At 50.1% G+C, this 139622-nt stretch overlaps 6 protein-coding genes across 9 annotated transcripts; 2 read left to right on the top strand and 4 right to left on the bottom strand.

Annotated features, from left to right (window-relative positions):
• Positions 1 to 17983: 17983 nt before the first annotated feature.
• UPF1 (UPF1 RNA helicase and ATPase) lies at positions 17984 to 57361 on the top strand. 3 transcript variants are annotated; one of them, XM_036281873.1, is made up of 24 exons: positions 17984 to 18251; positions 35158 to 35300; positions 36762 to 36851; positions 39227 to 39394; positions 39756 to 39936; positions 41549 to 41710; positions 42581 to 42665; positions 42850 to 42948; positions 43452 to 43560; positions 43659 to 43818; positions 43911 to 44029; positions 44891 to 45055; positions 45147 to 45261; positions 45780 to 45923; positions 46305 to 46518; positions 49508 to 49625; positions 49967 to 50123; positions 50990 to 51132; positions 52145 to 52319; positions 52666 to 52747; positions 54114 to 54275; positions 54360 to 54577; positions 54971 to 55093; positions 55669 to 57361. In XM_036281873.1, the coding sequence occupies exons 1-23, from the start codon at positions 18021 to 18023 to the stop codon at positions 55088 to 55090; spliced, it is 3360 nt and encodes a 1119-aa protein (XP_036137766.1). In that variant the 5' UTR covers positions 17984 to 18020; the 3' UTR covers positions 55091 to 55093; positions 55669 to 57361. The 3 variants fall into 3 exon arrangements, with proteins under 3 accessions (XP_036137766.1, XP_036137765.1, XP_036137767.1); XM_036281872.1 differs by having other exon boundaries at positions 42581 to 42698; XM_036281874.1 differs by lacking the exons at positions 49967 to 50123; positions 50990 to 51132 and having other exon boundaries at positions 42581 to 42698.
• Positions 57362 to 57722: 361 nt separating this feature from the next.
• Positions 57723 to 59441, bottom strand: GDF1 (growth differentiation factor 1). Its single transcript, XM_036240464.1, has 2 exons — positions 59094 to 59441; positions 57723 to 58522 (listed from the first exon to the last, which is right to left on the bottom strand). Exons 1-2 carry the CDS (start codon positions 59416 to 59418, stop codon positions 57735 to 57737), a joined length of 1113 nt encoding a protein of 370 aa, XP_036096357.1. The 5' UTR covers positions 59419 to 59441; the 3' UTR covers positions 57723 to 57734.
• A 9-nt stretch (positions 59442 to 59450) lies between these two features.
• CERS1 (ceramide synthase 1) lies at positions 59451 to 79458 on the bottom strand. Its single transcript, XM_036240465.1, has 7 exons — positions 79130 to 79458; positions 76837 to 76996; positions 72236 to 72416; positions 69933 to 70094; positions 69165 to 69312; positions 68827 to 68936; positions 59451 to 59723 (listed from the first exon to the last, which is right to left on the bottom strand). The coding sequence occupies exons 1-7, from the start codon at positions 79376 to 79378 to the stop codon at positions 59681 to 59683; spliced, it is 1053 nt and encodes a 350-aa protein (XP_036096358.1). The 5' UTR covers positions 79379 to 79458; the 3' UTR covers positions 59451 to 59680.
• A 3673-nt stretch (positions 79459 to 83131) lies between these two features.
• Positions 83132 to 100009, bottom strand: COPE (COPI coat complex subunit epsilon). Of its 2 annotated transcripts, XM_036281912.1 has the most exons (10): positions 99832 to 100009; positions 93780 to 93842; positions 93508 to 93608; positions 90336 to 90488; positions 89116 to 89169; positions 88537 to 88618; positions 86994 to 87149; positions 84563 to 84631; positions 83479 to 83553; positions 83132 to 83373 (listed from the first exon to the last, which is right to left on the bottom strand). In XM_036281912.1, exons 1-10 carry the CDS (start codon positions 99955 to 99957, stop codon positions 83326 to 83328), a joined length of 927 nt encoding a protein of 308 aa, XP_036137805.1. In that variant the 5' UTR covers positions 99958 to 100009; the 3' UTR covers positions 83132 to 83325. The 2 variants fall into 2 exon arrangements, with proteins under 2 accessions (XP_036137805.1, XP_036137806.1); XM_036281913.1 differs by lacking the exon at positions 84563 to 84631.
• Positions 100010 to 100523: 514 nt separating this feature from the next.
• On the top strand, positions 100524 to 108169 carry DDX49 (DEAD-box helicase 49). Its single transcript, XM_036281910.1, has 13 exons — positions 100524 to 100676; positions 101763 to 101886; positions 102873 to 102958; positions 103047 to 103168; positions 103495 to 103682; positions 103831 to 103971; positions 104676 to 104751; positions 105035 to 105111; positions 105258 to 105355; positions 106620 to 106694; positions 107276 to 107364; positions 107464 to 107535; positions 107625 to 108169. The coding sequence occupies exons 1-13, from the start codon at positions 100562 to 100564 to the stop codon at positions 107811 to 107813; spliced, it is 1452 nt and encodes a 483-aa protein (XP_036137803.1). The 5' UTR covers positions 100524 to 100561; the 3' UTR covers positions 107814 to 108169.
• A 62-nt stretch (positions 108170 to 108231) lies between these two features.
• HOMER3 (homer scaffold protein 3) lies at positions 108232 to 117924 on the bottom strand. The gene is made up of 10 exons (XM_036281911.1): positions 117860 to 117924; positions 116074 to 116155; positions 115832 to 115988; positions 115466 to 115597; positions 113701 to 113808; positions 112682 to 112806; positions 111858 to 112014; positions 111433 to 111543; positions 111236 to 111322; positions 108232 to 109179 (listed from the first exon to the last, which is right to left on the bottom strand). The coding sequence occupies exons 2-10, from the start codon at positions 116085 to 116087 to the stop codon at positions 108988 to 108990; spliced, it is 1083 nt and encodes a 360-aa protein (XP_036137804.1). The 5' UTR covers positions 116088 to 116155; positions 117860 to 117924; the 3' UTR covers positions 108232 to 108987.
• Between the last annotated feature and the right edge of the window lie 21698 nt (positions 117925 to 139622).

The raw sequence follows: 139622 nt of genomic DNA, 5'->3' as shown, positions 1-139622 counted from the left end.
TTTTCCATTTTTTGTTCAGATAGAGCAGGGGGGAGAGAGAGGAAGAGAGAGAAACATCGACGTGAAAGGTACACATCAAGTGGCTGCCACCCGCAAGACCCAACCAGGGCCGGGGACAAACTGCAACCGAGGTACATGCCCTTAGCGGGAACTGAACCCGGGTCTCTCTGGACCACAGGCCGACGCTCCAACTGCTGAGCCAAACCAGCCAGGGCTCAAGGTTACTTTCTTTACTTTTATTTTTTTTACTTTATTTGTGGAAATATTTTATAGCAATCCACGGCCTCAAGTTATTTTTCTTTGCTACTTACACAGCTCCCAAACCACGGGAGAGGAAGAGAGAGAGAGAGAAACATCGACATGAAAGGAACACATCGAGTGGCTGCCGCCCGCACGACCAACCAGGGCTGGGGACAAACTGCAACCGAGGTACGCACCCTTAGCAGGAACCGAACCCGGGTCTCTCTGGACCGCAGGCTGATGCTCTAACTGCTGAGCCAAACCGGCCAGGGCTATGGGCATTTCTTTTTTAATCCTTATCCGAGCATATTTTTCCATTTTTCTTCAGATAGAGTGGGAGGGAGACAGAGAGAGGGAGAGAGAGAGAAACACTGATGCAAGAGAGACACATTGACTGGTTGCCTCCCTCATGACCCCGACCAGTACTGGGAACAAACTGCAACTGAGGTACTTGCCCTTGACCAGAACTGAACCTGCAACTCATTGGTTCGTGGGCTGACATTCCAACCACTGAGCCCAACTGGCCAGGGTTCACGGGAAGTTTTGTATGTAACCATGATGTGTTATCCATATTCCAATTTCCTCAGCTGTCTCAAAAGTTGACTTTATATGGTCAATGTATTAGAATCAAGTTTCTAACAAAGTCCCTATTTGGTTGTCATGTCTCTTAATTTTCTCTTTATTTCCTCTCTTTTTAAAAAAACTGTGGTAAAATAACATAAAATTTACCATCTTAACCATTTCTAACTGTCCAGTTCAGTGGTATTAAGCACATCTGCCCTGTTGTGCAGCTGTCACACCATCCACCTATAGAACTCTCATTTTGCAAAACTGAAACTGTTCCCATTAGACACAAACTCCCATCTCCCTTTCCCATCTCCTGACAACCATAATCCTACTTTCTATATTTATGAATTTGATGATTCTAGGTGACATATATAAGTGGAATTATATAGTATTTGTCCTTTCATATCTGGCTCAATTCACTTAGCATAATGGTCTCAAGGTTCATCCATGCTGTAGCATGTGTCAGAATTTTCTTCCTTTTTATGGCTGAATAATATTCTATTGTATGGCCATGCTACATTTTGCTTATCCATTCATCTATCGATGGACACTTACCCCATTGCTTTCATGTTTTAGCTATTGGGGGGCACTTTCTTGGAACATGGGATTTAACATCTGGTCAAGGACCCCAGGGAATGATAGTGCAGCTGCTTAGAAGCCTGGAGAAAGCACTAGACCAGGCTGAGCAGAGCAGAAATGCCAGAGTGAGCTGTCTTGGCAGAAACAGAAGGCAGTGGACATGCTGGATGGATGTGGAAACCTTCCATAGGATAATGTCCCACAGGAAGGCCCAGGGACACCTCATTTCCCAAGGTATTCAGATAGAGGTGCCAGCACCGGAGGAAGCTTGGAGGTGGTCTCCTCTGCAGGCTGTCACAGAGCTGGGTTCATCAGTGTTCATGATTCCCTAAGTACTAGAGGCTGGGTGGGCACTTCACCACAAAGAGCCAGAGCCTTCAAATCCTAAGACAGCAAGATAGTAAGTTTTAGGTGTTGCCATGGTAACATCCACTACCAGGCAATCTTAAGTAATCATGGTGGGCCTCACTAATCAGCTGAAAGGCCTTAAGAAAAAAACGGAGGTTTCCCTGAAGAAGAAGAAACTCCACCTTCTCAAAGGTAAATTATGCTAGACACTAGTTAAAATGGTCAGGGTGGTTTTAATCAGTAACATAAGATGACAATAAGGAAAAAGCTACAGTGTGGAGTGAACTCAAACATTTTTAAGGAGAGAATGAGAGAACAGGGAGGAGTTAAGTGGGAACTCTGTAGAGTAGCAGTTCTCAACCTGTGGGTCGCAACCCCTTTGGGGGTCAAATGACCCTTTCACAGGGGTCGCCTAAGACCATCAGAAAACACATATTTCCGATGGTCTTAGGAACAGAGACACCGCTCCTCTATCCGTCTCATGCAGATACACCCACAACCACTGCACGTGATGTATTTGACACAGTTAGTTCATTTCTGAAAGAGCATAAGATCTCTTGGGAAAAGGTGTGTGGTGTTTGCGCAGATGGTGCTCCAGCTATGCTAGGATGTCTATCTGGATTTCAATGTTTGGTACTGAATGAGTCACCAAAAGTCGTCAGAACTCACTGTACGATTCATCAGCAAATATTAGCAATGAAGACCCTGCCACAAGAGTTACAAGAAGTAATGAAAAGCGTCATAAGTTCTGTCAATTTTGTAAGCTCTTTAAACAGTCGACTGTTATCACAACTGTGCAACAAGTTGGATGTGCCAAACAATGCTCTGCTATTTCACACTGACGTGAGATGGTTGTCGGCAGAAAAAGTTTCGAAATGTGTTTTTGAGCTTTGTGATGAATTCAAAACGATTTTTAATTAGAAAGCAAGACTGCAGTTCGAAGCACTTTCAGTGATAAAAGTGAACTGCAGAAAATAGCTTACTTGGTTGACATCTTTGCCATCTTGAATGAGTTAAATTAATCACTGCAAGGACCAAATGCAACATGCCTCAATTAGTCTGTAAAGATCCGATCATTCCAAATGAAACTTCAGCTTTGGCAAAAAAAAAAAAAAAAAAAAAGAGTGAATGAAAATAAACTTTACATGTTGCCTACCTTATCTACTTTCTTTGAGGAACATGACATTGAACCAGACAAAAGGAGTATAATGATAATTTCTGTGAAAGAACACTTGCACGTGCTTGCAGACGAAATTTCATCATACTTTTCAAATCTACCTGACATCCCATTTGCACTTGCCAGAAGCCCATTCACAGTCAAAGTTGAAGATGTTCCTGAGAGAGCACAAGAGGAGTTCATTGAACTTATTAACAGCAATGCAGCAAGAACTGATTTCTCTACAATGCCAGTTACAAAATTCTGGATCAAGTGTTTGCAGTCATATCCTGTCCTGTTCTGAGACTGTGTTGCACCTTCTTCTTTCATTTTCAACAACATATCTTTGTGGAACAGGGTTTTCCAGCTTGTTGGTTATCAAGTCTAAATACAGAAGTAGACTTGTTGTGGAAGATGATCTTCGTTGTGCTCTTGCAAAGACTGCCCCGAGAATTTGTGATCTGGTGAGAAAGAAGCAATCTCAACCTTCGCACTGACGTTGGCTCTTTACACATACTGTCGCAAAATGTGGCAATGTAGTTTACTGTTGTTATATTTAGACTGTTACCCATGCTACACCCTGCTTCAAAAAATTTTTTTCACTTATTTGTAATTAGAAATAAATATTTCACAATATATAATACATATTGTTTTTATGATTAATCACTATGCTTTAATTCTGTTCAGTTTGTAACAACGAAAATACATCTGCATATCAGATATTTACAGTACGATTCATAACAGTAGCAAAATTACAGTTATGAAGTAGCAACGAAAATAATTTATGGTTGGGGGTCACCACAACATGAGAAACTGTATTAAAGGGTCGCGGCATTAGGAAGGTTGAGAACCACTGCTGTAGAGTCAGGAAGAGGGGCTGGTCCACATGAAACCCATCTGGATTTGCTAACTGGCACTTGGGAAGTTTAGCTACTCCCCTCTCACAAAGGCTGGGAGATGGGACCCGACTTTAGGCATGGCTGCAATAGTCAATTCTTTTGGCAGCCCTGAGTTTTCTCAGGCGGGCCCTTTAAGAGGGGCTGGGGTCATTCCAGAGACATGGCCTGAGACTGTTAGATTCCTTATTAGTGTTTTTTTCCCCAAGTCTTTATAGGCCAAGGTGAGATGGATGGGCAGCCACTGAGGGTGCAGCTTAATTCATCCCCGATCCGAAAAAAAGCAAGAGCAGAGGAGCAGGACGCTGAACCATGATCCCTTTGCTGGTTAACAGACCTGAGCTGGACTGAAGAGCTGGTCAGGTGCCAGGAGGGAGGACTCTGTGGTGAGTTTGTACTGTGACGCCCCTCACCCAGACCCTCCCCACTGTGACCTGTGATCTTCTGCTCCAGTGACTATCCACTGCAGAAGAGGGTGCCCAGATATTTCAAGGACTAACAGACATGGGATGAGCTGACATCAATACCCTCAGACCAAGGAGTCACCATGGCTGCCTGTAGATTGAGGGTACAGGGGTGGGGAGTCAGGTAGTAAACGGAGTTCTGGAGGAAGTCCAAATCACAATGGACCAGTTCATCCATCTCCAAGTGTGTAATTACAGCTGATAAGAATGAAAATGCTGCCCTGGCCGGTTTGGCTCAGCGATTAGAGCGTTGACCTGCGGTTCAGAGAGACCCGGGTTCGGTTCCCGCTAAGGGCACGTACCTCAGTTGCAGTTTGTCCCCGGCCCTGGTTGGGTCGTGTGGGTGGCGACCACTCGATGTGTCCCTTTCACATTGATGTTTCTCTCTCTCTTTCTCTCTCTCTCTCTCTTTCTCTCTCTCTCTCTCTCTCCCCCCCCCCCTCCCTCCCTCCCTCCCACTCTATCTGAACAAAATATCAAAAAATGTCCTCGGATGAGGATAAAAAAAAAAAAGAATGAAAATGCTTATAAGTCATAGAAACTTTCTCCCACCACTGAGTCACTGGCCTGGGGAATCTAAGAATGGGAAAGACCATAGGAATCCTTTGAAGTTGTCCCCACTCCAACCCAAGGAGTAAAAAAGAAACAATATCCCATCCAGAGATTAGGCGACCATCAAAGGCCTAGAGGATGCAGGGAGGGGTTCCTGACTTCTCTGTTTAATTCTCTGGTCAAACACGCAGGCATCAGATGGGCCTGGAGAATGATCATGTACTACCACAGGCCTGACAGAGTGGACACCCCATTCAGCTACTGGGTGGAGGGGGAGGCCTGGCCAGAGTATATTACTGAGGCCTCAGGTATGTCACACATTGCCACTGGTTTGACCCCTGCATCCTTTTCTATTTTGATTAGAAAGAAGAATCAGAAACAGTTCACATTCCCACGAGATGGACAAGGAGATACATTTACTGTTCTGCCACAGGACTAGGATTGCAAGTTGAAATACAGGTAGATGCCCATTCTATTTGGGGGCCTGATGGAAAGGTTTTGAAACAAGATAATGGTGGTAGTAGGACAACTTTGTGAATATAGTAGATGCCAATGAATTTGTGCACTTAAAAATGGTTCAGCCTGCCTGGCTGGTGTGGCTCAGTGATTGAGCATCGGCCCATGCACCAAGAGGTCGCCAGTTCGATTCCCAGTCAGGACACATGCCCAGGTTGTGGGCCCAATCCCCGGTGGCGGCCAATCAATGTTCTCTCTCATTGATGTTTCTACCTCTCTCTTCCTCTCCTTCTAAAAAAAATCAATGTAAAGAAAAAAATAAAAGGTTCACCCAGCCCTGGATGCTCAGTGGTTAGAGCATCGGCCCGTGGACTGAAGGGACACAGGTTTGATTCCTGGTCAAGGGCATATACCTGGGTTACAGATTTGATCCCCAGCCTTGAGTGGGGCAGTGTGGGAGGCAACCAACTGATGTGTCTCTCTCACATCAATATTTCTCTCTTCTTCCCTCCTTTCCACTGTATCTAAAAATCAATGAAAAAATATCCTTGGGTGAGAATTAACAAAACAAAAAATGGTTCAGCCCTGGCAGGATGGCTTAGTTGGTTGGAACATCATCCTGCACATCAAAAAGGTTGTGGGTTAATTCCTAGTCAGGGCATATACCTAGGTTGTGGGTTCGATCTCCATTTGGGGTGCATAAGGGAGGCAACTGATCAATGTTTCTCTCTCACATCAATCTCTCTCTCTCTCTCTAAAAATGAATATACATATCCTCAGGTGAGGATTACAAAAAAAAAAATTCAAATAGTAAATTTTGTTATGTGTATTTTATCACAAAAAAAATCAACAAAAATACAGGATGCCCAGATGAATATGAATTCAGATAAACAACAAATAATTTTTTTTTTATTAAAAAAAATTTTTTTTCCCTTTATTGATTTTAGAGAGAGAGGAAGTGAAAAGGAGAGAGAGATAGAAACATCGATGGGAGAGAACATCAATTGGCCACCTCCTGCATGCCCCCCACTAGAAACCGGGCCCACAACCTGGGCATGTGTCCTGATTGGGAATTGAACCAGCGACCTCTCGGTGCATGGGTCTACACTCAACCACTGAGCCACACCAGCTAGACAACAAATAATGTTTAAAAAAAGATTTTGCCCTGGCCGGTTTGGCTCAGCGGTTGGAGTGTCGGCCTGCGGTACAGAGAGACCCGGGTTCGATTTCCGCTAAGGGCACGTACCTCGGTTGCAGTTTGTCCCCAGCCCTGGTTGGTCGTGCGGGTAGCAGCCACTCGATGTGTCCCTTCACGTCGATGTTTCTCTCTCTCTCTCTTCCTCTCTCTCCCTCCCGCTCTATCTGAACAAAAAATGGAAAAATGTCCTCGGGTGAGGATAAAAAAAAAAAAGAAAAAAAAAGATTTTTAGCCCTGGCCAGTTTGGCTCAGCGGTTAGAGCATCTGCCTGCGGACCAATGAGTTGTGGGTTGGATTCCGGTCAAGGGCACATACTTCAGTTGTAGTTCGTCGCTGGCCCTGGTCCGGTCATGTGATACGGAGGCAACCAGTTAATGTGGCTCTATCACATCGATGTTTCTCTCTGTCTATCTCTCTCTCCACCCCTCCCACTCTATCTGATGATAAATAGAAAAATATCCTCAGGTGAGCAATAAAAAATTTTTTTAACTTAATTAAAAAAAAAGAAAACATTGATGTGAGAGCAAAACATCGATCTGCTACCTCCTGCGCACTACGTACCAGGGCAACCCAGGCAAGTGCACAGGATAACGCCCAACCAACTGAGCCACACTAGCCATGGCAACAACAAATAATGTTTTAGGGTAAGTATATTCCAAATATTACTGGGAATATGTTTATCATAAAAATTTATTTGCTGCTTCACTTGACTAGTCATCAGGGAAATGCAAATCAAAACCACAATGAGATGTCACCTCACACCCATTAGGATGGCTACTATTAAAAAAACAAAAAAAACAAATGCTGATGTGAATGTGGAGCTTTAAGAACCGTCATGCACTTTTAAAAAAAATGTTGTACAGTATATTATTCATCAAATCTTACAGCTAGAAGAGGGGTTAGCCCAAATGTCTTTTTATTTATTTATTTATTTATTTATTTATTTATTTATTTATTTTTTAATCCTCACCCGAGGACACTTTTCCATTTTTTGTACAGATAGAGTGGGAGGGAGAGAGAGGAAGGGAGAGAGAGAGAGAAACATCGACGTGAAGGGACACATCGAGTGGCTGCCACCCGCACGACCAACCAGGGCCGGGGACAAACTGCAACCGAAGTACGTGCCCTTAGCGGGAACCGAACCCGGGTCTCTCCGGACCGCAGGCAGACGCTCTAACTGCTGAGCCAAACTGGCCAGGGCTATTCTTTTTTTTAACTCATCTTTATTGTTGAATGTATTACAGATGTCCTCCCCCTTTTTTCCTCATTGTCCCCCTCCTCCCCAATCCCACCCCGCTCCTGCCTTCCCACACTATTGTCTGTGTCCATTAGTTATGCATAAATGCATAGAAGTTCTTGGGTTTATCTCATCCCGCCCTCCCTCCCCCTTTCCCTTTGAGGTTCATCAGTTTAACAATCAATTTGTACTTCTTAATTCCTTTGTCTTTTTCACCCATCCTCCCATTCCTCACCATCTGGCGAGCAACACAAGTTCTCTGTATCTATGAGTCTGTTTCTGTTCTGCTTGCTCATTTTGTTTGTAGATTCAATTGTTGATAGATATGTATTAATTGCCATTTTTATTATTCATATGTTTGTTTTTCTCCTTCAAGAAGACCCTTCAACATTTCATATAATACTGGTTTGGTGGTGATGAACTCCTTTAGCTTTTTCTTGTCTGGAAAACTCTTGATATGTCCATTGATTCTAAATGATAGCTTGGCGGGATAGAGTAATCTTGGTTGTAGGTCGTTGCTTTTCATCACCTTGAATATCTCTTGCCACTCCTTTCTGGCCTGCAAAGTTTCTTTTAAGAAATCAGCTGACAGTCTTAAGGGAGCTCCTTTGTAGGTAACAAACTGCTTTTCTCTTGCTACTTTTAAGATTCTCTCTTTGTCTTGAACCTTTGGTATTTTGATAATGATATGTCTTGGTGTGGACCTCTTTGGGTTCATTTTGTTTGAGACTCTGTTATTCCTGGACTTGTATTATCTGTTTCCTTCGCTGAGTTAGGGAGGTTTTCTGTCATTATTTTTTCAAATAGGTTTTCAATTTCTTGCTCTCTCTCTTCCCCTTCTGGCACCCCTATGATGCGAATATTGGTACCCTTGAGGTTGTCCCAGAGGCTCCTTACACTATCCTTGTTTTTTTGAATTCTTTTTTTTTTTTTCTGTTCCGATTGTGTTTTTTTTCTTCCTTATATTCCAAATCGATGGTTTGCTTCTTGGCTTTACCTACTCTATTATTGATTCCCTGTAAATTATTATTTATTTTAGTCAGTGCATCCTTCTTTTCTGACTGGTCCTTTTTTATGTTGTTGATGTTCTCACTAAATTCCTTGGAGTTTTTCTTAAGTTCCTTGAAGTTCTCATGAAGTTCCTTAATGTCTCATTAAGTTTCTTGAGCATCCTTATAACCAGTATTTTGAACTCTGCATCTGGTTGATTGCTTATCTCCATTTTGTTTAGTTCTTTTCCTAGAGTTTTGTTCTTTTCTTTCATTTGGGACATGTTTCTTTGTCTCCTCATTTTGGCTGCTTCCCTGTGATTGTTTCTAAGTATTAGGTAGAGTTGCTATATCTCCTAAGCTTCATAGGGTGGCCTATTGTAGTAGGTGTCCTGTAGGATCCAGTGGCACAGCCTCCCTTGATCACCCCAGCTGGGCTCTCAAGGTGCACCCCCTTGTGCAGACTTTACACCTTTCTGTTGTAATTGAGTCTTGATAGCTGTAGGCACGTCAATGGGAGGGATTTACTCAGGCTGATCAGCTGCAAGGACTGGCTGTGCCCACTGACCCTTGGCCTCTGACTACGTTGGAGGATCAGCTGTGTAGGAGCCCAACACACAGAGTAAGACATACTTCATCAGAGCTCTGGCACCCACTGAGTCCACTCATTGTCAGTTGTGGAGGTGGTTAGGTAGTGGCATTTCGATGTGGTCTGAAGCTGTCCGCTGGCTCTGGGGCAAGGTCAGCCACTGCCTGTGTTCTACCAGGGCCACCTGGCATAAACTACAAACTGGTCTGCCAATGGCTGCTTCTTGTGCTGGGCTTGGAGGTGCCCAGTAAAAGTTAAGTTGTGAACCAAGGCTGGCTGCTTCTAGTGGCCAGGCCTGAGGCCACTTAACGAGAGGTATGGGGCTCACTGAGACCAGATGCTGCTTGTTTGAGAGATTTTAGGAAAATCTGAAGCAGGATCCAAGACATGCTAATCCTATGGTAAAGCTTTTGGAAACAGTTTGGATGGGCCTGAAAGATGGGTGGGGCAGGGCCTCAGGGAATCACCAGGATGGGGCAAACTGTGTGAGCCAGGTTACTGGAGTCCCAGACAAGGTGGCTGTCTTCTGCCCTTGGGAAGGGGTCACCAAAGGATCAATGGCAGCAATCTGTCTGAGAGAAAGCTGCCTCTCCAGCCCTCGTCCTGAGGCCAAACAGCTCAGTTCTTCCCTATATGTCTCTGGTGCCTTTCAAGCTGCCTCCCCTTGGAGTTTAGAGGGAGCAAGTTCTATTAAGTCCCTGCATGGGCCCTTTAAGAGGAGTTGCCTGGGGCTCAGCCTCAGTTCCTGCTGGTTTTTACAGCCAGAAGTGATAGGGACTTCTCTTCCTGGCACTAGAACCCTGAGCTGGGCGCCTGGTACGAGACGGGGACCCCTCACGCCTCAGGGAGGACCTTCACAGCTGAAGCGTCTCTCCTGATTTTCATCTGCCACACGTGAGTGTGGGACCAGCCCGTCTGCGCCTCCACCCCTCCTACCAGTCTCAATATGGCTTCTTCTTTAATGTTGTAGTTGTGGGACTTCCATTCATCTCGATGGCAGGTGGTTCTGAATGATGGTTGTGCTGAAGTTTAGTTGTAATTTTGATGTGGCTGTAAGAGGAGGCGATACCGTGTTTACCTACGCTGCCATCCTGACCAGAAGTCCCCTCGTGCACTATTGATGAGACTATAAAATGGTGCAGCCACTGTGGCAAACAGTATGGAGGTTCTTCAAAATATTGAAAATAGAACTTAACCACATCTGTTTATCTATTCATCTGTTGATGGGTATTTGGGTTGTTTCCATCTTTTGGCAATTGTGAATAATGCTGCTGTGAACCTGCGTGTACAGTATCTCTTTGAATCCTGGCTTTCAATTCTTTGGGATATATACTCAGAATTGGAATTTCTGGGTCACATGGTTACTCTATATATAAATTTTTGAGGAACAACCAGACTTTTCCCCACAGTGGCTGTACCATTTTACACTCCTATTGTCAATGCACTAGAGTTTTGATTTCTCCATATCCTTGACAACACTTGTTATTTTCCATTTTGGATTATGATCATCCTAGTGAATGTGGTGTGGTCTGTTTTCCATTCAATACTTTATCACCTTCTAACATACTACACAAGTTACTGAGTTCTGATGACTTTGTTTATTGTCCATCTTCCCGCTAGAGGAGACCACACAGCTATCTGCAAATTGGGCACAGTGACATGGGGTTGGCCCCCAAGGAGGTATTAGTTAGTTTCTCAGCCCAGCACCTTCTAAAATAGCCATAGTGAAATTCCACCTAAAATATATGCCAGCATGCAGCCTGTTGCGGAAATGAAGGGGGTCCCCAGGGGCTGTCTTCCTCCAGGAGACCCTGGATGGCCCTGCCACCCTCAATAGCAGCTTTGAGTCTCTGTGGGAGCCAGAGCTTTGAGGCCAGGCCATAACCCACCTCTCCAGACACCTCAGCACATCCTCCCAAAAAGCAACCTGTGGTTGAATTAGAATCAAGGTGGCCACCCACTGTCCCCCAACCCAAGGCCTGCTGTGAAATCATCGTCACCTTCAAAGAGACTGTTCAGAGAGCAGAGGAGGCAATAAAATATACACATATGCCTATTTTTCTTTTCCCACCAGCATCAGCAGGGCCTTGGCCACACATCCATGTCCCACAAGGGGCTCCTTTGAAGCAAGAATGGAGCTGCAGACGGTGAACTCACAGAAACCCACAAGCTCCCACTGTACTTGGGAGGGCCCCAGACAGGGTCCAGTTCACGGTCCCTCAGGGCTGGCTACCTGTCAGCAAGGGTGAGGTCTCAAGGGCCACATCTGTGGGAACTAGGAGCCTGACAGAGGGTTTCAAAGAGACTGGTGGCTGAATAGGGGGAAGCAGCTGCAGGCTCCTAAATGTCCTTTTCCTAAAGTCCTGGAATTTCCTTGTGGTAGCCACTGGCTGCTTACCTTCAAGGGATCTCTTTTACTACGAGAGAAGAATTCCATTTTCCTGGACTTGGAGGCTGGCATGGAACTTGAGGAGGGGCTGGGCCAGCCTGTGGGGCACAGTTGTGAATTCAGAACTGGTGGGTGAATTCAAGCTGGCTTAAGTCGCCAAAAGGGATGGTCAAGATCTACCTAGGCTAAGAGAAACACACATCTGAGGTGAAAGCCCAAGGGGACTTTGTGTGGTCTGAAATTTTTATTAGTTAAAATTTTTTTTAAATTTCAATGATGAATTGTTAAAATATGGACAATGCAAAGAAGACTGAGCATTCTCAAAGAGCTGGCATTTGATGGCTGGTGGCAAGGTGCTGCCCTAAAGTCTTCACATGACACACTATAAAGTGTTAGGTCCATTAGAATTCCATTTCACAGGTGAGGCACAGAGAGGCCAAGACATTTGAGAGAGGTCACCCAGTGAACTGATGGCAGGGTGAGTATGTGAATCCAGACCTGCTCTAGTTAACTCAAACTCAGCAATGGTCTATCCTACATGGTTAGAACACAGCCATGTGTTATATTTTTCTTTTTATTTGAAATTTAATTTTTAAACTTTCATTTTGGTAAAATATAACATAAAATTTGCCATTTTAACTGTAAAATTTAGTGGCATTAAGTATATTTACCAAATGTTGTGTAATCAACACCATTGCCCCAAACAGATACCCAGTATCCATTAAGCATCCCCGCCCTCCCCCAGCCCCTGGCAACCTCTGATCTGCTTTCTATTGCTATAGATTTGCCTGTTCTGGAGATATATATCACACACACATATATATATCATATATATAGATAGATATATGTATGATATATATATATGATATATATACACATATATATTTTTTTATCCTTACCCGAGGACATTTTTTGTTCAGATAGAGTGGGAGGGAGAAAGAGGAAGAGAGAGAGAGAGAAACATCGACGTGAAAGGGACACATCGAGTGGCTGCCACCCGCACGACCAACCAGGGCCGGGGACAAAGTGCAACTGAGATACGCATCTTTAGTGGGAACTGAACCCGGATCTCTCTGGACCGCAGACCAACGCTCTAACTGCTGAGCCAAACCGGCCAGGGCCACTCTGTGGTTTTTAATGTCTGCCTTCACTCAGCATGATGGTTTCCAGGCTCATCTCCATGTTGTAAGGTATGTCAGTGTTTCACTCCTTTTCATGACTGAATAATATTCCATTATATGGATGGACCATATTTTATGTATCTGTTCATCAGCTGATGGACATTTGGGTTGTTTCTGCCTTCTGGCTATTGTGACTATGCACAATAGTGTTGCTATGCACATGTGTGTACTAGAATCTGTAAGTTGCAGCTTTTAATTTCTTTGTTATACAGAGTTGGAAAAAAGTAGGTTTACAATTGTGAGTAAGCAAAACAGTTTATTCTTATATTATTATTTATTAATTATTGTATTAATTTCCATAAGAACAACTATAAAACTACTTTTGCCCCACCCTGTATTTTTCTTATACATTTTTTATATAATACTATCATGGACATTACTTTTTTTTTTAAAGAATGCTAGTCTTTTTTTTTTTTTTTTTATCCTCACCCGAGGACATTTTTCCATTTTTTGTTCAGGTAGAGTGCGGGGGGGGGGGGGGGGGGGGGGAAGAGAGGAACAGAGAGAGAGAGAGAAACATCGACATGAAAGGGACACATCGAGTGGCTGCCACCCGCACAACTGACCAGGGCCGGAGACAAACTGTAACCGAGGTACACGCCCTTAGCGGGAACCGAACCCTGGTCTCTCAGGACCGCAGGCCGACGCTCTAACCGCTGAGCCAAACTGGCCAGGGCAAGAATGCTAGTCTTTAAAAAAATTTTTTCTTCATTGATTTGAGAGAGAGAGGAAGGGAGGAGGAGAGATAGAAACATCGATGAGCCCTGGCCAGTTTGGCTCAGCGGTTAGTGTCGGCCTACGGTCCAGAGAGACCCGGGTTCGGTTCCCACTGAGGGCGCGTACCTCGGTTGCAGTTTGTCTCCGGCCCTGGTTGGGTTGTGCGGGTGGCAGCCACTCGATGTGTCCCTTTCACGTCGATGTTTCTCTCTTTCTCTCTCTGTTCTCTCTCTCCTTCCCACTCTATCTGAACAAAAAATTGAAAAATGTCCTCGGGTGAGGATTAAAAAAAAAAAAGAAAGAAAGAAACATTGATGATAGAGAAAATTGATTGGCTGCCTCCTCCAAGCCCCTCACTTGGAATTGGGCCCACAACCTAGGCATGTGCCCTTCCCAGGAATCAAAGTGGCAACCTCTTGGTGCATGGGCCGATGCTCAACCACTGAGCCACACCAGCCAGGGTGGACATTACTTTTTTTTTTAACCGTTGAGCCAAACTGGCCAGGGTGGACATTACTTTTTTAAAGTGTTATTGAGTTATGATTGACATACCAAAAACTGCACAAATTTAACATGTACAATCCAGTGTGTTTAGCACATGTCTACACCTTTGAAACAATCACCTTTATCGAGAATGTGAACAAAGCCATTACCCCAAAGTTTCCTCCTGCCTTTGTCATCCCATCTCTTCTGCCCCTTCTCAGACCAACTCTGACCTGTTTTCTGTCCATTTACATTAATTAAAAAAATTTTTTTTTCTTTGTTTTTTAGAGAGAGAGAAAAAGGGAGAGGGAGAGAGAGATAGAAACATCAATGAGAGAGAACATTGATTGGCCGCCCCCTACGTTCCCCACACTGGGGATTGGGCCCACAACCTGGGCATGTGCCCTGACTAGGAATTGAACTGGCGACCTTTTGGTGCATGGGTCAATGCTCAACCACTGAGCCACACTGGCTAGGCTACATTAATATGTTTGCACTTTCTAGAATAGCTTATAAATGGAATTTTACAGTATGTAGCCTTTTGGGTCTGTCTTCTTTCACTCAGCATGATGCATTGGAGGTTTATCTGTGTTGTTTTGAATGTTGGTAGTTCACACCTTTTCACTGATGAAAGGTATTTTGTTGCGTGTTCATTCATTTTCCTACTGATAGACATTCTAGCTGTTTCTAGTTTGGGATAATTGCAAATAAAGCTGCTGTGAGCATTTGCATACAAGGTCTGCTTTAATTTCTCTCAGGTAAATACCAAAAAGGGGAAAGGCTGTCTCCCATGGTGGGTCCACATTTAACTTTTGAAGAAACTGTCACACTTCCTTTCCAAGTGGCTGCACTGGTTTGCATATCCAGCAGCCTGGTAAAGAGTTCTGGTTCCTCCCGGTCATTGTCAGCACATAATAATGTCAGTCTTTGTCATAATAGCCATTTCTGGGAGGGGGTGTGGGAGAAATGTGCCAGAGGTGACTGGGAATGGAAGATTTTGACAAAATGAGATCCTTTTATTTTTTAAATTGATTTTTAGAGAAGGAGGGAAGGAGATAGAGAGACAGAGATTGGAGAGGGACATCAATGTGAGAGCGGAACATTGATTGGCTGCTTCCTGCCTCTGCCTATAGCCAACAACCTGGGCATGTGCTCTGACTGGCAATCAAAAGAGCAACCTTTTGGTGCACAGCTGATGCCCAACCAACTGAGCCACAGCGGCCAAGACAAAAATGTGATCTTTTTAGTCATCCCTTCAACCTATAAACATAGGTAAAAGGATCTTTCTTGTTCTCCCCAAGCAGTGACAAGGGCTCATGAGTTGTCCTGTAAAACATTTGTTGGGCACCTACTGTGTGCTCCCTATTGTGCCAGGCCTTGGTCATACAACAGCAAACAAGACTGACACAGTTCCTGCCCTCAGAGAACTGGCCTCTACCTTGGTTTGAATTGGGGTCTCTAGAAGCTGAGACTGAGATAGGATTCAGGGTCATGTGAGTCTGGGAGAAATGTGTGAGGGAGTAAGGGACACAGGACAAGTTAGGGAAGGAGCAAGCAAGGAAATGGGCTCAACTGGAGTCAAGCTTCAGTCTCATTTGGGTGAGGGGGGAGCCCTGGAGCTTGACAACCACTACAGTGGTCCCATTTTGATGCAAGGGGTCTGGCTTCTTGTGCCCTCCACCATTTAGTCTTTGGAGTGGGCTTCCCTAGAGGACTGGGGGAGGGGGACAGAACCTCCCTGCTGAGGCAGTTTGGTTGAGGGCAATTCACAAGGGGTGACTGTGACCTATTAGCAGTCAACACTTGCAGCAGCTGACATAGGGGTGCACCAGCCAATAAAAAATTTCTGGTCAAGGCACCCACAGCATGCTCTACAAAAAATGGTGTCCAGCCCTGGCCGGTTTGGCTCAGTGGTTGGAGGGTCAGCCTGCAGACTAGGGAGTCGAGGGTTCAATTCCAGCCCTGGTCAGGGTTGTGCAGGAGGCAACCAATTGATGTTTCTCTCTCTCTCTCTCTCTCTCTCTCTCTCTCTCTCTCTCTCTCTCTCCCTTTCTCCCACTCTAACTGAAGATAAATGAAAAAATATCCCTGGATGAGGATTTTTAAAAATGGTGTCCATGAGACAAATTATCACACTGACAATAATTTAATCACAGTTATGGGCAATGAAAGCTATGAAGAGGGCTCCATCAGAAGGAAGAGGAAGGTTTAGGGGTGATAGGGAAAGGAGGGCTAAGTAATGGGTCTGGAATCCTGGTTACTATGTCACTGGGGCCTGAGGGTCAGCTGGTCCAGAGCACATTCTGTGTTTGGGCTCCCTCCTGAGGCACCTGGGCTGATCAGATGAACGGGCTTTGGATTTATTGTAAACCATCTGCTGACTTGTTGGGATTCCCTCTTAAGTTGTACCTTCCTTCCTGGAGAGGGGGGATCTGATTATTCATTTCCCATATCCCCTCATTTCAATGCACAGGAGGCCAGAAAAGATGAGAAGAAAAGGGAACCTTTTATCATGTCGTGACAGGAATACTGGAAAATGAGGAACCATATAGGATCAGGAACCAGGAGTTGTGTGAGCTGACTTCAAGTATTTAGAGAACCCCAGAATCTTGGGACAGAAAGGGGAGTGGGAGGTTCTCCAAGACACTCTACAAAAAAGGAAGCTGAGCCTCGGAATTTAAGGAGATTAAGGCTCATAAACCAATGGCTGAACTGTGTGTAGTTATTACTCTCTGCATGAGGAAGACCCTGTGATGAGCAAAGCTAACCCCTTCCAGGTGGAATATTAAGGGAATGACTAGTAGCTCATTTATTCTTCATCCCATCTTAATGGTTATTATTTTCCTTTCCCAGGAAACTCTAGGCTCAGAGAGGTGAAGTCACTTGTACAAAGTCACACAGCCAATAGGTGGCCAGGTCTGGATTTCACACCAGAGCAAGCGATCCTAATCGCGTTGCTATACACTGCCTCTGAATGTTATTGACGGAAGTAGCAGACACCATTCTGTGCACCAGGTTGCGTGCTAAAGGTGGTCCCCATTCGTTTATTCACCAATGCACACTGAGCACCTATTATTGTGCAGGCACTCCCAGTTTTGTTTTGTTTTTAGTATGTTGTTTTTTTTCAGAGAGAGGGAAACAGAAACATCGATGTGAGAAAAAAAATCTATGGGCTGTCTCCTGCACGCCCCCTACTGGGGGTGGAGCCCGCAACCAGGGCATGTGCCCTGACGGAATAAACCAGAACCTCTCAGTCATGGGATAACTAACGCTCAATCCACTGAGCCACACCGCAGGCGCTGGGCAGGCATACCCAGTTTAAAGGGGGCGTTTGGAGAAATGGGGCTTCACCATCCTGCCAAGTACCCCCCAGCTGGGTGATCCACCTACATAGGGCATTCAGTTTGTGCCCAATTTACCCAAGGGACGAAGACCACCATTCCCGCAGGGGAACCGCGAAGCGGAGGTTGGGGCAGGACCACAAGTTCGGGCAGTCGACGCGAAGGCAGTTGGAAGCCCCACCCCCTGCGCGTGCGCGCTGCGCGTCCCTTCGGCTCGCTCGGCCCCGGGCGTCCGAGCACGGTTGGAGGCATCCACGATGAGCTCGCGCGCGCCTGCGCCGACGTCGGACTCGCGCACGCGCGCCTGCGCCGGCGGCGGACTCGCGCACGCGCACCGGCGCCGGCGTCGGCTCGCGCACGCGCACAGCGGCGGCGGTAGCGGCGGCGGTTCCTGGTGGGGATTGTGAGGGGCTGGCGGCTCCCAGCGGAGCGGCGACGTTGAGGGGCTCACAGGTGGCGGCGGCGACGGCTCGGCGTGCGGCTCGTAGACCGGCTCGCGCCGCGGTGGGCGTTTCGGACCGGTCCAGGGACGCGGGCGAGGCGGCGGCTGCGGCCCGAGGCCTGCGGCCTAGGCCTCAGCGCAGCGGCGGGCTCGAGTGCGGCGCAGAGCCGGTCTGAGAGCCGTGTGCAGCGGCACCATGAGCGTGGAGGCGTATGGGCCCAGCTCGCAGACACTCACTTTCCTGGACACCGAAGAGGCCGAGCTTCTCGGCGCCGACACGCAGGGCTCTGAGTTCGAGTTCACAGACTTCACCCTTCCCAGCCAGACTCAGACACCTCCCGGAGGCCCCGGAGGCCCGGGAGGTGGCGGCCCGGGAGTCCCGGTCGGCGCGGGCGCGGGTGCTGCGACCGGACAGCTTGACGCCCAGGTGAGCGGCACATGGCGGCGCCGGAAACTGGGCCGGAACTCTGCATCCTGAGACCTACTCTGGCTCCCCCACTCAGGCCGGGCCCGGATTAACCTGCCCCGGCTCTCCGACTCCCGCCCACTCCAGAGTAACCTGTTCTGGGTCCCTCACTCCGGCCGAGTCCGGAGTAATCTTTTTCAGGACCCCCCACTCTGTAGAGTTGAGAGTAACCTGTCTCGGTTGCCACAGTCCTGCTGGGCGCAGGGCAGACCTACTCCTGGTCTAACTGCGTCTGGGTGATCTGCCTTGATACCTCTAAGGCCCGGTCTGGATCCAGTTCAGGCCAGGTCTCGGTGACCTGACATAAGTCCTTTTCTGAGCATGTCGGAGTTGACCTGCTCTAGGTCCGTCTCCGGCCAGGTCGGGGTGACCTGTCCCTGAGTGTCCCTCTATCTTGGTCCGGGATCATCTGCCCAGATCTCCTCTCCAGCGGAGCCGGAGCCCTGCCTCACCCCCCACCTGTGGTCGCGGCCATCTGGGCACCCGGATTCACACACCGAGCCTCCGGATCAAATTTCCCCAGACCCAGGGACTCTGGTGAGGGAAGAGTGGAGGCTCCTGGAGCAGAAACAATTTTTGCCTCCAGTGGAGAACCCCATACTCACTGGTTATTGATACTGTTCTAGAGGCAGGTTGCATTTTGTTTTTCCTTCTTGCATTGCCTGTTGCTGAAACCTATGTGTTATGTAACTCCATAGCCTGCCTTGGAAAAGTTGGGTTTGAGTTTGTTCCTGCAGTGGGCAGTGAGAGTGGGTTTTACATAAATGGGTCTGCCATATTGGACATTTACTTTTAATGATGTGAACATTTAGCGAAAGCTACTTAGGTATTTTAAATTTCGTTTTGGTGTATGAGAAATTTCAGGCGTACACTTCCTGGACCTGGGTTCTGGCCTGGGGGTGGGAGAGTGGACTGGTTAGGGCCTTGGGCAGGGGTCCCAGGAAATGTCATCATCATTCTCTGGGTCTCAGATTCTATTCAACAGGTTTTACCATGCCTGGCACCTCCCTTGGGTTTATTTTCCTGAATTCTCAACCAGGGAGGAGCTATGAGGTTCACTTTGTCACAGGTGTCTCATGGCATGAGGACCCAGTGCCAGGGTTGGGGGAGCCACTCCATCATCAGCCAGAGTGAGCTCAAATCCTGTCCTGGGGGATGGGGGCTTGCATCCTGGTTGGTTGAGTCACTCCTGTGGGTAGCCCACCCACTTGGGCTTTCTTTTAGCCACTAATAGAAGCAGAAAACATTTGACTCATTCCAACCCCAGATTCCTTAAAAATAGAAGCCTGATGGGTGGGGCATCAGGGAGAACAGGTGTGCAAGTATGTTTGGTTTTCCAGTTTTGTTTACATGTGGAGGTAGGGAGGAGAGGGGAGAGTTTGCCGGAGAGAAGAATGAGCTGCTGTAAGTACTTGATCACACCTGTGATTTCAGACTCTATACTTCCATTTGCACAGCTGTAAAATTAGGCATAGCAGTTTTACTTTTCTTACTTTTAAATATAAATGAAATCTAGACTTGTGTATGAGTGGACCAGATAGTTCTCCCTGTAACTTTTACTCAGTTTGTCTGGAAGCCCTAGAATAAAGATCTCTTGGTTGAGCAGTGTGCCACCATCTGTGGCAGCTCAGGGTTGTGAAAGGTAATGGTTTTATTACAGATCTTTTTTAACTGTAGCCAATACAAAATAGCAAAGCTGAGGCAGCTCTGGTTCTAGTATTATTCCTTGTGTTTTCGATCGATTGAGGGCTTGTCATTCTCTTTCAGTTGAAATAATTGATTTATTTCCCTGCACCTGAACCCTGAGCTGTAAAAAATAAAAGCATTAAAACTCTTCACTGGAGGTGCACAGCCAGTGTGGCTCAGTGGTTGAGCGTTGACCCATGCGCCAAGAGGTCACCGGTTCAGTTCCTGGTCAGGGCATGTGCCCAGGTTGTGGGCCCAGTCCCCAGTGGCAGGCATGCAGGAGGGGGCCCATCAATGTTCTCTCTCATCGATGTTTCTATTTCTCTCTCCCTCTCCCTAAAAATCAGTAAAGAAAAATAAAATCATTATTTAAAAAAAAACCTCTTCATTGGAGGTAAAGTTGCAGTTGAGTTCACTTGAGTTCTGATTATATCAAAAGGGACTGTCCTTATTTTTAGTTAACCCTGATGACCCACCCACCTGTGACATAACTTTTTTTTTCTTTATTGATTTGAAAGGGAGAGGGAGAGAGAGAGATAGAAACATCGATGAGAGAGAACATCGATTGGCCAGCCCCTCCTGTGTGCCCCCCACTGGGGATTGGGCCCACAACCAGGGCATGTGCTCTGACCGGGAATTGAACTGGCGACCTCTTAGTGCGTGGGTCTATGCTCAGCCACTGAACCACGCTGGCCAGGCCTAAGTTTTGATTTGTATTTTGGGTCACAAGAGAAGGCCATGAATTTGAGTGCAGGAAAGTCTGAATAGAATTGGAAAGTAGAAAAAGTTGGTTATCTTTTCTGCCATTTGATGGCATTGGCTACCTACAGCATTTGGGAAGACTTTCCTAGTTTGTCCTCAGGAGTTACCTGTGTAACCAACTGTATGATGGGGCTTCCAGAGAGAGTAAAAAAAAACTTCCATTCTGAATGTCTTTTGATTTGATTTTACTGGATAAGTGGTTGGAAAGTGTCAAGTGCTGTGCAGCCATTTTTGTTTGGACAGACCACATTTTTTTTATCCACACGTGTTGGTGGACATTTGGGTTGTTTCCGCTTTTACTTATTATGAATAGTGCTGCTGTGAATATTGGTGTACAGTTTCGTTGTGGATGTATGTCTTCAGTGAAATTGCCGGCCATGTGGTAACTGCGTAACTGTTTCAGGAGCTGCCAGACAGTTTTCCAGTGTACAGCCACTTTTGATATCAGTCCTGACTGCCAGTTTTGCACAGTTGGGTTTTCTTTTTAGTATGTTTTTATTGATTTCAGAGAGAGGAAGGAAGAGAGAGAAACATCAATCAGTTGCCTCCTGCACATCCTATCCTGGGGATTGAGCCACAAACCGGCATGTACCCCAACTGGGAATCGAACCAGTAACCTTCAGAAGCATGGGCTAATGTTCAACTGAGCAACACTGGCTCGGTTTGCAGTTGGTTTTACCTGAAAGTTTGTTTAGAGGCAGGATATCTGTCCCAGCCAGGGTGAGAGAACTGCAGGCAGGTATGACACCTGCTGAGTTCTTGAGTTGGTTCAAGTAACACTCATTTTCTTGTTTATGAAATGAAACTGATATTTATCAAATCCCTCTGGATCCTGGAATGAAAAGTGCTGACACAGCCTTGCCAAGTGCCTGTAAGACAGTTTTCTTTTGAGCAGCTGACCCTTTCCTGGGTCCTTTCCCTGCCCTTAAAGGAGTGGGAAAGGTAATTTTCAGAAGTTCTTTGTCTCATAGTTGGTGCTACAACCCTTCTGGTTTGTCTAGTTGGAATATTTCTTCCTGAGTGTTGCTACAATTGTGTTTCCTCCAAACGTTGGAATTATGATGAAAATCTAAGAGTTAGGAATACTGCCCAATCAAAAAAATAACTATCTATTGCTATATGCAACAACATGGAATCATCTCAGAATAATTACACTGAATGAAAAAAGCACTTTGACCAAAAAAAAAGATGCTCCTCAACTTAAAATGTGATTTATGTCCGGATAAACCCATTTTGTTTATTTGTTTTTTGTTAATACTCACATGAGGATATTTTTTCATTGATTAAAAAAAATTTTTTTTAATCTTCACCCAAGGATATTTTTTCATTTATTTTTAAATAGAGTGGGAAGGAGGGAGACAGAGAGAGAGAGAAACATTGACATGAGAGAGATACATCAACTGGCTGCCTCCTGTACAACCCCAAACAGGACTAGGGACCGAGTCACAACTGAGGTATGTGCCCTTGACCAGAATCGAACCCAAGACTCTTTGGTCTGCAGGCTGGCACTCTAATTGCCGAGCCAGACCAGCCAGGGCTCCATTGATTTTCCTTTTATTTTTTATTTTTTTATTATTATTTTTTTTTAATCCTCACCCGAGGACATTTTTCCATTTTTTGTTCCAATAGAGCGGGAGGGAGAGAGAGGAAGAGAGAGAGAGAAACATCGATGTGAAAGGGACACATCGAGTGGCTGCCACCCGCACGACCAACCAGGGCCGGGGACAAACTGCAACCGAGGTACATGCCCTTAGCGGGAACCGAACCTGGGTCTCTCCAGACCGCAGGCCGATGCTCTAACCGCTGAGCCAAACCGGCCAGGGCTGATTTTCCTTTTAGATAGAGTGGAAGGGAGTGAGGGAGGGAGAATGAGAAAAACATCGACATGAGAGAGGCGCATTGATTGGTTGTAGGACTGGGGGTCAAACCTGCAACCCAGGTACATGGCCTTGACTGGGAATCAAACCCATGGTTCTTTAGTTCTTGAGCCAGCGTTCTAACTGCTGAGACAAACCCATTGTAAGTTGAGAATACCAGAATTCCAAAATGCATTTAATACATCTAACCTACTAAATGTTGTAGCTTAGCCTAGCCTACCTTAAATGTGTGCAGAACACTTACATTAGCCTATAGTTGGGCAAAATTGTCTTGCTGCTGCTACCTAGCATCACAAGAGAGAATTATACCACATATCACTAGCCCAGGAAAAGATAAAAATTTAAAGGAGGGTTTGTGCTGGCCCTGGCTGGTTTGGCTCAGCTGTTGGAGCGTCAGCCCAAGGACTGAAGGGTCGCAGGTTCAATTCCAGTCAAGGATTTGTAGGTTCAATCCCTGGCCCTGGTTGGGGTCCTGCAGAAGGCAGCAAATCGATTTGTCTCTCTTACATCGATGTTTTTCTCTTTCCCTCCCTCCCTTCCACTCTATCTAAAAATAGGTTGAAAAATGTCCTTGGGTGAGGATTGAAGAAAAAACAAGGATCGTTTGTACTGAATGCACATTGATTTCTCACCATCGTAAAGTGGAAAAATCATAAATTGGGGAATCGTCTGTATCTACTCTATGATTCTGATCATATAAAGTTCTAGAAAGTGCTAACTACCTTTGAGTAGTAGAAAGCAGGTCTGTGGTTGGAGGGAGGGGAGGAAAGAAAGGAGGGAGGGATGACAAAGGTCACTAGGGGAGATTCATTGTTTGGATTGTGGGTGTTTACATATGTTGACGTGTGTCAACTTATAAAATTATACTTTAAACATGTGTCATTTATTTACTTTTTTTCTTATTCTTTTTTTTTTTTTTTTTTTTTTGGTACGTGCCCCTAGTGCGAACTGAACCCAGGACTCTCTGGTCCGCAGGACAATGCTCCAACCGCTGAGCCAAACCGGCAAGAGCTAACATGTGATTTATTGTAGGTCAGTTGTATCTCAATGTAAGGTGAAAAGTATATGGACATACCACTACCCACTTATTCAAGTGGTGCTGTTTTTTTATTTTAATTTTTAAAATATTTTTTCTTGATCGATTTTTGAGAAAGTGGAAGGGAGGGGGGGAGAGAGAGAGAAATATTGATGAGAGAGAACATTAATTGTCCATCCTTTGCATGTCCCCCACTGGGGATTGGGCCCACAACCTGGGCATGTCCCCCACTGGATATTGGGCCCTGACCTGGAATCAAACTGGTGACCTCTTGGTGCATGGGTTGACAATCAGTCACTGAGTGACACCAGCTGGGCTGGCTCTGTTTGTTTGTTTTTTTAAAGCTGGAGCCTTGGCCAGTTTGGCTCAATGGTTGGAGCATCAGCCTGTGGACCAAAGGGTCGAGAGTTCGATTCCCTGTCAGACATGTACCTGGGTTTCAGGTTTGATTCCCAGCCTGGGTCTGGGTCATGCAGGAGGCAACCAGTCATTGTGTCTCTCTCACATCAATGTTTCTCTCTTTCTCTCCTACTCCCTCTAAAAATCTATGGAAAAGGATCCTCAGGTGAGGATTAACAACAACAACAACAAAAAGCTGGAAATACCATTTGGAACTCTTATACCTTATTGGTGGATGGTTACCCACAGCTCTGTGGCTCAGCAGAGAAACAAGGCAGTTGCCCATATGTGGGGCTGCTCAGAGTGTTACAGCAGCTTCGTTCATGAGAGACCCAAACTGGAAACAATCTAGTAGCTATAAACCCGTGACTGGGTCCGGCCGGTGTGGCTCAGTGGTTGAGCATCCACCCATGCACCAAGAGGTCGCCAGTTCGATTCCTGGTCAGGACACATGCCCGAGTTGTGGGCCCAATCCCCAGTGGGGAGCATGCAGGAGGCGGCCTGTCGATGTTCTCTCTCATTGATGTTTCTATCTCTCTCTCCCTCTTACTTCCTCTCTCTCTAAAATCAATAAAGGGAAAAAAATTAAAACAAAAAACGTGACCAGATATGCAAAGGTTCTTCCTCAGTTGTAGTCCTGAGTACACAAACTTGGGCTTCTTTTTCGTTTTCAAGTGGGAAGATGCTTGGATAAAGAGTTGTTACCTAGTCTTCAAAATTATAATCCTGCTGCCTTCATAATTCATGGAAAGCTGTCCCCATATATCAAACAGATCTTCTTCTGCTTACTGGCCTGTAGCTTATGACGAGAAGGAGTGAGTTTGATACAGTCCAGGAGTTCCTAAAGTGATATGGTTAAAATTGGAGTGGGACTCTTTCCTTCTGATTTTGTGAATATGCAGTTCAATTGTTATATATGCACGCCTTGAAAAAAATCAGAGGTAAGACACTGGTAACCTTGCAGAAGCTCTGACAAGTGTTCATCCATCACTTTCTCATTGTTGGATTTTCCAGGTTTGTTTCCAAATGGTGAGGACTCAGCCAGCAATTAGAACAAAGGGAGGTTTAATGGTGAATAAATGAAATGACTTCTTACTCAATTTGCCCATTTCTTCACCCACATTCAGGAAGGTTGGGGGAAAATTAATGCCAATACAATACTAATATTAACTAATAACTAAAGTTCTCTCTCATTCCAGCTCTCACATACCAGAAAAAGACGTCTCATTTGTAAGTGTGCAAGTCAGTGTTTTTCTAGTAAATTTCCAGGGCTGTCTGGCCATCACCATAGTCATTTGCTGCCTTTGATTTCTCCTTCACAAAACCTTTTCTTCTCCATTTTTGCTCTTGCTCATCTTTTTTTTTAAATCCTCACCCGAAGACATTTTTCCATTTTTTTGTTCAGATAGAGTGGAAGGGAAAGAGAGGAAGAGAGAGAGAAACATCGATGTGAAAGGGACTCATCGAGTGGCTGCCACCCGCACCGACCCAACCAGGGCCGGGGACAAGCTACAACTGAGGTACATGCTCTTAGCTGGAACCGAACCTGGGTCTCCCGGGACCGCAAGCCGATGCTCTAACCGCTGAGCAAAACCAGCCAGGGCTGCTCTTGTTCATCTTTATAGTCTTTGGTCAATAGCTGTAACATAAGGAAATTGGGCAACCCATGCTCAGCCATTCCTGGTTGTACTTTGAGGAGATGTGCTTCGCGTGTGTTGGACCCTGCACTGGGGTTCAGAGGCAAGAGATGAGGTCTTGGAGCCCTCAATAGGTCTGTTCACATTTACTTCTCTCCCCTCTATGCAGGCCATCAGGCCAACCTCTTCAGCCTGGTCCCTGACTCCTGCCCTCTCAGCAGTTCAGTGAGTCCTTTGCCAACTGCAGCTGCTTTGTTTGAAATGATAGGTGCTGCCCAGACCATGGTTGACCTTAGGGATGGTGAGGGCCCAGAAGAGGGAGTCAGCTGCCCCTCAAATGGAAAGCCTTTGTGAGTGGTTCAACAGCCGTAACGTAGGGAAATTGGGCAACCCGTGCTCAGCCATTCATGGTCATATGTTGAGGAGAGGTGCTTTGCGTGTGTTGGACCCTTTGGGTAGATGCACCCATTGGGTAGAGGGGTGGACATGGGGCCCTGCAAGGAGCTTGATGTGGAGGGAGAGTAGGTGTGGGTGAGGGCCGATGTACTGTGCAAAGGGTTTGGGATGGATCTGGGGCCTACCGGAGCTGCTGAGGGGTGCTGTGACCTCACTTGAGAGGAAGGGCCCTTAGACAAATGGCTGGAGACCAAGGAGAGTATGGTCTAGGCCAGAGGGAGAGTTCAGACAGGGTACTGTGGTTGGATGTGTGCCTGTGTGCACTCAAGTTAATGTGTGAATTACCATAGTACCAGGCTGCTGCAGTGGTCACTCCTCCTGGGCACGTGCTTGTTCTGTACTGGATGCCCCCATAGCCCCTGAGTCTTCACAAGGAGTTATGTCTAGAGCAGACACAAGTTCCTGTCTGCTTTTCATCAGGGCCCAGGATCCTGGGGCTGAGGCAGGGCTCCCCTTGGATTGAAGGTGTGAGTGGGGGTAGTGTTAGTCAACATACCTTTTGCCCCTTTGGAGAGAGGCGAAAGGCCTTGCTAGAGGGAGTGACCCCACCATAGTGATGAGCGTGGAGGCTGGAGGGGGCAGATTCTGGGCAGTTGTGATGGTGCAGAACAGTCCAGCCCTTAGAGTAGAGCTCTGATGCCCAGCTGTGTCCAGTGGGACCCAGAGCAGAGTGTGGCCTTGGAAGGTGCAGAGAGGACAGTGAGTCTAGCTAAGTCTCCAGGTCTCAGAGTTCTTGAACTCTTACCAGAAGAGCTTTCCTTGAGGGCAGAATGCTGCTGTTTCTGATTAACATGGGAGACTGAGTGGACCTATGGCTGGCAAAGGGTCCTGTTCCTTTTTTTATATGTTGGTCCAGTAGCAGCCAGGATTCTCAGGATCCGTGTGAAATGTTTTGAGAAGGCCTCTAGACATGTAGCAGATGTAGGATGCCTGCTGAGCTCTGTGAGTCCTTTGTCACCAATGAAGAGGGCACCTGCCCGTCTACATCAACTCCGTGCAGAGCTCAGCTTCTAGGGATGACAGTGAGTCTGGAGATGTGCTCTCCTCACCTCGGGTGAGAGGCTTTTTTTTTTTCTTTTCTTTTCTTTTTATCCTCACCCGAGGACATTTTTGCATTTATCTTCAGAAAAGAAAGAGGAGGGGGGGGGAGAGAGAGAGAGAGAGAGAGAAAAAGAGAAACATCGATGTGAGAGAGACATCAACTGATTGCCATCTGCACAACCCCAACCAGTGCCGGGGATGAACTGCAACCAAGGTACGTGCACTTAGCAGTAACTGAACCCGGGACTCTCTGGTCTGTGGGTCGACGCCCTGACTGCTGAGCCAAACCTGCCAGGGCATGAGAAGCATTTGATAGAGCTTCCTTGGATTACCGGTGGCCACCTGTATTGTGTTAAAATGTTTATTATGGATTCTCTCATGTGTAAGTAGCAAAAGTAAACCCTGTCCATCCATTGCCTTGATTTGATGGTTATGAAGATTTTCCTCTCTCCCTTTTTTTGTATTCACCGAAATATGTCACTTTGAAGTTGCTCCATAAGAATTAGTGATACCCGCCCTGGCCGGTTTGGCTTATCGGTTAGAGCGTTGGCCCGCGGAAGAGTGTCCTGGGTTTGGTTCCTGCTAAGGGCATGTACCTCTGTTGCAGTTTGTCCCTGGCCCCGGTTGGGGTCGTGTGGGTGGCAATCACTCGATGTGTGTCTCTCACATTGATGTTTCTCTCTCTCTCTTTCTCCCTCTCTCCCTCCCGCTCTATCTAAAGATAAATGCCAAAAAAAAAAAAAAAAAAAAAAGAATTTGTGATACCCAACCACTGAACTACAGTATTTAGCCTGCATTTTGTAGCTGTACTGCTCTTGTTAGGTGAATAGCGTTAACAGTGTTTTGGGATCATCTAATACGTAGGGCTTCCTTTCTCTACAATCAGATTCTTTAATGTTTAGAAAGTGTCTCCTTTGCTTGGTCCGGACCCCTTCAAGGTTCAGTGTTAATGTGATGGTCATGTCTACCTGTATTGCTCTCCAGGGCAGCCCCTTCCTCTTCTTTTCATGCCACTAAGCTGGGGTCCAGTTGGGTCATTGTCCTGTGAGGTGTCCTGCCTTCTGGACACATCCATGCTTCTCCCTGCATGTGTGGGGTGGGTTCGTGCTCAGTCCTCAGACTCCTTTGAAAGTGGCAAACCTCAGAGCTGAGCAGGCAGGGGCAGCCCAAGGTGAGTAGGGACATGTTTAGGATCCTTGGAGCATGGAAATGAACTGCAGAGGTGAACTCAGCATGCTAACCAGAACAAGGGTCCCCTGTAAGGGAGAGAATGGGGTGGGTACCTTTTGTCTAGAACCCTTTACTCTGTTGGATGGGACCATACCTTCTTTTTAAATCCAAAATGGTCGCCCTGACCGGTTTGGCTCAGAGGTTGGAGCGTCTGCCTGCGGTCCGGAGAGACCCGGGTTCGGTTCCCGCTAAGGGCACGTACCTCGGTTGCAGTTTGTCCCCGGCCCTGGTTGGTCGTGCGGGTAGCAGCCACTTGATGTGTTCCTTCATGTCGATGTTTCTCTCTCTCTCCTCCTCTCTCTCCCTCCCGCTCTATCTGAACAAAAAATGGAAAAATGTCCTCGGGTGAGGATAAAAAAAAAAAAATCCAAAATGGTCAACTCTCAATTTCATGTCGTTAAAACTAATAGATTAGAGGTGGCTAAGAGACATCACTAATAATGTGTGATCATTCACTGGATCTTGAATTTAAACAACCATGAAGGACATTAGGACACTGGGGAAATGTGCCTGTGGGTATTAGATAGCAGTATTATATTAGTGTTGCTCCTGAGTGTGATGCCTGTACAGGCATGCCTTGAAGACACAGCGGGTGCAGTTCCAGACCACTGCAATGAAGTCAGTCACACCAGTGTCTTGGTTTCCCAATGTGTATAAAAGTTATGTTTACACTATACTGTAGTTTATAAAGTGTGCAATAGCATTATGTCTAAAAAACAATGCACATACCTTAATTTAAAAATACTTTATTGCTCCTGTTTGGTGTGGCTCAATGGATCGAGCATTCTTCCATGGACTGAGAGGTCCTGGTTCGATTCCTAATCAAGGCACATGCCCGAGTTGTATGCTTGATCCTCAGTTAGGGGTGTGCAGTAGGCAGCCAATTAATGTTTCTCTTTTTTAAAAAAATCAATAAAAACGTATTTAAAAAAATACTTTATTGCTATATAATGCTAGCCATCATTGGTGCCTTCTGTGAGTTATAATCTTTTTGCTGCTGGGAGATTTTGCCTTCCAATTTGTGGGAGGAAAAAAATTAAAAATGCAATATCTGCAAAGTGCAGTAAAACATGGTATGCCTCTATTGTGATTATGAGGAGAAAGCCCATGTCCTGGGGCCTACAACTCTGAAGTGGGTCAGGAAAATAAAAGTGTGTGTGCAGAGTGAGAAGAAGAGAGCAGGTGTGGTGAAATGTGAGTGGCTTATGGATCCAGATGCCAGGTCTGTGGCTATTTCATTTTGAAACTTTTTCAAAAATTGGGGGAGGCTGGACCTTCCTTTTCCTGAAGTGGGGCTCGGAGGCCTTATAGCTCCTCTCTCCCTCAGGCCACCCTGAGGGAAAGGTGATTTTCCACTTCCTCTTTTATATTTAAACCTTGAGAATAAAAGAATGAATGATGAATCACTTTATAGCCTTTGTGTTTTGGATGAGATGTATTTATTTAACTAACACTATGAGGGCTTCCTGGGATGTGGTCTTATTTCTGGGTGCGAGGGTTATAGCAGGGAGCAGGACAGGCATGGTGGCCTTGCTGGGTTCCCTCAAATGGGGTCAGGAGAGGCCTTCCTGGAAAGTGCCCTGTGGACTGAGACCTGAAGGACCAGGAGCCAGCTGTGCAGAGGCCAAGGGTTAGTGAGTGGTAAGGCCCCAGGGTACCTGCTGATTCAGAGACTGAGGAGCAGAAAGGTCTATTTCATAGTGAGTGGTAGGATGTTTATGAAGTTTGTGGTAAAAACTGGTATAAAAATTATTTTTAGCACTTTGAGGGGTAGTTTTTGAATGTACATGGTTTTCCTATGTGGGAATGACTTCTACTGCTCTGATGTTCACTGAGTTCTGTAGTGGGTTGTATGGAACTGTCTTTGGCAGAAATCCCCTGTAGGCCTTGATCAGCTCTGCAGGTCATAGATGGATTTCAGATAGTGAGTGTCCAGAACACAGGTGGAGAGGAAACTGTTTCCCCAGTGATATGGTGCCTGGAGGTAGGCTTGGGGTACCCATAGGTGCAGGGAGGCCCTGCCCCTTTTGAGCCCAGCAGGATCCATGGGTCCTGGCTGGAGGTAAGGGGTTGGTGGTGACCTTGGAGGAACTCAGTCCTATGCCAGCTGCACTCCTCCCATTGTGTCACTGGACATGGGTTGTGAGCCTTCTCTGTGCCAGGTACTTTGTAGTGCTTTAACTCATTTAATTATTGTTTCTAAGGTCAAGTGTTTGTTTGTTTTTTTTAATCCTCACCTGAGAATATTTTCCCATTGATCTTCAGATAGAATGGGAAGGGAGGAGAGAGAAACATCAATGTGAGAGAGACACCTCAATTGGTTGCCTCTCACACAACAAGGGCCATGCTGGGACTAACCGCAGCGGAGGTTATGTGCCCTTGAGGGAATCAAACCTGCTACTCTTTGATCTGCGGGTCCTCACTCTAACTGCTGAGCCAAACCAGCCAGGGCAGGTCAAATGTATTTTTGAAGTTAACGTTATCTTAAAACTTTACAGAAAGTAGAGGGAGAAACTTAACAACCTAGCTGTAGAGGTCAGTTTCTGTTGTGGCCAGATCACAGCTGGGCAAGAGTGGGAGCTAGTGGGAGGGCTTAGTGGGAGCTAGGAGTGTTTCCATGTGTATATGTACATACAGCCACATGAGTGAGGGGGCCACACCACACTCCCCAGCCAGGCAACTGCAGGGCCCCTGGGCCTTGAGGAAAATGTACTTTTCTTCCCAGCTTTAGTGGGGATAAGGAGAGTACCCCTGACTTTGGATTCGTATTCTATTGTCTTCTGGAGTTCTGAGAGTGCACTTAGATTTCCACGCCTTATTAAGTCTGAATGGGTCAGGGTGGTTTAGAGAGAGTTGCTACATGGCTGGTCAGGCTCCCTTATAAGTCATATCCTCCTGAAGTGCCTCATCCCTCCCCCTGGTGAGGGGAGGTGAAGTGTGAAGCAGGAGTAAGTAGGATGAGGGCCACTCAGGTGGTGTGTACTTTACTGTTTTGCTTCACATACTAATTTTGATGTTTCAGGAAAGACTCAGATACCACCACAAATATTTCTTTATATGTTAAAGCTTATGCAGCCTGATAAGAGATTTTAGGAGTTCTAGACTAGGAGTCAGTAAACATTTTTTCCCTCCCTTCCTTCCTTCCTTCCTTCCTTCCTTCCTTCCTTCCTTCCTTCCTTCCTTCCTTCCTTCCTTCCTTCCTTCCTTCCTTTCTTCTCTTTCTTTCTCTTTCTTTCTCTTTCTTTCTCTTCTTTCTCTTCTCTCTCCCTCTCTCTTTTCTTTCTTGCTGCCCCTCCCTCCCTCTCTCTCCCTCTCTCTTTTTCTCTCTTCTCACCCAAGGACATTTTTCCATTTTTTTTGTTCAGATAGAGTAGGAGGAAGAGAGAGAGAAACATCGACGTGAAAGGGACACATCAAGTGGCTGCCACCCGCACGACCCAACCAGGGCCGGGGATAAACCGAAACCAAGGTACATGTCCTTAGTGGACACCGAACCCGGGCCTCTCAGGACCTCAGGCCGATGCTCTAACCGCTGAGCCAAACCAGCCAGGGCAGTAAACATTTTCTTAAAAGACTAGATAATAAATACTCTAGACTTTGTGGGACAAGAAACAAAATTGAGGCTGTTATTAGGTATTTAGTCCAATCAAATATAAATACGGCCAAGGTAGAGAAACTGGATTAAATTAAATCTCTAAGCAATCAGCCCACCCCCACCCCCAAATATATAAATACCTCCCTGGCAGGTTTGGCTCAGCACTTAGAGCATCCGCCCGTGGACCCAAAGGTCTCAGGTTTGATTCCCAGTCAAGGGCACGTACCTGGGTTGCAGGTTTGATCCCCGGCCTTGGTGGGGTGCATGCAGGAGGCAACCAATCTGTGTGTGTCTTTCACATCCATGTTTCTCTCTCTCCCTCCCTACCTCCCACTCTGTCTGAAAATAAATAGGAAAATATCCTTGGGTGAGGATTTTTTTTTTAAAGGTAAAAATAAATAAGTAAATGCCATTCTGAGCCTAAGAGGGTGCCTGCAGGCTGATCCCCATCTAGACCACCTTCTCAGCCGTCTCCTGCAGCATGATATATATGCCCCCCTCACTTACATGAATTGAAATCCAGGTGCCATGAACTGGGCACACACTTTCAGAAAACCCAACATGAATGTGCGTAGGTACAATCACACCAAGAGACATTGTGAAGCCAGCAGTGCTGGTCCTGTTGGCTTCACACCAGCGCTGCCACTATATGTGTCAGGAGAAGCATTTCCAGATGGAGAGGTGACTCTTTGCAGTGATAACCAACAAAAAGCGAGGGAGGGGCAAAGAAGCCCTGGCTGGTTTGGCTCAGCTGTTAGACTGTCAACCTGCAGACCAGAATCCATGTTCGATTCTGGTCAAGGGCATGTTCGGTTCCATCCCCATCCCTGGCTGAGGTCATGCGGGAGGCAACCGATTGATATGTCTCTCTCACATTGATGTTTTTCTCTCTCCCTCCCTCCCACTCTGTCAGAAAAGTAAAAATAAAAAAATCAATGGATGAATATCCTTAGATGAGGATTTTTAAAAAATGGGCAAAGGACTTGAATAGACATGTCTCCAGAGAGGATCTACAAGTAGCCAACAAGCACATGAAAAGATGTTAAATATCAGTTGTCAACAGGGAAGTGAAAATCAAAACCACAATGAGATACCACCTCATATCCATTAGAATGTTGTTGCTTTTTTGAAACAGATATAACAAGCGTTGATGAGGATGTGGAAAAATTGGAACCCTGTGCACTGTGGTAGGAATGTAAAAATGGTGTAACCCCTAAGGAAAACAGTCTAGTGATTCCTCAGAAAGTTAAGCACAAAATAACTTTGTGACCCAGTAGTTCCACTTCTGGGTGTATAACCAAAAGAAATGAAAGCAGGGTTTCTAAGAGATATTTGTATACCTGTATTCACAGCAGTATTATGCACAGCAGCCAAAAGGCAGAAGCAACCCAAGTGCCCACTGACACATAGCTGGATAAACGAAGTGGAGTGAATCTATGCAGTGGAATATTACTCAGCCTTAAAAAGGAAGGTGATTCTGACACATGCTACATCATGGATGAACCTTGAGGACATTATACTAAGTTAAATAAGCCAGACACAAAAGGACAAATACTGTGTGATTCCCTTGATATGAGGTTCCTAGAGGAGTCAAGTTCATAGAGACAGGAAGTAGAATGGTGGGTTCCAGGAGAGACTAGTGGGGAGTTAGTGTTTGATGGGGATACAGTTTGGAAAGATGGAAAGTTCTGGAGATGGATGGTGAGAATGGTTACATACCAGTGTAAATGTACTTAAGCCCCTGAACTGTACACTTCAAAGTGACTAAGATGGTACATTTTATGTTAGGTGTATTTTACTACATCTTTTAAAAAAGAAGTTAAGGGATTTACAAAGAGGTGCTTATGATGATGTTATAGCATTGTTTTCTTTGCATTAAAATCTAAAAGTTGATTTTGATTTCTTCTCTTTGGGAAAAATGTTTTTCAAACAAAGCAAACAGTCTTTTTATAATTAACCTGGTTGCTGCCTTCCTAAATAAAAACATATTTAACATGGTGGCTGGCACTGAAATTGGGTTCCGGTCTGGGCTGAGACCATTACAGACATAGGTGTTCTCTGGCAGGATGCTCACTTCCTGATACCCCAAATGTACCTTTGGAATATCTAGAATGTCCATTTCACAAGAATACTTGTCCAGGCTCATACAGGTGATTCGGCTAGAGCAAGGATAGGGAAGGACCCCCTGAGCACTGCTGGCTGAGGCTGTGCTGGCTCTGGGTTTTGGTCCCTTGGCTCTGGGTGGCAGGGGCTGTGCAAGGGAATAGGTGTCTTCCCTGGGGCTCCTAGCACTCCTCCCCAGACTTCATCACCACACAGGTCTCCTGTTGCCTGACCCAGATTTATGTGGGCTGTGGCCCCTGGGAGGAGATGACAGGACTGTTGCTTGCCACTTGAGGTTCCTGGAGGGGGTAACATTAGGATTCCTATTCCCCTGGGGGAGCTGAGTCTGCGCACCCCTGAATGGACTTGTGAGTTCATCAGAAGTGCCTGTGAAATTCATGGCTTAGTTATGTAAAGTTGTCTCTGTGTTTTTGCTGTTTTAACATAAAAGGTAATACATTTAGTAAGATTATTGCCTGTATTTGGAAGGTTATCCTAACTTCAATTTCTAATTCATAATTAAGAAGGGCTGCCTTCCTGAGAGAGTACTGGCAGTGGCTGTTGACTGAGGAGATAACTGCTCCCCTTTGTCTCCTGGGCTCACAACCTTGACTTCCCTGGCTTATGCTTTGGGAGGACCCTTCACTGTATGAGATTCCAGGCCCTCTGGCCTGACATTGTGCAGCTGTCCCCAGAAGGGGGACCATAACTGGCTGGTAAAAAGTCATCTTGCTCCTATGGCTCTCAGTGATGGAAAGAAAGCATTTTCCTCTGCATTCTGGTTGTGACTGGCTTCATGGGGATTTGCTCTGTCTGCTCAGAATTCAGGGCAGATGACCTAGGCCACTCTGTTTTGGTCTGGGTAGGTTTGATAGGGAAGGGGAGAGCGTGAAACATCAAAGCAGAAGGCGCTGAACTGTCTCAAAGTGGAGAGCAGGCCAGTGCTTCATTGGAGTCACCCTGGATGCTCACTTGGGGAGAAACTATATGCCCAATACTTGGAGGCTGCAGACTTGCATGGTGTGACACTGCTCTTCTGTGGTAGGTTGGAGGACCTGAGGGCATCCTGCAGAATGGGGCCGTAGATGATGGCGTTGCCAAGACCAGCCAGTTGCTGGCTGAGTTGAACTTCGAAGAAGATGAAGAGGATACCTATTACACAAAGGACCTACCAGTACATGCCTGCAGGTGAGCGCCAACAGCAGGGGCATCCCAGGGCTTCACAGGGACCACTCTAAGACCAGGGACTGTGATGCTTGGTCACATGTCCTTGGGAATAAGGAGGTTGCATAGGCCTGTGTACATACGTTACCAGGCAGGTGAGTGGGCTCAGCACCGTATGTCACCCCTGTTTCTTCCAGCAGGTAGGGAAAGGTTCCCCTCTCTGCCTTCCTCAGGCCCTGGGGGTGTTCCTGGTACCTGCCCCACTCATCAGAAAGAATTTTTCTTATTGGGTGAGCATTTGTGTTTATAGGGTAAATAGAGCCACTAATATTTCTCTTATAGAGATTACTGTCAGATTCTTTAAAATATCTGCCTCCTGAAAAGTTGGAAGTGGATAGTCAGTGGGTAGACCTTCATTTGACCAATTTGGAATTCTCATCTAGAGCAGGACCCATCCCTTATGTTTGGAATTATTCTTGCTTTTTTGTTTCATGCACAAGAGGAAATTGAGACCAAAAGAGAAATGATCTTGCTTAAGGGCACTCAGCCAATCGGGGCCTGGGCCTCTACTCAGCCCTGCCTGCCCCTTGGGCATGCTGCCCCTCCAGAGTCTACTCACTGAAGGGCAGAGTGTGCCCCCCCCCAGTATACTTTATTTTGGCCCTTTGTTCACTGTCATTTACAAATGTTTTTGCATATGTATTAGTGTTCCTATCATACACACAGTTGCTAATCCTGTTGAAGCTGCAGGTGGTTAATGTCTGTACAACCCCTGGCCTTCCAGGCTGTCCCCTCGTGTAAGGGGGTTGTGGGGGAGGTTCTTGTTCGAAGCCCATTATGGTTTGAGACTTAGTCTTGACTTCATATATACACATACGGAACTCTGTAGCTATTCAGCGGTTTTGTTTTTGGTGTGTTGACTTTCAGAAAAACTATCCCGGGGTGGGGGTCGAGGGTGACGGACTCTTGCTGTGCTCCTTTTGAGCTGAGCTCTGTCCACACCAAGGATCCTCTGCTGCTGGATCCGAGTTTAGCATTCCTGGGAACGTGGCGCCCTCTGCTGGAATGTGAACGAAGCATGGTCACAGCTCACTTTTCATGTTCCCAGAGCTACACATGGACTCCGGTTTCCCTGCTTATAAGTCACGTTCCTGAAACTTACGGCCATAGAAGTGACCAGGTCACCTTGGGGGTGTTGGGCTCACTTGGCACTTCTCACAGCGCTTGTCCCCCACTTGCAAGGGGCTTTTCTGCTCTCTGGGGTATTTCTGATGGTCTCCACAACACCCCAACCCCTTCTGCACTCACAGGGCCAGAAAGCCGCAACAGTTAACTGATTGGATTTTGTTAGTAGGATTGTTGAGTTTGAGTATGTGTTTGATGAAAAACTTTAAAATGTTGTAAGAGGAAAGAATTTTACATTCTGCCAAATTAAAACCAGAAAGCAACCTTCCAGATTTAATTGTTCATTTTTTACTTTTTTAGTTACTGTGGAATACACGATCCTGCTTGCGTGGTTTACTGTAATACCAGCAAGAAGTGGTTCTGTAACGGACGTGGAAATACTTCTGGCAGGTAGGTATCAGACTGCCATGTGTCTTTAATCAGGCTGTGTGTAATCAGATTTGTGTGTAAATTATGGAAATGCTGAAGTGAAGCACAATATAAAGTCATGCTAACAAACCTGGGTTTTTTCCTCCTCTGTGACGGGTCTAACTTGAAACAGATGGTGCTGCGTGAATGCCTTAATGTAGTTACTCTTGATTTATTCTCTGGTTCTTTTTATTATGCCAGTATGGTTGGCTTAATTCTCGTTTCCAGTTTTTATTTATATTTTTCTGCAAGATGAGCTCCTGGCATGCCTGTTTATTTTCATTATGGGGTGCCCGGGGAGGATGTTCCCAAGATAGTAATGGGCATCCATAGGAGCTACTTCCTGAGAAGGCTCCCTCAGGCCTGAGCTCATCGAATAGTTCAGAGGCTAACACAGGCCAGATCCTGCATCATCAGATTAAATCAAATTCATCCGACCAGTGGTGGCTCTGGGCTCCCTCTTGATCAACAGCAGTTGTGACTGGGTCCATGTTTGTGTTTGGTGTTGGGGTGAGAGCAGCATGGTGGTGGTGCTTGGATTTTAGGGAGAGTCCGTTTCGTCTGTTTAGCTCAAGTGCTGGAACTCCTTGGTCCCCACCTCTGGTTCACTCCACTGCCACAAGAAGCAGAGCAGAGTCTGAGTGGGACACGGCTCCAAGTCTCCAGCAAGGAAGCAGCGTCTTCTGAGGTTCATGTTTTAGGGAAGTAAAGTGACAAAAGTCCACAGGCAGGTTTGTGTGCACAGAGCCACCCCCTTCCTTTGCCTTCAGCAGCCATGGCCAGGCCTTACTGCCTGGCTAAGGACTGCCTAAGGACACAAGTGATCAGATCTTGGGTCATCTCAGAGTTAGGATGTGAATTATGGGGTTCAGAACAAGGCGAGAAAGGGGGCTGATGGTTTTATTTATTTTTTAATTTTCTTTGTTAATCCTCATCCAAGGATATTTTTTCCATTGATTTTTTGTTTTGTTTTGTTTTAGAGAGAGAGTGAAAAAGAGGGAGGAGGAGAGAGAGACATTGATGTGAAAGAGACACATTGATTGGTGGCCTCCCCCACACAACTCCCACCGTGGCCGGGATTGAACCTGCAATTCTTTGGTGCTTGGGCCAACACTCTAACCACTGAGCAAAACTGGCCTGGCTGGCTGGTATTTTAAAACACTTTAAAAGAAAAGTATCTTCAAGGTGACCAAAAGAGATTCAAATCCCACTTTCAGAATGTTCTGGGCAATTTGTTTTACCATGTTCGCACTAGTTCCTCTCCTACAGGAAAAGCAATTAAGTAAAACTTGTCTTAGTTGGCAACCCCAGCTTCTGGTTAGTAGAGTCAAGATCAGAGAAGTGAGGGAAGAGCCTCTAAGAGAAAATAGGCTCAGTCAACCAGCATCACATGCTCTTTGCAAGGCTGAGTGGAAACTCACAGGCTGTCTGTTACCAGTGTGCTGGGTGAGGTGGGCACAGAAGGTGCAAGAGGAAACCACTAGTTCTGGTAACATGCCCAGTGGTGGTGGCTCCAGAGAGGAGTAAGGGATTTTGTGGGGTGCTGAGAGTGGCAATGGTTGGTTAGATGATCTAATGATGGACTTTATGGGGCCAGAGAGGGTTCTAACCTAACCTTATAACAGGAGGGGTTTACTGATGTAAGAGAGGGCTGCCACAAGGAGTGTTCCACAAACCCTAAGTCAAGCTACAGAGAGCGTGAGGCAGGACTTGTACCACCAGTGGGCCTCATTGAGGCTTGCTTGGCATAGGCCGTGATTTAGGTGAGCTATAGCCCAGAAATGAGAATGATGGCAGAGTCCTGGCCATGCCGGGTTTCAGAGGATTTCATTGCCAGCCCTTGTGCTTCCTGAGAGTAGCCCTGGACCCCCTATTTGATATTTTTTACTCTCCTCAGGTTTCTAATACTTGTGCTTATCAAGTTTCCTGGCCTGCAGCATATTAGGAGGAGCTGTTGCTCCTGGCAGCCAGCACAGGGCCACGAGAAGTGACTTTGAAAGAAGCAGCAGAGAAGCCACAAGGAAGGAGCAAGAGGAGCTGGGGCCCCAGTTGTAGATCCAGTGAGGCTCAATAGTTGGATTTAGGAAAGCAGGAACTGGAAAGGAAAAAAAAAAAACTATGTGAAATCTTGTTAGGAAAGTTTTCCTTAAAAGTGGTTCAAGGCGGGTTGATTTTTGTGCTCAGTGGGGAGCCAGTTCAGGGGCGGGCTGGTCTCCTGGGACACCAGATGGATGAGGTGTGACCACCCCTGCTAATGGACCGTGAATGGTACCGGAACTTTTAACAGGGGCTCGAGAATTGGAAGTGGTGAAAAGCCAAACTTTGAGTGTTAACTATTTATCATTTCCTGATTTAAGCCACATTGTAAATCACCTTGTGAGGGCAAAATGCAAAGAGGTGACTCTGCACAAGGATGGGCCCCTTGGAGAGACTGTCCTGGAGTGTTACAACTGTGGCTGCCGCAACGTCTTCCTCCTTGGCTTCATTCCCGCCAAGGCCGACTCGGTGGTGGTGCTGTTGTGCAGGTGAGGGCGCCCTGATTTCCCTGGGGGCCACCTCTGATTCAGTGGTACTTTAAAACGGTTTTTGTTGACTGGCTTAGGTGTGAGGATGTTTGGGGGTTGGGGCTTGGAGAGCTAGGAATGTCGAGTAACTTGGGGGTGGGTGTTCTGTTTAAATCATAAAAACAATCTTTAAAGCCAAAGTCTGTTCTGAATTTTAAGAGTTCAGAGCTCAAGTGTGTGGGGAGATGCAATTTATTACTAACAATTTAAGGGTAATATGATCACATAATAAAAGATAGGGACTGGCACCTTGGGATGAAAGGTAAGTCTTGGGGCAGAGGTCATCCTTACCTGGGCTCTCCTGTCCTCGGTGCTTCTATAGGCAGCCCTGTGCCAGTCAGAGCAGCCTCAAGGACATCAACTGGGACAGCTCACAGTGGCAGCCCCTGATCCAGGATCGCTGCTTCCTGTCCTGGCTGGTCAAGATCCCTTCAGAGCAGGAGCAGCTTCGGGCCCGGCAGATTACTGCCCAGCAGATCAACAAGCTGGAGGAGCTGTGGAAGGTGAGGCCTGCTGAGAATGCAATCTGCCTCAGCACTAGTTTCCTGTAGACTGGGGTGGGGGTAGGAGGGGTGGCGTGGGATACTGTTTTCACACAGCCAGAGGAGATTCTAGAAGGATTCTGCAGCCTCTACCAGAAGGGGTTCTGACAGGAACTGGCCCTGGACGGCTGTAGGTGGACATGTCTAGAGTAGCCTGGGCCTTAGTAGATAATACTGTGAGTGTATTTTAAAATCTTGCTGGGCCTTTGACATGTCTGAGCCAGGGCAACATCAGGCTGGGGGTGAGCAAGCAGTGAGAAAGGGGTCAGAGTCCCAGAGGGTCAGAGATGGTCAAACTGATGATTGAAGGAGAGAGGGACCTTGGGGTGTGTAGTGGGGCATCTGCCCTGCCTGCACACCCACTTCTCTGCATACCCACTTGGGTATGCAGGGCTAGAAATTTTAACTAGGTACTCATATAACCAAAAATCTTGAAATAATTTATCTTTACTTTGAGTGCAAGTTAAAATATTTTTCACGCTCTGGCCCATGTGCCTCAGTTGGTTGAGTGTCATCCCATGCACCAAAGAAGTCAATCTTTCAATTCCTGGTCAGGGCACATGCCTGCGTTGCGGGCTCAGTCCCCAGTAGGGGGCGTGCAGGAGGCAGCTGATCGATGTTTCTCTCTCACTAATGTTTCTCTCTTTCCATCTCCCTTCCTCTCTCTCTAAAATCAGAAAAAGCATTAAAAAATGTTTTTTCGCCCTGGTCAGTTTGGCTCAGCGGTTAGAGTGTCGGCCTGCGGTCCTGAGAGACCCGGGTTCGGTTCCCGCTAAGGGCACGTACTTCGGTTGCAGTTTGTCCCCAACCCTGGTTGGTTGTGCGGGTGGCAACCACTCGATGTGTCCCTTCACGGCGATGTTTCTCTCTCTCTCTCCCTTCCTCTCTCTCCCTCCCACTCTATCTGTACAAAAAATGGAAAAGTGTCCTTGGGTGAGGATAAAAAAAAAAAAAAAAAAAATGTTTTTTCAAGCATTGTCTAGCAAGGTGCCTTTCCACTTCATTTTCAGGTTGCTACAATTTTTTCACCATTCCTGTTTACATTTCAGCAGCCCAGATATTGTTCTGTCCCTGCTAGGGAAGAGTGTGTAGCCCAATTGGTGCAATGTAGGATCAGGAGGAAATGGGGAGGTGGGTCTCCCTTTCTGTTCACACAGCCAGAGGAACTAGTGGTCTTTCTGACAGCCTGAAAGAAGTACCATCCCTCCCAGTTCAGGGCCAGGTGATTGTGGAGGATGCAGCCATTTTTGGTGTGGATGTGTTAATTGTGTACTTAGAGTGTCACTGCCAAGACTTACCCTATTGGTGTAACCTTGTTAGGCAGTGTTAGGAACAGCAGCTGAGGCTGACTGTGGCCTTGGCAGATGTTCAACTCCCTGTGCCATGTGAACTTTCTGACACGAGCGCTCTTCCACAGGGTTGAAACCACTGACTGCTGCCACCCTTCTCAGCATCAGCCCAACATTGACTTGTTCTGAGAAGTGATTGGTGTGGTGACTGGTGAACTTGCATATAGTTCATCTCATACACAGGTGAAACTGGGGGTGAACTTGGTGTGATTTCTGTCTTCTAGGAGAATCCTTCTGCCACCTTGGAGGACCTGGAGAAGCCGGGGGTGGATGAGGAGCCGCAGCACGTCCTCCTGCGGTACGAGGACGCCTACCAGTACCAGAACATATTTGGGCCTCTGGTCAAGCTGGAGGCTGACTATGACAAAAAGCTGAAAGAGTCACAGGTGATGTGGTGTGTGTAGGAGGGTGTGGTTGTTTTAACACATCTCCTGAGATCTGGGGAGGATGGTTTTACCTGCAGGCGACCAACAGTATCATAGGCCTTGGCACAACGCCTAGAGAGACGGAGCTGTGGATCGAGGGCAGATGCCCTGTCACTCAGAGCTAGACACCAGCCTGAGTGTTATGAGTGTTAGCTGATTTTTTTTAATCCTCACTCGAGGATATTTTTTCATTTTTCTTCAGATAGAGTGGGGGGGGGGGGGAGACATTGATGTGAAAGAGACACATTGATTGGTTGCCTCCCACAGGAGCATGGTCACAGCTGGGGTGAACCGCAACTGAAGTCCATGCCCCTGACTGGAATTGAACCCATGACTCATTGGTCCATGGGCCAGAGCTCTAACTGCTGAGCCAAACTGGCCAGGGCCAGCTGATTTAAAATACAACAAAAGTCCCTCACAGTCAGATTCCCAGCCTTTGCCTGTAGCTATGAATATCAGATCCAAGGAGCCGCAGCATATGGAGGACACTCTTTGTGCTGGTCCCACGAAGAGCATGTCTAGGAAGCAAGAGTCCCGGGCTCCTGGGCCATGCCCTCAGCTTTCGACTTTCTTCTCTCCCTCTGAGGACCTCTGAAAGCAGACATTGTATGGGGGATCCTGACCATCTTGTGCAGGTTCTGGGGGTCCTAATGGCTTCTCTCCCAGCAGTGCCCTTTTTGGTGTTTCACATTGTCGGGTGCTGCTTGCTGCATCCAGGCATCATGACTCATGAAGTTGCCATAGGGCACACGCCTGTGGATATCCAGACACAGGAGTCCAGGCCATTTCCATGTCGCAGCCTAACAGGGCTTTTATTTTTCATGTGCTCAGACTCAAGATAACATCACAGTCAGGTGGGACCTGGGCCTTAACAAGAAGAGAATCGCCTACTTCACTTTACCCAAGACTGACTCTGGTAATGAGGATTTAGTCATAATTTGGTTAAGAGGTGATTTTAAGTTTTAAAATATTTGTGACCATAAATAGCATAAAATTCCTAGTTTTGCCCTTGTAAAGTGTCCCTTAATTTAAACTCTTCATAGTGGTAGCCTAGGTGCATGTTGAAAACCCTAACTTTCTTACTGTCTTTTTCTTGGAAGATATGCGACTCATGCAGGGAGATGAGATATGCCTGCGGTACAAAGGGGACCTGGCACCCCTGTGGAAAGGGATTGGCCATGTCATCAAGGTCCCTGATAGTATCCTTTGTGTGAAAAACAGCTGGTACAGGAGACCTATGTGTGGGTCACTGTGGAGACCAATCCTGGGGCCTCGGGTGGAGGGTATGGCCACAGCTGGAGAGGCCTCTTTGAGTCAAGTTTGTTTCAAGCTACTGAGCCCTTTATTTGGACTCTGAGAGCACACCATTTATATAAAACTAATAGAAGCACTGCTTTGTGTGGAGCCAGGATGCTTTGAAATCTGTACCTCAGGGCTCTCTGAAGCTTACATTTGAAATCTGGGTTCTGGATGTGGCTGATCCCTCCCCGCATCCTGGTGACACCCCAAGGCTCATGATGGGGGACTGGCTGCAGGGGACTGGGGGACACCGTGGACAATATGTCAGAACATGGGTCTCACTGGCTACATTGTCACCTTTTGGCCCAAAGGAAGGTATCTGTCTATTCAGTAACCAAATGAGGGCTCCTCAGAAAGGTAAACCCGGTTTATGACAACAATAAACCTTAACTCAGTGTTGCAGATTATGGTGATGAAATTGCCATTGAGCTTCGGAGCAGTGTGGGTGCACCTGTGGAGGTGACACATAACTTCCAGGTGGATTTTGTATGGAAGTCCACCTCATTTGACAGGTGCGTTCACCACCAGCTCCAGATGATTCTCCCATCTTGGGGGTGGGGCTTACCACTAGCCTATGTGAGAATGTAGCTGACTTGTTACTTTGCCGCAGGATGCAGAGTGCGCTGAAGACCTTTGCCGTGGATGAGACCTCTGTGTCAGGCTATATCTACCACAAATTGCTTGGCCATGAGGTGGAGGATGTGATCATTAAGTGCCAGCTGCCCAAGCGCTTCACTGCACAGGGGCTGCCTGACCTCAACCACTCTCAGGTTTTCATTGTCCTGGGGGTGGTCAGCCTGAAGAGCTACTGGGTGGGGGCCCCCAGGACATCGGCACCCCTAATGGCCACTTGTATCTGAAGGTTTATGCCGTGAAGACTGTGCTGCAGAGACCGCTGAGCCTGATCCAGGGACCACCAGGAACGGGGAAGACAGTAACCTCGGCCACCATTGTCTACCACCTGGCACGGCAGGGCAATGGGTAGGGGTCAGCAGGCCTGACTAGACCATCTTGGGAGGGTCAACTGCATTTTACATTGTTTGTATTAAATCAGGTCTCTGGTTGCTTTTTTTTTTTTTTTAAATCCTCGTCCGAGGACATTTTCCCATTTTTTGTTCAGATAGAGTGGGAGGAGGAGAAAGGAAGAGAGAGAGAGGGAAAAACATCAACGTGAAAGGTACACATCGAGTGGTTGCCACCCGCACGACCCAACCAGGGCCAGGGACAAACTGCAATTGAGGTATGTGCCCCTAGCGGGAACTGAACCAGGGACTCTCCAGTCTGTGGGCCAACACTAACTGCTGAGCCAAACTGGCCAGGGCTAAGATTTTTTTTTTTAGAGACAGAGGAAGGGGAGAGGAAAAGAGCAAAACATCAGTCGGCTGCCTCCTGCATATCCCCTGTTGGGGATCAAGCCAAAAACCTTGGCAGGTACCCTGACTGCGAATCAAACCAGCAGCCTTTCAGTGCACGAAACAGTGCCCAACTGAGTCACACTGGCCAGGGTGAGCCTGCTGCTCTGAAAGGCAGCACTGGTCAGTTACCCAGGTAGTGCTATGCTGTGTGTACCTCAGCTTGGAAATTCTTCACCATGAGACAGGGAGGGGTGAGGATGTAGGTCTGTTATTAGTTCTTTGCTCTAGTAGAGTGAAAACTGTTTGGGGACAGGAAGCCCTGGACTGGCTGGGTTTTAGCTCCTTCTGCATCGTGCTATCCCTAGCTTTGGTCTTAAATTTGAGCTGTCTGCACTGCCTGTAATTCAAAACAACAGTCTTGGCTACTTAGCATTTTGTGACTCTTCTCTGGGCAAGCATCAAGATAGTCATTCACCTTATGTTGAAGGCCTGTGCTCGTCTGTGCTCCAAGTAACATAGCTGTGGATCAGCTGACTGAGAAGATCCACCAGACTGGGCTGAAAGTCGTGCGGCTCTGCGCTAAGAGCCGTGAGGCCATCGACTCCCCAGTGTCATTCCTGGCCCTGCACAATCAGATCAGGAACATGGATAGGTGAGTGTCAGTTACCTGGCCGCAGGTGAGGGAGGGACTCCTCTGTGTGACCCTGTCCTCAATGCCCACTGACACGCCCCTGTGCTTCCAGCATGCCAGAGCTCCAGAAACTGCAGCAGCTGAAGGATGAGACTGGGGAGCTGTCATCTGCTGATGAGAAGCGGTACCGAGCCCTGAAGCGTACAGCTGAAAGGGAGCTGCTCATGGTGAGGGCCTGGGCCTTAGGACATATGATGGCACCTTTATTGAGGTTATTGCTTGCTTTTTGAAGAGAGCTTGGATACCCTAGTTTATTTGCCTTCTCTGAGATCACACAGATATGACTTTTGAGTAGTTGGTACTGCCTGCCAGCCTCCCTGCTGCTGGGAGCTTGGGGTTCTGATCTGCAACCCTGGGGTGGGTCTGCTATTTCATGACAAACCAAAAGTGGATCCCAGCCTTGCACCTGTTCCTTCGCTCAGCACTGCTCCTTGGAGGCCGTCTCAAGCACTGAGCCATCTGTGCTGAGAGGTCTTCTCTGGTGAGGCTTCACCACTTACAATCTCAAAAATTTGTGTTACTGAATCCTGGACAGTGAATGCTGTCAGGGAGAGACAGCTTGTTTTTGTGGTTGTCAGGAGAGCAGGGACCTGAGTGGCATCCTGTCTTATTCTGCCTGCCCTTCCGTGCCTGGTAATGTGTACTGTTTCAGATGCTCCTGATGCTCACAGTCTTTCTTCCCTAGAATGCGGATGTCATCTGCTGCACGTGTGTGGGTGCGGGGGACCCTAGGCTCGCCAAGATGCAGTTCCGCTCCATTCTTATTGATGAGAGCACCCAGGCCACTGAGCCAGAGTGCATGGTCCCTGTGGTCCTTGGAGCCAAGCAGGTGGGCCAAGACACTTCCATGGTGGTCTTGTTTGAAAACTGGTGTGCATTCTCTTTCATTCCATTTCTGTATAATTCTTAATGCTGGAGGTTTGGGTTTTTTTAATGTCCTGTTAGGCTGTGTGACACCCTGGCAGAGCTCAGGGATGCATGTCAGCACTTTGGGGGGGGGGGGGTTGAGAGTGTCTCTGTGTGAGTCCTGAATGCAAGTCTAAGTGCGTTTCATATCTGTGGTGGGCAGTTTTCCCATGCCTGAGTAGTATCTAACTGGGATTCGCTTGGCTGAGTGGATATGTGGACCCTGGGCCCCTTATTCTTCTGAGAGTGGACATCCTAGCTGCTTCGTGCTTGAGCCTCTCACCTGTGTGTGCTCTCACCACAGCTGATCCTTGTGGGTGACCATTGCCAACTGGGCCCTGTGGTGATGTGCAAGAAGGCAGCCAAGGCTGGGCTGTCTCAGTCGCTGTTCGAGCGCCTGGTGGTGCTGGGCATTCGTCCAATCCGCTTGCAAGTTCAGTATCGGATGCACCCTGCGCTCAGTGCCTTCCCATCCAACATCTTCTATGAGGGCTCTCTGCAGAACGGTGTCACTGCAGGTAATATTCAGCAATTAGTGTCGGGGGTGGGGTATATGAAACCTCTGGTCAACTCCTCCCTGAGTGGTTTTACTGGCAACCACTTGTATGTGGTGGGCGCCTCTGAGAGGTACCATGGTCAGCAGTACAGTATGTCCACTCTGGAGTGCGGATGGTTAGTTCTCAAAGCCCATGGCCTGGGGTCCATAAGACAGGGAGCCAAGACTCCTTTCAGAGTGAAGGTGGCATGTGCCCTTTGCTGTGCTGACACTTGCACTGATGATGCAAAAACAGCACTGCAGGCCAGTGGAGGCCTCAGCACAAATGTAGGTGGTGCCACCAGACTACTGTGTGTCATTACTGCCACATGCTCTTGGCAAGTAGCACCCTAAGTGCATATCCTTGTGACACTGGTGGGTATGCAAAGTGCTAAAATGAAGGGCTAACAGACACACTGGTCGCTCAGATGTGTGTGGGGGGTATTTGTTTCCCTGAAAACAAAGCAAGCTTATGGCTTTAAGGAAAAAAATTAATGGTATGTATCACCAGTGATAAAATCTCGGGATTTAACAAAAATGAGTATTTTAGAAAACTTAATGTCCTTTAGCATGAACTGATGGAGTGTTCCCAATGCTGAGTGTTTTTTCTGATGAGATCGAGGTGGTGACAGTGTCTGTGAGGGGAGTCAGTAGGTCCTTTCCATCCTGATGGCCAGCGAGGATGTTGGAAAGTCACTTGGGTCAAAAGCTGTCACGAGCACAGGGCAGAGTAGAAAGGCTTTCATCACAGACCTGCAGGGCACCTCCTGCTTTGGTGGAGAAGCAGGTGAATCCCACAATCATGGGAAAGACTGTGAATAAAACATGTCACCAGCTCATGGGAGACTGTGTGCAGGAGCAGATCTCAGTGAGCCAGGTAGTGTAGTAAGTTGTACAAATTCACTAAGTATATATTTTAGTGGAAAATACAGTATGTTTTTATAAAAGACATTCTAAAGTTAATATGTAATGGGCTTATTTTTATTTAATTTTTCTTAGTATTTTTTTCTTTTTTTATAATGTTTTTTTTATTGATTTTTAGAAAGAGAGGAAGGGAAAGATAGAAACATAGATGAGAGAGAATATTGATTGGCCACCTCCTGCATGCCCCCCACTGGGAATCAGGCCCACATCCTGTGCATGTGCACTGACCAGGAATTGAACCGGTGACCTCTGAGTACATGGGTCAATGTCAGCCACTGAGCCCCACAGGCCAAGCATGTAATGGCCTAATTTTAAATGAAGTAATAGATATCTTAAATTTTTAGGTTTTAAAAAACAGTAAATGTCAGTAGGTGTAACCCTCAGAAACAGTAGCTATTTCGACTCTTCTTCTCTGGTCAGAGTATAAAGGGGGCCCGGCCAGTGTGGCTCAGTGGTTGAGCTTTGACCCATGCACCAAGAAGTCACCAGTTCAATTCCCAGTCAAGGCACATACCCAGGTTGTGGGCTCGATCACCAGTGGGGGACATGCAAGAGGCGGCCAGTTGATGTTCTCTCATTGATATTTCTATCTCTGCCTACGTCTCCCTTCCTCTCTTTCTAAAATCAATAAAGAAAGAAAATTTTTTTTATCCTCACCCGGGGACATTTTTCCATTTTTTGTTCAGATAGAGTGGGAGGGAGGGAGAGAGAGAAACATCGACGTTAAAGGGACACATCGAGTAGCTGCCACCCACACGACCCTACCAGGGCCAGGGACAAACTGCAACCAAGGTACGTGCCTTTAGCGGGAACCGAACCTGGGTCTCTCTGGACCGCAGGCCAACGCTCTAACCGCTGAGCCAAATCGGCCAGGGCAAAAAAAAGATTTTTTTTAAGTGGAGGGGCCCTGAGACCAGCATTGTAGAACCACTGACTTAGTGTGTTGTTAATGCCACAAGTTGCAGTGTCAGCCTTGTCTAGCCTCATTGTATAGATGAGGAGGCTGACAGTATGTTCATCCAGGACCATACAGTAGCTGTGCTTGGAGGTCCTGGGAGGTGCTGCTCTAACTGCCATCACCAGGATACTTAGAATTCTACTAGTCCATCCAGTGATGGGGCCGGAAACTCCAGGCCATGGAAGAGCTTGTGATTCTCTGACTTGGTTGGCACTGATTGGAAAGCCACTCCTTAGCCCTAATTCAGGGACTGGTGGTGGTTCATTGCTGTGGCATCAGTGCACAGTATATGACAGCAGCCTATAAGTATATTTTTTAAATTCTTTGTTGAAGTGTGAAGAAGCACCCAAATCTTAAGTGTTCATGAACATACCTGTGTAACCAGCACCTGACCAGTTCCTAGGAACCCCATCAGCATTGAAGTCATCCCCTATTTAGGGCAGTGCCGGTGCCCGGACCCCCTGAAATATGGGGTATTTTGACAGCTGTGGTGGGAGAGTTTACACTACAGAAATTGGCAAGTGCTACAGACCAGTCCCAATTACAGCAGGCATTAGTTTGCCAGCAGCCCCTGAGCTAATAGGCCACCGTGCTCACCAGCTGACTTCTGTCCTCACTTGAATGATAGAGACAGACTTGACCTTATCTTCAGCTTGACATGAAAGGGCATCATACCATCATTCTTGCACATCAGCGTTAGGCTATTGTGATGCAGAAATATCAGTTTCCTCACACTGATCTGCTGGTTAGATGTAGCTCCTCCAGTCTAGTCTGTGACAAGACAGGTTGCTCAGTGGTGTCATCCATAAAAGCCAGTTGTAGAGGCTTTTGGGTCCCGAGGACAGCAGTAAAGCTACTAGAAAGAAACAGGAGAACATCTTCATGAGGATGGGCATGGGTTTCTTAAACTGGCTGTAGAAAGCACTGACTAGTGAGACCTGTTCAGGGACTGAGCAGTTCTTTGTTGAGTGTCATGTGCACAGCTTTACTCAGTCCTGGCCTCTTGGGCAAGGGGTCCATTTGGCAGGCCTCTGGCTGTGTTTATCTTCTCTGACAGGAAGTGTTACTTCTTTTCCTTCCCCAATGACAGCGGATCGAGTGAAGAAGGGGTTTGACTTCCAGTGGCCCCAACCTGATAAGCCGATGTTCTTTTATGTGACCCAGGGCCAGGAGGAGATAGCCAGCTCGGGTACCTCCTACTTGAACAGGTATGCAGAGGTTTGCCAGCCACGGCAGCTGGCTTTGATGGCAGCTTGGCCTAGCTGTTGATTAATGGATATAATACTGGTCTTAAACTGCCCTCCTCACTCTGTAATGTTCAGGTTTCTCAGCCCACAGCATGTTCTCATTTCACTTTTCAGTGTGGTTTTTATGTTGAGGAAATACTTTTTGTGCCTACATGTGGTGAGCTCTTTCTGTCCTTCATGACTCCCTCAGTCCAGGACTGGGTAGCCCCAATGTGGGCATAGCTGCCCCTGTGCCTCCCAGAGCCTCAGGTCTCAGGAGCCCACAGGTGCAGCCTGGGGAACTGAATGCTTGGTTTCCTTAGGACGGAAGCTGCAAATGTGGAAAAAATCACCACGAAGCTGCTGAAGGCAGGTGCTAAGCCCGACCAAATTGGCATCATCACGCCCTATGAGGGTCAGCGCTCCTACCTGGTGCAGTACATGCAGTTCAGCGGCTCCCTGCACACCAAGCTATACCAGGTGCAAGCTCCATCCCCCTCTGCCTTGACCACCTGGCCAAGGAGGTTTGCATTAGAATGTTACCATCCTTCCTGCCCAAGTCCTGCACGTCAAGACTGTCTTAAGAGTTAGAAATGTGGGCCAAAGTTCATGCATAAAGGTGTTTTTCTCAGGATGCTTTCCAGAGCAAAATTTGGAAAGGCTCCAAGGTTGACCGGTAGGGCTGTGGTTTGTGCTACTGTGTGGTGGCAGTTTTGTAGCCGTGATAACGCTGTCCATTCTTGGGTCGATACCTGGGTAAAATGTCCAGGTGTATCTGTCATGAGGGTGCAGGACAACATGTAGTTATTTCTCCATGTGGAAATGAATCATAATGCAGAGTATGGCTCTGACAGTGGCACATGGTCTTTGTTCTATTAACTTGGGAACATTCTTGGGTTTCTGATGATAAGTATGCTTTTTTTTTTTTTTTTTTTTATCCTCACCTGAGGACATTTTTCCATTTATCTTTAGACAGATTAGGAGAGAGAGAAGAACCTTGATGCGAGAGAGACACATCGACTGGTTGCCTCCCGCGTGACCCCGACCAGGGCTGGGGACGAACCACAACCGAGGTACATGCCCTTGGTCAGAATTGAACCCGGGTCTCATTGGTCCGCGGGCCGACACGTTAACTGCTGAGCCAAACCGGCCAGGGCACAAGTATGCTTTTATTATTGGTAAGCAAATTACCAAATTAAAAACAACCAAACCATTAGGGCCAGGAGAGCAGGGCTGGGGACCAGGGCTGCTGGGTGGGATTCAGTGGTGCATTTGGACATGCTTCATGCTGCTTACTGGTCCTTGAGGGCAGCCTTCTGGCTGACCATAACCATGTGTCCCTGCAGGAGGTAGAGATTGCCAGCGTGGATGCATTCCAGGGACGCGAGAAGGACTTTATCATCCTCTCCTGCGTGCGAGCCAACGAGCACCAAGGCATTGGGTTTTTAAATGACCCCAGGCGGCTTAATGTAGCCCTGACCCGAGCAAGGTATGAGGGCTGAATCCTCTCTGGGCTTGTAGGTGGCAGTTGCCACCATCCTGCCTCAGGGTCCTTCAGAGGGACTTTTCCTCAGGGTCTGGCTCTGAGAGGGTTCTTGCTTCCTGGTCCCCTTGTTAATAGTCCTCGCACCCCAGCCACACCTTCGGCTGGTGGTACAGGGCATGGGAAGGGTCCTTTACCAATGCCTGAGGTCCAAAGGCTACAGAAGCAATTTAGAAAGAAGGACTCACCTATAAGTTTTCTTTGTTTCTATGTCCTGATGGTTTTCTATGGCCTCAGTTTCATGGATAGTGTCAGTTTTGGCCCTTCTGACCTGAAATTCAAACCCAGTGGGGATGTGTCTCTGTAGAGTTGCTGAACCCACAAGTCTAACATTTTGGTCCTGTCTCCTTTTTGGTTATGGGATGTAACTGCTCTGAAATAGTGGTAACAGCAGAAGAGACCTGGAAAACAAGGTGGCCCCATGCTGCCCCTGTGCCAGCCGGAGGTCAGGCTCACGTTCCCACATCAGTTCTTTTTCCACCCAGGGCAGTTGGTTTTCATGGTTATCCCCTTTCTGTGGTACACTCTTGTTAGGCGGCCAGCATGAAGGGGTATCCCTAACACAGCTGGGTGAGGGTAAGTGTCCACAGAAGCTAGACCCAGGCTTGGGCATCAAGTTGTGTGCCCCACCTGTCAGGGCCCCTGAGGCAGCTCAGGAAGCCGACATGAGGCTACAACAAGGAAATTAGTCTCTGAGTTAACTTGCCCACGGGGGTGTATTATTGTCTGTGCCCCCTAGAAATCTATCAAATAAGCTGAGTGCAGTGTCAACAGTTTGCCGGGTGGGCTTCAGTGCTGATCATTATGAGCAGGCTAGGCATTTGGGCAGGGAGGCTGAGGGTGGCCTCCAGGGACTTTGGGCTCAGGTTTTGAATTTGTTTGGCCTCAGACTGTTCTGTGTGGTGTTTGCTTGCCATGCGGCTCTAAGAACCACGTTCTTTGTGCCCACACCTTCCAGATACGGTGTCATCATTGTGGGCAACCCCAAAGCCCTGTCTAAGCAGCCGCTGTGGAACCACCTGCTGAATTACTACAAGGAGCAGAAGGTGCTGGTAGAGGGGCCCTTGAATAACCTACGGGAGAGCCTCATGCAGTTCAGCAAGCCCCGGAAGCTGGTCAACACCATCAATCCTGTGAGCCCCAACCGATGGGCAGGAGGGCCAGGACCCCTTTTTCCCCAAACCCGTATTTTGGCATTTGGCAGTGAGCGATGGCTGGTGTGGCCTATGGCAAATGTGTGAAGAGGAGCAATGCATGCTGGCCCCCACACCAGTGTCTGAGGGCTGGGGATGTATGGCATGTTAAGTTCTGGGGGCATCTAGAAATAGGCATTTAGGAAACTTTGTGAACCAAGGGTGCTCTGGGGGACTGAGGGGTACAGTGCTGCTTGAACCTGAAGCCAGAGATTGAATGTTGAGCATCAAAGTCTGAATTGTTGAAAAAGGAGTGGAATTTCTCACCTACCCAAACCCTCTGCAGGGAGCCCGCTTCATGACCACAGCTATGTATGATGCCCGGGAAGCCATCATCCCAGGATCGGTCTATGATCGGAGCAGCCAGGGTAAGTCCTCTCTGTGGGTCAGGGCCAGCACTAAGGATGTTGACCCTTCCCACGCCTGCACTACGTCTGTCCACAGAAACCTGCCTGACGAATTCCTTCTCAGCTTCCCTCCTCTGAGATCAAAGAGTTGGTCTTTGACAGTTTCTAAAAATAAGTTTTTTAATGACACGGTTCTGCCTGTTTGCCCCAGTGCCCCCACTCCACTTCCCCTTTTCGTGGGAAGTCATACACACAAGTTCCTCCAAGTGGCCTGCAACCTTGTTTCAGGCTTTGCCTCCTTCCTGAACTCTTCTCTTGCTCTGTCAGAACTCAGAGTTGGGAGCATCTTCTTGTCTCCTAAGGCTGAATCTGACCCCTGCTGCCTGGAACACCTCTTCCTGCCTGAGCCAATCTTTAGATGGTTCTTTTTCATTCCCCAGGTTCCTGCCTGCTGGGACCCTTCCCCACTCCAGCCCCCACAGAGAATGACCAATGTGCCCAGGCACTCAGTTCAGCGCCACCCTGCCCACATCTTTTACTATGGGCTTTGTTCTCTTCTGGGCTTGCTTGTCTATCCTCAGGGCAGGGGTACCCTGGCTCCTCCTTCTCCTCTTCACATGTTATCTTGGCAGCCCCCTTTCTTTGACCCAGTATTCCCCTGGCCACTGGACTCAGATTAGGAATTGTGTTCTCTCTAACAACAACAAACTTCTCATCACCACATCCAGTGAGTCACTGTGTAGCTGAGGGTGTCCAAGGCCTGTACTCCTTCCCTGAGTCCCCAGAAGGCCATGCTCTCAAGTTCTGGCCCTGGGGGTCTTTGCCTTCAGTAGATCCACTGGTCTCTGGAGTTTAGGCTTTCTCTTGCTTTTTGATGTGTGTGGTATGAACATATGATTTGGCACAAAAAGGACCATTTTTATTTGAAATGCTGTGTGGTAGTTCTCAGTTTTTTAAGTCCCTGTAGTCGTGGTTCTCAGAATCTCATGGGAGAAAAGATGGTTTTGCTTAGTGGTTAGAGCATAGGCCCACAGACCGAAGGAGTCTTGAGTTCTATTCCTGGTCAAGGGCACGTATCTTTTGCAGGTTCTATCTCCAGCCCCAGTCCGGGTCATGTGGGAATTAAATAATCAATGTCTTTCTCTCTCTGTCTTCACTCCCTCTCCTTTTCCCCTCCCTCTCCCTCTCCCTTCCCCTCTCCCACTCTATCTAAAAATCAGTGGAAAAATATCCTGGAGTGAGGATTAACAAGAACAACAAAAAAGAACTACAGGCAGAGCAGTGACAGATCAGGACAGGCATTTCACTGTGCCAGAGTAGCTGACTGTGACAGGCAACAGACTCACTTGTACACAGTGGGAAACTCACCATCCACCCTGTCTTACAGGCCGGCCCTCAAACATGTACTTCCAGACCCACGACCAGCTCGGCATGATCAGTGCTGGCCCCAGCCACGTGGCCGCCATGAACATTCCCATCCCCTTTAACCTGGTTATGCCACCCATGCCGCCCCCAGGGTACTTTGGACAGGCTAATGGGCCAGCTGCAGGTGAGTGAGCACCAGGTCTCAGAGCAAATCACTTGTAAGTGAGGCTTAGATCTCCTTCACGGGACTCTGGACACTGTCTTTCAGGCCGAGGCACCCCAAAAGGCAAGACGGGTCGTGGTGGACGCCAAAAGAACCGCTTTGGCCTTCCTGGGCCCAGCCAGACAAACTTGCCCAGCAGCCAGGCCAGCCAGGATGTGGCGTCACAGCCCTTCTCTCAGGGGGCCCTAACGCAGGGCTACATCTCCATGAGCCAACCGTCCCAGATGAGCCAGCCTGGTCTCTCCCAGCCTGAGTTGTCCCAGGTGAGCTAGCTACACTGAACATGAAACATATCACACTTGCAGAGAAGTGAGGCCAGCCCAGGGTGCCCTCCACACACATACACACACACACACACACAGACACCCCTCAACACTCCCCCAAGGACTCAGGAGGATGGCGTGCATGACTGCCCTCAGCAGTGGGGCTCTGGGTTTAAAATATCCCATCCACAACACTGCCCTTTTGAACAGCCCTAGGTCACCTGTCTCAGTGGTGAGATAGTCAGTGTGGGTCTCCTGCTGCTCAGACTTGAGGACTACTTTTTCAGATTCTTTTCTGGGCTGGGGAGTGGCTGCACACACAGGAAGTTCTCAAGGCTGCAAGAACGTGAGCCAGTTCTCTGACTGGCTCATCTCCCCGACTCTATCTTTCAGGACAGTTACCTTGGTGATGAGTTTAAGTCCCAGATTGATGTGGCGCTGTCGCAAGATTCCACGTACCAAGGGGAACGGGCATACCAGCATGGTGGAGTGACGGGGCTGTCTCAGTACTAGAAGGCAAGCCAACTCCAGAGGAGGGGTTCACTGGGACCATGCACTTGTGAGAAAACTCAGGAAATCTGGGAGTCTCAAGTCCCTGAGGGGCCAGCTTATCACTGGGACCTGTCACTTCAGGTCCCTGCACCTCCCTGTGTCACATCCTCTCCTGAGATCCTAGAACTTCTGAGAAAGGCTTTCTGGGCAGGCAGGGAGGAGGATACCTTCCTTGCCCTGACTGGTAGCTCATGAGGATGACGGGTCCCAGCACTAGGTGCACAGGGAACTTCTGCAAGAGGTACCTGTGGGAATTTTGCCTTGTGGTTCCCATCTGTTTGTATGCTGAGAACAGTTGTGTTCTGGTGCTGCTGGGAGAAGGGGCACCACTGTTACAGCACAGGCTCTAGCTTTAACTCTCAGCTGCCTTCTCTCTCTGGTTGGGAAGTCAGTGGTCTGGGGGTTGTCCAGCATCTGAGGTCCCATTTTACAGGTGAGAACATAGGTGCAGGGAAGCAGGGAAAAGCCCCTTGCCTTCCAGGTTTTCACCTTCTCTGATAGCCTCATGCCCTCCCTCCCTCCTCCCTCCCTCTCCACAGGTGGCAGCAGAAGAGCTAAGCTATGTGGCTTAGTCCATCAGCATCTTATTCTGGGTAATAAAAAATAAAAATAAATGGATACCTGTTTTCCACTGCTAAAACTGAAGCACCACTGTGAGCAACAGGAGAGGGAGAGGAGCACCCGAGGGAGAACAGCCCGAGATAGTGAGCGCCCACTGCTGGCACCGCGGCGAGGAGACAGGGAGAGCGGAGGTGGGGCCGGCCAGCCCGAGAGCCCTGCAGCCCGCTCGCCAAGGAGGCCCAGCTCGCCGCATCTACCTGGGTCTGCGGCCAGGCGGAGGGAGGAAGACCCTCATCTCAGAGTAGCCCTTTCCTCTGTTTCTTTCTTTTTCTCTTTTATTGAAAGGGGACTACGTTTTATCAGGAACAACTCACGTTTCTGTGCTGAACAGGCTCCTTGCAGCCGTGCCCGGAGAGCCCCGCTGAGGCGCGTGTTCTGTCCACACTGAGACCTTGCAGTCACGCTGCCTGTGTTCTAAGAGGGTTTTCATTTAAAGAAAATATGGTGTTTGGGGGTTTTCTGTTTGTTTTTTAAAGATTCTTTCAAAGGAGTACTGAAAAACACACTTTCCTGAGTTTGTCTCTCAAAATCTTAGTGGTGGACCTGGGAGATGCAAGAAGCTTCCAGAAACGAAGTTTAAATGAGCCACACGAGGTTAGGATGAACTCCTGTGACGTGATCATGGAGAGGAAGATTTTTGTTTTCAGTTTAATTTCTAGCAGCTTCTCCCTGCGCGTCAGGGCACTGAGGGAACGTCACCTGGGTCCGCTGGACTTCCCGAGAAGTAAGGCACTTCTCACACACGCAGGACTCGGTCCCCTGAAGGGCCCTGGCAGAACTAGCCATGAGGCCAGAGGGCTAGAAGGTGGTTGTTCCTTGCCCAGTGGCTTCTTCCCCAGGGTTCTTCAGAGGATTTGGTGGAAGAAAGACATCAGCTAAGAGGATCCTTCCCCAGGAAGGCACCCACGGTTCCTGCTGTCATCAGACAAGCTGAGCGCCTTGCCCCCTACTCTTCACCCCATTCCCATATTTGAAGCCCTTCTACCTGTGAGCATAGCTTCAATGAGTTGGGGTGGCTTCTGCTTTATTTGGGAAAGTTTCAGAAATAAGTTGGTACTGTGTTGACGGTGCTTGGGGGAGTTTGTCACTTCAGCTGGTACAGACCATGGCATCAACCTGAATCTGTATTGTGGAAGTTCTTGTGGTTGGGAAAGGCTCCCTGTAGGGGTAGGTGTCGGCCTCCCCAGTGACCAACAAGTTGGGGACTATTTCCTGCCTATCCAGGTCCTAGTAACCATGACCCCCAGCATCCCTGACACTGGCCCTTATCCCAAAGCCTCTAGATGCCATCTGGTACATGAAGAGACAGGAGCACACAGGCACCTTCCTTCTGGCAAGGCCTCATCCCATTGCTGTAGGGCTTTTTAGTAGGCTACCTAGAAGCATTGGGCTTTGGTAGGCTTCTGCTGTGACCCTGTGTGCCCTCCCACTGCCTTGTTCCTTCCTTGGAGTGCTCTACCTCGCTCTGTGCTGTTGGCTTTGTTCACCTTCTAGCAGCAGTTACTTTGAGTTTTCCAAATCAAGGAGCATCTGTACCAAGGCGATGTCACTTCTGATTTTTGGTCAATTTGTTTTAAGCTCTTTTGTCACCAATAAAATGTTTAAAAAAAAATCCTCTTGCGTTTGTCACAGGGCTGGATAAACTGCTGGGGGTGGAAGAGCACTTGATCTGGGGTTCTCCACCTGGAGATCAAAGCTGAGGAGGGCTGGATCAGACTGGAAAGGAGGGAGCACCTCTGCCCCTTGCACCTGTGCCTGCTGGAGTTTGGGACAACTCCCAGGGTCCTGTTAGATGTAGAGCCAACTGGATATGGCACACTAAGAGGGCAGGTGGCTCCACTGTAAGACTACTTCCCCCTACCAACCTGATTTATTTTGGATGGATGCAGCAGTCCTCCCCCAGCCCCAGGTGACAAGACCCAAAAACAAAAAGCAACTCAAACTACCCAATGTTTATTGTTGTGTGCCCACTTATGCTGTTCTATTAGCGACAGCCACACTCGTCCACCACCATGTCCTCATAGTGTCTCAAAACCACGTTGTCGCTGTTGTCAAAGAAGAGCACGGAGATAGGTGACAGGCGCGCGGGAACACAGCAGGGCAGGCCGGCAGGGCCAGGAGCTGCTGAGTGCATGAGCGCGCGCAGCACGGCGTGGTTGAGTGTAGGCGGCCCACGGGGCCCCGGCAGCGTGGCGGGCAGCGAGCACTGGCCCTGGCAGTAGTTGGCCAGAAAGCCACGCGGTGCGATGACCCAGCGGTGCCAACCCACCTCGCGGAAGCTCACGTAGAGCCTCCGCGTGCGACACGAACCCCCTGGGCCGCCGCCCACTGAAGGTTCCGCCTCGCGCCGTGGCCGGGCTAGTGGGTGGCACAGGCGCGGGTCAAGAGTCACCAGCAACAGTGAGGCCTCGGCCAGACACGCGCAGGTGCCGGTGGCCAGGGGGCTCAGCGCCAGCACCAGCTGGAGGCTGCGTGGCACTGAGGTGTTGTGGGCATAGGCAGTGCCCAGCAGCTCTACGCGCACTGGCATCCTCAAGGAGACTACCGCCTGGCGGAGCAGTACTGGGCCCACGCCCACACCCTGGGTCGCCCGTGCCACGCTCAGCTCCCAGCCGCCTGCCGTCCCTGGTGCCCTTTCCTCCGCCACAAAGCGCAGCTCCAGGCGGACTCGGCTCATGAGCTCCGCAGGTTCTACAGCCGAGAGGTCGAAGATGGCAGTCCACTGGGGACACTGCCCTGTGGCCGAGGGCTCTGGGGTCCAGGTGTGCGCACCTAGAGAGGCCAGGAGAGAGCTCGGCTCTCGCTATGTCCCATCGCAGTGCCCGCCTGCCTATGAGGGGGTCTCGGATGGGGACATGAGGGGAAGATGAGCGCCCTGGGCTGAAGGTGCCTCAATCTGTTACTTGGCGTCTAATAGTGTAAGGAAGGAGAGAAATGAACTGTGAGAGGAGCATTGCTCGCTTGCAAGGAAGAGACCTGCCCAATGCAGGGTGGCCTGCCTGTGTCCGGAACACAGGCAGGGGACAGAGATGAGTGAACGCCTGGGTAAGCGATGCTGGGGCGGGGTGTCATCTGCAGGAAGGCTTCAAATGGTGTGAAGTAGCAAGAGTGAGGGAGAGTGGGGGCAGGGCTTCAGCTGCAAGCAGAAGGCCTTGCCGGGTGCAAGGCAGCCTGGCCTTGTGGCCACTCACCCGGGTCCCCACAGGTGTCCACGAGGAGGAGGAATGGAGTGCAGGGGCTCAGGTTAGAGACCCTAGGAGCCGCTGGAAGCTCGTTGGGGGCTGGGGTACCCAGGGGGTTCTCTGCCTCCCAGACCCACACCCCCTGGTCAGGCACCACTCACCGCGGTCCAGGACGTGGCGCACGATGTTTCCTGCGACCCCCAGCTCCTCCACGTAGCACGGTCGTAAGGGAGCCCCTGGGGGCGTCTGTCGCTGTCTGACTCTGGCCTCCTGGGGGTCTCGGCGGCGAAACAGGCGCCACATCATGGGAGGTACGGGCCGGGGCTTGGGGGCACCCTGGGGCGCATCGCGCAGCCCGAGAGCCTGGAGCAGAGCGGCGGCAGGCCCCGGGGCCCCGGGTGCGCGGGCCGGGAATGGCGAGGGCAGTAGCAGGACCAAGAGAAAGAGAAGAACTTGGTGGCTGGGGCGGTGGAACAACGGTGGCATCTTTCTCACAGGCGGCCGCTGGATGAGTGCTCTGGGGTCCCAGGCTGGGCGGGGTCAGGGTCCCGGGGGGCGTGGCCACGGTCCAGAAGCCTGTCGGGGACCGACCCCGGGGCGGGGTCTCGGGGGTGCTAGGCAGGGGTTCCGAGAGTGGCCAGGGCCGGGGAAGGGCAGAGCTGGACGGGGCCAGGGTCGGTGGCATAGCCGTCCCAGGGGGCAGGTTGGGCGGGGCTGGGTCCTGAGGGGAGGGGAAGGGTCGAAGGGTTCAGAAGCGTTTGTCCTTCACCAAACCGTTTTTCAGCGGCTTCCTGGGGGCCAAAACCCGGCCAGTGTTAGCCTAGGGACTTCACGCCCCCCCCCCTTCCCCTGCCCCTGCGTACTCCCTGTCCCGCCCCCCTTACCGTTCACATCCCTTTTCCCAGCTCAGCTTCTTGTCTGACTCTCCCCTCCTCCCCGCAATTAAATCCTCCCTTCCCCCTTTCCTTCCCACCCTGGGCCCAGAGGGGCCACTGGAGAGCAAACGCCACCTACCCACCTCTGCCTGACATAACCCACTGCCTCAACCTGGATCAACACTGCACTTTATCCTCCTTCCCTCCCAAAAATGAAGTACTGGCCAGAGGCCCTTGCCAACCTCCAGGCAGCCTTGCCTGCTCCAGTGGCCCTGGCTGGTTCATAGCCCCACCAGGACAGGCTTCCCTGTCGTTCTCCATCCATCCACTACATGGCTGCAGCCCTTACTTTCATTGCATGTTTTTAAAACATGATATTTTAATATCTTTTTTTTTTTTAATCCTCAGTCGAGGATATTTTTCCATTTTCAGACAGAGTGGAAGGGAGGGGGAGAGAGAGAAAAATACCGATGTGAGAGAAACACATCAATTGGTTGCCTCCCATATGACTCTGACCAGGGCTGGGGACTGAACTGCAACCAAGGTATGTGCCCTTGACCAGAATCGAACCCGTGACTCTTTGGTCCATCAGCCAATGCTCTAACCACTGAGCCAAACTAGCCAGGACTAAAACAATATTTTAGAACTCTAGTCAATATGCTAAGTGTCCAGCTTAAGATTCCAGAGAAAAACTAACTTCTAAACAATTATGAGTGGTTTGCATATTTCAAACTTCTTTAAAGATGTCTTCAGTTTTCCGAAAACATGACACTTTGAGATCTGTCCTGTGCACACTGCTTCTCTCCATAAATTCCACTTTCCATGAAAGTCTCCGAGGTTATTATGGGGAAGGGACCTGTGTTCTCGGGTTCTGCCCAGGCCCACCTGATAGGACCTGACAGTGTTTCTGCCCCTGCTCCTCACCACCTGTGCCCAGATGGCATCTTACTGCAGCCTAATGTCATGGCCATTGGCCACTCCTGTTCTGTTTAGAGGAACTCTATGCCTTTGCACACCATCTACTGGTCTCTGTAGAAGTGGGTTCGACAGTCTAGTTTACACACAAATGTATTACGTTTTTTGAACTCTTAATATGTTCTCATGATCTAGACATCAGAAAGCGTAGGAAACCCAGTTGGCCCTGGCCACTCCTGGGGTGCAATCTTATAGACACTATCAACACCCTTTCACATAAGAATGTAGACTTTCCCGGAGAAGATGGTTTAGGTCACTTGAATTTATCCTTCCCTTAGGCTGGAGCCACTGGCTACCCCTTCCTGGGACTACTAATCCTATTCTCGACGTTTTTCCTGTGGGTCACTGCTCTTTCTCTTGCTGAATCAGCAGGAGCCCTTTATCTATGAGTTAACAGATAAGCCCTCTAGGGACCTCCATGTGTCTGTTGTCTGCTGGCTTTGCCTGTCAGTCCTTTAGACAAGCAGGTCACTGGCTCTGGACTCTTCTCATACACAGTTCAACTGCCAGATGACAGTGTCCCATTTCTGGCTCTGGTTGGAGTTCAGTTTCCACCTGTGCGTCAACATCTTTGATCCATTGGAGTTTGCCCTGGGGACTGAGGCGAGATGCTCTCCAGATGGTCACCAGTGTCCCACCTTGTTCCAACAGTCCTTCCTTCCCTCCCGGTGACCTTTATGATTTATTTGCTCATGTGTGATGACTCGGCTGGTTCCCACAGTTTTAATTCCTGTACTTTTATAGTAAGTTTAATGTCTTTAGGTATCAGTACCCCTGCCTCATGCCTTTTTATCCAAGCTTTCCTAGTAATTCTGGATTATTTTATGCAGAAGTTTCCAAGTGCCCCTCCTCCTTCATAAACAATGTCAGTGTTTTTTCAGGGCAGTGGTTGTTGGCCCGTCTAGATATCACAGCTAGACTTTTCCGTTTCGGTGCACCGCTGTGGGAAAGAAAATCAGGTGAGAGCGGAAGGTGGTGGGAGATGAGGACAGCCAGTAACTCAGATGGACTCTGGATGTTTCATGGAGAATGAGGAGAAGGGGAGCAAGGGGGCTTCCTCGGGTTTTCCAACGTTTTCACCCTGAGCTGCCATCAACTGTTATGGACAAAGGTTCAGGAGAGGTGGGGGGATGGGGTTGATGTGGGATACCTAAGAATGACATTTCACTTAGAATGTCAAGCAGATGCTGGAGACAGAATGGTATTCAGAGGAGCACTGCAAACTCGGAGAGAAACTTGGAATTCGGGTTGGGTGAGTGAAAGGGTCCTAAGAGAGGGGGCAGCTGGTGGGGAGGCCAGAGACCAAGCAGGAAGCACTAAGAGGTAGAGTGAAGAAGGTCAAGAAGTGGGGAGCAGAGGAGCATTTGAGATATTGCTTCCTGGCATATGTCATCAGTTTGGCACAAATAAACAACAACAACAACAACAAAATCAAAAAGAAAGAAAGAGAGAAGTGCAGAGCAGAATCATGGGTGCTTAAGGGGGTACTGGGTTGGGTATGAGGTTTCTTTTGAGGGTAATAAAAATGTTCTAAAACTGACTTGGTAATGGTTATTTAAAAATAAAAAAAAATAAAAAAACAAAAAAAAAACTCTGTGAATGAACTAAAAACATTTAATTACACAGGGTAAATGGGCGAATTGTAAGGTATGTGAATTCTGTGTCAATAAAGTTTTGGTTTTTTGTTTGTTTGTTTGTTTTTTAATCCTCACCTGAGGACATTTTCCCATTTTTTTGTTCAGGTAGAGTGGGAAGGAGAGACAGGAACAGAGAGAGAGAGAGAGAAACATCGATGTGAAAGGAACACATCGAGTGGCTGCCAACCGCACAACCAACCGCACAACCGACCAGGGCCGGGGACAAACTGCAACCGAGGTACATGCCTTTAGCGGGAACCGAACCCGGGTCTCTCAGGACCGCAGGCCGACGCTCTAACCGCTGAGCCAAACCGGCCAGGGCTTGGTTTTTTTTTTAAAGAAGGGGAGGTGACACTGGGTTTAGCACCAAGAAGGCCTTGGTGGACCCAAACAGGAGTGGTCTCAGGGAGTAGTGGGAGGAGGACCCTAGTGGGGTGAGTTTGAGAATGGAGGGTTTCTGCTGTAAGTGAGGGAAAGAAGTGGGCCAGGCTGGTGCAGAAGAGCGGAGAGTGTCTCTCTCGCCCTGGCCAGTTAGGCTCAGCGGTTAGAGCGTCAGCCCAATGAGTGGACCAATGAGTCGCGGGTTTGATTCTGGCTAAGGGCATGTACCTCAGTTGCAATTTGTCCCCAGCCCTGGTTGGGGTCGTGCAGAAGGCAGCCACTCAATGTGTCCCTCTCATGTCAATGTTTCTCTCTCTCTCTCCCTCCCGCTCTATCTGAACAAAAATGGAAAAATGTCCTCAGGTGAGGATAAAAAAAAAAGTGTCTCTCTCCTTGATCAGAATGTCCTGAACAGACATCCCAGGCCCTTGATGGTGGTCTTGAAGGGAGATGGGCCATCCACCGAAGAAGCCAGGCAGTGTGAGGGTGGATGTTTCATCCAGCCACTACTGTTTTCTTGGGGACACAGAGGCCAGGTCATCAGCTAAGGGGATGATGTTGTCAGCAGTCGACAGTAGAGGAGAAGGAAGAATCAAGGCAGAGCACGCATGCTGGCACTGTGCGAACGTCACTGAGGACCTTTGGGCCGTGTTGGTGCTTCAGTGTGAACCAGACATGTGAGTCAAAAATCATTAGACACAGCAGAGCTGTGTTGGAAAACTGGATGTACAAAGCAGCCAGGCATCATCAAGTGGGTCAGCAGACCCAGAATGGGATGAGGGCCCCTTGGTAGATGCGGGCCTGGCAGCCCCCGAGGCAATGCGCTTCAGACCAAGGTGCCGGGTCATGACCAGGACACGTGGGGCAGCCCAGGGGGCTGACTCAGTCCGGGGTGATGGTCTACCAGATGACCAGTGGCCCAGTTGTGGGGGGTGAATTGGGAGAGAAAACAGGGAGGAAACAGGAATGAAGACCAGGCTGTAAGAGGAAGGGATTGGTGCTACTTAATTGCCATATGGTTTGTTTCTCCTAAATTACTTCAAAGTGGTTCTCAGTAGTTATTTTCTTACTGTTTTCAAACCTGACTGAATTTTTATCTATTATGGTCTGTGTGATCCTGGTTCTGAGCAATTGGGGTTACCCCTGTGGCGTGCTGTGGTCAATTCTGAGAGATGTTCCTGTGTTTTAAAAAAACATCTGTTCGCCCTGCCTCTGAATTGCTGGATGAGGAGCACAAAGCATGAACTGTGCCTCTCATGGTCTCATCACCCCAAGGTTCAGGACTGTGTCATATGGAACATTCCAGATCAAGAATTACACCTGACCTGGCTGGATAGCTCAGTTGGTTAGAGCGTCGTCCCACTACACCAAGGTTTTGGGTTTGATCCCCAGTCAGGGCACATACAAGAAACAACAAATGAACGCATAAATAAGAGAAACAACAAATCGATGTTTCTCTCTCTCTCTCTCTCTCAAATCAATACAAATTTTAAAAGATTTTTTTTAAAAAGCCCTGGCCGATTTAGCTTAGCATTTGGAGTGTCGGCCTGCGGACCAGAGAGTCCCGGGTTCGGTGTCCGCTAGGGGCACGTACCAAGAAAAAAAAGACGGGCTGGTGTGGCTCAGTGGTTAAGTGTCGACCCGTGCACTAAGAGGTCACCGGTCCGATTCCCGGTTGGTTGTGGGCCAAATCCCTTATGGGGGGCATGCAGAAGGCGGCCAATCGATGTTCTCTATCTCTCTCTCTCCTTTCCTCTCCAAAAAAAATCAATAAAGAAAAAAAAATTTTTTTAAATAGCCAGTCTCTTAACTGTTATGATTATTCATGTATGTTTATTTGGATGTTTATCTGAAATTCTACCCTCTTGTTTTGCATTATTTATGCTGCCTTTTCTAACCTTCTTTTTCTCATTTAGTTTGTAGCTGTTTTTTTTTTTAACTCTGATAGTGTTCACATAAGTACCTAATAGAGCCTAAAGGTAATCCCCACCCTCTGGCAAAAGCAAAGTCCCAATCTTGTTTTGATATTTAATACTTTGGTTCTAAATTATTTTATCTCTCTCAAATTAGGGATTTAAAATGTTTATCCAGATATGTGTCAGTTTCTCTGCTGATCTGTTTTTGTTGTTGTTGTTAATCCTCAACCAAGACTTTGTTTTCCACTGATTTTTAGAGACAGTGGAAGGGAATGAGGGAGGGGAGAGAAGGGAGGGAGCTAGAGAGAGAGAGGGAAAAACACTGAAGTGAGAGAGATACACTGATTGGCTGCCTTCCGACTGTGGTGGGGATAGAACTGCAACCCAGGTATGTGCCCTTGACTGGGAATCGAACCCTCAACCCTTCAGTGCACAGGCTGACGCTCTAACCATTGAGAAACACTGGCCAGGGCTTGAGTAATTGTTTTTAAAATTGTGTAAGGAATTCCTGGTTGCTTGTTACTTCATTTTAGCACTGGATGAGATACTTGACTCCACAGTCATCCAGCATCCCTTGCTGCTATTAGTCTGTCATTGTTTCATGGGTCATTTCTCCTTTTATGTGGCTGTTTAGCATTTCACTATGATGTGTTTGGGGCACGGGTGCTTTTTTATCCATCCTGCTTATGACTGATGTCTTGCCATGCTCTGTAAAATTCTCAGCCCTATTTCTTCTCATATTCTCTCTTCCCACCTGTCTCCTATTAGAATTCATCTAGACCAGGTCTTCTTAAAATTTTAGCTGCCATGGTTGCCATCTGTTTTTGCCACAATCTCCGTATTTTCTTCACAGCTTTTTTTTTTTTTTTTTAATCCTCACCCGAGGACATTTTTCCATTTTTTGCACAGATAGAGTGGGAGGGAGAGAGAGGAAGAGAGAGAGAGAGGGAAACATCGATGTGAAAGGGACACATCGAGTGGCTGCCACCCGCACGACCAACCAGGGCCGGGGACAAACTGCAACTGAGGTACATGCCCTTAGCGGGAACCGAACCCGGGTCTCTCCGGACCGCAGGCGGACGCTCTAACCGCTGAGCCAAACCGGCCAGGGCTCTTCACAGCTTTTAATTGACTGATTCTCTCCTCAGCTGTCTAACCCTGTGAGCCTTAGCAGCTTTGGTAGGTTGAACGGTGGTTCCTGAAAGGAGCGGTCCACATCCTAATCTCTGGAACCTGTGAATGTGCATTTATTTGGAAAAAAGAGTCTTTGCAAATATAAATGAAAGGATTTAAGACAGAAAAGCCAGAGAGAAGAGAAGGCCATGTGAAGAAAGAGGCAGAGATCAGAGTGAAGCAGCCACCAGCCAAGGGCGCTTGGAGCCCAGAAGCTGGAAGAGGCAGGAAGGATCTTCCTAGAGCCTTCAGAGGGATATGGCCCTGTGGACACCTGGATCTCAGGCATTCAGCCTCCAGAACTGAGGGGGAATAAATTTCTGTTGTTTTAAGTCACCAGTCTGTGGTACTTGGTTATAGCAGCCCCAGGTCACTCATGCCTTTTATTTTATTTTATTATTACTTTTAATCCTCACCTGGGGATCTATTTTTCCATTGATTTTCAGAAAGAGTTGGGGTAGGGGTGGAGAGAAAGAGAAACACTGATGTGAGAGAGACACATTGATTGGTTGCCTCCCATATGCACCCAAACTGGAGCCAGGGATTGAACCTGCATCCCAGGTATGTGCCCTTGACTTGGAATCAAACCCAAGACCCTTCGGTGTGTGGGTCGACGCACTGACCACTGAGCACACCGGCCAGGGCTGCCTTTTATTTTTTTTAAATGTTTTTATTGATTTTTTAGAGAGATAGCAAAGGAGAGATAGAAACATCGATGTGAGAGAGAAACATGGATCAGCTGCCTCATGCACGCCCCCACTGGGGATTGAGCTTGAAACCTGGGCATGTGCCCTGATGGAATTGAACCGGGACCTCTCAGTCCATGGGACGACACTCAATCCACTGAGCCCTACTGGTTGGGCTGCCTTTTATTTTTTAAATAAACTTTTAATTTTAGAATAACTTTAGATTTGCAGAAATGTTGTAAAGATAGTTACAAAGAACTCCAATGTAGCTCTGACCAGCTTCCCGAATGTTAATATCTTACATCTCCACAGTATATTTGTCACCACTAGCAATCAATGCTGGGACACGGCTAGGCTATGAACTAAACTGCAGACTTTGTTTGGATTTCCCAGTTTTTCCATGGTTGTTCTTTTTCTGGTCCAAAATCCCATATTGCATTCAGTCCTCTGATTTGGGACAGGTCCGCTGTCTCCTTGTTTTCCACAACCTGATGGTTCTGAGGCATCCTGATCACCCCATCTTTATACCCAGCTGTGCTAACTCTAGCTATCCTTGGGGAATTGAGTTCTCCTGGTGATGCCCATGGGGTTGATCGTGGCAGTGTGTCCTCTGGCATGCCCTGTTCACACCCTGCCATCCTAGTAGGAATGCTGGTGGGGCACCAGGCCCTCAACCCACATTCTGGCTGGACAATCTCTGGGAGACAGAGCAAGGAGCAGCAGCAGGTAGGGCTGGGGGTATGGCCTTGGGCTTTGCATTTACAAGGACTCTCCACCAGAAGTTTACTGTTCTACAGCAGGAAAAGCTTTCAGATTTTTAGATTTGACCAAGCAGGTGCCTCCCCCACCCCCACCCCACCTCTGCAGTTCTCTTAGCCACTGCTATTTCTGGATGCTTCTGAGGGTCAGTCAGACTCCTTGCTGAGACCTCACAGACCTCAGCAGAATTCCCAATTGGACACTGATGATCAAAACCCCCCAAAGCAGACGCCTATACCCCCTCCACTGGCACACAGAGCCCTGCCCAACTCCCATTTCAGTAAATGGCAGCTTGAGCCAGAAGTCTTGGGTCATCTTTGATTCTTTTATTTCAGTTTTACCTACATCCAAGCAAGCCTGGTCAGTTCTACAACAGAGTTAGGATCCGGCCACTGGGGCACCTCACTTGCTGCCCGGCCCTCTCGTGTCCATGATCTTCGTTCACCTGTCTGATCCCTCCCTACCCTGGGCGCTGGCTTTTTGGCCTAGGCGCAGCCCACCTGTAGTCCTATGATGAGGGGTGCAAAGTGTTTCTCTTTATTTGAACAGGCCTTGAGAACCCTCCCTTGATCCTATGCTCTGCTCTAGCAATGCCTCAGTTCTCTGTTTCTCGTCTCCTGTTTTTCATGGAGATTTTAAAATCTCTGCTCCTCTCATCCTCCTCGCCACCCATCTTGACCCACTTCACTGGGCTGCGAGCCCTCTGCTCCCCCACAGCCACCATCTCCAAGGTTGGTCACTGATGACCCCTAGAGGCTAAATTGGAGGTCCTCTTGGTCAGCACCCTGACCTCCCACCTGCTCAAACACCTCTGGCATTGCCTATGGGGCACTGCACACCCTGGACCCTGATCGTCACCCAGACCTGCCTCTATTCACTCCTGGGGCCTCTGCAAGCCAGGAGCTCACATCCCAGGGCTGACAAGTACTGGGGCACGGCCTCCAGGATGCTTGACCCGGCCTCTTTTTCTCTCCTTCACTAGGACTCCCACCTGGGCTGAACTGTGTCTAAAACCCCAGCTCCCAGCCCCATCTCCTGCTTGGTTAGGACCAGGCAGCATCAGCATGGACAGACCATGGGCTCCCTAAGTTGCCTGTGGAACCCTCTCTCTCCCACCTACACTGCCTGGCCAACGGCTGCTCCTCACCACCCACAGGGCCCTCCACTCGCCTGCCCCAGCCACGCTGACCACGCCAGCCACGCAGCTTGGCCCTCATTGTTCCACTGACGACACTGTGATTCTTGCCCCTCAGCACTCTGCTCCACCCCAACTGCCCTTTGCCTCCTCGATATCTATCTTTACAGCATCTAACTCCATCACTACATCATCCACGCCTTTACTGCAGTCTTTGTTTTGGACGTAGGCTCCAGGGGCAGCGTCTGCTATGGCCTCATCCGCTGCTGTATCTCCAGGGCCTGCCCACAGTGCGCATTCAGACTGACAGATGTGACTAAAGGAACGAACCCGGGGCGGCAGCCCCTCCACACTCACTCAGCTTTGCTGGGCTTGGGGCTCAGGGCCTCTGTTGCATCGTATTCCCGTACATCCTTCAGCTCGCGTACCTGGCCTGTCAGCACCTTGGCAGCAAAAGCCACGATGTACTGTGGGAGGGAAGGCACAGGTGAGAAAGAGCCTTCCCTGACCACACTGCCCTCCTGATGGTCATGCACTCCTGCCACAGGCCCTTTGCATGTGTTCTTCCCATTGCCTACCATGCCCCTTCCTGGGTATGCCTGTGAAGGCCTGGACCGCTGCCCAGGAAAGGGGACCAGGGCAGGACTGCCAGCTGAGGAAGCAGACGGGCGAGAATTTGGAGGAGGCCGACTCACCAGGAACCAGTAAAGGTTCATGAGGGTGAGAAGCAGCAGGAGAGCGTTGAAAAAGAAGTAGAAGGGAATGTCAGGCACAGAGCGCAGGCTGCAGTGGCATGTGGCATACAGGACCTTGAGGGGGAACCAGTAGAGGCGGAACCAGAACCTGTGGTGGGGAAGAACAGGTCAGGGAGGCTCTGAGCTAGAGAGGAAGAGGGGCCCCGCCCAGTTGCTGTCCAATGCCATCTGGCCTCATCTATCTGTCCCTGCTCATCCCCACCCATCCTTGGCTAGTTGCCTCATCCTTATCTGCCCCTGCCCATTTATCTCTCTCACTGCCCTGCTCTTTCCTGCTCAACCACACTCCTTCCCCACTCAGTTCATCTCCTCTCCTTCCCTGCCAGGCCCCTACCCCACAAGACCTGGCCCTACCCCTTCTCACAAGCCCTACTTCCCACAAGCTCCACCCCTCGCTTTACGTTACCCCCCTCCCATCAGTCCTGCCTTCCCTGCATAGCTCTGCCCACCCTTATCCAGTCCCCACCCCTTCCTACCATGATTGGCCCTGCCCCTTATCAGTTGGCCCCACCTCCTCTCCTGCTTGGCCCTGCCCCTTCTCTTCCCACAAACCCCATCTCTTCCATACCTGGCCGCACCCTTCCCACCGGGCGCACCTCTTTCCCTGCCTTGGTGCTGCTGCCATTCTTACAAGCGCACCTCCTTCCCCGCCTACCTGCCTAGCCCCCCCCCTACCCCGCTCCCCACCCCCTCCGGCGGCCTGCTCACCAGCTGAGGCTGAAGCTGAGGCAGCCCAGGTCCGCAGCCAGGGCGTGCAGAGGATGGTGGGAGCCTCCACGGGACTTGAAGTAAACATTGAGCTTGGTGAACTCCAACTGCACGTCACTGATGTCATGCAGGAAGAGCACCAAAATGCCCACGTTATGGTACCTGAAGAGGGAAGCAGGGCAGGAGAGGGGAGAGGGCAGGTCACACCGGGTCCAAAACCCTGCACTGAGGCCCTCAGACAGGCCCCTGGGCCATACATTCCCTCCCTTTCAGAGCCGCCCTCCATGGCCCAGCTGCCCTGCTCATCCCCTCACAGGGCCAGGTCAGTGGCAGCACCCACTGTACTCATCCCGTGGCAGCCCCACCTGGGTCCTCACCATCCTCATCTCACTGTCCCCAGGTGGCTCAGGAGCCTTCCTGAAAGTACTTTCTCTATTTCTTCCTCATCTCTGTGACCTCTGACTCTCCATGACCCCTGACTCTCACAGGTCAGGGCCATTCTGTGTCCAGATGCCCCATACACTTGCTGACATTCCCAGGTCTATAGGATTGATCTGAACTTTGCTGTGGGCTACAAATGCCTAGGAAATGCAGTGTCCCCACTAGGGTCTAAAGAAGCCTGAAAGCTGTCCCCTGTCCCTCCCCAGTGTTCCCCTTACCACTGTGTGAGCCAACGGTCCTAAATTCAGCCTGGATGGGGCCATGGGTCTCTCTCACCATGTCTCTGTCTCCACTTTGGCCTTCCGGTTGTAAGCCCCTTGCATGTGCTGTTCCCAGCACCTAACATGCACCTCCCGGTGTTCACAGAACCTTCTTTCAGCTCCTTCAGTCTTGCTCACCTGTCACCCCATACCATCCACCCCACCTAACCCTCACCACCCCTGCAGTCCTTATCTTCTGACTTGATTTTTTCCCATAGTTAATACCTTCAAACAAACGGCTAATTCTTTTTTTTTTTTAAATCCTCACCCGAGGATATTTTTTTCATTTATCTTCAGATAGAGTGGGAGGGGGAGAGAGAGAGAGAGAAACATCGATGTGAGAGAGAGAGAGCTATATCAATAGGTTGCCTCCTGCAGGACCCCAACTAGGGCTGGGATTGAACCACAACCGAGGTACATGCCCTTGGCCAGAATCAAACCAGCGACTCTTTGGTCCGCAGGCCAACACTCTAACCACTGAGCCAAACCGACCAGGGCTTTTCTTTCTTTCTTTTTCCTTTTTTTGGGGGGAGGGGTTGCCATCTGATTTTACCCTCCAGAACAGTGCTATCCAGAACAACAGGAAAAATGCGTTGGTGGTATAGTGGTGAACATAGTTGCCTTCCAGAACAATAGAAATGTTCTAAATCTGCATTATTCAACATGGGAGCTACTAGTCAAATGTGGCCACTGAGCAGCTAAATGTGGGTGGGGTGGCTGAGAAAAAGAATGTATGATTTTATTTAAGCTTAATTAAAGTTGAAATAGCACTCTGGCTGGTTTGGCTCAGCGGTTAGAGCGTCAGCCTGCAGTCCAGAGAAACCAGGGTTCGGTTCCCGTTAAGGGCATGTACCTCGGTTGCTGTTTGTCTCCAGCCCTGGTTGGGTCGTGTGGGTGGCAGCCACTTGATGTGTCCCTTTCACGTCTATGTTTCTCTCTCTCTCTCTTCCTCCCACTTTATCTGAACAAAATATCGGGGGGAAAAAATGTCCTCAAATGAGGATAAAAATAAATAAATAAATAAATCAAAATATTATAAAAATAAAGTTGAAATAGCCAGAACAGAACATGACTGTATACCTCATTTTAGATTTTCTATCAGCCATGTTAAAAACAATACAAATAAAATAATATATTCTAATTAATTCAGTATATTCAAAATATTGCCATTTCAACATGTAATAGATGTATCAAAGGTCTTGGCAAGATATTTTCATTCATTTGCCTTTGAAACTGGGGTGGATTTTAAAACAATCAGCAGGTCGCAGTTTGGACAGGCTCAGTGACCACTGGGCTCTAAAACACCAGAATGTGTCTGTTGCTCATGGCTTTGCTCCCAGCAGCAACTGCCATGTGGCAGGTGTTCAGGAAACACTTACGATGTGAACTGGCTGAGGGTGTCATCAGGGCGGGGTTGGAGGAGGATGGATGGGGATGGATAGGGTGGGGGCTCCCTGCACCTTTTTCACCCCACTCTCTGGAATCTCTCCGGAACCGGCCCCCTTGAACACGCCAATGCCCCCTCCCCCAATACATTAGCTTTTGCCCGGTGCCAGCCTCTCGCCCTTGCTCATGCAGTGTCCTCCGCCCTCCTGGACTCACCGGAAGGCATAGGAGGAGATGATGAGGACCAGGGTGACCACATGGTGGATGAGCATGACCACCGAGTCCTTGCGCCAGACGTCCATGTACAGTGTGGCATAGATGGAATGGCCGTAGAAGCTTCCCTGCAGCAGATAGGCGACTGCGATGTCCCATGGCACCGCCATGCCTGGTGTCCAGTCTGGGGAGAGCCAGGCCATGTCATCAGGGATGTGCAGGGCCTCCAGAATATCCAACTGACCCCCCCACACACATGCTTTTAAGCCAGGCATGAGTCTTCCCCATGCCAAGGTAGGCCACGTGTCCCTGCAGGTGTACTGGCCACTGGTTTTCCATCCTCAATTCTCTACCTGTTATTTTTTATGAATAGGCATTATTTTCTAGATCAGTTTTATAGAAAAAGGTGCTCCAGTCCCTTGCTGTATTTCCAGGAAGCCCTGATAATCCTTCCTGTCTTCTCTTAATTACCTGGCACTTTCCAGCCAGCTGGTATGTTCCCATTCCAGCCCTCCTACCCCAGCAAATTCCCAACTGGCTGGAGACTGCTGCCCACCTTATAGTGCTGGCCCAGCAGCTGAAGCAGAAATCACAGACACCACTGATGTTGAGGAAGAGAGGCTCTTCCAGGTGGGCCCTGGCCTCCCTTCCTTTCCTCCTGCCTCCTCCACTCCTAGCACTTGTGTCTACCTTCACTCAGGCCTCGCCCCTTCTTGGCAACGCTGACCCCCACTCTCCCACAACCTCTCTTCTCAGCCCATTACCAGGGCAGGGGGCTCTGCCCTGACCTGGAACTCTCTGCTCAATGGTCACTCCTCTGCCCAACCCTAAGTCAGTGACCTGGAGCCAGACCCTCATGGCCCCCTAGAGCCCTGCTGTTTCCTAGACTCCACCCATGCCCCTCCCTCATGATAACCTTTCATCTGTGCTCTGGCCCCTTCTGCAACTGGGATCCACTCAAACTCCCATGTGGGGACCCCTCTTCAGTCCAGGTCTTGGCTCATTTCCCCAGTCCCCCGCTGCTCCTACCTTGGTCCAGGCAGCCAGCATTGCCCCAGCTCCTCCTGGCCTTCGAGTGTGTTCCCAACTGTCCACCCTCCCCATGGAGACTCAAAGGCTATGAACACAGCCTCTACTACCCAGCAATACCACTCCTACATGTGTACTCAGCAGAAATGAAAACAGGGACTCAGATAGGTACTCATGTATGCATGTCCACAGCAGCACTAGTCACAGTAGCCAAATAGTGGAAACAACCCATCAATAGTTAAAGGATAAACAAAATGTGGTCTGTCTACACAATGGAATATTATTCAGCCACAAAAAAGGAAAGACTCACCGACACACACTACAATGTGAATGAGCCTAGAAAACATGATGCTGAGTGAAAGAAGCCAGAAACAAACATAACCCTTACCCTTCTTAACCATTTTTAAGTTCTGTAGCATTAGGTACATTCACATTGTTGTGTAACCATCCCCAGCATCCCTCTCCAGAACTCGTTCCATGTTGTAAAACTGAAACTCCTTAAACACCTTAAAACTGTCCTCGTTAAACATCTACTCCCCATTCCCCCTCCTCCTGACACTGTCTCTTAGAATCTACATTTTGTCTCTAGGAATCTGACCCCTCTAGGGACCTCCTGTAAGTGGACTCACAGTATTTGTCTTTTTGTGTCTGGCCAAAATGGTTAATTTTATGTTATGAACTTTTACCTAATAAAAAACAAAAGCAAAACTCCCCATGAGTCAGATCTAATCTCCCCCCATTTTAACATGCCCAGGGGCTTCTCACAGCTGACAAACAAAACCACACTTTGGGCTGCAGTCAGTGGAGGCTCTCTCCCCCGCTCCCCCCCCCCCCCGCCCCAACCACTGCTGGATGCCTGTCTCTTTACAGGGAGGGCATGCAGAGCGTCTTGGTGCACAGAGCCCATTGTGGAAAGAGGACACCAAATTTTCCACCTATTACACCAGCAAGACCTACAATGGGTGAGCATCCCCCCTCCAGCCTCAGGCCCTAGATCTGAGGCAAGGAGAAGGGGGGCATATAACTCATCTTACAGATTTCATCTGCCCCTCCCCATGTTGGAGGGCTGGGCTTTGTCCACAGTCCTCCAGCCTTCTCTCCACACACATCCCACCTGTTGCTCTGGATACTTCATATCACCTTCTCCTCATCCCCCTCCCCCACATCTAATATTAGGCCCCTGGGCTTCCCAAACCCAGTTCCTGGTCTCCCCCAGACCCACCCCTCCTGACCCTCCATTACACTGAGGGGCTCCAGACCCTCCAATCCTATATTAGTTCTGTCTTCAAAACATTTCTCAGATCAACTCTCCTCTGCTCAGCTCTGTCCTGGTTGGAGCCCCTCATTTCCAGTTCCTGTCCTCAGCCCCCTCCTCTGCTCACAGCCCCCTGGTAAATATCCTCCCTACCCACCTGCCCTCCTCACCCCTGCCCCGGCCACGCAAGCTTCTCTCTGCTCCTGATCCATCAGGAATGTGTTTCCTGTCTGCTTCAGGCTCCTCCAGGTCCTCACTCAAGTCACCTTTGGTGGGGCCATCCCCATTGCTGTAGAAAATGCCCCTCCCCCTCTCACAGACACCCCATACTCCTTCTTCTCACTCCCCAAAGTTTTCTCACCAGCACTTATCACTGTTAACAGATTTCATATTTCACTGTCTATTGGGGGCTTTCTCTGACCTGCTCATAACCTGGTACACAGTTGGTACTCAATAAATGAGCATGCAGCCCTGGCCAGCTTGGATCAACGGTTAAAAAGCATTAGCCTGAACCAAAGAGTCATGGGTTCGAATCCCAGTCAAGGGCACATACCTGGGTTGCAAGTTCAATCTCTGACCCCGAGGGGTTGTGCGGGAGGCAACCAAACCATTCAATGTCTCTCTCACACTGATGTTTTTCTCTTGCTCCCTCCCTCCATTTTACTCTATCTAAAAATCAATGAAAAAATATCTTTGGGTGAGGATTAACAATAATAATAATAATAAATAAATGAGCATGCAAAGAAGCAGCTAACTTGCAAGCATGCTATCATAGCATGATTTATAAGAAGCCAAAGGCAACTCCATGCTTGAAATTTTAACAGTTCAATTATGGTTCATTTGCATAAAGGACAACTGAATGACATCTAAAATCTCTACTCTAGAAATATGCCACCTGGAAAATGCACATAGGAAAATGGCCATGTGGGCAGCACAATCCCATGAAGACAGCTGGGTGCCAGTAAACCCAGTGCTTGTTACCAGGACCTGCAATTGCAGGGGCTCTGTGTCTGGTGCTCCTACAGTGCCATCAGGAGCCCTCTCAGGCTATTTATGTCACATGGCAGGAAGCATGTCCATGATACCTGGCCTGGGTAGTCAGCACAGGAAGAGAGGACCCTGACCCCTAACCCTCCATCACAGGCCAAGTTTTCTATACTGGCCTGCCTTTTGGTGATACAGGACACTGCAGTCATCCCCCTGTCCACCCTACCAGAGCTCAGGCCTTGACCTCCCCACAGCTAATCCAATCCATGAACGCAGCCACTTCTTACCATTTTTATCTCTTTGCCAAACTGGTCCAAACCTACTGAGCCCTCACCTCCCCCCCTGGGCCTTGCTACCATTCTTACCCAAGACTTTGCTGTCTCATACCTGGCCAGATAGCTCAGTTAGTTAGAGCATTGTACCAATATACCAAGGTTGCAGGTTTAAGCCCTGGTCAGGGCACATGCAAGAGTCAACCAATGAGCCATGGCCAGTGTGGCTCAGTGCTTAGAGCGCTGGCCTGTGCACTGAAGGGTCTTGGGTTCGATTCCTGGTCAAGGACACACACCTGGGTTGTAGGTTTGATCCCCAGCCCTTGTTAGGGAACATGAAGGAGGCAATCAATCGATGTGTCTCTCTCAGTTCGATGTTTCTCTCCTTTTTCCTCCTTCCCTTCCACTCCCTCTAAAAATCAATGGGGAAAAAATATCCTCAGGTGAGGATTAACAATGATAAAAATCAACCAATGAATAAGTGGAACAACAAATCATTGTTTCTCTCTCTTTCCCTTCCTCTCTCTCTAAAAATAAAGACTGCTGTCTCCACCTAGGCAGACAGAAACCAGAGGAAGCTTTTTTTTCCTTTTTTTAAAATCATCACCTGAGGATATTTCTCCATTTATTTTCAGACAGAGTGGGAAGGGGAGGGAGGGAGAGAGAAACATCCCCCGACTGGAATCGAACCCACTACTCTTTGGTCCATGGGCTGACGCTCTAACCACTGAGCAACCAGCCAGGGCCAGAAGCATCTTTTTACAATCCACAAATCATCCCATTTAGAGTGACGCTCAAACTTCTGCCTCTTTCTCATGCACCAACCTTATGCACGCCCCAGGGTCTTGTGTTATTCCTGACACCTGGACCAACACAAGGCATCACCTCCTCTAGGATACCTCCCTGAGCCCTAATGAGGCCAGGTGTCCCCTTTCATGTACCAGGCCCCTTGATCACCCTTGTCTGGGACAGACATCCAGCATGATGACTACTGGCTCCTCCATGTACCCTTCTCCTCAGTGTTTAGAGCAGAACCATCCCTCACCCCACTGGGGACCCACCATAGAAAACAGAGGGTGGGTCATGAAAAAAGGGGTAGTCAGTGCCAAAGAGCAGGTAGGCACTGTAGCTCCAGGCACCCAGATAGAAGAGGAACTTCCAGGCACTCTCAGGCATCTTGGTGGCATCTCTAGGCTGCAGGCGGCACCGCTTCGCCAGGGGCTGTGGGTGAGAAGATGGGTGGCCATTAGGGCTGGGAGCCGCTCCTTCAGGTTAGGGAGACCAAGGTCCAGGGATTTCCCAACTGGGCAGTGTTGGGGAGGGGCAGTCTGGTACCCACAGCTGCCTGGAGTAACCAGAGCCCACATGTGCCTGCCAAAGGCTAAACTTAGAGCCCAGCTGTCTGGCTGAGGTGTGCCGAGGGGAAGGGGGAGCTGAGGGAAATCTAGGGTAGGCTGTGTGAGCCGGGAGAGGGACATATGAGCAAGTGAGGTCAATGGGGTCTGCACAGGGGAATCAAGCTGCTGGGGAGTCATGGGGAACTGGGGGTATGACAAACAGGGGATTAAAAAAAAAGACATGGAGGGGACTGTGGCAGTGAACCTGTGAAGAGAATATGGAGGAGATTTGGGAACACTTGGGGGAACTTGGAGGGCTGGAACTCCAAAAGATCCTCAAGGAGGGAAACGTGAGGAAAAGGATGCCTCAGATGAGGAATTTGGGGAGATGAGAGAGGAACGGGGGAAGATGGAGGGGGTATTTGGGAGAGGATATGAGGACATTACCTCTTTTGTCCAAAGAGATAATGGGGCAGGGAAAGGATGGCACATTGAGATGGGGTGACCTGAGGGGACATCAGGGAAGACATGAGGGAAGTGGGGGCATGCAATGGTGAGGTGCAGAGGAATTTGACAAGGTGCATAGGAATTTGACTCTCGGGTCCTGGGTGGGACGGGCTCTCAAGCTCCCCACCCACAGGGCTCCAGAGCTGCTGGGCCAAGCCCTGCCCCCTTCCCAGAGGCGGAGGGGGCTGGAGCACCTCCAGTTGTCATAGAGACAGCCAGAGACAGCTCCTGTAACCCCTGGCAACCAGGCTGCTGCCAAGAAGATGAGCTATGGAGGACCACGCAGCCCCTCCATTTATTCTTGGGAGTGGCGAGGCTCGAATTGGGGCAAGAAGCTGTGAGGGCCCTGGGAGGGAGTCTGACCTCTGGGGATTCCAAAAGTGAGGGAGAATGCGAGCTTGCTGTCCCCCTGCCCAGCTCTCTCAGGAATAATTCCCTCAGAAACATGGGGAGAGAGCCTACTCTTCCTTGGTGGTCCCAGACCAACCACATCCCCCTCCTGAACACTGGCTCTCATTCTCCTGGACCTCTCATTTACCAGCTGAAAACTGGGAAGGTGGGGGAGCAATAAAGCCCAATTGAGACCAGGGCTAACTATGGAAGGGACCTTGTCATACCCGCTTCCCCCTCCCTGAGCAGGATGACAACTGGGGTCTCTCCCCTACGAGGGTGATGTGAGGAGGGAGCGGGGACAATGGCAGCCAGACAACACCCTATCCCGACTTAACAAGAGCCAGCCTCTTACCAGCCAGCAGAGAAAGGCCCCTTTGTTAGTGTTAGGCGCTCTCTATCCCTGTACCCCTGCCACGTCCAGCCAGACTAGGCTCCAGCTGGTCCAGGAGGAGTCACAGCTGTGCTAGGGGCCCAAACACCTTCCCAAGGATGGGAAGGAGGCCAGGCGCCAATGTCACCTCATGGTCACTCTCCGGCCGGGGTGGTCAGACTCACTGAAAACTGGGCATTTCTGTCAGGGCCCCTTGGAGGCAGATCCAGGCCCTTCCATCTCCCCAAGTCAGAGACCACCAGCGTGGAAGATGAGCCCAGGCCTTTGCCTCCCTGGGGGTAGGCGCTGACTCCAAATAGGCATGAGGCAGTGACAGGGTCCTTACCCTGTAGGAGCGGAAATGGGGGCCCTGCGGGCTGCAGTAGACCCCAGACCTCGCTCCAGGTTGGGCTCTGAGGGGGCCAACCCTGCATGGTTCGAAAGTTCCATGCGCAGACCACCCCTGTGTGCCAAGCCCTTCTCGGCTGTACACAGGGCCACCTGTCCCGCAATGACAGGAATGGGTCATACTCCGTTTCCCCCAAATCACGAATACCCCACCCACATCGGGGACCCAACATCGAGGGTTTCCCCCGCCCGGCCACACCCCCGCATTGCGTCCAGAGCTCCTACAGCCAGGGACCTCCCACGTTCAGTGACCCAGCTTGCAGGGGCAGAAAGGGGCATGCGGTGGCCCGGGGTCCCCCCGCCCGGGACTCCCCTGTCCGTGTCCCTAGCCGCACTGACCCGAAAAAGGCGCGTGGTGGCCGCCGAGCGCAGCGCTGTCCAGCCCAGTGCGCCGAGAGCCAGCAGCAGCAGTTCGGGAGACGCCAGGTGCGCGTGCTCAGCCAGGCCGCGGTGCGCCAGCCCCCAGCCGCAGTCCACGCAGCCCCGTGCTGCCGCCACCACACTGCCCCAGCCGCGCTGCACTAGCTGCGCGTAGCTCGGCATAGGCTCAGGCCCAGCTGGGCCCGCCATGGTCCCTGCAGCCGCCATACCGCCGGCTCGCTGGCTGTCCCTGACGCCTGCGCCTGCCCGCGGCGGCCTCCGGAGCCGCACACCCAGTGTCACGCGCCGCAGCTGGGCGGGGGGCGTGCTGGCCCGAACCCTGGAGACAGAGGGGCGGGGCAGACGTAAGCTCCGCCTCGGTGGGGGAGGCTGGCCCTAGGGCCCTCCGGCCTGAGCAATATGGGGGCATGTAGGTGCTGGTTGTCCCGGTGGCAGCCGCAGGGACCACCGGGTGGTTAAGTCCTGGCATACTCGCGTGCGTGCTGGAAGCGGGCCCATGCTCTGCCCCATTTTTCATGGGAGGAAACCCAGGCGCAGAGCACAGAGGCCCTGGGCCTAGCCCACCCCACCCTGTGTTCCGGACAAGAGGCAGATGGTCACCAGCAAGCAGTGCCCTGGACTGGGCACTCCCTCCTCCCCAATCCTCCAGCCTGTCTGTCCCACCCTCAGACCTCAGCATCCCGAGGCCAGGCACAGACCCAGTGCATCCAGTGGCCTCACTACATTCCGTTGGTCTAGTGTAAATGAAGGCCTCTGTTCTTCTCAAAAGGATACTGACCACTCAAGGGTGATGGCCCGACCAGTGTGGCCCAGTGAATTGAGCACCATCCCACGGACTGAGAGGTCCCGGTTCGATTCCAGGTCAGGGCACATGCCTGGGTTTCAAGTTTGATCCCCAGCGGGGGGAGTGCAGGAGGCAGCTGATTGATGTTTCTCTCTCTCTGAAAAATTAATAAAAACATATTTAAAAACAAAAACAAAACATGTGGAGACTCTGCCCTCTAACCCAGGTCTCCTGGACTGGGGACCTGAGTATGGACCCAGGTTTGCTCCTCTGTACCTACCCAGGATTCAGGGGTTCCAAGTGTGAGGTTAGGGTTGCAGACATCAGGGGGATCTCTGGAGGAGTGGCCAGGGGGGCCTCCGTGCCTGAAGGTCAGTGATGTTCTCCAAGACCCTGAGGACCGGGCAGGACTCCACTGCAGCAGGTTAACACAGGCCTGTGGAGAGGCCAAAGGAATGGGTGCCCACTTGGGGGTGGGGGGTTGCTCAGAGGCTGGATCAAGACCAGGCTTTATTGGGACCACCCCAGGTAATCATCCATCATCCACCGATAGGCCCTGTGCCTACAGCCCCCAACAGCCATCACTGAAGGCACTGGTCTTCTGTTGGGGACAAAACCTCATTGGCACTGATAGCTCCCAGGACTCCTGCCCACCCCTGCCCCTCCTTTCCTAAGATGTTATCTCCCAGCCTTTGAGATGCAGAGTGCTGGCATCAGAGTGGGCTCTGAAGGAGCTAGGCTAGGACCCAAGCAGCCACCAGCTTGATCCATCTGATCTTCGGGTGCACAGGTAAAAACAGGTAGGAGTCAAGGGGCTTTCATTTAAAATAAATATTTTTTTATTTTTGAGAGAGAGGAAGGGAAAGGGAGAGAGAGAGAGAAACATAGATGAAAGAGAACATCAACTGGCCACCTCCCGCACGCCCCCACTGGGGATCGGGCCCACAACCTGGGCATGTGCCCTGACCAGGAACTGAGTCACACAGCCAGGGCAAGGGGCTCTCATTTCTTCTCCTTCCCCTCACCCCCCCACCCCCAGTTCTGCAGCACATTCTGTGGCCCCACCTTCAAATTTTTTTTTTTTATTCTTATCCAAGGATATTTTTTCAATTTTTTGTTCAGATAGAGTGGGAGGAAGAGAGAGAAACATCGAAGTGAAAAGGACACATGGAGTGGTTGCCACCCACACGACCCATCCAGGGCTGGGGACAAACTGCAACCTAGGTACATACCCTTAGTGGGAACCAAACCCAGTTCTCTCTGGACCGCAGGCTGATGCTCTTACCGCTGAGCCAAACCGGCCAGGGCCAAATGTTTTGTTTCGTTTTTAATTTAAAATTTTTGTTAGACATTTCTCCTTTTTCCCTTATTGACACCCTCCTCCCAAACTCGTACCTCCCCGCCCCGCCCCGCCCCAGCATTGTTGTCTATGTCAAATGTTCTTGAATTCAGCTACTTCTCTGCACTTGCACAGCCTCATGTGGTCCTGGGCCACCTCCTGCCTCCTGCCTGGCAGCATCCTGGCTTCCTCCTTACCCAGCACAGAGGTCAGAGGGAGCCTTCTCTGCTTACAGTTCTTGTGGTTTCCATTACTCAGAGAAAAAGCCCAACTTCTTTGACTCATTACTTGCCCTCCTCTCCACCTTGTTCCCTCCATTAGAACCACACTGGGCTCCTCCCTATTCCTCTAATACCACTGGCACAGGTCTGCTTCAGGGCCTTTGCACTGGCTGTTCCCTCTACCTAGAATAATGTTGTTCCCCTAGGTACTGGCAGGGCATCTTCTTCTCTAACTTGAGGCTTCACCTACAAATATCATTTGCTCAGTGTACCTCCCTGACCCCCATGCCCCCAATCTGTCTTTTTGGCACTTGTCACCATCTGTCCTATTGTACCTTCTACTATTTTGAATGTGCAATGGACAGGGGTTCACTCATCCCATTGGATGACTAATGCTACAGTCAACCTGGCAGGCAGAGAGGCTCAGAGCTGGGCTGGCTGGACATGCCCCCATAGGCCAGCCCGGCCTGTGGGGGTAGCCCTGAACCTTCTCAACCACCCTTCTCTGTCCTTCTACCCAGTCTGGTGTCCATGGTGCCCATCTAGTAATAGGAGAGGGCCCTGCCCATCAGCCCAACCCAGCCCAGCCTCTAGTTTCATTCTGGCAGAGCCCAGACAGGAGGTTGCCAACAGGTGGGTGCAGGAGAGGAATGGAAAGTAGCTCCTGGTGCTGACAGTTGGACACCAGGACTCCCAGGCACCAGGGGCTGGTAAGGGGCTGCTGAGGTCTCATGACTGGTATCCCTTCCCTGCCCCACCTGAGAGGGCAGGCCTCCTCTCTCCTCACTGATGCCCCTGCCGGGGGAGGCCTGCCCTGCACCTCTCCCCTGCTGAGCTCCCTGACAGGCAGGGAGGGAGGTTTGGGTAGACATCTGAGGCAGATGAGGCCAGGCACTGAGAACCCAGGTGTCTTATCTCCTCCCTGGGAAGGACCCAGACAAAGGGCAAGAATCCCTGTCCAATTCATGGAGCCCAGTATGACCTCAGGGCCTTTGCATGGGCTGTTCCTGCTGCCTAAGATGCTCGTCCCCAGAACCTGGCCTAGCAGCAACTTATTGTTTGGGTGGACACAGCTTGATGGTGACCTCATTCCAGAGGCCCCCTAACCCACCTACCCACCTCCTTCTGTTATCCTGCTTCTTCTTATCTCACAGGGCAATCACTATGCGTTTATCTCTCCACCCTGGTGCTCCAGCACCCATGGCCCTGATCACAGCAGGTCTCAGACTTGGCTGATGACTCACTGCACTGCAGCAGCAAGGAGCATGGGCCTGGTGGAGGCTAATGTCTACTAACATGAGGACCCAGCACACTGCTTCCTGACTTAGCCGAGCTGAGGCTTGAGCACTTTTGGCCCCCTCACTGCCTACAGACCACTGGGGGGTCCTGGGTTTGAATTCTGATGCTCCTCATGATGGCTGTGACCTCTCTGTGCCTCAGTTTCCTTGGATGCCAACTGGGCTTGGGGGACATGGCTGTGCCTTTAGCTCAGCTGCATGGGTAAGCTGTTTTGAGGGGCAAGGGAGTCCTGGCAACTGCTGATCATAGACCATGGTCTCCAGGACTCCATACCCAGGCCATTCCTGTCCCAGCCTTGGTTCCAAAATGCCCCTTTCAAAGTAGCTAGTGCAAACACGGTTCAGGTGGGAATACCCACAGTGGAGACTTTTATTGAAAGGAGGAGGCTGGGCTTCCAGCCTCTGTCTCTGGTCAGCCAAAGTGAGGGAGAAAGGAAGGCAGGTGCCCAGTGGGAACGGCAGAATAGCTGGGCCTCACCTTCCCACTGCAGAAATTGCATCTGGGGCCAGCCTCAGGCGCTGGGGGTATATTGCAGTACTAGCCGGTCAAAGTCATTTTCCTTCAACATGAAATGGGGGACAAAAAAAAAAGAAAGGGAAGCACACATGAGTCAGACCCTGAGTTCCAGGCCCTCCCTGGCAGGTCAAGGGGGTCTGGGGCTCACCTTGGCCTGATACTCCTTGATGAAGGGGTGGGCCCTGTGTGCATCCTTCAGCTGGGACAGGTAGCGGCTTGTCACCTGTGGGGAAGGTGAGGCTGGGGTTAGCTGAACATGGGCCCCCTGTGGCTCTGACCTGAAGGGCAGGGGTGAGGTGGGGTGAGGGCTACCCAGCAGACTCCCTGCCAGAAACCCTGATCTCCCCACATGCCCTCCATTGTCCCATCCTAGAACAGCACCTGAGCTTGGTACATGAATGGGGTTCATGTACCACAGAATTCATGGGAGCGGGCTGCGCAGGGGCCTGGGCCCTGGAGGGAAGCATGGCGGGGGGTGGGGGGACAGAAAGAGTGGAAGGCTGATCAGAGGGAATGGGGTTGGGAACAGAGATTGGGTTTGAAGCACCCAGAGGCCTGGGGACTAAAACCTAGGCCCCAGCACAGCCTTTGCTGCCAGCCTTGCCCCACCTGCCAGGCCCAGCCCTGACCGTATGGGATCTGGGCATTTGTCTGGCTCTGTATCCCAGAGACTAGGAGTCTGGGTCTGTCTCTGGGCTGAGTGGAAGGGTCATCCTATTTGTCCTGCACCACCCTAGCTGAGGCTGCCCAAGAGTTCTCTAAGGGCTGGGAATTGACTGCCATGGATCCCTGGCTGGGGCCCTGGCCAGCTGGGCCAGTCACCTAAATGAGTAGTGCTCCAGCATCCTCCTCCCTCCTCACCCTTAGACAAGGTGGGATCACTCCCCTGAGCCCCTTTTCCAGCCTGTTGCCTACCCCCCACCCTGAGGTGGCACAGTTCGGGGTCCTAGCCCACTTGTTCATAGGACCCATAAGAGCAGCTGACCTGGCCAGGGTGGGGGTGCTGGGGGAGCACCCACCACTCTAACTTCCCAGGCCCCATCAATGATAGCAACTGCACCTGCCCTTGGGAAGTGGGTTTTTGCCCATACCCCAGGCCAACCCTGAAGTCCAGACCCTAAGGCCCTGAGCTTCCTCTGGAGCCGAGACCATACCAGAAACCTCCACACTCTCCAGGCTGGCATCATGAGGGCCAGACAACCTCCTGCATCTGGATGGGGGAGGGGTCCTACCTCAGGGGGCTTGCCCAGGTGCTGGGACAGGACGATGAGGTTAATCAGAGTCTCTGGGTGGCCGCTATCCTAAAAACATGGGGACACCAGACAAGCAGGGTTAGTACTTCTAGGCCCCGCTCTCATCCTGATCACCCCCATCTCGGGAAAGACGATGTCCCCCACCACCCTAGGGTGAAGATGTGACCTGCACAAGGTTACACCTTCACTTTAGAGGTGGGACAGGGTCAAGGCTCCAAGACCCTGAGTGCTCCCCACACTGGCCACTCTGCAAGGTGGTGACCTCAGGGCCCTCCCCGCTGCCCTCCCACTTCCCTGCACCAGTGCTTCCCCTCTTGAGCTTGCTGCCTCATCAGATCAGACTGGGACAAAGCCCCTGCTACAATTTGGGAGGGGACAAGTTATCACATGAATCTCAAATCTCAAAGTAACAAAGCCTGGCCAAAGGCAGCCTCAGTGCTGCCACAGCACAGCTATCCCTCCTGCTGAAGGATAAGCTCTGAGACAACAGGCAGACCCCACCCACTCCTCCTGTTCCCTGGAGGCCTTGGCAGGAAGCTGCTGGGAAATTACCAGAGCGTCCAGGAGGGTGACGTCACCCCACCAGCCCACACTGGGCTCTGAGACACAGGGAACCCTAGGAAACGGCTGGCCACTGCCTCAGCCAGGAACCTCAGCCAGAGCCCCTGGGGGGGCACCTGCTGGGGTACTTGGGGCAGAGATGCACTACCCAGGGTGCACATCCACCACAGGCCCACTCCAACCCAAGCTGACCCCCCCTTTTTTTTTAATCCTCACCAGAGGACATGTTTTCATTTTTTGTTCAGATAGGGAGATGGAGGAAGAGAGAGAGAAACATTGACATGAAAGGGACACATCGAGTGGCTGCCTCCTGCACCACCCCAACCGGGGCCAGGGACAAACTGCAACCAAGGTACATGTTCTTAGTGGGAACCGAACCCGGGTCTCTCTGGACCGCAGGTTGATGCTCTAACCGCTGATCCCAATCGGCCAGGGCCCAAGTTGCCCTTCTTTTTGGAGACCCAGCTCCTCCCACTAGCACAGGACACCCTGTCCACAAGTGAGCCTAAGGACACCAGCCCACAGGACCACTGGACTAACACCCCTTTGGCCCATCCACACTCTGCAAACAACCTTCTGATAACTTGGCTCCTCGCAGAGATGAACGGGGAGAAAGTTCCTACTGCTGTCAGTTTCTCATTGTATTAAAAGATATTTTCTAGCCCTGGCAGGTTTGGCTCAGCGGTTAGAGTGTCGGCCTGCGGTCCGGAGAGACCCGGGTTCGGTTCCCGCTAAGGGCATGTACCTCGGTTGCAGTTTGTCCCCAGCCCTGGTCGGTCATGCGGGTGGCAGCCACTCGATGTGTTCCTTTCATGTTGATGTTTCTCTCTCTCTCTCTCTGTTCCTCTCTCTCCCTCCCACTCTACCTGAACAAAAAATGGAAAAATGTCCTCGGGTGAGGATAAAAAAAAAAAAAAAAAAGATATTTTCTAAAAATGAAAAAAGTTTTGATATCTTTTCCAGTTATAAAAATATACTGAGCCCTGGCTGGTTTGGCTCAGCCGTTAGAGCGTCGGCCTGCGGACCAGAGAGACCCAGATTCGGTTCCCACTAAGGGCATGCACCTCGGTTGTAGTTTGTCCCCGGCCCTCGTTGGGTCGTGTGCTTGGCGACCACTCGATGTGTCCCTTTCATGTCGATGTTTCTCTCTCTCTTCCTCCTGCTCCATCTGATGATAAATGCAAAAAATATATATATAATATATATATATATACTGAAAGACCTCAGATGTCAGTGGGGAGAACAGAACCGTGGCCACCCCAGAGGACAGTGTTCTAGGCCCCGCTTCTTTTTTTTTATCCTCACCCGAGGGCGTTTTTTTTTCTTCAATTTATCTTCAGATAGAGAGGGAGGGACAGAGGGAGGAAGAGAGAGAGAGACATCAATGTGAGAGAGACACATCGAGTGGTTGCCACACACACGAACCCAACCGGGGCTGGGAACAAACTGAACCTGGGTCTCTCTGGTCCGCGGGCCGACGCTCTAACTGCTGAGCCAAACTGGCCAGGGCTTGGCCCCACTTCTTGACAGGGTCCAGGCGCCACTTCCAGTCTGCGGCCCACTCTTCCTTCCCTCACAGTGAACAATGGGTGTCTCTTCCAAATACATGATGAGGCATCACATTGAGGCCTTTAGACCAGGCAGCCAAGGTGACAGCAAGAATGTCTACTCAGCTCAGGCCAACTCACACCTCAGTTGATGAGGTCCTCCCATTTCCAAGAAAAGATGGAATCAAGATTTTTGTTTGCAATCATGAGTTTTAACTTATTCAGTATTAAAATCCCTGTGTGGCCCATGTCATGTGCTGTCTTCTCCAGGAGCCCTGGAGCGTGGGCTAGACCTGCCCTACCTTGTCCAGTGCCTCCTGCAGCACGCCCTCGGCAGCCTCCCAGCGGCCCTGTGCCATGTGGCAGGCCGCCTGTCCATTGAGCAGCAGCAGAGTAGACAAGCACTTGTCGGCCATTTCCTGGAAGATGTAGTAGGCATCCTGCAGCTTCTCACCACCCTGTGGGAACAGTTTTGACATCACTGCTTTGTCATCTTGCTGCCAGCTCTACCCCAGCCTGCTACCTCACAGAGCAGAGCAGTAGGTGATCCCAGCATGGCCAGTCCATGGCCCTCACTCCTTGGATTCTGCCCCCGTGTAGAGAGCCCCACACAGCCTGGGCTCTGCGGAAGGGGCCACAATAGCACAGACACCTCACACTTGGCTCCTCCAGCCTTCAGTTTACAGGTGTGAAGCTGAAGCTTCAAAGGGAGAGTTAGCCCATGGGCATCCAGGCTGAGGTTAAGTAGACATCACTGGATGGTTTGTCAACTGGTTATATAGAAGAGGTCACATGGTTTGTCAACGGTGACCTCTTCTCTGTAAACAGCAACCCTGACCCTCCCCACCAGGTTCTGAGTTCTGTCCTCCTGCTAAAGATGCAGGGTCACGCCTGGCAGGTGTGGCTCAGTGGCTGAGCATTGACCTATGCACCAAGAGGTCACTGGTTCAATTCCCAGTCAGGGCACATGCTCAGGTTGTGGGCCAAATCCCGAGTGGGGGACATGCAGGAGGCGGCCAATCGATGTTCTCTCTCATTGATGTTTCTGTCTCTCTCTCCCTCTCCCTTCGCCTCTTTAAAATCAATAAAGAAAAAAAAATTTTTTTTAAAGAAAAGATGCAGGGTCACACTTGCAAGGGTGCCTCAGTCCAAGGTGTGCTTGTGAAAACAGGCAAGGCTACCAGAGAGTGCGGTCGGGGGTTTCTAAGACTAAACTGGACACATACTGGAAACCTGCCTGGGTGAGGCCTCAGCCTCCAAGGGCAGTGTAGACAGAGATGGGGAGCACATTTTAAAAGGCTCATATAAAAGAGCAACTCAGAGAACAGTAGTCAAGTGCCAGAAAAGGGGCTGTTGCCAGGAGATGAGGGATGGGGTGCCCAGGCATGTGGGCACGGGAGAAGGTACCAGGGGGCACTGGCAATTGAACTGCCTAGTGCTAGGAGCCCAGAGAGCAAGCTGAGCAGTTTCCAGGCACAGGGTCAGACCCTGGAGGAGGGGATGTGTCCCTGGGAGGCACGTGGGCAGATGTGCCCCAAGTCTGGTTGGAGCCCCCAGTTTGTTCACTCTGACTCTAGCCAAGCCACTCAGCTGTAAGAAGTCTGCAATGGGGTGAAGACTGAGGCTGAGTGAAGGGGGAAATATGCCAGGGATGGCCTGGGCTGGGGGGGTTCCTCTGGGGGATGGGACCCTGGCCCCAAATAAGCAGCAGTCCAGTGCATCTGTGGGACCCCACATCTGCACTGCCCCAATGGGAGCAGCAGCTCTGAATTCAGGGGTCACCTCCTGGCACTCATGATTCTCCTGCACCCCACCTCCAAGTTCCCTGCATGGCCAGGGGCTCACCACGGCTAGGTTCACCCAGGCGGTGGCCAGTTGGGTGAGGGTGGCGTCCTCGTCTTGATCCTGCATTTTCTTTAGCTCCTTCCTAGGGGTGGAGGAAAGAGGTGGAAGGGAGCCAAGCGGTTTGGCTGGTGCCCCACCAACACACCCATTCCTTGCTCATGGGGTGCACGAACACATGCAGGCTCATGGATCCTGGCCCAGCCACCCCCCACCTTCAGTTCAGACATGCTGGCCCTACCACACTCATAAAGCCCACCCCAACAATGCCACATCATCTACATTACAGAGGGAAACGAGACACGGACAGTGCCACCCCTCATTCCTGCAGGGAAAGGCAGTTAAGGATGGTGTGTCACCCAATGGACTGGAGTGAAACGACTAGAGAAACTATCATGCCACCAGGTTCTGGGTCTCAGGGTGGGTTCTGGGGCAGTCCCCATGCTAAGTGACCCCTTGAGGGCAGAGGCCGGTTTCCAGAGAACATGGGGTCCTGACGTGGACTTGTCATTGTTCAGACAACCCTAACACACAGGCACCAGTCCAGCAGCCCCAGGTGGGGACAGGCAGAGAGGGGCTTACCGGGCGAGGTCCACACGGTCCAGCTTTAGCAGAATCTGCACTGTCATGGCCATGCTACAAGACAGGGCAGGTGGTTAGTGGGCATTCTCCCTACTCCACTCCCATCAGGGCTCATTCCATGCGGGTGTCAATCTGAGTGCTCAGGCCATTAGCCCTGCCTTACAGAGGGGAACACTGAGGCTAACCGCCAGCCCAACAGAGCTGAATTCAGATCCAGGCATCGCTTGCTGGGCCAAGCCCCACTCCACCTCCCAGGAACCTGGCTCCCACATCTCACCACTGACCACGCTTGGGCTGGGAGCTTCCGCAAGGTCCCAAAAGTACAGAGTCCAGGCCCATGGGCACCCTGTCCAGGCTAGGCTCCAAATCTGTGCCACACCCCCACCCATTCCCAAATTCAGTCACAGATGCAGTGGCTGTGTGGGAGTAGGTAATCACCCCCTCAGTTCCCAAACCCACGGCCTCCCTTTTGGCCCTAGACAGTTGTACTGCCCACTACGTATATGGCCGCTCATTCCCAAGTTTTCTCACTGAAACATGACCTAGCACCCAGAGCAGCCCTCATAGGAGCCTGAGAAACACAGAATCTACTGCCTTGTTAGCCCTACACCACACCTGTTTCTAAGCTGGTGTAAACCCCTTTCTGGAGTGAGGTGGAACATAAACAAATATGTAACAAATGTGTGGTGACCAACTCAGGGAAAGCAGGCACCAGAGAGCTCACAAGAAAGGGCAGCTGCAACCTCTGGGGCCAGAGCTCTGGACACAGCACCCTGGATGCAGCGTAGGCCCAGAGTGGCGTCCTGGGGTGGGGGTGGAGAGGGGCTGACTGCACGGTGTGCTAGGCTCCAGAGACCCAGCCCAGGAGGGCCCTAAACAAGGGCCAGCCTCAGGAGAGGGCCTGGGGTGACCCAGGGAGTCTGTGGAAAGGCTAGAGCCAGAACAAAAAGCAGAGGTGTGCAGAAACCATGGGCTTCCTGCTCTGCTGTCAGAACGGGGTTTTCAGCTACGCAGAAAGGAGTGTCTCCTGGATCAAGAATGGAAGCTGCAGCCTGAACAGGAGGCCTGAACCCTGGACATCTCTCAAAACAGCCTCCACCTCACCATTCCCATGACAACAAAGAGGCCCTGAGCAGTCCAAAGACTCAAAAGGCTGGCCACTCACCCCTCCAAGCTGTCCCCCGTCTAGGCAGTCTCACCGGAGCAGGGTATGCACTCACCACTCCAGGCTGTCCCCCTGGTGCAGGGTGCGCAGGGCAGCATCTGGGTTCTGGTCATGGAAGTAGATGGAGGCAGCCATCAGCAGGAAGGTGGTGTTGGTCACCTCCACACTCCTGCTCATCTCTCGGTCCAGCTCTGCGATGATTGTGTCCCTGTTAAGGCAAGGCGCTTAGGGCCCACAGCAGCCCCCCTGCTGTAAGAAGACACACACACAGTAGGCGAGGTAGGCCCCCAGGGGTGGATAGCAGCAAAGGGATAGAACAGGACCAGCTGTCTCTGTTAGCACCACTGCATGCCAGCCTCACCACCGTTCCACGAGGCACTTTTCACCCTCACAGACAGGGACACCAGGCTGGGTGCTCTAGGCCTCGTGGGGAAGATATGGTGCAAGAGAAGCCAGGGCCACCAACTAGCACAAATGGTGACCCAGGCCTAGGGTCCCCTGGCCCTCAGACCTATTGGGCTGCTATGTCCACTCTGCCCCTGACAGAGAGGGACAGGCGGACTCATCAGGGGCACCTGTGTGGGAACATGAGGCTGCATAAGCAAATCTCACACCAGTGATGCGCTGCTGTCCTGAGGAGCCCTGTGTCCCGGCCCAGCTTACCAGCCACTCCTGAAGGGGGGTGACATGCTGGGTTTGGGGTGGGGACTGGCAGTCCAGCTGGAATGAGGGCTGGGCCAAGGATCAGTTAGACACCCCTACAGCCCCAGGGGGCCTGGGTCATGGTCTGCTTAACTGGAAAATGGAGCTGAGACCCCATGTTTCAAAGGGCTACTGCACAGTTGACGAGAGAAGGGAGGTGTGGGTCCAGCCTGCATCACTACTGCTATTCATGGTCCAGTCTTTACAAATACATATGTGCTGTACAGGTACTGGGGGCTATTGGTCAAGTGCCTGTGTTCGAGGTCCCCTAGAGGTCAGGGACATGCCTGTTAATGTCCAGACCCACCAAGGAGGTGCCTGAAGGACAAATGATTTCACAGCTGAGCCTGTTTCCTGTTCTCCGTGGTGGAATAATATACAGGGATCAGTTGGGTTTGGTGTGAGGAGCCCCTGAAGCCACCCCTTGAAGCTTCCTGCCTGGTTCCTGGCACACAGAGATTGAACATGCTGCCTGCTGTTGTTGCAACATTAGTGTTGTACATTGTTCCTGTTATGTACTACAGTTATCTTCATGGTCTCTTGGTACTTTCTCCACTGTCTGCTTGCTGACTGTCCGACAGGGGTAGCAGTTTGTGCTGTCAGTATGAACACACCATGTGCCACTTTGCTTTCCTGAGCATTCATCCATGCCCCATGTTTCTTGTGGGTTCTTTTCTATAATGCTTATAGCAGCCACGGCCCCTGGAGGGCCCCCAAGTTTATCTCCCCTTCCATATGAGAATGAGGCTTGTCACTCTGGCTGGTGAAGTAGAGTGGGAGAAATGATGGCCTCAGGAGGCTGCTTGTCTTAGTGCACTGGAGCTGTCAACACAAAGCACCATGAACTAAGGAATCAAAACAGCAATTTAGCCCTGACCAGTTTGGCTCAGTGGTTAGAGCATTGGTTCGCAGACTGAAAGGTCCAGGGTTTGATTCCCCGTCGAGGGCACATACCTGAGTTGCAGGTTCGATCTCCAGCCCCGGACAGGGCTATGTGGGAGGCAACTAACTGATGTGTCCCTCTCACATCATGTTTTTCTCTCTCTCCCTCCCTCCCACTCTATCTAAAAATCAATGGAAAAAGACCCTTAGATGAGATTTAAAAAACAAAACAAAAACCCAACAACAAACAAACAAAAAACCCCAGCAATTTATTCTCTCACAGGTCTGGAGACCAGAAGTCTCAGATCAAGGTGAGGGCAGGGATGGCTCCTTCTGGAGGCTCTATCAGAATCTGTCTCAGGCCTCTCTCCTGGTGCTGGTGACTGTAGCAATCCTTACTATGTTCACTTCACCCCAATCTCTGCTTTCGTCTTCTTCTCTGTCTCTTCTGTCTCTTATGAGAACACCAGTCACTGGACTTAGGGCCCATCCTATACCCAGGATGATCTCAAGACCCGTAACTACTTACATCTGCAAAGACCCCATTTCCAGTGAGGTCACATTCAGTTTCTGGGTGCCAGAACATGGACATGTCTTCTGGGGGGCACATTCAGCTGCCACTGCTCACAAGCAAAACCCTTCCCAACCCTTGGGCTTCTTGGGTGAATGGGGTGGGGGTGGGAGTCACAGCAGATAGTCTCACTCACAGCTGCAGTGGCCCATGAGGGAAGTGTGGTGTCACCAAGGTCAGGACCATATCCTGGTCTAGAAAACTCCAAAGGGCAGAGATTAGGGAAAGCCCCTCTGTGAGGCAACAGGTGCTGTGAGTAACAGGCCAGGGTGGTGGTGGGTTTCTAGGGCTGCAGTGGGGTAGGGATGGGGGTGGCTGCTGGCCTGCAGAGCAGGACACAACAGCTCCCTGTTGTGGGCCTTGGAGCCTGCTGGGTTATGTGAATGCTCCATACGTAGGTAAAGTAGGATCACCTGACTCCCACCCACAAACAAAAGATGTGAGCTCACAAGCACCTGGGCAAACATCCCTGCAACGAGGGAATAGCTTGTGGAAATGTACAGTAGAAACCACTTGAGGCAGCACACGCTGGTGGCTGAGCACAGGTGGGTCTAGCCCTTGGGAGTTCGGCCCTGGCCCTGGCCCTGGCCCTAGTCCTAGTGTGGGCAGGTGAGACCTTCCCTGGGTCATAGGAGGGTGTGGGGCTTATGGGTCCCCACAGCCCTTCCCCCAACCTCTCCTGGCCATTGCCTTCAGGATTTTGACAATTGGTGGTCTGCAGTCTGGGGTGGACCCACAGCTTAGGATGAGGTCTTGGCATAACCCCACCTGCACTCCACCTGGCCTCTCTCCTGGGGAGACAAGCAGCAGGTGGTAAAGCCACCTCCCCTGTCATGCTGAGGGTCCCTGCCCTGTATATTTGGGAGAGGCTCCCGTTGCAACATCCAGGGCTGTAAATTCAGGGGCCCCTCAGAGTTCCTGAGGGCATCTACATACATGTTCTGTCTCTGATCTCCCAGACCCCTTTGAAATACCATCCATCACTGCTCCTGACTGTGCAAGTGGAGGAAAGTGAAGCACAGGGAGGTGAGGGGGCAGGGAAGAAGGACCCCCCTTCACTCCCAATCCTCACCTCTGGCTGTCGTTGGCCAGGTACTCTGCAAACATGCGAACAGCCTGGAGCTCAGGGGCGGAGGAAGGCTTGATCTCGTCCAGGACCACGCCATACTTTCTCTACGGTAAGACAAGCATGCTGTCAGTTCCACCTGCCCTACCCGGAGCAGAGAGCTTCTTGGGGCTCCGGCATCACCCCAATGAAGCCTAGAACCAGCATGCACCACCCCACTCAGCATTGCTCCTTACTCTCCCATCCCAGGGGTGTTGGCAGTCACAGCCCACGCTCACCTGTGCAAGGTACGCTCTGTACAGGAAGACATCCCTTTCCACATCTCTCTCCGGACTCGATGGCTGTGGAAACAGTCAGGTCAGGACCCACAGGGCCATGTGCCAGACAAGCCCTCAGAGGCCATGAGCAGACAACTTCCTTGGTGGAGTCCAGGCCCTGGCTCTTAGCTTCCTGTGCCCTTGGGCAGCAGGAGAGCGGCCTCTATTGAGGGAACACAGTATGGCAGGCCCCTAAATTTGTTCCATTCCAATCACCCCAGGAAGGAAGCTCAATCGTCCGCCGTTCGTCCAGGTGAGGCTGAGCACTGAAAAGTGCCACAGCCACAGGATAAGGGGACAGGGGATGCTGAAGAACATATGCGACCAGGCAGTTATGTGTAAAGAGGAGTTTACTTTCTGTAACAAATACTTTCACGCAGTTTACTCCTGTCCCGCTTTTGTTCCAAAACACTCTTTAAACACGACACACACGGGATGATGGTTTGCCTCACGCAAAGGACCTTTCTGGAAGAGCTCAGCTCTGCTGCCCCAGCACAGTGTGTCTAGCCTGGGCCAGGTGAGACCTCAAAGACCTCCCAGTACTTGGTGACAAGGTCCACGGATAGCACCCCCTAAGCTTAGCCACTACAGAGCTGAGAAGCATAAGTGAGGTGATCTCACACAGCATTCATTGTGGGACTGTGAGGAAGGTTCCAGGAAGTTGTGTGCGGGCAAGGGACCCTACCTTGGGAGAACAGCTTTTAAACTCCAGGGTGCTGGTCAACTTTCTGGAGGCCCTATGGTACCTGGGATAGGTGGACACAGAGCAGCTCAGCCCAGAGGGTGTAGGGGCACTGGGACACGCCACCTGAGGGGCTGGGAGGTACAAGTGGGGTGGGAAGAGGGCCCGGCCACTTCGAAGTGGCCTCTCCAACAAGCCCAGAGATGGCATTACAGCTACCCCAGCAAAGGGTCTGGAGTTCCATAGGTGGGGATATACCAGGACTGCCCTCCCCCAAGGTGAGAACCAGATCCTTGTCACTATGCCTTGTTCTCCCTAGCCTGAGGGGTGGGGAGTGAGGGTGGTGAGCGACATGTCCTCCTTCCAAGCCAAGGGAGACCACAAACAAAAAGCCTAGCTCCTGGTCCCAGTCTGACTCAGGCCAACTTCACTGCAGGGTCCCAGAGGCTTTCTCTGACCTTGGTGACCAGGCTGGGAATCTGGCCATGATTTGGAACACAATGTCTGCTAAATAAGTGACTTTCAAATGACCCTCAGAGGTGGACATTGGTGAAGACAACCTATCTGGGGGAACCCACACTACCTTCAGTAAAAAAAAAAAAAAAAAAAGACACGCTGGCTCTTGGTGTCTTTGAAGCAAGGACACGATGGAAGGACCTGAGGGGAACCTTGGGTCCCAGAGCCAACTCTGAGCCTCAACTGCTCCATTTTTTTTTTTTTTAAGAAATGTTTATTTATTTTTTAATTTTTTTTTCTTTATTGATTTGAGAGAGAGAGAGGAAAGGAGAGGGAGAGAGAGAAACATCGATGAGAGAGATCATCTATTGGCCACCTCCTGCATGCCCCCCAACTGGGGATTTGGCCCACAACCTGGGCATGTGCCCTGACCAGGAATTGAACTGGCAACCTCTTGGTGCACGGGTTGACACTCAACCACTGTGCCACACCGGCCGGCCCCCCCCTTTTTTAAATCCTCACCCAATGATATTTTTCCATTTTATCTTCAGATAGAGTGGGAGGGAGAGAGAGAGAGAAACATCAATGTGAGAGAGACACATCGACTGGCCACCTCCCACATGACCCCAACTAGGGCTGGGGACCGAACTGCAACCAAGGTATGTGCCCTTGACTGGATTCAAACCCAAGACTCTTAGGTCTGCAAGCCAATGCTCTAACCACTGAGGAAAACTGACCAGGGCTTAACCGCCCCATTTGTAAAACGGGTACCATCACCACCAAACTGCAGGATTGCCAAGGTCTCACCAAGAAGCCACAAGTGGATGCTTGGGACCCTCTCAATCACTAGGAAAGAGAAGAGCTTCTGGGAGGCATAAGAACAAGGACAGATGTACAGAGCAGGGGCACCAAGTTGCCGCTTTGGTCCCCAGTACTGACAGCTCATCAGAATCACCTGACAACTCAGAAACTGGCAAAGCCAGGAGGCCCATGCCTATCAATGCTGCCTGACATCAGGGTGGTCCTACCTGCCCCCAGGATGGATAGGTGCAGCCAAGCCGGAGTACAAGGGGTGCTATCTGGGGAGGCTAGTGATAGAGTTGGGGTGGAAGGGTTGTGTCTCCTTCCCTTACTGGCAATGAGAGTCACCTGACCATACTAGATGGTCAGCTCCTCTAAGGCTTTCTTCTGTTTTGTCCCCAATACCTGGGTGGTGCCTGCTGCCATCTTGTGGGCACTTGAAAAATGTCTGACAGACCGGCTGGTGGCTCAGTTGGCGGAGTGTCATCTTGTGCACCAAAAAGTCACCGGTTCTATCCCCATTCAGGGCACATGCCAGGGTTGAGGGCTTGATCCCCAGTAGGGGGTGTGCAGGAGGCAGCTGATCAATGTTTCTCTCTAAAAATTCAATAAAAGCATTTTTTTTTTTTAAAGTGTCTGATAAACAGGGACATGATGGTGGCATAATGCTGTGACACACCAGTGTTCCACCCAGGGCTACCTCAGGTCATGCCTAAGGTTGCTGGGGCCACTATACCAAACTACCACAAACTGGGGGCTTAAAACAACAGAAACAACTTCTCTCAAGGTCCTGGAGGCCAGAAGTCCAAGATCAAGGTGTTAGCAGGGCCACACTCCCTCCAAAAGCTCTAGGGGAGAATCCTTCTTTGCCTCATCCAGCTTCTGGTGGCGCCAGTCATTCCTTGGTTTATGGCTGTATCACCCCAACCTCTACCTCCATCTTTTCTGTCTACCTCAAACCTCTCTGCCTTTCTCTCAGATGGACACCAGTCATTCGATTTAGGGCCTTCCTAAATCACAGCTGATCTCCTCTAGAGATCCTTCACTGAATTACATCTGCAGAGACCCTTTTTCCAAATAAGTCACATTAATGGTGTCCAGGTGGACATATCTTTTTGGGGATAGATTTCAATGCAGTACAAGCTGCCTAAAAGGTTTAGGTACTCCACTAACCAGAATTAATTGGCATCACATAGCTAAGGGCGGACAGGGCTCCCATTCTCTGGATGCCTCAGGAATAATGTCTTGGTATGTCTATCTATGGCTCAGAAGCTGGGTTGTGTGTGCCTCCAGCCAGAGTGACCACTGGTATGATTTCCTTTGTTTTCAGTCACTCTCTACGTACAGATCACGCTAGTTCTTTCAGCAATAATACAAAGTCTGCATATTATGTGAGAAAACTCAAAGAACACACTGCTACGATGTAAACAGCACAAACACATGGCAGAAGCCAAAAGGTGAACATGAGTGCAATGCCAAATTTTACAGTGACTCTGTGGAGAGAGGTGCTATTGTTCCCATTTGACAGGAGGGAAAACTGAGGCTCAGTTCTGGTTGCAGAAACAACATAATAGAGCTGGAAACTGAACCTAGGTCTATCTCAATCTTCTCACAGTCTACACTACTCTAGCAAGGAGGCACATATAATTCTAGTGGTGGGCTGAATAAGGTTCCCCAGAGATGTCTATGCCAGTCCATGGGACCTGTAAATAGCTTACATTACATCACAAAGGACTTTGCAGATGCGATTAAAGTTATGTACCTTAAAATGGGGAGAATGTGCTGGTTATCCAGGAGGGCCCAGTCTAATCATGGACACCCTAAAAGCAGAGACTAGGCAGAAGGAATGCAGCAGAAGGGGAAATTCAAGTGTGAAAAACCCCATGGCTGGGCCTGGCCGGTGTGACTCAGTGGTTAAGCATTGACCCATGCACCAAGAGGTCGCCGGTTTGATTCCCGGACAGGGCACATGCCCAGGATGTGGGCCGATCCCCAGTGGGGGGCGTGTAGGAGGTGGCCAATCAATGTTCTCTTTCATCGGTGTTTCTATCTTTCCCTCTCCCTTCCTCTTTCTAAAATCAATCAAGAAAAATTATATATTAAGAAAACGACAGCAACCTATGGTTGATTTTGAGATAGGGACTGCGAGGGAACACAAGCAAGGCTGAGGATTAGAGAGAAACCTCTAGGAGCCAAGAGTGGCCCCAGGCAGAGAGCCCACAATCTGAATGAGTTTGGGAGCAGATTTGTCCCTAGAACCTCCAAAAAAGACAAAATCTGGCTGACACCTTGAATTTAGCATGATAAGAGCCGTATTTGACTTCTGACCTAGGGGAACCATGAGATATTAATAAATTAGTGTTGTCTTAGGCTGCTTCTTGTAAGTTGTCAAGGCAGCAACAGAAAATTAATACAGCCCTGGCTAGTTTAGCCAGAGGTTAGAGCGTCGGCCCGCAGACCACAGAGACCCAGGTTCGGTTTCCGCTAAAGGCATGTACCTCGGTTGCAGTTTGTCCCTGGCCCTGGTTGGGGTTGTGTGGGTGGCAACCAATTGATGTGTCTCTCTCACATCGATGTTTTTCTCTCTCTCTCCCTCCCTCCCTCCCGCTCTATCTGAAGATGAATGCAAAAATGTCCTCGGGTGAGAATAAAAACAAAAATAAAAACAATAAACTATTTGAAAATTAGTACAATCATGAAATGTTATCTCAACAGATCCTAACAGCTTCTTGAAGTCTGTTTGAGTTTTATCCCCATTATACAGATGCTCAGGGACATCGGGTTCACTTCCGAAGAGAAGCATGAAAATCAAACCTTCTCTACAGAGTCCAAATTCCTCCCAATCATCTGCCTGTCTCTTGTGAAGATGTCTGCCACTCCCTTCTTTGGTGCTCTGATGGCATCCCACACCTTTGGACTAAAATTCAAACCCCTGCTGTGGCCCCCAAGGCCCTGCTTCTCACCCTGCCCACATCATTCTCCATCCTCCCCCTCAACACCCCTACCCACTTCTGCTACACTGGCCTCTTATGCCTTGACCACCCTGAGCTCACACCTGCCACAGCACAGTAACTTACTGGGTTAGATGCTTTTCAAAGTTCAGTCTCAGGTTCAAATGACAGTCAGAGAGGCAAGGGCTGATTGGACCACTCCGGGGTGAAGCAGCCACCCCTTCCCCAATTCAGACTGAGTACTTTTTATCTCCCTTTGCCCACAGGTAGTACTCAAGTTGTAATTATTCATTTGCTTGTTTACTCTCTTTGAAACACAAGGCTGTGAAGGCAGGCAAAGACTCTGCCATGTCCCCTACTCTTAAAAAATTTTCCAATGGTTTACTCAAAGTGACAGAAGGCCCACATCCCTCCCTTAAAGGTCGTGCTAACAGCCATTGCTGCCCCCTTCTCCTGTTATCAGCTCCTGGCTGGCTGGACCCTGCCTGCAGATTTACTTTCTAGCTTTCTAACAGCCAAGCTCCTTCCCCAACTCTCCATCACACCACCTCCTGACTTGTTTACTGTCTCCCTTGTCAAGCTGAGGTTCTCAAAATAGAGATAAGAGTTCTGCCTATTTTGTCACTGTTTTGAGCCCAGCATGAACACACGGCCTGACATCAAGATGCTCACTGAAGAATGAATGAACGAACGAATCTGGGGAGAAATAGCCGGCCTAGAGGGGCAGAATAACGTCGGGGATGTTATTTCTCTAGAGCGTCGGTATTCTTATCTGTAAAATGGGATAAACAGTCCCCCCTTCACGGGTATTGACGGTAGAGCGGCCAGTGTGGGCGCCCAGCAAATAAGAATCACCACCATTACCATTACTATTAGCAGCATAAACGGCTCTTACTCAAACGCCTTCCAGGGCGCAGAGCGAACGCTTTGAGAAGTAAAAACTAGTACTGCTTTAGGTTTTGTCACGGGACGAGGATTAACTCCACACTGCCTCTGAAGAGATGCGGGGGGAGGCACCACCTGGACAAGAGAGTTTTTAGAAACAGAGCGCGCAACCGGCGGCCACCAGGAAGAGCCTCCGCCTCCGCCTCCGCCTCCGCCCCCGGCCCCGGGGCGGCCGCACCTTCACCCGCTGCGCCTCGTTGATGCACTGCTGGTAGCTGCCGATGTAGAACGCGTTCTTCACGTCGAACAGCTCGTCCACTTCCCCTGAGCCGCCAGAGGCCGAGCCGGGAGCCGGAGGCGCCATGTCCCTCTCGTCTCACCCACTTCTTCCTGACCGACACGTAGACAGGAAGCGGGGAGCCACCGGGGGGAACGCCGGGAAATGTAGTTTACTCCTTTCGGCCTGAAGAGGACCCAATGGGAGACTCCTAAACAAGAGTAAATGCCCTAGCTGGTGTGTCACAATGGTTAGAGCGTGGGCCTGCGCACCTAAGGGTCACGGTTCGATTCTGGGTCAAGGCAGTACCTGGATTGCAGATTGATCCCTGGACGGTGGGGGCGCGTGCTTGAGTGGATGTGTCTCTCACATCATGTTTCTCTCTCTGGCGCTTTCACTTGCTCTCTCCTACCCTCTTTCCCTTCCTCTCTCTCTAAAACTCAATGGAAAAATATATTTTCCGGTGAGGATTAACAAAAATAATTAAGTAAAGCGGGGGGGGGGGGGATTTGTCGCAGGGCACTTCGGGAATTGTAGTTTGATTTAATCCTGCGAGCCAAGGAGAAAACCTTCCAGGAATTTAAGGGTGGGACCATGAAGAAGTTTGATCCAATCAATGGGGGAAATCTCATTGCGTCATTGGCACGCGCCGGAAGCGCGGCTCACACGGTTTCAGCGGCTGACGGTAAGGATGGCCGGGTTTAGGGAGCTAGGTCTGTCCTCGTGGCTCGTAGAACAATGTCGGCAGCTGGGTTTGAAACAGCCCACACCCGTGCAGCTCGGTTGCATCCCCGCCATCCTGGAAGGTGAGTGTGGTGTCTTCCCCAAGAGGCATCTCCGCTCCTGTCGCCGCCTCCTTTCCCTTTACCCTTGTTGGTTCTAAGAGGCGAAGGGCAGCCTCCGGCGATTTGGGGAACATGGGTTCCGGAGGCCTACCAGGCAATGTTGTTAGCGTTTAGGCTACGTGATTGACTCACTGTGTGTTCGCGAACAAGTGATGTAATCTCCGAAACTTCCATAGTCGCAGAACTCAGGGAGGTTTTGGTGAATGATTAACCAATAGCACTGGGAAAACTGAGAAAAATTTACACTTACTGTCTTCATTTTACAAATGGAAACTGAGGTGCCCGGCCACTGTGGCTCAGTGGTTGAGCGTCGACCCATGCACCAACAGGTCCCGGGTTGGATTCCCAGTCAGGGCACATGCCCAGGTTGTGGGCCCAATTTCCAGTAAGGGCCATGAGGGAGGCGGCCAGTTGTTCTCGCTCATGGATGTTTCTATCTTTCTCTCCCTTTCTCTTCCTCTCGCTCTAAAATCAATAAAGAAAAAAAAATTTTAAACGTGAAAAAACCCAAAACAAATGGAAACTGAGGCTGTCAAGAGTACTGGTAGATCCAGGACTCTGATTCGTGACTGTTCTCCCCATTCTTCTGGCCCAGCCTAGTCTTGTCATTGCAGAGATGCCCTTAGGAAGCCTAGGACGTGACAACTTGATGAGTTAAATAAACAAAGTTGAAAGAATCAATAGGGAGTGTAAGGTGCGGATTGGCGGAGGGCATTCCAGGTTCCCCAAGCTTAGATGACGGTGGTAGTGGGGAAGATTGTCAAAATGAGGTAGTGGTTAGTAGCATCTTGAATCATGGATGTGCGTTCCAGTCCAGCCTGCTACTCACTGGATGAGTTCCTGGGAAAATCTCTGAGTCTCAATTTCCCCCTCTGTTAAGTGAGAATAATGATTTCTCCTTCCTAGAATTTGTCAGTTGCCCACAATGAAAAATTGTCAGTATGCCCGGAATGGAAAGGGCACGGGCTAGTCCCAGGCACACAGTAACTGCTCAGTGGAACACCCATCTATACCTAAACTGTTGACGTTGCTTTGCCCTCTTTCCAGGTCGGGACTGCCTAGGCTGTGCCAAGACGGGCAGTGGCAAGACAGCAGCGTTTGTCCTGCCCATTTTGCAGAAGCTCTCTGAGGATCCCTATGGCATCTTCTGCCTCGTTCTGACACCCACCAGGTGAGCCCCACACAGGCCTCCTGGGTGAGCTGACCAGCTGCATTCTCTTGGGCAAGCAACTTTACCTCTCTTTGCCACACTTTCCCTGTGTGCAAAATGAGGACATTAATCATGCCTCCTTTTAGAGGTGCTGTAGAATGAAACAAGATAGTATGTGAAAAATTCTAAGCACAGAGCTTGACTTAGGGCAAATGCTGGCCAGACAGGAACTGTCAATAGTCAAATAGCTTAGAATAGGCACATCTCTTGTTCTTGGTCAGAAAGATGTGGTAGTTGATATCATAAGTTTTATAATGGCAGGAGAGGTAGGCGCTGCATGCTATGAGAGCATGACCTGGGGAGGGGTGGTGTCAAGGAAGGCTTCAGTCAGGGGTGCCTTAAAAGATGAGAAGGGTCTCTCCAAGGAACAAGTTTGGGGAAAGGTAATCTAGACAGAGGGAACTACTAGTGCATTCATGCAGAGGTGTGAGAGGCAGGGAACAGAAGGGGGCTGGGCATATTAGAGCCAGCTTGAGAAGGGCCTTGAGTGCCAGATTCTGAGGGAATGTAAACGAGAGGGCAAGACAAGAGGACAGTTAGTGGGTACATGGGCTGAAGAGAGGCCTGGTTGGAGCAGGGGCCAAGGGGTAGAGAGGAGGGCACTTGGATACTGACTGACTTCAGAGGAGGAGGGACTGATGCTTGGATTTCAGGCTTTGGTGACTGGTGTGAAGGCTGTTGCTGAGAACACGGGAGGAAGAGAGGCTAGTTTGGGTGAGACTGGAAGGAGGGGCCATGGGTTGTTCCGGGGCCTAGTCTGGTGAGGGGGAAGGGTCCACACAGGCCTCCAAAGCTAATTGGCAGAGCTTTTGTTCAAAAGAGACTGGGAGCTATGGAGGGTGTGTGAATAGAAGAGAGCAAGTCAGGAAGCCCTAGGGGTAGAGATGGGAATGGAAGACAGGTATAGAATCTCTGTGTGACACAATCTGGCTCCTTCACACCCACAGGGAGCTGGCCTACCAGATTGCAGAGCAGTTCCGGGTCCTGGGGAAGCCTCTGGGCCTAAAAGACTGCATCATCGTTGGCGGCATGGGTACAGGGGCCCCAGGGAGGCTCTGGGTATGGGACCTCTGCAACCTTGGACTATATTTCAAGCCCCACCTCTTGCCCTCCACCCGCAGACATGGTGGCCCAGGCCCTGGAGCTCTCCCGGAAACCACATGTGGTCATTGCCACGCCTGGGCGCCTGGCTGACCATCTTCGTAGTTCCAACACCTTCAGCATCAAGAAGATTCGCTTTCTGGTGAGTTGACCTGGGCATTGATTTGTCCATTTGAAAAACATATCCCACAGGCCATCCAGTAGAATGTTAGGAACATGACAAGGACATCTCAGAGACTGACAAGAGGTGGTCTGTACCAGTGAGGGTGGTTGAGAGCAGGGCCTGTCTGAAGAAGTGACATTATAGCTGAGACAGGTGAGGGAACAGGATCTCCAAGACCTTGAGAGGGAGTGCTCCCAGGCTCATGGACAAAGTTGGGAAGGAGGAATATGGGAGAGATAGGCCAGACTTGGACAGTGTACTCATTCCAAACCCCTTACCACTACTCCCTGATGCTGGCATTGCAGGTGATGGATGAGGCAGACCGACTGTTGGAGCAGGGCTGCACTGATTTCACTGTGGACCTAGAGGCCATCCTGGCAGCTGTGCCGGCCCGCAGGCAGACACTGCTCTTCAGTGCCACCCTCACTGACACACTCAAGGAGCTGCAGGGCCTGGCCACCAACCAGCCCTTCTTCTGGGAGGCTCAGGCCCCGTGAGTCCACAGCCACATTCCAGGGATGGTGGAGGGCAGGCAGGAGGTGGTGGTGGAGGTTATACCCAATGGAAGTTATTGCCCATAGACAGGGCAGGGCATTGACTGAATTCAACAGAAGAGGAAATTGAGGCCCACCCCTTTCCAGGGTGTGCACAGTAGAACAGCTAGACCAGCGCTACCTGCTGGTGCCTGAGAAGGTCAAGGATGCCTACTTGGTCCATCTGATCCAGAACTTCCATGATGAGCATGAGGACTGGTCCATCATCATCTTCACCAACACGTGCAAGTAAGCTCTGTGGGCCCACACACACCTTCATAGATGCCCCAGAGGTGGCCCGTGGTCACAGGTGGGAGGCACACAGCCAGTCTCGACACTCTAGAATCTCTGCTCAGACCAGAGATTTTGAAAGATTTGCTCAAGGAGACTCAGAGAGATCAAGCCACTCACCAAGATCACTTCTTCTGAAGGTGGAGCCAGGATTTGGGGTTCCTCAGATCTACCCTTAACCTGAAGGGCCAGGGGTCCCTGGCTGTCCCCAGCCTTGGAGCAGCCTATTCGCTGTGGTCTAAGGGTGTTACTGAGGCCCAGTGCAGCAGCACCCACACCCGGGGCTGTTCTCACCATAGTCCCGGGGACTTTAGAATCTTCCGAGCATATGAGGGGATTATCAAAAAGCTGTAGACTGTTTTAACATGAGCTAGAAGACGGGCAGTCAATACCATGTTGACAGGACCTCCTAACTGTTGCTGCTCCTCAAGAATTTATTGGCTACCTGAAGAGAAAAGTCCGGATGTGGGGCTGACTCTTGCTGGCTTAGGCTAGGAGAGGAGGCAGCAGAGAGGATGTGAATGGGCAAGATACCCTGCACCTTTGTTTGTCCTTTCCTGTCTGCAGGGCCACCTGCTTGGGGTCCTCGACAGGGGCAGGGGCAAGAGTTTTTTCCCAAGACCCCAGCTTTAGAGGTGCTGACAGTGCATCCTTCCCACCAGGACTTGCCAGGTCCTGTGCATGATGCTACGCAAGTTCAACTTCCCCACTGTGGCTCTACATTCTATGATGAAACAGGTGAGGAAGCCCTACCTGCCAGCCTTGTCTGAGACTCCTCTCAGCCTCAGGGCCTTTGCCTAGGCTCTTCCCTCTGCCTGGAACACTTCCCTGCCACTCCTGCCTGCCCCAGTCTGTTTTTTTTCTCAGTTATCTCCCTCACTGAATTGTGAGCCCTGTGAAGGCAGGACCATCCTGGCCTCTACCCTGTCCCCAGACCTCATACAGTAAGCACTCAAACATATACCAAGATTGTACCTGACCCCCAGCCCTGTCCCCCAATTCTCCCCCTGATCTGGCACAGAAAGAACGCTTTGCTGCCTTGGCCAAGTTTAAGTCCAGCATCTATCGGATCCTGATCGCAACAGACGTGGCTTCCCGGTGAGCATCCCAGGGTACTCTCTCCCATGTGCCAGCCCAGTGACACCCCCACTGAGGGGCCAGAGCAGGAGGCTGGCCTTGGGCAAGGGTTGGGCAGCCTCAGTTTCACCATGTGGACAGTGGTGCTGACTGGCCTCTGTCCCTAGGGGCCTGGACATTCCCACAGTGCAGGTGGTCATCAACCACAACACCCCAGGGCTCCCAAAGATCTACATCCACCGAGTTGGCCGGACAGCCCGTGCAGGTAAGCAAACAAGGTGGGGTAGCCTTTAGGGAACCATCTGCGAGCTTGCCCACACCATAAAGTGCCAAAGTCATCAGCTGGTGGGACATGGGGCAGAGGGATATAGCCAGCAGGTGAGAGATGTTAGGGGCAGCATTTGCAAGCTGGGGAATTGTCCATTTAAAAGCAAAGGTGGAGGCATTTTGGCTTTTCCATGTGACCTACACACTGTCTCTTGGGGACATAGTGCACACTACCCCAGTCGTGATCACTCCCTTTTGCCTCACTCCAGTCCCCTTCATCTGTCAGGGCTGCCAGTTGGGACCTTGTAGTGAGTAGGTGCCTCAGTTCTGATAGATGTGGTGTTGCCCTGTGGGATTTGGTGCCAAGTTTAGGCCCTCACTCTGACCCTAGCCAGGAACCAAGGAGATGTTCATCTCTCTGCTCCCCAGCCCTGCCAGGCAGGGGCACTGCATTCGTGAGATTTTCTCATGCCTGGAGTGGAGAGAGACATGGTTTCTGGGGCTACGTTGGTCCTGTCTCTTTCCTGCCCTGTGGCCTCAGGCAGGTCACATGAGCTTTCTGGGCCTTACTGCTTTGTCAAATGATGGGTAATGAGAACGTGATGCCTATTTGGGGCTGCTCTAAGGATCATGGACCTTATCAGCTGTCAGTACTGGTCCAGTACTAGTCATTATCACAGAAACAGGGAATGGAGAAACTGGCATGCAGAAATCTGGGCCAAGGCCTGTCATGGCTTATTGGTGACATAAGTCAGCCTGGGCTCCCTAGCAGCCATGCCAAAAAGGGAAATCAGCCCTGGCCGGTTTGGCTCAGCGGTTAGAGCGTCGGCCTGCGGTCCAGAGAGACCCGGGTTCGGTTTTCGCTAAGGGCATGTATGTCGGTTGCAGTTTGTCACCGGCCCTGGTTGGGTCATGCAGGTGGCAACCACTCGATGTGTCCTTTTCACATCGATGTTTCTCTTTCTCTCTCCCTCCCACTCAATCAGAACAAAAAAAAATGGAAAAAAGTCCTCGGGTGAGGCTAAAAAAACAAAAAGGGAAATCAGCCACGTCTCCTGCCTCTCTGTAGGGCCAAGCTAGCAGGAGAGCTGCCTCTCCCTGGTGTCCTGCAGCTCCCCTGGGACAGATCACCCACTACACAGGTTTGGCTAGAGGTCAAGCCCTGATACCCCGGGCTTTCTTCGCCTGCTCCCACCTATGCACCAAGTTATGCTTCCCTCAATTAAGAGGAGTCCTGACCTGTCTCTGTTGATCCCTCATAGGGCGACAGGGACAGGCTATTACACTGGTGACACAGTATGACATCCACCTGGTACATGCCATCGAAGATCAGATCAGTGAGTAAAGGGGCAAGGGTGGGGTACTCACCTGCCTTCTCATCTTAAACTGTACTTTCCTTCCTATACAACCCCCAGAGAAGTTTCTTTTGCCTAGTTATTGAAACAGTTCCCCATAATGGCTGAAAGTCATGTCCAATGGGAAGGAACTTTGGTTTCTGAGACCATGTTGTGTGGGTGATCCCTGTGGATGGGTCAGAGGCCCCAGGGATAGGGCCTGAGTCTGTTTAAAACCCCCCTCGGGTGGTTTAATGTGTAGCTAAGACCAAAAACTTCTAGGCATGTCCAATCACCAGTGACTCCTAAAATTTAGAAACACATTGCCTTTTTGGACAGTGTCCAAAAATATATATATGTATTTCCAGTCCAATTCATAGTGTTGGCAACCATACAAAAAAGAGCAGTCTGTACTTTACTTAGGTCTGAAATCCCAGAACTTGCCCACCTGACTTATCTGATATGACCCCCAGACGTCTTACATGCCCCCACCACATTGGGAACTCACTATGTACCTGCAATTCCTCTCCCTGTCATGTCCACCCTCCCCTGCCCCCGCTCCTGGGTCCCCACTATCCCCATAGAGAAGAAGCTGGAGGAATTCTTGGTGGAGGAGGCTGAGGTGCTGCAGATTCTCACGCAGGTCAACGTGGTGCGGAGGAAATGCGAGATTGTGAGTGCCAGGGAGATAATCCTTGGGACCTGGGATGCTCCCTTCAAGATGGGGATCTTCCACCTCATGACAGCTTCTCCCTCTCCCCCCTTACCCCAGAAACTTGAGGCAGCCAACTTTGACGAAAAGAAGGAAATTAATAAGCGGAAGCAGCTGATCCTAGAAGGGAAGGTGAGGGCTGAGCCAGCTGGTGGGGGCGGGCAGGGTTCCTCATGTAGGAAATATCCAGTTCAGCCACCTCCCTATTCTCCCCGAACCAGGACCCTGACCTGGAGGCCAAGCGAAAGGCTGAGCTGGCCAAGATCAAGCAGAAGAACAGGCGCTTCAAGGAGCAGGTGAAGCACACATTGCAGCAGCAGAAGGCTGGTGGGGCTGGCCGCAGGGGCCATCTACCCAGGGCCCGGCCTGAGGCCCATTCAGCCCCAGCATCCACCCAGGGCCCAGCCTGAGGCCCACTCAGCCTCTGCTTGCCCAGCCTGAGACTCCTTCATCAAACTGAGGATTTGAGAGTCAAAGGGTCTTCCTTTATTGACAGTTTCCCCCTCCCAACCTGCCCAGCCCCTCTCAGTGGAGCCCATGGACACCCATGTTGTGCAGTATATGGTTCTCTACCCTGTGGTCCCAGCTGGCCCTTTCTTAGAGCCTTAGTGAAAAGTCAGGCTGTAAAGGAAGGAACACTGGCCATGTGGTTGGGCCCATCTCCATAAACAGTAACTCCAGCCCGGGGTCACTGCAGGGGGCTGCCATGGGACCCAAAAGTGAAGGTTTTTGCAGGAGATACTCAATAAATGGATCTTTCAACTTACTGACTCTCAAGGAAGGGGCAGGAGAGGAGGGTATGGTTTCCTGTGCCTTTTAAGTCCTTTGGAACCTCGTGTCACTCCACCCCAACCCCAGTTCTCCATTCCTATGGGCCAGTCCCAAAACTTTGAACTGCGGTGCTGGCTGTTCCAGCTGGGTGACCTTGGGTTGGTGAAGCCCGTTGGCCTGTTTCTTCATTTTGAAAATGGACAATGCAAATGCATCTCTCCAAATGGTTGGTGAGATCATCCCCTTCCCTGGTGAAAATGACTGTGGTCGAGGAGCTTTTCTTCCTGCCCACCTCATCAAATCTAGGGGTTGTAACCAGAGTGAATGGGGGCTTGACCAGGGCCACCTAAGTCCAAACTGGTCTAGACAACATGGGCTGAGCCCCAGAGGATAGGCACAGCAGAACCAGGCAGAGCTGTGTGGCCTAGGCACCCTGTGGTCTCTGAATCACCCTGCTCACCTGTAAGTGGCTTTCCAGCCCTACACAGACAGGGCAGTTAGGATGTACCCAAGAGGAGAGGATCCAGTGAGGCATTTAGGTGCCCAAACACCACACACACATACACACATACAACCATGGTTAGAAATGTAATCTGGGTACCAGCATGTATCCTGGGGAGTCTAGAAATCCTATACAATGAAAAGCCCCAAACAGCCCCTGACTTGTGAGCGGACAGGTCCTCCCTGGGCTGAGTTGGCCCTGGTCCCTGCCAGGGCAAATGGCCTGCTGGGCCGCCTGCAGCCAGCCCATGCCTCAAATGGGAAGCATTGGTATAAAACCTGCTCTCGTAGCTCCTGCTCCTGTAGTTGGGCTCAGGGCGCACCCTCAGCCAAGCGGGCCAGACCCTCCCGAAGCTCACTCAGCTCAAACAGTCTGACATCCAACAGCTGTGCAGCCCGGCCCACTTCAGCCCTTGCCTGCTCCCGCTCAGCCCGAGCCTCTTCCAGGCTGTGCTCTGTCACCCGTAGCTGATGCTCCAACTCCACATTGCGGGTTTCCAGGTCCTGCAGGGAGAGGGCAGAAAGGGTTGGGGGCCCTCATAAGTGTCTAGGGTTAGCCTGACTGGGGCATCAGTTTCTGAGTACCATCCCCACACCTCACTGTGAGCCAAGCCCCTCTCCGTCTCTTTTTTTGTTGTTAATCCTCACCAAGGGATATTTTTCTTTTTCTTTTTTTTATTGATTTTTGAGAGAGAGATGGAAACTGATGAGAGAACATTGATTGGCCACCTCCTGCATGCCCCCCACTGGGGATTGGGCCCACAACCTGGGCATGTGCCCTCAATGGGGAATCGAACCGGTGACCTCTTGGTGCATGGGTTGATGCTTAACCACTGAACCTCACTGGCCGGGCCAGAGGATATTTTTCCATTGACTTTTAGATGGAGTGGGAGGTGGGTGAGAAAGAAAGAGGTCAATGTGAAAGAGACAAATCGATTGGTTGCCTCTTGAACAATCTTGACTGGGGCTAGGGGCCAAACCTGCAATCCAGGTATGTGCCCTTGACTAGGAATTGAACCCATGGCCCTTGGGTCCATGGGCCATCGCTCTAACCACTGAGCAAAACCAGCCAGGGCCCCCTCCATCTCTTGATCTCCCTGCCACCTGTACTGAAGACTCTCCCTGGTCCCGCAGCCAATTTGAACATCACAGAAATGATCACATCCCTCTTTTGAAAGACGTATGAGGTCTTTCATCAAGTTGGGGATGAAATTTACGCCATCCCCCTCCTCTCCATTCTCATTCCAATTCAGCCTCACAGGTCTAGTGGTTCCTTGAATACACTAATGTCCCCCTCCATCTCAGGGCCTTTGCACGGGCTGTACACTGCCCAGGAAACAACAAGGACCATTTCCCCAATCTCTCCACGGGACACTTTGGGGGCACCAGATCTTTTTTTTTTTTTTTTTATCCTCACCCAAGGACATTTTTGCATTTATGTTTAGACAGAGCGGGAGGGAGAGAGAGCGAGAGAAACGTTGTGAGAGAGACACATTGACTGGTTGCCACCCCCACGACCCCAACTGGGGCCGGGGACAAACCACAACCGAGGTACGTGCCCTTAGTGGGAACTGAACCCGGGACTCTGGTCTGCAGGCTGACGCTCTAACCACTGAGCAAAACTGGCCAGGGCAGGGGGCACCAGATCTTTTAATACCTCCAGCTACAGACTCACAGGACATGCCCCATGAATGCTTCTTGAATAAAATTTTTAGCAAAAGCCAGGACGGCTAGACTTGCATTCAAATGCAGGCTCCTGACCTTAGGCTGGGGAGGTGTGAGGACTCAACAGGGTCAAGAGCATGAGCTCAGCAGGGACTCAAAAATTGCTTGTTGAGCCCTGGCTGGTTTGGCTCAGCGGTTAGAGCGTCGGGCTGCGGTCCAGAGAGACCCAGGTTCAGTTCCCGCTAAGGGCATGTATGTCGGTTGCAGTTTGTCCCCAGCCCCGGTTGGTTGTGCGGGTGGCAGCCACTCGACGTGTCCCCTTCACGTTGATGTTTCTCTCTCTCTTCCTCTCTCTCCCTCCCACTCTATCTGAACAAAAAAAAGAAAAAAAAATTGCTTGTTGAGCCTTGATTGTTTTTTTCAGTGGTTAGATCTTCAGCCTGCGGACTGAAGGGTCACAGGTTCTATTTGGTCAAGGGCACATTGTGGGTTCACTCCCTGGCTCTGGTTGGGGTGTGTGCGAGAGACAACCAGTTGAAGTGTCTCACATTGATGTTTCTCTCTCCTTCCCCTCCCTTCAACTCTCTCTAAAAAAAAATAAATGGAAAAAAATATCCTCGGGTGAGGATTAATAACATAAATAAATTGCTTGTTGAATAAGTGGTTGGATGTAAATCATGGTACCAATAATAATCATTTACAAACCACCTCAGACCTTAAATGCATCGGCTCTTTCCAGTCCTTCACCTTAGGTAGATGTCTTCCTGACCCCATTTACAAGTGAAAAAACTGAAGCTAAAGGGGACCAAGCAGGAAGAGAAGATACCAAGTCTGTCCCACACCAGAGGTTGGCTGCCCATGTGCAGTCACCCCACCCCCTGGCAACAGCACACACCTGCACCTTCTGCTGTATCTCCTCGTACTCCACTGTATCAGGGGCCTCTCGGGTTCCCCCTGTCTGGCTCTTGAGTGTCTGGATCTCCTAGTGGAGAAGAGTTACCAGGGTGTTCTGGGAGTCCTGGCTCTCCCATGGGAGGTCAGGGAAGTTGAGGCCTGGGGACACACATGCACACACATATGCTCAGTGCTCACCTGGTCCTTGGTTTGCACTAAGGACTCAAGCTGCTCCAGCACCTGGCCTGGCCCCTCCTTCTCACTGACTGGGGTTGGCTCTGTGGCTGCCTGGGCCTCCAACTCAGCCACCTGTGTGGACAGAAAGGTCAGCACCTCCCTAGGGAATCTGCCTTCTGCTCAGTCCCAGCAATGACTAGGCATTCAACCCCTCTGCTTGGAGTTACCACCCCACCCCTGGCAGGGAAGACTTTAGGGTCTGACACCCCTCTGAGATGGGTGCTGTACATCAGACCTATTTTACAGGGCACAAAACTAAGGCTCAGGGAAGTGATCTGTACAGATCACACAGCCAGTAGGTGAACTCAGGACAGGCAGGATGGGTGCAGACAGGGGCTCCACAGTTGCCTGGGCCGTGGGGCTCTGAGAGGGAAAGGTCCCCTCACCCGCTGCCGCAGCCGCTCGGCCTCTGCCCGCTGGGCCTCCAGCTGCTGCCTCCACTGGGCGGCGGCTGCGTTAGCCTCTCTCAAGGCGCCCGCCAACTTGTTGTTGCTGTCCTGCAGCGCGAAGAATTCGGCCTCCCACTGTACCTCGCCCACAGATCTGCAGGGACGCAAGGGTCGGCACCAGGTCGAGCCACGCTAGCCGGCGCTAGGCTAGTGGCCCGGCCGCACTAGGCCGGGATGTCTAGGAGACGGTACTGGGCTACAGGCGGGGCGGTACCGGACTCGGAGTACTGGGAATCACACAGTGGGCCGACGAGGGTAGAGGCGGGACGGTGCGTGGGGCGGAGTCAAGGCGCGGAGCCCGGGGGAGGTGAGCCTTGTCGGAGGCGTGGTTAGAGCTGGGCGGTGCGTAGCGCCGGAGCCAGAGTGGGAATGTCAGGGTAGGCGGGCCCTTGTCGGGGGCGGGGTCAGAGTAGGCGCCCGATGTTTGCTCAATGCGACAGTGGGAATGTGGCGTGGGCCTGGGGTCAGCCCATAGGGACACAGCCCAAACCGGGTGGGGTTGGGAGGCATTAATAGCTTTACAACTATCCCGGTGAAGTGTGAGCGGGGAGAGGGCGGGGTCATCTCCTGGAAGGCGTGGCCAAAGCCAGAGCGCGTGGAAGGGCTCGGTCGGCTCCGGAAGGGTCAGGATTGGAGTTAGACACCCCCGGGTACCCAGGCTTTGGATCCACAGTCAGATCCGCCGGCGTCGTACCCTAGCAGCTTCTGAGAAGCTCCTTTCGCAGCCCCTCGTCCTGCCCTACCCAGCCCTATCCCCTCACCCCTCTGACAGCATCTTCTTGAGCCGCTCTCTCTCTGAGGGGCCAGGGGCTTCAGCACTCTGGCTGCGGAACAGTTTCTCGTCGCTGGGGGGGCCATTGGCGCTGATGAGGGGGTTTGGAGGCACCTAAGGGTGTGGGCAGAAACGGGGTCACGGATGGGGATCATGGTTAGGATCAGGGCTGATGTTACTGAGGTCATGACTGGGGGCAGGCATCCTTTCCAGTCCTGAGATCAAGGTGCGCCGTTCCCCTCCGCACCCCTCCTCCATGGTCTCCCATTGCCCCTGGACCGAAGTTCTGGGCCCTGGTCCCCAACCTTGTCTGCCTGAGTTCTCACCAATTCCCCAGGGGCAAACCTGATGCAAATCAGTTTAGAGTCTCAACCTGTGGGTCGCAACCCCTTTGGGGTCGAACAACCCTTTCACAGGGGTCGCCTAAGACATAACAGTAGCAAAATTACAGTTATGAAGTAGCAACAAAAATAATTTTATGGTTGGGGGTCACCACAACATGAGAAACTGTATTAAAGGGTTGCCGCATTAGTAAGGTTGAGAACCACCTTCTAAGCTGAGACTCTAGACCCACTGAGATAATTAGAAATCTGCCTCGCTCGGAGTGGGGTAAGGGGGAGGGGAGGAGCAATCAGAAACCCTAGCAACAGTACCCCTCTGGGGCCGAATTTCAACATCCATTTCAGATTCCAATAGGAAGCCCTCTCCACCCGGCTGAATTTCTTATGAATCCACCTCATGTGTCCTGAGGACAGGAGCCAGCCTGTTTTTTCATCTTTGTAACCCTTGTCCAGCCCTGGGCCTGGCTTGGCCATCTGAGCTGGCTTTTTGGTCTTTCCTGACCCAGAGCTAGGCCATATGCCCCCTGACATACTCCATGGCACCCACACTCCTTCTCCGTGGTCCCTGCCACAATTTGTGAGCATTTGGCTCTGGACACCAGCACAACACAATGCAGGGACCGCCACCCTCCCCCATATTGTTGGGTATAGGACAGGGATTGCTGACCTGGTGGGCGGACAGCCCCAGGGCTGGACTGGTGAGCTCCCCACCATCCTGAGATTTCTCCCTCGCCAGCCTCGCTGCTTCCTTCACTTCCTGGAACTTCTCAGCAAACTGAGGAGGGAAGGACAGGACCAGACAGTCAATAAACCCCGGGGCCCCACCAGGTTACCCCTAGCTAACACCATCCCTGTCACTTACTAAGGGACTTTAGGAACTCTGCGCTTCATCTTATGAGCTGGAAAAGTGGGAAGAAGGCTTGGAAAATGATGCCACAATGGACAGAGTGGGTTTGAAGGTGGGGGATGGGATGTTAATGGAGGAGGCTTACTTTGAGCCACCCTGAGAACAGGATCTCCTTTTCCTCTCTATCAGGCTTGTTTCAGCTAGGAGAGCCTCAGGTGGGTGCTAATCTGTCTTTAATGCGTGGAACCCTGTAAATATCCTTGTATGACAGAGAAAGCGGGTCTTGGGATCTGAGCCCTAGCCAGTGAGAAAGTGATTGTCCTGTTCTCATTTTTATTATATTAATGTCAAACATTTGCCATAAGAACCAGCTTTCTAGTTAGGATAGAATACACTTTTTTCACTTTAAAATACATTTCATTAGTTTGAAAATAACTTTTTTCTTTTTTTTTTATCCTCACCTGAGGACATTTTTCCATTTTTTGTTCAGAGTCGGAGGGAGAGAGAGGAAGAGGGAGAGAGAGAAACATCCACGTGAAAGGGACACATCGAGTGGCTGCCACCTGCATGACCAACCAGGGCCGGGGACAAACTGCAACGGAGGTATATGCCCTTAGCGGGAATCGAACTCGGGTCTCTCTGGACCGCAGGCTGATGCTCTAACCACTGAGAAAACCAGGGCTGAAAATAACTTTTTAAAGGAGATATTCACAGATACACAACCACTTGGTTTGTGTGGAGCAGTGCAATTCACTGGGTATAAATGGTCTTTTCAAAAATAGCCCATGCCCTTGCCAGTTTCACTCAGCCTAGAGTGTTGGCCTACAGACCAGAGAGTCCTGGGTTCAGTTCCCACTAAGGGCACCGACCTCGGTTGTGCTTTGTCCCCAGCCCAGTTGGGGTCGTGTGGGTGGCAGCCAGTCGATGTGTCTCTCTCACATTGATGTTTCTCCCCCCCACGCCCCCACCCTGCCCCGCTCTGTCTGAAGATAAATGCAAAAAAGCAAAAATAGCCCATGATTGCCCTGGCTGGTTTGGCTCAGTGGTTGGAGCATTGGCCTGCAGACCAGAGTCCCGGGTTCAGTTCCCACTAGGGACACGTACCAAAAAAAAAAAAAATTGCCCATGGTCAATCGAATACTCATGTGGGAAAAAAAATACTCCTACCTTACACTACCCATAGAAATAAATTCAAGACCTAAATATGAAAGGGAAACAAAAGCTAATAGAAGAAAATTGTCATGTCCTCAGCAGAACTCAGAGAGCAATAACCAACCATCCAATAAAACAATGGATAAAACAATACTGACTTCTAGAGATAGCAGAGGGTGGAGAGAAGTGATGATGTAGTGCTAGCATGTATGGGGAAGCACCCAGCCCATCCCAGGAACCCAGAGAGGGGCAGGGTGTGTTGAAATTGGAGAAGGTGTCCTGCAGAGCTAGGATGTGAATGAGGGAATCAGGAAGGGGCTTCTGGCTTGTCCAGTTCTGAAGCTGGGAAGGTGGAGGCCCAGCATCTCACCAGGGGTCCCACTGCACCCAGGCTAAGACCCAGGCCCTCCCACTACATACCCCTGAGACCCACCTGGGTCAGATGCTGTTCAGAAGCAAAGCCAAGGCCGTACACAGTGTTAGCGCGACTGTCTGCCCATTGTCCAAACTTCTGGGAGGTTTTGGTAAAGGTCATGTTGGGGGTGACAGTACTATTGATAATGGCCTGGGGAGAGGAGAGTAAAGTTCAAGGTTGATGGAACTGTTAATAATGAACATGAGACCACTGGGGTTTCACTTTCTATTAGAGCCTCCAAGGCCCTTGGTCTGAGCCATTTCAGGAGGAAGAAACTGAGGCCCAGAAAGGATCAGGGCTCCCCCCGACCCGACCTGTCTCTGGGCACAGAGCAAGGCAACGACTGGACCCAGGCCTGCCACCCCAACCAGGCCCTGCCAGGACCTTGGCACCCCCAATGCTGATGATTCGGTAGACGTTGCGGGTGGCATCATAGAAGTAGGAGACTGTTAGTGCGTGCTTGCCCGCAGGGATCCAGTTCCGCTTGGTGGCTGGGTCGATCTGGAACACATGTGCCCTTGTGCTGAAGATGGGGTGCTCCCTGCATAGAAAGAGGGTGCTCAGTGGGGGCCAGGCACCCCCCCCCCAGAGGTCTCAGGGCCAAGCCCATGGAGGCAGTGGCTCACCTGGCTGTGGACATTGGTCAGGCTGGGCTAGATGGGCTCCAAAGGGCAGCCAGAGGGGTGGCAGAAGCTGCTGGTTCAGCCTCTGGGGTAGAAAGGGCTTGTGAGTGTTCCCCCAGGGCAGGTTGAGGGAGGCCAAGCAGGTCCAACCTCAGGAACCACCACCAGGTGCACCATTCATAGAATTTCAGCCGAAAAGGTAAGGGAATCAGTAGAGAACTCAGATCAAGGAGACTCTGACAACACCCTGGGCGGGAGATGTCTCTCTGAAGCCATGGGAGATGTCTCTCTGAAGCCACGTGGCCCCTGATTTCTTAGTATAAACCTATCATCATCTGGGTTGTTGGGTCCTCAGTGAAGCCCCCTCAATCTTAGGGTGGGCCAAGGCCAGCTTCTGCTCACTACTTTCCCACACATTCACCTATTACTCCTCAAACCAGGGCCTCCAGCAAGAAGTATGGCATAACCAGGTGCCCCACTAGCCCCACAGAGGGACCCTTCTGGGGCACAGGCACAGATTGGTGTCAAAGTCCAACTAGGGTGTCCCCATCCTTGTCAAAAAGACAAAATGTAGCCAAACAGGACCACCCTGGTGCCCACAACCAGATTGCCCATCACCACTCACTCCCAATATCATGGGGGTCTGGGTGGAACCCAGGATTGGGAGATGGGCTCCCCAGTCTCTTTGCTGGTTTCTTCAGCCACCACCCCACAGAAGCCAGGAGCAGCTGCCTGGAGAGACTTCCGCACGCGCGCGCGCGCGCGCGCACACACACACACACACACACACACCGGCCCCCCCCCCCCCGCCCTCAAACTTGAATCCAGGGGATCTGCAGGGGATTCAGGGGGAACCTGGGGGAGGGGAGGCAAATTAGGGGAAGGGACGCCGAGGCTTAGTGGTCTCTGTCGTCAGAGTGGACTCCCCGCCCCCAGTCCTGGGCAGCTGCTGTCCTAGTCACAGGGTCTGAAACCGGAGCCCCTGGTGGGGGAGGGGCGGCAGATCTGGCTGAGGTTGGGGGCAAGTCCTGGGTCCCTGGGGCTCCAGCACTCAGGGGTCCCAGGAATTCTGGCCCTTCCAGCTGGGATGCTCCTGCTGTGACTTGAACGATTGGGGAAAGTTACTCACCAACTAGTCATGCCCCTCTCACGCCGACAGCCTTGAGGCTTCCGGAGGGGGCCGGACCCCGCCCAGTGCCCGGGATCCTTAAATGCTTGTGAGGGCGAAGCCCTTCCCATATGCCCCAGTCTGGGGTCCTGATATTCTGTCAGAATCGAGTCCCCACACGCATCAGGGCCACCCAGTGCGTGCCTCAACTTCAGTATATGCGGTCCCCAAACTTGGAACGTCCAAGATCCCTGTGACGCCCCGGACTCCGGGTCCAGAACTTCGGGGACATTATCTGCCTCCTCGGACCCCAGATCCGTAACCTCGAGTATTCTCAGCACTGTCCCGATGCCTGAACTTTGGGGACCCTCTGCTACCCTTCCATCCCCAGGTCCAGAATTTCTGGGTCCCCTCGCACACCAACCCCATCTGGAACTTCAGAGACACCCTCGCAGCCTCCCAACAACGTTGGGCGCGGAACTCTGGGAACCCTTCTCACTGTCCCCTTTCCGACCCGAGCTTCAGAACTTCGGGGACCCTGAGACCCTGCAGGACCAGGTACGGTACTTCAGGGCTTCCCGGGCCTCTGCGTCCAGAACTTCGGGGACCCCCGCGCCCTCCCCCGGCTCCAGAACTTCAGGGCCACCGCACCAGCACGCAGGCTCGGTCGGCCGGGCTCACCCTGCCAGCTGGGCGCCCGGAGAGTGTCCCGGCGGAGTCGGGTGCGGCCCGCGACGCCGACTCCCCGCGCCCTCCGCGCTACCCGCGCCTTTGTCTGCGCTGCCGCTGCCGCTGCCGCCCGCGCCGCCTCCGGTCCCATCGCAGCCGGTCCCGACGCGGCCGCTGCCCCGCCTCCCGCCTGCCCCCTCCCTGCCTCCCGCCTGCCCCCCTCCCCGCCTCCTCGCCTCCCCGCCTCCCTGCCTCCCCGAGGTCACCCCCAGCGCCCCCTGCCGGCCCTCCGCGGCGAGGGAGGGAGGAGGGGTTGGTGGAGCCCGGGAGAGGGCTGAGGGTGGGGGAAGGGGAGTGGGGCGAGGGTGGAACATTGACCCAGACCCAGACCCAGAGAGACACGGGGGAGGGGGGGTGGGGAGGCAGAGACACAGAAGACAGACAGCTATGTAACTATGTAACAAGACAATTGTGACAATGCCAAGAATAGCAGGGTGATATGTGTTATAGGGTCTCAGAATCCAGGGTGGAGGGAATGAATGTCAGTGAGTCCCCTGATGGTCCACATGCTGGATTGCACCTTTGGTCAGAGGGTGTGCACCCCTTCATATGCGTGCCAGGAGCAGGTGTCCTTCTGCCTGGAGCTGAGCTGTGATCATCTCCCCAGGCCCTGGCCTGCCCCAAGTCACATAATGCCATCTTGTCCATGGGCAGAGGCACCAAGACTCCTCAGACCCAAGGCCCACAGTTCCCACAGTTAAGCTTTCTAACAGTCTCAGAGGTTTTGCTTGTTGTTGCCTCTGTCACATTTCCTTCCTCTTCTTTTATTTCTGTTCCTTTGACAAGAATCACACATCTGAGCTGGTAGCTACCTTCAAATTACCTTTAAGTGAATTCTGGAGACTTAGTTCCAGGCCAAGATCTGTGCTTAGTTCCAGGCCAAAGTCCTCCTGGACTTTGCTCAAGCTGTTCCCTCCACTAGGAATGCCCTTCCCACAGGCTCAAATTCTGCCTTGTCCTTCCAGTCTCAGCTCCATGGTCATTCTCCTAAAAGCTTGTCTGACCAGCCTGGGCTTGGAAGGGATCTCACCCCACCCTGCCCCACACACCCATCCCTTTCTGTGACATCCCTGATGTGTGTTACCTGTTTATTTGTTCCACTGTGGCCAGATCTGGGTGCTCCTGGAGGACTTGCTCATCCTGGACCCCCAGCCTCACTGGGGAAATGGAAGCACAGATTCAGTTTCCTAGGCTGTTTCTAACTTCACAAGGCATCTGCACAAGCAAAAGATTTGGCTTTGCTCTCAGGCCCGAAGCCACAAAATGCTTGAACACTATGGGGAACAAAGAGAATACCGTCTGTTCTGTGCAAAGAGTGACTTTTCCTTATTACCAAACAATAATAATTTTTAAAAAAGTAACTAGGAAGGTGCGGGCAGAGTCAAGGCTTCTGGAAGTCATTCAGGGTGTGCTGAATGCCAGACTGCTATAGCTCTGTAGCTAGGACCATGTGGCCATTCTTTGGGGAGGGCCCTGCGAGGGGCCCAGTCAAATTTCCTCCTTGTGTGGGCAGAAGACAACAGCATGAGAGAGAGTAGGGAGGTGAATTCTTTCCTTGGTCACCCCCAGTCTCCATGAGGGCTAGGATCGTGCTGGCCTTGAGCAGCACTGAACTGATATTGTCTTAGTCAAGTCCAAACTGAGGGAGTCTTTTGTCAAGTCAGACTTCAGTTTTCCTACCTGGAGAATGGGCAGATGCTCACAGGGCTGAGGTGGGAGAGGAGGCAGGGAGGATCCAGGTTCCACCAGTAGCTCCTCACTGTCCCTTGGGTATAGATAGGTAGGGGGGTGCCCTGAGCTGCTATCCCCACCACGGACTGAGGCCTCTTCTCCTTGGGGCTATCATTGCAGGGAGGGCAGAGGCCAATACCCCAGGGTGGCTGACTAGAAGCAACAGCTTTCCCTTCAGGTTGAAGAAGGACATGAGGGAATGAGCCACCCATCATAAGAGGGACCAAAAAGGAACTAAAATGGCTTGTTTGGCTCTAGGGCAGCACTTTGCAGATTGGCACTTATGATCTCTGCCTGGTTAAATCTAACCCAACCTTTGAACTAAAGCTAAATCCCCTCTGTTCCACCAGATCAGGGAAAGCTTGTCATTCTTCCCCAAGATAACATGCCCAATCACATGGCATGGGTCACCATGGCCGCCAGATCTGTTATGGCATTATTTGGTTACTGTCCACTCTTCTACAGCTTTGCCCCAGCACCTAGAGCAAGACTGATCTACAGCAGAAACTCTGTAAATGCTTCCAGAAAAAAGGGATTCCTAGGCTCTAGCCTTGGTCCTCGGTTGTCACATGAGCCAGAAAGTCACTCCCAGCCCTGCTACCTCTTACCAGCAGTGTGACTTTATTTTTTAAAATATATTCTTATTGATTTTTTTAGAGAGAGAGGAAGGGAGAGAGAGATAGAAACATGATATGAGAGAGAAACATCGATCAGCTGCCTCCTGCGTGCCCCCCACTGGAGACTGAGCCCGAAACCCAGGCATGTGCCCTGACCTGGAATGGAACCAGGACCTCTCAGTCCATGGGACGACTCTCAAACCACTGAGCCACACCAGTGGAGCGCAGCAGTGTGACTTTAAAGAAGCCTGCTTTCCTCTCTGTGCCTTAGTTTCCCCATCTATAAAATGTGAATAAGAATGCTGCCCACTTCTGAGATTTCCTGTAAGAATCCAATGAGTCCTTGAGTGAAGAGGGCATGACTTTAGGAGCTTAATAAATACTCACTGTTATAAACATTATATTTATTCTTGGCTGTTTGGGCATGTGGTTTTGATCCTGAGTGAAGTTCTTAGGATTTTCTCTTTTAGGGTTGAAGGGTCCCAACCCAGCGTGAGCTCAGGTCCAACCTGGTGTGATATCCTCTACATCTTTAGTTCTAAATCCCTCTGTGCCCCTCCAGTCATCCTCCTCCTCCTTCTCCCCGTTCTCCCACAGCCATGCTAGTTGGGCCAACCACCACACCGTAGCCTTGGGGAAAACTCCTATTCATCCCTATCTCCAATGTTCTCTTCTCCTAGAAGCCCTCTCTCCTCTTTCTCTAGATCCTCCTAACACCCTCTCCCCTTCTGATCCAATCCTGACCCCAAGGGGCTGGTGATGTGTCTAACTCTGACTCCCCCAGCCTGAGGGTACCTCAAGGGCTGGGCTGAGGCTTCCCTTGGGTTTGCATCTCCCAGCATTGGGTGGATGTATGACGATCATGACAGAGGAGAGTCTGATGACTCAATATTGGTGAAAGTGACCCTGCCTTAAATTTAGCTCCAACTCAACTTCTACCCAAGGCCAAGGTTAATTCATTAAACAAACAGCACCCAGAAAGTAACAGCCAGGCACTGTCAGGCCCAGGAACAAAGGGCCTTTGGGATGGAGTCAAGCACTGGGTTATGAACTCGAGTTCCCAGGACCAGGTAAGGTGCGGGTGGGGGGTGCACTTGACCCTCTCCTAACTCTAAACCTGGATCTGTGGTCTGGATCCCACAGACCTAATTACCCTCATTGCCACGTGCACTAATTACCTCCGTGGTGCCAGGTGGCTGGGCAGGGCTGCTCCACTTTTGGGAGGTAGGTCGGCCTGATTATTTTTGGCTGTGCTGTCCTTGAAGGCTCCGGCATCTGCCCTCGTGAAGGGCAGAAAGTGGGGCGGAGAAATTGCAGCCATTTCAGGAGGGACAGTGGGAGATATGGGGGTTGGGTTGGCCCAGGAGCTCCCTGAGTAGGGACTTTGGACCTGAAGTCTGAGGGTCTTTGGCAGATAGCTGAGGTGGCAAGACCTGGAGGGGCTGAGAATCACCTCTGAGGTGGACTGTTCTGGAGGTCTAGTTTATGTTATTTTAAAATATGTTTGTATTGATTTTTTAGAGAGAGAAAAAGGGAGAGAGAGATAGAAATATTGATGTGGGAAGGAAACATCGATCAGCTGCCTCCTGCACGCCCCCGCAACCTGAGCATGTGCCCTGACTGGGAATCGAACCAGAACCACTCTCAATCCACTGAGCCACACTGGCCGGGCTGGAAGTCTATTTTATTTATTTATTTTTAATTTTTTCCCTCACCCGAGCACATTTTTTCATTTTTTGTTCAGATAGAGTGGGAGGGAGAGAGAAAGAGAGAGAGAGAAACATCGATGTGAAAGGGACACATCGAGTGGCTGCCACCCGCATGACCAACCAGGGCCGGGGACAAACTGCAACCGAGGTATGTGTCCTTAGTGGGAACTGAACCCGGGTCTCTCTGAACCGCAGGCGGACGCTCTAACCTTTGAGCCAAACCAGCCAGGGCTGGAGGTCTATTTTAAATGTGGCACCATTGCCCTGGCAGGTTTGGCTCAGCGGTTAGAGCACCGACCTGCGGTCCAGAGAGGCCCGGGTTCGGTTCCCGCTAAGGGCATGTACCTCGGTTGCAGTTTGTCCCCGGTTGCGGTTTGTCCCCAGCTGCGGTTTGTCCCCAGCCCTGGTTGGTCTTGCGGGTGGCAGCCACTCCATGTGTTCCTTTCACATTGATGTTTCTTTCTCTCTCTCTCTCTCTCTCTCTCTCTCTCTCTCTCTCTCTCTCTCTCTCTCTCCCTTCCTCTTTCTCCCTCCCGCTCTGTCTGAATAAAGAATGGAAAAAAAAAGCCCTGGCCGGTTTGGCTCAGCGGTTAGAGCGTCGGCCTGCGGTCCAGAGAGACCCGGGTTCGGTTCCCGCTAAGGGCACGTACTTTGGTTGCAGTTTGTCCCCGGCCCTGGTTGGTCGTGCTGGTGGCAGCCACTCGATGTGTCCCTTCACGTCGATGTTTCTCTCTCTCTCCCTTCCTCTCTCTCCTTCCCACTCTATCTGTACAAGAAATGGAAAAATAACCTCGGGTGAGGATAAAAATAAAAAATAAAAAAATAAAAATAAAAAAAAAAGAATGGAAAAAAAGTCCTCTGGTGAGGATAAAAAAAAAAAAAGAATGATTAAATGTGGCACCATTGTCCTGGCAGGTTTGCTCAGTGGTTAGAGCGTCGGCCTGTGGTTGAGAGAGACCCGGGTTCGGTTTCCGCTAAGGGCACGCACCTCGGTTGCAGTTTGAACCCAGCCCTAGTTGGTCGTGCGGGTAGCAGCCACTCGATGTGTCCCTTTCACATAGATGTTTCTCTCTCTCTCTTCCTCTCTCTCCCTCCCACTCTATCTGAACAAAAAATGTAAAAATGTCCTCGGGTAAGGATAAAAAATAATAATAAATGTGGCACCGTTGGTAGGAGAGGGATAGGGGTGGAGACTGGTTAGATGGGCCTGCTATGTGTTTCTGGGTATATGACCTCCTCTCTTTGCACCTTTCCTGAGGGATTAAATGGGGATAATAACTTACAAAGAGTGCCCTGGGCGGAGGGCATAGCATGTGCAAAGACCCTGAAGTAGGGATGGGCTGGGTGCATTGGAGGAACAGTGGGGAGACCAGGTGACCAGAGCAGTGAGTGAGTGAGAGGAGAGTAGGGAATTCTGTGGGCTGAGGGGCCAGGTAGGGCCTCATGGGTCATGGTGAGGTAGGTGGGTTTTGTGCTAAGGGTACTGGGAAGCCTCAAGAGCCAGAGAGGGAAGGATATGATCAGAATTATACTGCAGGATACAGGCTGAATTTCAGCTCTTAGGAGAACCAGGTATGTGTATATGTGCAGAATGGGGCAGAACCTCCTTTACTCTGAGCCTCGGTTTTCACATCTTGGAGAATTCTGAGGCTCAGACAGCCCCAGCACACTCTGAACCTTTAGCCAGGGAAGCTCCCTCTCCACAATTTCCCAAATTCTGGCCGAGCAGCTTATATGGCCTCTCCTTCGCCTGCCCTCTCCACCTACTCTCCTTCTGTGGCCTTGAAGGAACAGCTGTGGGAACAGAGCAGGAGGCCTTAGGGAAGGCTGTGAGGAGGGATTCTGGGGAGAGGGGGTGCCGTGTTCCTCTTGGTGACAGCCCACATGGGGCCGCCCAGTGCTGGATGTTCTTGCAGGAACTGGGTGACTCAGATGTGGCAGCCTCTTCTCTTGATCTGCTAGGGGAGGCCATTCCTGGTGTCCAGGCACAAGTTGGCGTCAGGGTTTGCCTCTCTGGGCCACTCTCAAAACAGCCCTCCCTCTGCCCTTTAGCTGGCGGCATTGCTGATTTTCCTGCTCTGTCACCCTTCATGGCTCTCCTGGAGGTTTTAGAGGGGGAATCCAGCTTCTCATCGCCATTGGCCATACTGCTGGACCTCACATCTGAGCCTTTGAACTCAGTTCCAATACCTCCTTGTCCAGGAAACCTTCCCAGACTCCCTCCACTACCCTGACCCCAACCCCATAGGGATCTGTATCTGGCTCTGCTTTCACCTCAGACTAGGGATTCTTGGAGTCCAGGTGTAGGCCAAGGCCTCATAGGGCCCCCTTATCACCCAGTGTAAGAGGGCACAATGGGGGCACTGCGTGGAGGACACCTGCTGTAGCAGCCCAAGGCAGGATCCCATGGACTTGACCTCTAACTTTATTTATTTATTTTTATCCTCACCCGAGGACATTTTTCCATTTTTTGTTCAGATAGAGTGGGAGGGAAAGAGAGGAAGAGAGAGATAGCAACATCGATGTGAAAGGGACACATCGAGTGGCTGCCTCCCACACAACCCAACCAGGGCCAGGGACAAACTGCAACCGAGGTACGTGCCCTAAGCGGGAACCAAACCCGGGTCTCTCTGGACTGCAGGCCGACGCTCTAACTGCTGAGCCAAACTGGCCAGGGCAAACTTTTTTATAAAAGAGAAAACTGAGGCTCAGGAGGCTTAAGCTGATTCCCCAAATCAAAAGCTGGCCAGGTGGAAAATGTGGCCTGCTCCCTGCAGCCTTTGGAGCCTGATTTACCCACAGGAGGGGGATTTGGTACAATCTGGGCTTGGACTCCAGGAATCCAACAGCCCATCTCCATGGGCGGTCTTCTCTGTAAGAGCAGGGTTCCTCGTCTGTTAACTTGTGTTTATTGAGCACCTACTGTGTCTCATCATTGTGGGAGGCCCTGCCCTGAGGGAGAGCACAGGATGGATGACAAGTAGAGGATCAAATAGGATGACTTCTGACAACTTCTTGTAAAGGAGAGAAAACTAGACAAAGCAACAGGCAGACAGGTGGTCAGTGAAGGCTGCTCAGAGGAGGTGGTGATTCAGGGGAACAGCATGTACAAAGAACCTGGGGTGGCAATGTGCTCACTCCTTGGAGCAGCATCAAGGAGGTAGGTGTGGCTGGAACAGGGTGACTTTGGAGGATAGTGGGGAGCCAGGTGGGCAGGGAGCTCCATAGGTTGGGTCACAAGTATCCTTGCAGGCGCTAGTGAAGAGTGTAGACTTTATACTCACAGACTGGAGAGCCATGACAGGCTTTTGAGCAGGAAAGGGACATGATCTGTTTTTACATGTTTTAGATAAGATTCACCAGACCCCCACATGACAAATGGCTTAAGAAAAGTGATTCTAAAACTTTCTTCCTTGGTTATCGTGATGTAGAGGGTACCCTGGGTTGTGCTTGATAAACAAATGACATTGTTATCACCACAATTATTATACCTTTGGAACTGGCCACAGGCTCTGTGCTCAAACTCCTCCCAGGGCCTCAGGGAGGAAGCCTGTTTCCATAACCCCCTTTTTGCCTTGTCTGGCCTTCCTTCCTCTCTCTCTCTTTCTCTTAAGGCCCTCTTATCGCTGAAATTCCAGGCCTCCAACTGTATGGAAACATCTGCTTCCTGCAGAGGAGCCTGTTGTCCCCCAGGCTGGGGGAGGGGGACCACTGAGGGAAAGACAAAGGATCACACATTAGGCATCAACTGCATACACAGGGGACACATTATGTACAGGCTGTGATCAGGGGCCTGAGTTCAAGTTCTGTCCTGTCTTATTCTGACTGGGAGGTCTGACAGCAGTGGCCACACACTTCCCAGGCAGGAAATCATGGCCAAGTACAAGGTAAGTGCTTGTTGACAGATCCAGCAGGGGTAGCATCGCCTGACTGATTTGCAGGACCCAGTGAAAAATTCAGGGCCCCTTGTTGAAAATTACTCAGAACTTTGACAGTTACATCAGACCATTAAACCGAGAAGCTGGCCCTGCTGGGAGCTGTCACAACCACCTTCTACAGCTGCAGAAACTGAGACGGAGAGGGAGGGAGGGATGCCAAGACCAGACTGACCCATGGAGACCCTCCCACCTCCTGAGATATTGGCAATTGTGTTGAGTGGCTTAGTGGGCTGATGAGTAGACTCCAAAAGCTGGGATGTATCAACCTCACTCTTGGTGAGAGGCCAGGAGGAGTTGTGGCCTCTGGGGTGTAGGGGGTGGAGGAGGGTGGGGACATATATGTATACATTTTCTAACATAATCAGCTTTATATATTTTCTCTTCTGATTGCCAAAGTGATACATACTCAATGTAAAATCGGTTTCAGAGGAAACACAGACAAGAATAACGTAAATAATGTAAATAGGTTTCTTGTCAGTATTTAATTCCTTGGATACATTAAAAACATTTTTTTTCTTTATTGATTTTAGAGAGAGAGGAAGGGAGAGGGAGAGAGAGATAGAAACATTGATGAGAGAGAACATCGACCGGCTGCCTCCTGCATGCCCTCCACTGGGGATCAGGCCCACAACCTGGGCATGTGCCCTGAATGGGAATCAAACCAGCCACCTCTTGGTGCATGGGTCGATGCTCAACCACTGAGCCACACCACCGGGCTTGGATACATTTTGATTTCAAACTTACAATGTGCCTGGTGTTCACTGGTAAGTTAAAAGACACTGGCACAGGAAACACATTCAGATGCCATCCCTGTCCTCGGTGGGTATGGGCTGGCACATACCCCATGCTCAGTGAAAATCTGTTGGGTGAATGAAATTTTAATAATAAAGTGAATGACCAGAAATCACTATTATAACACAATGGTCTGTTTCATTCTAGATTTTTTCTTTTTTTCCCCCTCTTCTCAAACACAATGCAATCATACTATACCCACAACTTCTCAGTGGAGGCCCACTTTCCAGACCGATCAATACCAGTCTGCCCTCTTGTGTTGAAATATTTTATCAGGGTTCTTCCATGATTTGTTAAACTGATCCCCTATGGTCAGGCGTCTAGGATGCTTCCTCAAGGGGGGCTTTTGGGGATGGCCTTAAAAATGGAATCACACATTTTCAAGGCTTTTGATGGACACCTAGGGCCACACCACCTTCCATATCACTTATGCCATATCTCACTCTGTGTTCATTTCTCTGAACATCTGACATTTGCAAATAAATATTAGAGACATTGGTATTATAAGAGATGGATTAACATCAGAGGTTCCTGCCCTGGCCAGTGTGGCTCAGTGGTTGGAGCATCGGCCTGTACACCAAAGGTCTCAGGTTCGATTCTCAGTCAAGGGCATGTACCTGGGTTGCAGTTTATATCCCCCACCCCAGTCGTGGTACATGTGGGAGGCAACCAACTGATGTGTCTCTCTCACATCAATGTCTTTCTCTCTCTCTCTCTCTCTCTCTTCCTCCTTCTCTCCCTCTCATTCTCTCTAAAGTAAGTAAGTAAGTAAATAAATAAATAAATAAATAAAGGATAAATAATCAGAGGCTCCCAAAGCAGGGTTGGGAAGTGACTTCTTAATAAGTATGGGGTTTAGCCCTGGCTGGTTTGGCTCAGCGGTTAGAGCATCAGCCCGCGGACCAGAGAGTCCCGGGTTTGGTTCCTGCTAAGGGCATGTGCCTTAGTTGTGGTTCGTCCCCAGCTGGTTGGGGTCATGTGGGTGGTAACCACTCGATGTGTCTCTCACATAGATGTTTCTCTCCCTTTCTTCCTCCCCTTCCTCCCACTCTATCTGAAAATAAGTGCAAAAATGTCCTGGGGTGAGATAAAAAAATAAAAATAAGTATGGGGTTTCCTTTTGGGAGGATGAAATGTTCTGGAACTAGATACAGGTGGTGGTTACACAATATTGTATTGTATTTTTTAATTCTCACCCAAGGATATTTTTCTATTTATCTTCAGATAGAGTGGGAGGGAGGTAGAGAGAGGGGGAGAGAGAGAGAGAGAGAGAGAGAGAAATATTGATGTGAAAGGGACACATTGACTGGTTGCCTCCCACACAACCCTGACCAGGGCTGGGGATGAACTGCAACCGAGGTATGTGCCCTTGACTGGAATTGAACCCATAACTCTTTGGTCCATGGGCCGACGCTCTAACCACTGTGCAAACTGGCCAGGGCACAACATTGTAAATGTACTAAGTGACACTGAATTATACACTTCAAAATTATTAATTTGCCCGACTGGTGTGGCTCAGTGATTGAGTGTCGACCAATGCACCAAGAGGTTGCTGGTTCGATTCCCGGTCAGGCACATGCCCAGGTTATGGGCCCGATCCCCAGTGCGGGGCATGCAGGAGGTGGCCAGTCGATGTTCTCTCTCATTGATGTTTCTATCTCTCTCTCTCTCTTTCCATTCCTCTCTTTAAAATCAATAAAGAAAAAATATTTTAAAAAATTATTAATTTGTGTTATGTGAATTTTACTTCAACTAAAAAGAACCAGAGGCCCCAACCTGGGAGATCTCTGGCTTCCAGAAAGTCCCCAAAATTCTGCTCAGTGTCACCTCCTCCAGGAAGCCTCCCCTCATTAGCATGTCAACCCACCATGCCCCTTCCAGCATGCCCTTTCCATCTGCTCTCTTATTTGTCCTCAACGTTCTCATCATTCCCTGGCATAGTTTCTTTCATTCATTCATTCATTCATTCACTCATTCGGCAGAGGAATTCACAATTATTATTATGCCCATTTTCCAGAGAAGGAAGCTGAAGCTCAGAGCATTGGGGTTGCCTCATGGCACCAAGCCAGGTGAGTGTGGGGCTGGGCAGCATCCCCATCAGCATCCCACCCTGGCTCCTTCTAGAGATGCCCAGTTGTCATGGCTGGGGTCTTCTTTGAATTGGTGAAGGTGTAAACAGTTCACCCACTGTTACTGTTATACTGTTACCGTGTAAACAGTAGCTGAACCTCAGAAGAAGCTCTTGTTCATCCATTCACTCATTCATTTTACAAAGATATGTTGAGGCCTAACCATGTTCTAGGCCCTGTGCTGGGTGTGGGGGTCACAATAAGCATAAAAAGCAAATATGTTAACAAGGAGAGGTCACATAGCAATATATACTGAGAAGAAAATCAAACAGGAAGCAGAGATGGCATGCAAATGAGGGTGAGGAGTGGGGGAGTGAAGTGGGGTCTGTTCTACTATCTCCTGTATGTGCAGGGAGGCCCTCTTTGAGAAGGTGACATTTGAGCTGAGACTGGAAAGAGGAGGAGCCAGGCACAATGAGATCAGGAGAAAGGGCATCCCAGGTGGAGGGCACAGCAAGTACAAAGGTCCTGAGGTGGAAAGGAGCTGGGCATGTTTGAGGAGCATCAAGGAGGATGCTGAAGCTGGAACAGGGTGAGTGTGAGGGAAGGGAGGGTGAGAATGTCGGGGAGATGAGCAGGGGCTGGGCCTCTTTAAGGATCTCAAGGAGTAGGTTCTAGTCTAGGAAGAAGGGAATCGTAGGAGAGTTTTGAGCTGTAGAGTATCTTGGTGTGGTTTATACATTCTGGAAAGCTTCCTTCCTGTGGCTACTATCTGGAGAAGGGATTGAGGGGACCATGGTGTCAGAGAGATCAAAGATAAGCTGAGGGGGCAGAAATGGAGGAGAGATGGACTTCCTGAGTGGGGAAAGTGATCATGAGAAGTTGGCCAAAGATTCAAGGGGAATGGAGGCTGAAGGAGAAGTCTAGGAGGCTCCTGGAAGTTTAGATGTTTGATGGAGTTTCTCTGTAATTTGAGGAAACTTGGGGGGTACCGGGCAGGTCTAAGGGTGGCCTGGGGGCCTCACGTTTACATCTCCTATGACCTTGAACTTCTTTGGCAAAGATGTACATGAGGAACACACACACACAGCCAGATGTCCACCATTCTCCCAGGAGAAGGCAGGAAAAGGAAAAAATTAAAAAAGGTGGGGTCAGAGTTGGCAGAAGGCTGAGTGAGATGTTTCACCATTCTTTGGGAAGGAAGCAAGTTAGAGCTGGCCTGCACCTCCCCACCCTGCTTCCTTTGACAAACTCTCAAAGCCACTGCATTGTGCTGACAGCACAAAAGTTGCTGGGCTCAGGCCTGTTTCTGGATTGGAATCTCTGCTCCACCCCTGGTTACTTGCATGAGCCTAAACATGGAAACACTTTTCAAGAAATTGTTCTGGCCTGGCCGGTGTGGCTCAGTGGTTGAGCATCGACACATTCACCAAAAGGTCGCTGGTTTGATTCCCGGTCAGGGCATATACCCAGGTTGTGGGCCCAGTCTCCGGTGGGGGGCATGCAGGAGGCAACCAATCGATGTTCTCTCTCATCGATGTTTCTCTCTCTCTCTCTCTCTCTCTCTCTCTCTCTCTCTCTCTCTCTCTCTCCCCCTCCAGCTTTATCTGAAAATTAATGTAAAAAAGATCCTCCAGGGGGAAAAACAAAACTCTGTTTGAGCTGGGGTTTTTAATTTTTTAATTTATTTTTAATTTTTTAAGACTTATCTTGCCCTGGCCGGTTTGGCTCAGCGGTTAGAGCGTCGGCCTGCGGTCCAGAGAGACCCGGGTTCGGTTCCCGCTAAGGACACGTACTTTGGTTGCAGTTTGTCCCCGGCCCTGGTTGGTCGTGCGGGTGGCAGCCACTCGATGTGTCCCTTCACGTCGATGTTTCTCACTCTCCCTCCCTCCCACTCTATCTGTACAAAAAATGGAAAAATATCCTCGGGTGAGGATAAAAAAAAAAAAAAAAAAAAAAAGACTTATCTTTATTGATGAATGTATTACACATGTTCCTCCTTATTCCCCTATTGACCCCTCCTCCCTGCTCTCCTCCCCCCTCCTGCCTTTCCCCACACTGTTGTCTGTGTCCATTGCTTATGCATATATGCATATAGGTTCTTTGGTTTAGTTCTTCCCACCCCCACCCACTTCCCTTTGAGGTTTGTCAGTCTAATAACCAATTTGTACTTCTTAATGAACTGGGTTTTTTTAATGTGTTTGAAAATACAGACTTAAAAAAGGGAAAAAAATATCTTTAAGTGAGGATTAAAAAAAAAGTCAAGAAAGAAAGAAAAATAGCCCTGGCCGGTTTGGCTCAGCGGTTAGAGCGTCAGCCTGCGGTCCAGGGAGACCCGGGTTCGGTTCCCGCTAAGGGCACGTACCTCGGTTGCAGTTTTTCCCCTGCCCTGGTTGGGTCGTGTGGGTGGCAACCACTCGATGGGTCCCTTTCACATCGATGTTTCTTTCTCTCTCTCTCTCTCTCTCTCTCCCTCCCACTCTATCTGAGCAAAATATCAAAAAATGTCATTGGGTGAGGATGAAAAATAAATAAATAAAAAGAAAGAAAAATAAAAAAAGAAATTGTTCTGGAGCTACCAGATTTCATGTGAACAAAACAAATGATCCTTACCTCACACCATCCACAAAAATTCAATTTTTTGAAGGTCTTGGGTAAAGACCTTCTTACTCGGAGCCTCTTCTGGGAGATGGTCCCCGCCCCCTAGAGCTGTTGTGAGACTGGGTCCCAGCAAGCCTGCTGTGCAGCTGGTGCTCAGACAGCTACTGTAGTTATCATGACTATTTCCTTACAATTCTAGGAGGCACACACATGAGTGCATGTAGAACTGAAGAAATCTGAATCTGTCAATTGTATTAATGTCAATTTTCCAGTTGTGATAATGTACTATATTCACACAGGATGTTCCCACTGGTGGAAGTGGGGTGAAAGGTACCCAGATCTCTCTGTATTCATTTTTTTAAAACAGTTTTATTGAGATATAATTTATATACCATAAAACTCACCCTTTTATTTATTTATTTATTTTCAACTTGCCCTTCCGTTTATTTTACGCATTCGTTGTTTCTTTTTTTTTAATTAATTTTTTAACTTATATTTATTGTTGGATGTATCACAGAAGTCCCTCTTTTTTTCTCCTTGACCCCTTGCTCCCAAATTCCGCCCCCATCCTTCTTTCCCCCACACTATTGTCTGTGTCTATTGGTTATGCATATATGCATATAAGTTCTTTGGTTTCTCTCTTCCCACCCTACCTTCCCCCTTCCCTTTGAGGTTCATCAGTCTAACAACCAGTTTATACTTCATAATCCCTTTATCTTTTTCACCACACTCCCCTCCCATCTGGCAATCAACAAAAAGTTCTCTGTATCTATGAGTCCGTTTCTGTTCTGCTTGCTCATTTTGTTTGTAGATTCAATTGGAGATAGATATGGATTTATTGCCATTTTATTGTTCATATTTTTTTATCTTCTTCTTCAAGAAGACCCGTCAACATTTCATATAATACTGGTTTGGTGGTGACAAACCCCTTTAGCTTTTTCTTGTCTGGGAAACTTTATATGTCCATCGATTCTAAATGATAGCTTTGTAGTATAGAGTAATCTGGGTTGTAGGTCCTTGCTTTTCATCACTAAATATTTCTTGCCACTCCCTCCTGGCCTGCAAAGTTTCTTTTGAGAGATCGGCTGACAGCGTTATGGGAGCTCCCTTGTAGGTAACAAACTGCTTTTCTCTTTTTTTTAACATATTCTCTTTGTCTTTAACCTTTTGCATTTTGCTGATGATGTGTCTTGGTGTGGACCTCTTTGGGTCCATCTTGTTTGGGACTCTCTGTGCTACCTGGACATGTATGTCTGTTTCCTTCACCAAGTCAGGAAAGTTTTCTGTCATTATTTTTTCAAATAGGTTTTCAATTTCTTTTTTTTTATCCTCACCCGAGGACATTTTTCCATTTGTTGATCAGATAGAGTGGGAGGGAGAGAGAGGAAGAGAGAGAAAGAAACATCGACATAAAAGGGACACATTGAGTGGCACGACCAACCAGGGCCGGGGACAAACTGCAACTGAGGTATGAGCCCTTAGCGGGAACCGAACCCGGGTCTCTCTGGACCGCAGGTCAATGCTCTAACCGCTGAGCCAAACCAGCCAGGGCGGTTTTCAATTTCTTGCCCTCTCTCTTCTCCTTCTGGCATTCCCATGATACAAATGTTGGTATGCTTGAAGTTGTCCCAGAGGCTCCTTACACTGTCCTCGTTTTTTTTCCTGGATTCTTTTTACTTTTTGCTGTTCTGATTGGGTGTTTTTTGTTTCCTTATATTCCAAATCGATGGTTTGCTTCTTGGCTTCACCTACTCTACTATTGATTCCCTGTAAATTATTCTTTATTTCAGTTAGTGCATTCTTCATTTCTGACTGCTCCTTTATTATGCTCTTGAGGCCCTCACTTATAAGCAGTGTTTTGAACTCTGCATCTGTTAGATTGCTTATCTCCATTTAATTTAGTTCTTTTCCTGGAGTTTTGTTCTGTTCTTTCATTTGGGACATGTTTCTTTGTCTCCTCATTTTGGCTGCCTCCCTATATTTGTTTCTATGTAATAGGTAAAGTTGCTATCTCTCCTAGGCTTCCTAGAGTGGTCTGTTGCAGTAGGTGTCCTGTAGGGTCCAGTGGCACAGCCTCCCTGATCACCCAGCTGGGCTCTCGAGGTGCACCCCTTGTATGAACTTTATACCATTCTGTTGTAATTGAGTCTTGATTGCTGTTGTCATGTGGATGGGAGGGTTTTACTCAGGCTGATCAGCTGTAAGGACTGGCTGTGCCCACTAACCACCGACCTCTGACTACCTTGGATGATCAGCTGTGCAGGGGTCCACCACACAGAGCAAGACTTCCTTTAGCAGGGCTCGGGTACCCCCTGAGTCCATTCCTTGAATGTGTCATTTGTGGAGGTGATTGGGTGGTGGTGCTTTGACGTGGTCTGAAGCTGTCCACTGGATGTGCTGGCTCTGGGGCAAGGTCAGCCACTGCCTGTGTTCTACTGGGGCCACCAGGCATAAGCTACAAAGCAATCTGCAGCTGGCTGCTTCTAGTGCTGGGCCTGGAGCCACTTGCACAAGAGGTATGGGGCTCACTGTGGCCAGATGCTGCTTGTTTGAGAGAATTTAGGAACATCTGAAGCAGGAGCCCAAACAGGCCAATCCTATGGTAAAGCCACTGGCAACAGCTTGGGTGGACCTGAAAGTTGGGTGGGGTGGGGCCTCAGGGAATCACCAGGGCGGGGCAAACAGTGTGAGCCAAGTTGCTGGAGTCCCAGATATGGCGGCTGTCTGCCTGCCTCAGGGAAGGGCTCACCAAAGGAACAATGGCCTCCACCAGCACGTCTGTTCAGGAGAAAGCTGCCTCTCTAGTCCTCAACCTGATGCCAAACAACTCAGTTCTTTCCTGTATGTGTCTGGTGCCTTTCAGACTGCCTCCCCATGTGTAAGTCCATGTGCGGGCCTTTTAAGAGGAGCTGCCTGGGGCTCCTGCAGCGGCAGCCTCCCTCAGTCTCAGTTCCAGCTGGTTTTATAGCCAGAAGTTATGGGGACTTCTCTTGCTGGCACTGGAACCCTGAGCTGGGCACCTGGTGTGGGACGGGGACCCCTCACTCCTCAGGGAGGACCTTCACAGCTGAGGTGTTCCTCCTAGTTTTTACCCGCCACACGTGGGTGTGGGACTGGCTTGTCTGTGCCTCTGCCCCTCCTATGTCTTAATGTGGCTTCTTCTTTAATTTCATAGTTGTAGGACTTCCATTCAGCTCAATTTCAGGCGGTTCTGAAAGATGTTTGTTCTGTAGTTTAGTTGTAATTTTGATGTGGTTGTAGGTGGAGGTAATATTGCATTTACCTACGCTGCCATCTTGACTGGAAGTCCATTGATTGTTCTATCTTTACAAAATTTTTTATTTCTCATCCGAGGATACTTTTCTATTTATCATCAGACAGAGTGGGAGAGAGAGAGAGGGAGAGAGAGAGTGAGAAACATCGATGTGATAGAGCCATATCAATTGGCTGCCTCCCACACGACCTGATCATGGATGAACGGCAACCAAGGTATGTGCCCTTGACTGGAATCGAACCTGCAACTCAGTGGTCGACAGGCCAATATTCTAACAGCTGAGCCAAACCAGTCAGGGCAAAACTCGCCTTTTTTTTTTTTTTTTTAATCCTCACCCGAGGTTTTATCTTCAAATAGAGTGGGAGGGAGAGAGGGAGGAAGAGAGAGAGAGAGAGAGAAACATCGATGTGAGAGACACATCGAGTGGTTACCACTCACACAACCCCAACCGGTGCCGGGGACAAACTGTAACCCAGGTACATGCCCTTAGCAGGAACTGAACCTGGAACTCTCTGGTCTGCAGGTCTACGCTCTAACCGCTGAGCAAAACCAGCCAGGGCCATAACCCACCCTATCAAAGTGTTCAATTCAGTGGGTTTTAGTATCTTCACAAAGTTGTGCAACCATCACCACTATCTAATTCCGGAATATTTTCATCTCCCTTGAAAAGAAATTTTGTGCCAGTTAGCAATCACTTCTCATTACTCTCTCCCCCTACCTTGTGTCAGTCACTAATGTACTCTCTATTGATTTGCCTATTCTAGGGGCATTTCATATAAATGGAACCATATAATATGTGGCCTTTTATTTTATGTCTAGCTTCTTTCCCTCAACATCATGTTGTTAAGATTCATCCATGTTGTAACCTGTATCACTTTTCTTTTTTAAAATTGATTTTAGTCCGGCCCGTGTGACTCAGTGGTTGAGTATCAACCCATGCACCAAGAGGTCGCTGGTTCAATTCCCAGTTAGGACCCATGTCCAGGTTGTGGACCTGATCCCCAGTGGGCGGTATGCAGGAGTTGGCCAATCAATGTTCTCTCTCTTTTATCCTCACCCAAGGACATTTTTCCATTTTTTGTTCAGATAGAGTGGGAGGGGGAGAAAGAGAGAGAAACATCGACTTGAAAGAGACACATCGAGTGGCTGCCTCCTGCACAACCCCAGCCAGGGCTGGGGACAAACTGCAACCGAGGTACGTGCCCTTAGCGGGAACCGAACCTGGGTCTCTCTGGACCAAAGTCCAATGCTCTAACCCCTGAGCCAAACCGGCCAGAGCCAATCGATGTTCTCTCTCATCGATGTTTCTTTCTCTCTCTCCCTCTCACTTCTTCTCTCTCTAAAATCAATAAAGAAAAAAATAAATAAAAATTGATTTTAAAGAGAAAGGAAGGGAGGGAGGGAGAGAGAGAGAGAGATCAATTGGTTGCCTTTCATATACACCTGCAACCTGGGAATGTTCCCTGAGTGAGAATCAAACTGAAAACCTTTTGGTGCATGAGACAACGCTCAGTCAACTGAGCCACACCAGCCAGGGCAGCCTGTATCACTTTTCATTTTCATTGCTTTTTCTTTTTTTCTCTTTATTGATTTTAGAGAGAGAGGAAGGGAGGGGAAGAGAGATAGAAACATCAATTGGCCAACTCCTGCATGCACCCCACTGGGGATTTAGCCCACAACCTGGGCATGTGCCCCGACTGGGAATCGAACTGACGATCTCTTGGTGCATGGGTCGACGCTCAACCACAGAGCCACACAGGCAGGACTCCTTTTTCTTTTTCTTTTTTATCTTCATCCGAGGACATGTTCATCCACTTGAGAGAGAAAGAGAGAAACATCAGTGTGAGAGAAACATCGATAGATTGCATCCTGCACTCACCCGGACTAGGGATGAAACATGCTACCTATGTATGTGCCCTGACTGGAAATCAAGCCTGCAGCATTTTTTCTGTTGTTGTTGCTGTTAATCCTCACCTGAAGATATTTTTTCCTTTGATTCCTAGAGATAGTGGAAAGGAGGGAGCGAGGGTGAGAGAGAGAGAGAGAGAGAAAAACATCAGTGTGAGAGAGACACAATGATTAGTTGCCTCCCACATGTGTCCTGACTGGGGCTGGGAATTGAACCTGCAACCCAGGTATGTGCACTTGACCATGAATGGAACCTGAGACCCTTTGGTGCATGGGCCGACACTCTAACCACTGAACAATACCAGCCAGTGCTCTTTTTATTCCTTTTTATGGCTGAATAATATTCCACTGTATTAGTATTTCATATTTTATTCATTCATTCATCAGTTGGTGGACATTTGGATTGTTTCCACTTTTGACTATTTTGTATTCACATACAAGTTTTTTTTTGAACATATGCTTTCAATTCTCTGTCTTATTTCTTACAGTTGCACATGAATATAGAATTACTTCAAAATAAAAACTTAATAAAAGGGGGGAAAGAAGTCCTGCAATATTGAGGATTAAGATCACATGTTGAAAATAATGGAAAACAATAAATATTATTTTGTCAAGTGCAGGCAACTTCTATGAAGATCCAGGAACAGCCCTTATCCCAGGCCTTGCTTTTCATGCCTGCCCCCCACCTGGGGGTGCTGGCAGACCCATACAAGCCAATGACAAGTCTTTCAATGGTTGGTGTACCTAACCATCCCCCTTCCCTACTCCAATGCCTACTATGGCTCCTTATCACCTTGCAGCAAAGTTAAACTCCTTGGCTGGCCTTGGAGCTATTGTCCTTGCTGACATCTCCACTGTCCTCCCACAGGTATCCCAGATGCCTGCCTAGTTTGCTCCCCTTCTGGTTCCCTCTGCCCGTTAAGTCAAACCTGCCAGGGCTTATTTTTATTTTTTAGATAGAGTGGGAAGGGGAAAGACAGAGAGAGAGAGAGAGAGAGAGAAACATCAATGTGAGAGAGACATATCAATTGGTTGCCTGCTGCACAGGCCCAACCAGGCCAGGGATGAAACCTACAACCTAGATACGTGCCTTTGACCAGGAATCAAACCTGTGATCCTTTGGTGGCTGACATTCTAACTACTGAGCCACTGAGCTACATTGGCCAGGGCAAAGCTGTTTTTCAAAAAGTTCTCCAAAACTCCATATTTAGCCCTGGCCAGTTTGGCTCAGCGGTTAGAGCATCAGCCCTCAGACCAAAGGGTCACGGGTTTGATTCCTGGTCAAGGGCACTTACCTGAATTGCAGGTTCAATCCCCGGCCTCTGTTGGGGTCATGCGAGAGGCAACTGAGCAAGGTGTCTCTCACATCAATCAATGTCTCTCTTTCTCTCTCTCTTCCTCCTTCCCTTCCACTCTATCTAAAAAAATCAAAGGAAAAATATCCTTGGGAGAGGATTAACAAAAACAAACAAAAAAACCTCCCCATTTACTGAGTACCCACTATATACCAGGAACTAAGCTAGGTGCTAGAACAGAGGGGGGGGGGGGGGTCATAAACAGATGATGGTGCAGTGGGTTCCTCTCTCACAGCATAGAGGGGAAAGGTGTAACATCTGTGTGAATGTGTGAAGAATGGGGGAGGGAGTGTTGGGATTTGAAGGATGGATGAATAGGAGTTTGCCAAATTGAAGTTAGGAGCTGACAGGGAACTCAACTTTATAAAATCTAATAAACAATAAAATAAACATAATTTTAAAAATGAAAATGAATGAATACTCACTTGTCTGCATGATCTGAAGAAGTGTTTATTTTTGGACACTTCACAACCCACCATGAATTACACCTGATTCACCCAGATTGACTCCCAAATGACATTGTTTATGTCCACCACAAAGACAGTGCTATAACAGCATGTCAGTCTCTTTGTTCATCAGGAGTACGGAGAAATCGGAAAATTCAGGCCACCTGCACTCCTAGTTGATGTCCATGAGGATAAACAGAAGGTCAAAGACCAGGCCTGATTGAGAACCTTCCCCAAGGACCTGCCTTCTCTAAGTTATGCTGGGTTCCTTCTGGCCTCCCTTCTCCCACTGTGGCCAGCATGTTGCCACATAGAGTGAGGAAGAAGACATTTTCATCTGAAAATAAATCATGACCCTGAATGGGTAAATAAGAAACTAGGGTGAAAGAGGGGGTGGGGTGGGGGGCTGAGGGGGAAGAGAGAATTTTGCCTTTCCTGGGAAGATAAATGCAGCCTTCAAAGGCTGTCCTCCCTGTGCTGGGCCCACTGCCACAGGATCCGCCTCTGCTGTGCCCCCAGCTTTTCCTAAGGGCCGGGTACCCACTGTTCCTTTGCTGCTGAGGTCTGACTCCTGGGCCTGACACTTCTTTCAATGTGGACCCCATTGCCACTCAGAAAAGTCCCTTTTCTGCACTTTATTTTTTTATTTTTTATTTATTTATTTTTTTTATCCTCACCCGAGGACATTTTTCTATTTTTTGTTCAGATAGAGCGGGAGGGAGAGAGAGGAAGAGAGAGAGAGAGAAACATTGATGTGAAGGGACACATCGAGTGGCTGCCACCCGCACGACCAACCAGGGCCGGGAACCAACTGCAACCGAGGTACGTGCCCTTAGCGGGAACCGAACCCGGGTCTCTCAGTACCGCAGGCCGACGCTCTAACCGCTGAGCCAAACCGGCCAGGGCCCTTTTCTGCACTTTTAAAGCTTTTTGTAGAACCAGTGTGACCTTTAACTGTTTCCTGAGTGCGAGATGCTCCCAACCTATGATCCATTTTACAGAGAAATGGGAAGGGGGCAGGACTGGGATTCAGTGGGAGGTCCAGGGATGCTCCCCAGGCCTGAATGATGGTGATGTGAAGTAGGAACCCTTTGAGGGGGTGAATGTCTTGGTCAAAAGCAACTGAGATGAGTATATTTATTTTCTTTTTTTTATTTTTTTTTTATTTTTTTTTTTATCCTCACCCGAGGATATTTTTTCCATTTTTGGTACAGATAGAATGGGAGGGAGAGAGAGGAAGGGAGAGAGAGTGAGAAACATCGACGTGAAGGGACA

This window comes from Molossus molossus, unplaced genomic scaffold (assembly GCF_014108415.1).
Source record: "Molossus molossus isolate mMolMol1 unplaced genomic scaffold, mMolMol1.p scaffold_m16_p_4, whole genome shotgun sequence".
Classification (NCBI taxonomy): Eukaryota; Metazoa; Chordata; class Mammalia; order Chiroptera; family Molossidae; genus Molossus; species Molossus molossus.
Note: the sequence above shows the minus strand (reverse complement) of the source record. Positions and strands in the feature narration are given on the sequence as shown.

Coding starts and splice junctions, on each gene's coding strand:
- UPF1 (XM_036281872.1), top strand. CDS start 18,021: ATGAGCGTGGAGGCGTATGGGCCCAGCTCGCAGACACTCACTTTCCTG. Junction 44,030..44,890: donor CTGGCACGGCAGGGCAATGG/GTAGGGGTCAGC, acceptor CTTATGTTGAAG/GCCTGTGCTCGTCTGTGCTC. Junction 45,924..46,304: donor TGGTCCTTGGAGCCAAGCAG/GTGGGCCAAGAC, acceptor CTCTCACCACAG/CTGATCCTTGTGGGTGACCA.
- GDF1 (XM_036240464.1), bottom strand. CDS start 59,418: ATGCCACCGTTGTTCCACCGCCCCAGCCACCAAGTTCTTCTCTTTCTC. Junction 58,523..59,093: donor GCGCCACGTCCTGGACCGCG/GTGAGTGGTGCC, acceptor TGGCCTCTCTAG/GTGCGCACACCTGGACCCCA.
- DDX49 (XM_036281910.1), top strand. CDS start 100,562: ATGGCCGGGTTTAGGGAGCTAGGTCTGTCCTCGTGGCTCGTAGAACAA. Junction 103,683..103,830: donor TTCTGGGAGGCTCAGGCCCC/GTGAGTCCACAG, acceptor ACCCCTTTCCAG/GGTGTGCACAGTAGAACAGC. Junction 105,112..105,257: donor GCAACAGACGTGGCTTCCCG/GTGAGCATCCCA, acceptor CTCTGTCCCTAG/GGGCCTGGACATTCCCACAG.
- CERS1 (XM_036240465.1), bottom strand. CDS start 79,378: ATGGCGGCTGCAGGGACCATGGCGGGCCCAGCTGGGCCTGAGCCTATG. Junction 72,417..76,836: donor CCCACCCTCTGTTTTCTATG/GTGGGTCCCCAG, acceptor GGCTCTCCCCAG/ACTGGACACCAGGCATGGCG. Junction 68,937..69,164: donor TGAACCTTTACTGGTTCCTG/GTGAGTCGGCCT, acceptor TCCCTCCCACAG/TACATCGTGGCTTTTGCTGC.
- HOMER3 (XM_036281911.1), bottom strand. Junction 111,323..111,432: donor TAGTGCAAACCAAGGACCAG/GTGAGCACTGAG, acceptor CTTCTCCACTAG/GAGATCCAGACACTCAAGAG. Junction 109,180..111,235: donor AGATACAGCAGAAGGTGCAG/GTGTGTGCTGTT, acceptor CTCTCCCTGCAG/GACCTGGAAACCCGCAATGT.
- COPE (XM_036281912.1), bottom strand. CDS start 99,957: ATGGCGCCTCCGGCTCCCGGCTCGGCCTCTGGCGGCTCAGGGGAAGTG. Junction 89,170..90,335: donor CAGGGGGACAGCCTGGAGTG/GTGAGTGCATAC, acceptor CCTGTCTTGTAG/CATGGCCATGACAGTGCAGA. Junction 83,554..84,562: donor ACCTGGGCAAGCCCCCTGAG/GTAGGACCCCTC, acceptor CCTTCCCCACAG/GTGACAAGCCGCTACCTGTC.